We start from the raw sequence: 144179 nt of genomic DNA, 5'->3' as shown, positions 1-144179 counted from the left end.
TGCATTCCTGTCTTGCTAGTTGTTTGGCATAGGGTGTCCAGCACTGTAGGTTGCTGGTCATTGAGTGGAGCTGAGTCTTAGCATTGAGATGGAGGTCTCTGGGAGCGGTTTCACCATTTGATATTACATGGAGCTGGGAGGATTCTGGTGGACCAATGTCCTGAACTGGGCTCTCCCACCTCAGAGGCACAGGCCTGACACCCAGCCAGAGCACAAGACCCTGTCAGTCACATGGCTCAGAAGAAAGGGAGAAAAAAATGAAAGAAAGAAACAATAAAATAAAATAAAGTTATTAAAATAAAAAAATTAAAAAGTAATAAAAAAAGAAAGAAAGAAAAGAGCAACCAAACCAAAAAGCAAATCCACCAGTGATAACCAGTGCTAAAAAGTATACAAAAAAAAAGGACAGAACCGTAGGAAAAATGGTAAAAGCAAAGCTATACAGACAAAATCACACAAAGAAGCATACACATACACACTCACAGAAAGAGATAAAGGAAAAAAAATATATATCTGTATATAAAAAAGAGAAAAGAAGAGAGCAACCAAATCAATAAACACATCTACAAATGATAATAAACTCTAAATACTAAACTAAGATAAACATTAAACCAGAAATAAATTAGATGCAGAAAGCACACCCGAAGTCTACAGTTGCTCCCAAAGTCCACCACGTCAATTTTTGGGGTGATTCGCTGTCTATTCAGGTATTCCACAGATGCAGGGTACATCGAGTTGACTGTGGAGATTTCATCCACTGCTCCTGAGGCTGTTGGGAGAGATTTCCCTTTCTCTTCTTTGTTTGCACAGCTCCTGGGGTTCAGCTTTGGTTTTGGCCCCACCTCTGCGTGTAGGTCACCTGCGGATGTCTGTTCCCTGCCCAGACAGGACGGGGTTAAAGTAGCAGCTGATAAGGGGGCTCTGGCTCACTCAGCCCGGGAGCGGGAGGGGTATGGAATGCAGGGCCAGCCTTTGGTGGCAGAGGCCAGCATGACGTTGCACCAGCCTGAGGCGCACCGTGTTCTCCTGGGGAAGTTGTCCCTGGTCACAGGACCCTGCAGTGGTGGGCTGCACAGGCTCCCGGGAGGGGAGGTGTGGATAGTGACCTGTGCTCGCACACAGGATTCTTGATGGCTGCAGCAGCAGTCTTAGCGTTTCATGCCCGTCTCATGTCTGCACTGATAGCTGTGGTCTCTGGATCTCGTTTAGGCAGTGCTCTGAATCCCCTCTCCTTGTGCGCCCCAAAATAATGGTCTCTTGCCTCTTAGGCAGGTCCAGACTTTTTTCCGGACTCTCTCCCGGCTAGCTGTGGCACACTAGTCCCCCTTCAGGCTGTGTTCAGGCAGCCAACCCCAGTCCTCTCCCTGGCATCTGACCTCTGAAGCCCGAGCCTCAGCTCCCAGCCCCCACCCGCCCTGGCCGGCGGGGAGCAGACAAGCCTCTCAGGCTGGTCAGTGCTGGTCGGCACCGATCCTCTGTGTGGGAATCTCTCTGCTTTGCTCTCTGCACCCCTGTTGCTGCGCTCTCCTCCATGGCTCTGAAGCTTCCCCTCTGCCCACCCCCATCTCCGCCAGTGAAGGGACTTCCTCGTGTGTGGATACTTTTCCTCCTTCACAGCTCCCTCCCAGAGGTGCATGTCCTTTTTTTGTTCTTTTGTCTCTGTTTTTTCTTTTGCCCTACCCAGGTAGGTGGGGAGTTTTTTGCCTTTTGGGAGGTCTGAGGTCTTATGCCAGTGTTCAGTAGGTGTTCTGTAGGAGTTGTTCCACATGTAGATGTATTTCTGATGTATTTGTGGGGAGGAAGGTCATCTCCACGTCTTACCCTCTGCCATCTTGAAGGTCTCCCTACAAAGTCTTATTTTAAATTCTAATTGTTACTGTGAATCTTTAAGAAAATCTGGCCCTATTGATTCTGGGTAGATTGATTTTACTATATCCAGTGTACCAAGGATAGTTATTTCAGATGCCATCTGTTGTTATGAACTGTCGTGCCCTACCCTGCCCCATTGATTCCAATTTATTACTTCAACTGTAAAGAGAAAACATTTCAGTGAAAGGGGAAGCAGGAAATTCCAATGGATAAGCAGCAGTTGGAGTGCTAACCTGTCATTCGGATGGAAAAAATGCTGTTGTTGACACATTTTTTCCTTGTTTGTGACACAAATTAGGTAACTCCCTGATGTACTGTCTCTTCACAAAATTGGTGGGGGTGTGATAAATGTCTATGAGGTATATAAAGATATTCATAACACAGAGTTATGATATGAAACATGTCCTTTTCTCACAGTAGAAAGAATAACTCATGTTCTACATAATTTGTACCTATATATTTTGTTGTTATAAATCCTGGTTTGCTCAATAAGCTGAAGTTCATTTCTTCACCATGAATCTTGAACCCAACATTGATGAATCAAAAGGATCAAGTAGGAGCAAAGCTCCTATACTTTATATATAATAGTTACACAGGTCCACCTCAGTGAGTCTGTTTTAAAATGACCACTTTAGTTAAATGAATTATTTTTTCCTCTCAAAAATAATTTTGGAATTCTGATACTTTGTAGTGTAAGACTCAAAGGGACTTTTTATTCCTCTGTTTCCTGAATGATATCCCAGATAAATGGATAATATCCTTATTTTAATCATTTTAAAATGTATATTTGATATTCATTAAAATATATTTGATTTCTGATTTTGATAATTGTGTTATGCTCATGTAAGATGTTAACATTAGGGGAAGATAGATGGAGGGAATAAAAAGTTAAAAAGAAAAAAATGTATTGAACTCCCCCCATTTGCCCAGAACTGTGTGAGGCACTTGGTACACAGTGGTGATTAAGCAGGCAGAATCCATTATTCCCTCCTCTCCTCACTTAGTTATGAAGTTATCATTTAGTCATACCAACGTTTTTCCACTGCAATTGAAGCCTATGTGTGTCTTATTCTTTTCTAGAAAACCTTAATTTTCCCACTTACTGAGCACTTATGCTCAGTTAAGCACTTATTCCCAGGTGTTTTCCATATTTCATTGCTTTATTCTTATAGCACACCTGTAGAGTAAGTGTTATTACCCATGATTTGCATGTGAGGAGACTGAGGTGAGAATATAAGCTAAACAGCTTCCCCATAAGACAGAGTGGCTGAACTGGGACTTTCACTTGGGTTTGTATAAATCCATAGGGTGTTGTCATCTCATCTCACAGCCCTCCACTGATAAGAATCACCTCTGTGCCGGGTCCTTTCAGATCTCAATCCTTTTCCTCATAGCCCTATTCTTGTAACATTTGTTACTTACCAGCAAACTGCTCTTCTACCTCTTAACCATTAGCAGAACTACAAACTGGATGAAGTTTCTAAATCATGGTTTGGCTAATGTAGAAGGGTTTATGAGAATGGGTTCAGACCTAACATTAAGGATTAGACAATGTCAATGCTTTCTGATGGAAATCATATGTAGATAACAGAGGCTGTTTGTGCCAGTGAAGTATCTACTTTTTTGAAAGTACCTCTACTTTTTTGAAACTTCCACCATCCCTTGATCAACTTATTCTCAAGCCCGGCTATGTTTCCAGTTACTATTTAAAGTCAGAAAATAAACAAATCCTTGAATAGTATTCCTCATCAGTTATAAATTTAACTTCTTAACTTTAATATGCAAAGGTTGGACCTGGGGCTGCCTAGGTTATCTGGGCTGCAGAGTACGTTGGTTCTTTTCATCTCAACAAGATGGAAATTTTAGGATACCAAGGGGACAGAGAGAAGACAAGGCTCTTTTTTATTCCCAAAGAACACAAAGTTCTGACGTTACTCACAATCTCTCAATCTTTGCATGAAGGTGGGCATTCTCAAGACTCCTGGGCCCCAGAGTGGTTTTTGCTTCCCTAGGAATTGGGACAGATATCACCAGAAGAGGTGCCAATGGTGGTATAGTTCAGTCTCTGTTCCTAGTAGGAGCATGGGTAAATTTCTTTCTGGACTCAGTATCAGGCAAGGCTGTGGTTCTTCCGGTAGGTAGATTGCTACTCTCAAAGACACTGTGAATATTTTCTCCTTTTACTTGGCTGCTAAGAAGCTTCGTTCCAAGTTTAAGTCTCTACCATTTTGTCCTCAACTTGGTTCTGGCTTTGTCTTACTTTCCCATTCTTAGTTTTCATTAATCCTGATTTTTTAATTTAAAAAACGCTTTTATACTTTGTACATCTCTGAAAGTAACCTCAAATCTCTTTGGGAATGAGGCTGAATGTAAATAATCAATGCTATTAATAAGTAATATTTTAACAGCTTCATTCTTATCTATTGAATGAAGTAATCTATTGTCTTTACTTATCTCCAAATAATTATACTGTAAAAATTTAATGAAAGGTTTTGTTGTCCAGGCAGAACCAGGACCCACCATGATAAAATCTGACTTCAGTGATCCTTATAAAAATTTTGCAGGTTACTTTTATATCTGAGAAACAGAACATATAGCTATACTGGACATTTTTATTGTTCTTGATATCCAATGTCTCATTCTAAAGAAATTAATAAGTTATAACTGCCACCAACAATGAATGAGGTGGCCAGAATCACCGCATCTTTGCCAAAACTGGGATTTATAACTTTACTGTTCTCTGCATTAACAGTACATCCCAGTTATTTCTAAGGTTGGTTTCTCAAAGTAGGGACCACGAATTTCTGGGAGACTTCATAGATTCTGAAAAAGTTCTTGATTTCGGAACATGATTTTGCTGGAAAAAAGGAATCGATTCACTCTTCTGGAATCAGTCTTTAGTTATAGAATTTAAACATAGGGATCCTAATTAAGAAATAAGAACAACATTTAAAGAGATGAAAATGCATGCTAAGAAGAGAGCTAAGAAAAGCTAATCCTTTCCAGTTAAGAGAGAAAAAGGCTGAGGGATAACATATGATAAAGCTTTATGTAAGGCATTTCATACTGGTTTACTGGATGAATTAATCAATTTATTTTTAATTAATTAATTAATTAATTTATGGCTGCGTTGGGTCTTCGTTGCTGCGTGCGGGGTTTCTCTGGTTGCTGTGAGTGGGGGCTACTCTTCGTTGCAGTGCACGGGCTTCTCATCGCAGTGGCTTCTTTTGTTGCGGAGCACAGGCTCTAGGTGTGCAGGCTGCAGTAGTTGTGGCTCGCCAGCTCTAGAGCGCAGGCTCAGTAGTTGTGGCGCATGGGTTTAGTTGCTCTACTGCATGTGGGATCTTCCCGGACAAGGGGTTGAACCCGTGTCCCCTGCATTGGCAGGTGGGTTCTTAACCACTGTGCCACCAGGGAAGTCCCTAATGAATTTATTAATCAACTAATTTATGCTATTAAAGATCATATTTTCGAAAGTATTTATTTATTCATTTTAGGTAAAAATAGGTAAGACCAGGTAAATCTTGTTTTGTATAGAATACATTAACCTCTTATGTCTGGCTGCTTTGTTTTCAATGGGAAAGTCACAGTACAATAATATAGGACCATATCATTTTAAACCTTTATGTTTTCTATAGGAAAAATTAACCCATATGTTCTAAATTGATTTGCCCTTAAGTCATTGCAATGTGGCATTGTAAAGACTGCCTGATGTCAAAAGAAGCTTCTGGATTTTTTTAAATAATCATTTTTGTCAGTTTTTGCCAAGAATAAAATGAATTAGAGAACCAGAAGGCTTTACAGAGTGGAGCCAAGTTGTTTGAACAGGTTCTACGTTTGAAGTTGTAAACCCTTCCATTTTTTTACCAGGACACATCTCTGAAAATGAAAATGCAAATAGAGGATTTTCAAAACATGGACAGCACAAAGTTAGTGTAAGAGTCTGTTTCTGAAGCCAATATTTTCATTATGTCATCACTTATTAATAAAAACAGTACATCTCATTCTTCTCTACTTTCCCACAGAAAGAGTCCATTTGTGAAAAGATTGATTCAGCTGTGTACATCCTTATTGCCAAAGGGAAGTTGTACCTGGTAGGAGAGACAAACAAGGGTCAACACATTATGAATAGGTATATTATGTGCTTAAGCATTGTATTAGAGCTTCAGAGTGCTACGGGATATGGACAGGGAAAAGATTAACTTGGCAGCAAATTGAGGAAATTTTGATGGAAGAGGTGAAGGCATTAATTTTAACACCTTAGCTAAATAGCCAAGTACACGGTTTTACTGTTTGCTGGGGGAACCAGGAAGATGAAGTAGTATGGCCTGTGAACTTCGGGCTTCTGCCTGGAGGAGGCCATGGAATGAAGACATGTACCTCTGGTGGGTGATACGAGGGATTAGGGACAAGCACAGTGGGGACAAAGAGGAGATAAGAGAATGGTCAAGGCAGATTTCTTTGACCTTGTAGTTTTACTTCCTTAATAAAGAAGAATATCTCTGTGCTTTTGTTCCAGTTTTTCTGCCACCAGTAATGATTTCCTCCACTGCCCACCTGGAATCCTGTCCAACCCATTCGTTGAAGGCTGAGTTCAAAGATTGCCTATTCTGGGAAGGCTTCTCTTACCTTCCAGGCAGAATTTTCTACTCTCTCCTTGACGGTTTTAACAGCACTGCAGATTTTAAATAAAGAAGATCAAAAGCATCTAAATTTTGGAATTATGCCAAAAGGATTTTAAAAATTAACATATGATTTTTTTCCCCAAATATGGCATTACAATGACGGAATACTCATTATGCTAGAATTCCCAGCACACAATGGGTTAATCCTGTGGGCTGCCACAACCGCCTGGTGATGGAGAGGGTGCTGTGGAACCCGCAGCAAGGTCTTGGCAGTCTTCCAGGTGATGTATGCGATAGGAAGATTCTCGGTCATTCTCCATCACAGTGCTCCTTTGGAATTAAGATACCTAACCTCATTAAGCCAGAGCAGGTTAACTCCTGGATATGCTGTTAAAACCATCTTCTAGTATTTTGGTTCAACTTTTATTCTGCCATAGTACTTCTCACATTGTTTAAAGTGAGGTCCAGAATAGTTGCGTCTTATACGTGTTAAACTTACGCATTTTGAGGAGGTGATGGGAGGAAGGGGAGGGGAGAAAGCAGACCAGAAGACCAAGAAAGAGGGAAAGCAAGAAAAAGGTGACAACTCTATTAGAAAAGCATATATCTATTGAAATGGGGAGTGGGTTTAAGTTGGGATACGTGAATCTCACCCTGTGCTAGCTGATCTCGGTTTCTTGGACTTCTGTTGGTGGGTGTCTCCCTGTGCTGGAAAAGAATCTAGTGTTTAAATGTTTACTTTTTCTCACACTGTGAACCTGAATGCAGGACAACAAACTCCTTCACCAGGGACGCAATCAAAGAATAATCACTTCTCACACTGGAGGAAAACCCAGCTCTTTCTTAAAGGATTTTTTCAAATGAAATTTTGCATAGGATTTTTATTTCAGTTTTTGTTGTAAGAGCTGACTCCAGAAAACAACCCCAAATTAAATGCAGTTCCGTTGGCATCTATTAGATGGTGAGCGCTTCAAAGACAGAGACCAGGCCTTGTTACTGGCCATTTTTGTGTTTTGTGCTCCTAGCACTTAGAAGTCTTAATTAACACTGGCTGAAGAGATCATCTCTTCTACAGCTTCAGAACAGCTCTCCCTTCACCCACCTTCCTCTTAAGACTTATGAGAGTTATTGACCCAAATTACCTTCTATTTGTGCATTGTGCCCTTGTGCTCTCTGAGCAGGCAGTTTGCTCCCTTTAGGCTCATCCACAAGAAATAGTTAACCTTTTCCAACCAGTGTCTTAAACATTTGCAGCTGGATTTGCTGCTTACTTTGAGCAAACCTTCTGTTCCTCTCCTAACTGACTTAGTTAGAATGATGAGCTGCTCTAGACAGAAGCAGGGTCCACAGCCTTTCTTTCCAAATGGGCTGAGAGGGCAGGAGTAACAGGGCAGGAGGGTGAATTTGGAAGGACTCTGGAGCCTCTACTTCTTTTAGCCCTCCCTGGATCTTAGCTGAAATGAAGCTGCTGTCTGGGGCATGGAAAATGTTAACTGGCTTTCTCTTCACCCTCCCTCCCCCTCACTGTGACGTGATAGTTGCTCAGGGTGCAGGCTCAGCCTGAGAGAGCTTATGTGCTCCTGCTTAATTGTTTGGAAGCTAAAAACAGACATGGAACAGTGAGAAGCAAATTGTTTACTGGGTGCATATTCAGTGGAGCACTGCTTAAATCACTCCAAGCTTCCCCCAATCATTTCTGAAACAAGGTGGGGCTGAAGTAATTAAGTAAATAAATGAAATCACAGAAAATCGAGAGGAAAGAAAACTGTTTTTCCTCACAATACAAATGATTTTCAGATAGCTCATTTATTAAATGCCAGGTAACCAGTTCCTTTTCAGCCTCCTTCCTCCATTACCAGCTTAGCCCCTGGGCTGCGGGATGTGGGGCGCTGGGTACCAGGCTCTCCACAGGGGTGATTCCGGCTCAGGAATTTGCGGAGCCCAGCCTCCTCCATTTCCTCCCACTGAGAGCACTGCTCCAGCCTGGCAACCTGTCCATGGGCGCTGTCACAGGGACTCAGACAGCTGCTGACAAACATCCACCCTGGATTTGTCTAGAGCTGCAGCATCCATCAGAGGTCTTTTCAGAAACCATCTTAATAAAAAAGATTCCTGCTGTAATATTAACGGGCAACCTCTGTACATCCCATGTTTGAGAACTGTACTTGGTACCATAATGTACATTGATGGCAGCGGCTCAAGTTGTCAGATCCAGTAAAAGCCAGAAAAAGAACAGCATAATATTTACGGGCTGAATGGTTTTGAAACAAGAAATGCTTCTGGCATAAAAGGAGATGAAATTTATGCTAACAATCAAAATCATTGCAAATCTGGGTTATTAAAACCAATATTGTATTTTTTGAAAGCCACACGAACCCAGATAACAGACTTTAAGAAGACCAAGTGATTCTAAAGGACATTAGACAAAAAGAGAAGTTTAACTGTAGATTAGCATGATGGTACTGAACCTGGGTTGCTCATTTCCTCTCTGTACTTTTTATATGGTGGTTGGGGAATAAATGCTTTTCTACATGGGGGAAAAACAGCAGGCTCAGAGTATATGGAAAATTCAGGTGGTGGTCATAAATACATATACCACAATTTATTTTAATTTGAAAGCATAAGCTCCGTAGGAAATGAAGCAAAAGGTTTGGATTCTTTCAGCTGGTAGATTTTGAGAAAATTTTCCGTAATTCAATCTTTTATTTTTCTTACTGGTTTTCATGTATCTGTAAGAAACCACCACTAAACGAATTGTCTTGTACCAGCACCACTTTCATGCACATTTATTGTGTAAAGTGGAAACTCTGAAGTGTAAGAACTCTGTAGGACTGAGTAATAAGGATGACTCCAGACCCCACCACACTGACAAAGCAGAAAGGGACATTTTCATTTGGTTTTAAACATACATTCCATTTGTTCAAGTAGAGAAGAATTTTCTCACAACTTGGAAGATATTTCTATAATATATATATATTTTTTTGCCTCGGGAGAATTTTTAGCCCTAAAAATGAAGACAGGAAGTGGCCAAAAGGAAAGGATATGTATTTGCTTCTTCTGCCCCCAGGTATAAATATTTTCTCGTATGTGTTGTCTTTTTCTTAGACACCAGAAGTGAGGATGTACAAGTCTGACCAATGCTAGTTTACTTGATATTACCACTGTCAGATGAAGAAAACAGAGGAAAGACCCATTATGAAAAAAAAGATCACCTCCAACAATCAAATTTAAAATCCAGCAGCAAGACTACAGTGAAGTATTGCACTAAAATTTTTAGTGCTCAGAATGTCAAAGTATAATTTTCAAAAAGTTAAAACATGACGTTGATGCAAATGTAGAATGAACACATACCAAAGATATTATCCAACTCATTAATTAATGAGAAAAACAGTAAAATCATAAAGCTGGTTCAAAGAGCATTTGAGGAGCTGGTTGTTTATAGATGATGTAAAAAAGGAATATTAAGTTAAATTGCTGCATTAGAATTAAACTGTTAATCATCAACAGTAGAAGAAACTGTAACATTTGAGGTTATTTTTCTCTCAGACAGAAAATATTGCTTCTGTACCAGATGCAGGTTTACAAGATAACATGTAACTTCACAGAACCTGAGCCTTTAATTTATATTTCAAATATCAAAATCTAGCGATGGTAGATTATTTCAGAAAATTAAGTAATCCTTGACCAAATGGGTCTGTTCAATACTGTTTCAGTGTGACTTTGTAACAATTCGCACGCATCCTCTTGTCCATTACAAGTTATGGATGATTTTTCTTAACAAGTGACCTAAGGAATTCTGAATTTACCACGTAATCATCTGTTACATTTTTTTGACAGCATGTTGCTTGGTAAGAATGAAATTTTAATCAAGTATCTGTCAACCTTTTGTCACTTCCTTGATTCTTCCAATATTGGTATTTGGTGCTTGTGTACTTTGCAGCTTATGAATTAGTCTCACTGATGTTTGCAGCTCTTAGCATCCTGGCTTGCTGAGCTGAAAAGAACCGTCAGTGACAGTGAGAACTTATTCTGCAGTGACATGTGAGGGTGCTAGGATATTGTGATGTATACCTCCCTCTTCCCCCCATTACTTACACACACACACACACACACACACACACACACACACACTCACACACACATACAGCCTCACCCAATAGGAGTGGTGAATCTTAGACAATTTTATGAGGACAGGGAAAGCACAAATCCTCCAAGAAGAAGCTAATCCTCCTTTGAGTTTCCTGATTAGCTAAGCAATAGAACTACAGACTCCTTGCATTGGACAGGACCTTAGAGGTTAACTATTCCCACTTCCCTGTCAAAGTAGGAGTCCCCAGAACAGCCTTCGCCTGTGATCTTTGTAAAATGCAAATTCAATCATGTCACTCTCCTGTTAACATCAGCCAGTGGCTCCCCTTTGCCCTCAGGATATAGTCCAAATTCCTAACATGACTTACAAGGTCTGGCCCCTCTTCTCTCCCTCCATCCTCAAACCTCTTCACTCTTCTCCTCTTGCACCTTTTTCCTTCAAGTATATAAATTTGCTTTAGTTTTTAAAATGTGTCCTGTTCTCATTAACCTCTGTGCACAGGCTGTGTCTTTTCTCTAGGTAGTTCATAGACTTCAGGTCCAGTCTGAAGAAGATCTTGTGAATTTGACCCAAAGGTCATTGTTTGCTCCTTAGCATAATATTCAATACATTTTTTTCCTTGAGCTAGAACTATTGGTAAGACAGCAGAATTGAGTTGGTAGATCAGGAAGTTACACGAATGACAGAAATGTAGCACACTGAGATTTGGGCCTACATCTGATGAAGTCGTTCATGTCCATCTTTGAGAACAACATGGAAGGATCCAGGTTGGATCATAGTGCTGAGTGAGATCTGTAACTGGTAGAACACAGAACCTCGAGGGGGGCATGAGTTGTCAATAGCATGCTTGAGGGAGGTCTCTGTCATTGCCCTTTGCAGGCCATTATTTTCGTAATGTTTTGGAGGTGAACCTCAATGGCAGGTTGCTGAAATTTTCAAATGGACTCAAGTTGGAAGAAGTTAATATTTCAGATGAAGATTAGTTGACAAAATGTTCCTGACATATTGAAATAATGAGTTATGTCTAACCAGACAAATTTTAAGTGGATAATCACAATGAAACAGCACAGTGATAGGGTACGGTGGGAATGGGAAAGAGATTTGGAACAAATATTGGTGAGTCTAGTTGAGAGTAAATTCCACACGAGTTCGCAGGGTGACATGACTTCCAAAAAATAGTAGGGTTTCTTGGCTGAATGAATGAAAGCATAGTATTTATATCAATGTGAGTTTTAGTGTCATTTTTCTCGCTGACTTGCTCAGTTCAGAGATGGGAATCTATGTTTGGATTCAGGCATTATATTTCAGGATGCTGGAAAACTGGAGCGTGTGTAGAGGAATGCACATAGGATGGAGAGGTGACTAAAAGCTTTGTGATGGGAGGGTTGGGGGAAGACATCTGCTTTATTTAGGTTGGAAACAAGAATGGGAATATAATAACTCTTCTCAGATATTTGGAGGGGTAGTGCATGGATGAAGGATTTATTTTATTTGGTGTGGCTCCTGAGGCAGAGCTAAGACCAATGAAGCAAAGTAGTAGTTAGGAAAAGTGCCTTAATATAGATAGCTCCTTCCTGATGGAGAGAGCATCATAAAACCAAGCTGTCTCAGGAAGCTATGAGTTCCTTGTCACTGAAAATATTCAGAGGCCAGACAACCAATGATTTGTTGGAAATGTAGTAGGCTTTCCAGTATTAGGGAGAGGCTGTTGAACTATCATGCCTTAGTATCTTTCAACTTTTATATAATTACTGTCTCCTTATTAAGACCTGTATTTTACATAGCACATACGCTTAAATAAATAAATATATACAAGGAGGAGCTTTTACCCAGCTCCTTATATACCTAGTGTGGTATAATGGGAAGAGCCCATGTTCTGAGGACAAATTGTTATAACCCTGTCTAGCTATGTGATCTTAGGCAAATCATGTAATTTCTCTGAATTGCTATTTTGTAAACTGAAAAAAATAATAGGACTAATACTTCTAGTTGAGATAAGACAATGGAACAACATGAATATGGATTAAAAATATAAATAATGTTTTGAAATTAGCTAAGAGAAAATGAATGATCAGACAGTGAGGGTCACAGAGATTCAGATGAAGGCTGGATCACTGGGAGTTGGGTAATAATAACAGCAGTTAATTTAGTGCTTGCTGTGTGCCAGGTACTGTTCAAAGTGCTGCTACATGCATTAGCTAATTTTATCCTTGCCAGAAACCCATGAGGAAACCTAGCCACAGAGGAGGTATGTGATTTCCAAGGTCCCATGGCCATAGCCAAGTCAGGAAATGAACCCAGGCGGTCTGGCTCCAGAGTCTGTACACTTATTTTCTTTACTGCCTATGAAGAAGACATCACAGATGAGCAGTGTTTGACCCACCGTGCTGTTGCAATTGAGGCCAAAATCAATCCTACTGAAAGTTCTGGAGCTGAGATGGCCCTTCAGAATTGTCCCAAATTTTGAGAAGGGGGTTGGCCTTTGTAACCCTACATTAACCCAAGGTTACACCTGGGGACCACCAATAGCCAATGAATGGCTGACAGGCCTACTGGAGGGCAATTTCTAGTGAGGAAATCAGCTGGGAGAGTATAACAGCCAATCTTCCCAGCATCTGGGGGATTGGTGCATGGGTGAAGAGGGATCCAGGCAGAGCATCATAGAATCCCTATATCTGGCATAGACCAGGCATGATGACAGTGGTGATGGTGATGGTGATGATGATGATTACCAAAGCTTTCTGATGGGGCAGACTCTGTTCTACGTACTTTATTCACACTAACTCATTTAATCCTTATAATATTCCTGTGCAGAGGGTGCTTCTATTTATCTTTTGAGGTAAAGAAACTGAAGCACAAAAAGATTTAGTAGCTGGGGCAAGATCATTCAGCCATTGAATGGCACGAAGGGGATTTTTTTTTTTAAAAGCACTTATTTCTGGGCTTCCCTGGTGGCGCAGTGGTTGAGAGTCCACCTGCCGATGTAGGGGACACGGGTTCATGCCCCGGTCCGGGAAGATCCCACATGCCGTGGAGCGGCGGGGCCCGTGAGCCATGGCCGCTGAGCCTGCGCGTCCGGAGCCTGTGCTCCGCAAAGGGAGAGGCCGCAACAGTGAGAGGCCCGTGTACCGCAAAAAAAAAAAAAAAAAAAAAAAAAAGCAAAAAGCACTTATTTCTAAATTCACATCCAGTAAAATTCACTCTCTTTGGCATACATTTACATGAATTTTGACAAATGACAAGGGACATGTGGATACAGAATAGTTCCATCACCCGTCCCCTGCAAGTTCTTCAGGCCTTTTCTAGTCAACCCTTACACTTGTCTCCAGCTCTAGCAAACCGCTGGTCTGTTTTTGCTCCTATAAACTTTCCTTTTCCAAAATGTCATTTAAATGGAGTCATACAGTATATAATCTTTTGAGTTTGATTTCTTTCACTTATTGTAATTGATGCATCTGGGATTCACACATGTTGTTGTGTGTATCAGTGCAGCGTTGGAATTAGAACTCAAGCTCCATGACTCCAGAACCCAAGCTCTAACCACTGTGTCTACAAACTCCCCCGGGGCAAGTCCAGTGAGTAGACATGTGATATTGCCTCTTCTGGTGTGGACACAACTATAACTTAGTTTCTAACGCTCCTTTTAGTAACTCTGTTAGAAATTGCTGTGGATTGTTCATTTGTAACAAAAAGTTACAATAAGAAAAACCATGCAGTGGGCTTTGACTGAATTAATTAACTGTTGTAGTTTCTTATTATGAAGTTGAGTCGGTTGCCCATTACTAACTTTGTATATGAGTTTACCATGATTTTTCCAAAGTGTTGTAAAAGAAGATAATTTGGATTTCTGGTGTGTCTCTGATCCTGCCATGTGCTGCTAAGAAATTTGTTGGGGAGTATCTGTTCTTTAGTGCCAGTTAAAATACGTATGAGTGTTATAAGTTATATAGTCCACAGGCTTGGATGTGCAAAGCTGAAACTTTTCTTTATACCTGAACTTTACTCTCTGGTCTCTATCTCTGCTTTTAAAGGAAAACTTTATGTTGTCACTTCAACAACATTCACTTCTAGTTAAATCTTTGTCTCTTTTGGTTTAAAATTCAGTCTAATCAGAATTTCCCTCCCTTTCCTTCTACTTTCCCTTAATCTCTGGTAGATTAGTGTGGTGTAAGGAAAGGGCATCAGGTTTTCTGTCCTCCTCTGATCTCTCTGGTTCCCTCAGTGGGGTCTCCTTCCATTTGCTCTTTGGTCTCCCAAAGAACTGCTCTCTACAAACTCCCTGTGGCAAATGCAGTGACTAGACATGTGATGTTGTCTCTTCTGGTGTGGATACAACTACTATTTATTTTCTAACTCTTCTCTTAGTGACTCTATTAGAAATTGTTACAGATTATTCATTTGTAACAAGTGCAGGGTTTGATACAATCTGTATGCTCTGCCCCAGAACTATGAGTCATCCATCACCTCCCTTCTCAGTCACTTTTATAACTATTTTTTACTTTTTACTTTTTTTGGTAGGAAGTGGGGAGTGTGCCTCCTCTGAAACTCTTGGCTGTTTTCCATGTGCTACACTGTGGAAGCCATGACTTTGGGGACTGTCCTGGGGCTCTGCAGCCTATTTTCTTCCTTCAGCCCTTTGAAACCTACGGTTTGGCATCATGTTGGACACAGGGCTTTTCTGTGAGCTGTGAAGTGTCTGAAGCACATTGTGGGAAGCCAGGAAATCTTAGAGCCTCTTCGGCTCTGAGATCCCCACTCTCACCTGTGACTTCTGATGTGGACACAACTGTGGCCCCCCCAGTTTCAATCCAGAGGGGGACAGTGTGCCAGGCCACTCTTCAGGTCCTCACAGCACGTGAGCCCCTCAGACTTATCTCTAATCCAAGTGGTAGGAAAACTGCTCTTTGGCTGTCCCGTTCCCTCTTAAATGTTTCCCGTTCCATAAATGCTTGTTCTGAGTCTTCCAGGGTTTGGCTTTTGATATTCAAAGCCAAGGCTTCAGAATCTCCAGAAGTTTTGTTTGTCTGTTTGCCTTACGTGCCTGCCTGTGCTCATGTCATGAATGAACTTTGGAAAAAAGTACTCCATTTTCCCAGGGCATCCCCGCTTAGCTACTACAGACTCGGGGGGGAGGGGTGGCTGGGAAGGATTGCTGAGAAGAAATGTACAAAGATTGCCATTATCTTGGGTGGGAGAGGACCTGGTAAGGTTCGCACTGGAACTGGGGTGGAGGTGGGAGAGATGGGGGTGACTGTTGGGCTGTGGAGCCTGACAAACCTCCCCATGTGATTCTAACATAGACTTGCCTCTCCCTGAGGACCACAGTTTCTGTCAGTGCTTACCGTTGTCTTTTACTGTGTGATACATTCTTAAATATGCTGTCTCGTATCAAGAAGTTGATCAAAGGTCATTGTTACCTATACTTCAGGGCACTCATTTTTTCCTCCTATCCTTAATGAGTACAAGGACCATATCTGTCTCACTCAGCATAAGTCTTCCAAACTTAGCACAGTGAGTCACATGGCAGGTACTCTGGAAATACTTATTGTGGATGATGAGAATGACAGCTAGCTTTGGCTCTGGGAAAAAAATTATATCCAAGACAATTAAGGAAGTGACGCTATTATGATTTCGAAGGAAGGACAATTTGGGGTTAGCAAAAGGGAAGGGGAAAGGGAGTAATAGTTTCTACTTAGAGAGGCTCATATTTTGAAACCCAGGGTGGCCCAGAGTATTAAATTATGTTTCCTTGGGACTGGGCAGTTTCTCGGTTCTAATGACTAGAACTGCCGCTTCCTGCCCCTCTCAGTCCTACTGCGATAAGATACAAAGTCCTGGTGAACATATGGGCACTGAGCAGAAGCTTTCTGAGCTATCCAGCCCTAGTATCAGCAGTAATCATCTACCGTCAAACTGGAGATTAGATCAGCGTCTGTAGAATGGCCTTCCTCAAGCCACAGGCCAGCTTCCCCAAAGGAGTCTGTTTCACAGAGGCCACACACCCCAGCCTGAAGTCACCTAAAGTCATTCTACAGAGAGGCACAGAAGGAGGAAACAATTCCAAATGAGGAGATTGTTTTCCCAAAATAAAGAATTTTTTTCTCTCATTGATTTTCTCATTATTTTCTACTCTCTTAAAAGTAATAATAACCATAGAGCTGAAATGTCTGCTTGGTCAATTTCAAATCAGTTATATGAGATTTTAGGCCACTTTCTACAACAGTGGAATAAAAGAGAGATTCAGTGCAAATTATTTTGAATTCTGTAGTACTCCTCTTACGTTGTCTCTCTACTTCTTGGTTTTTGAAAGCAGTTTGGTAGTGACTTATTGGCTGTCTTAACAACCCCATGTCAGATTTTGTGTTTCCTTACAAAAAGACATCTTGTGTAATTAATTTTTCAGTCTGGAAATAATAGGGCATAAGCCACTGGTCAATGCCAAATTGGGCAAAAAATGGAAGTTTGGCCTAGTTTTTAAATGTTTTATCTACCTGAGATATTTAAATATGTTATTCTTGTTTATTTTTTGATTGTATAAGCAAAGATATTTTGCAATCTGCCATTTTTACTTATTTACAACAAAGTTGTCAAAACTAATCTTTTTCTTTCTTTTTATGGTTGTGTGGGAAAAATGTGTTACTCTTTAAGATCATTGGAGCTTAAAATATTAGCTTGTAACTTAACATGTTGATGAGTTACAGTAGTTTGGCAAAAACTTTTGTGAATATTAAAAATTCAAGAAATATGGTTAACAATATGTTTCCTCGTTACAATAAAATATAGATATGAAATTAATGATATTCTAATTTAGAGCTTAATTTGATAGAAAGCATACACTCAAACCTTCTCAAGTGTTTGTTAAACCCTAACTATGAGCAAGGTTAAACTCTAGGGAATAAAAAAATTAACCAGATCCATATCCTGTCCTCCGTGAATGTACAATTCAGAGGGAAGATAAGGCAGAAGAGCAACTCTAATGAGAAACAAGGTGGAAATGGCAAATACCCTAAGGAATTTGGAAAAGGCACGTACCACTTTTAGCAAGAGATAAAAGAAGAATCTGTGAGGAACTGGTGGCCTTCGAGTTATTTCTGGAAGGATGATATGTGAAGGGAATTCTTCTGGAGAACAGTGTGTGAAGTATATGTAATTTAGAGACCACTTGTGTTTTTTATGGAGTAAAAGACACTTTCAGGCTTGGCCTAGGAACCTAACCAAAGATAAATCCATTCTAGCCACAAAAATCCCCTGGGACATCTTGTCCCATTCTGACCTGAGGGTATTAATGCTTGCTGATCCCTCTGCCTGGAATGCTTTCCCCCAAATATCTGCATGGCTGGTTCCCTCACGTCCTTTATGTCTCAAACCTATGACACACTACTGAAAATTTTAGCTGTCACTCTGGTTCCCCTTCCCTGCTTTGTCTTCACCGTACTTGTTACCATATAATATACTATATCACTCTCATCTGTTTTATCTGTTGCCCCTCACTAGAGCGTATGCTCAGGAAGGCATGGCTTTTGTAATGTTTCCCACCACCAAATCCTGTAACAGTGCTTGGTGCCTCGTGTGTATTCAGTAGATATTTATAGCACAGTTGACTGAAAGAACAAATGTAGAGAAACACAATGGTTCCAAACAGTTCACTTTAAAACAATTATTTTAGATGGAAGTACAGCTCTAGGCTGAGTATTCATGTTCTTTCCCTGTGGCAGGCAGCTTTTGTGTGATGTGAGTCAGCATTGGATAGCTGTTGTGATCGCCCCCGGTGTAACCTTGGGCAAGTCACCTGATCCCTTTGTGTCTTAGTTTCTGCACCTGTAAAATAGGACAATAAAGTCCGTACCTCATAGGATTATTGAGTTAATATGTTTACATGTGTCTGGCATATAGCAATTGCTATATAAGTGTTTACTAGGATTATTTACTTTTCTTTTATGGACTTGAGTTTGGCTGTCCTATCCACTATGTCTTCAAGGACTATGAGGACAGACCAGTTACTCTGGGCTTTTCTTCAAACACAGTTTCACTATTTCCTTCTGTGTAGACTCTGCAGGCTTTGCCCAAGTACTGGTCTTTAAGCCTCCCCACCTTTAGCACCTCACTCTGGTCACCTTTTATAGGTGACCTTTTCTCACCTTAACTTCCCTCATCTTCCTTTGTACCCACACTTCTGGGCATGGAGGATGTGCTCAGGCAGCCTCTCTGTTCATCATTTTCTTCATCGGCTTTGATATTTCCCCTGGTGTTTCTATTCCAAGGTATAATCTATTCCTTCTGTTCTTCACTGCACCACACAGAACTGTTATCTGAATTTCATCATTCTGCAATACCCAGTCTTTGCCATATGCTTTTCTGTCCCTGACCGTGAAGTGTATTCTGTATCTATCATGCAGACAAACAAAAGGAGAAACAAAAGCTTTGCTTAAATGTTTTTAACTGACATTTTACCCACTTACACTGATGACGAGAAAATGCCACTCTCTTCTTATTCAATCAGTTGCTTTGTCTGGCCTCCCTAATTTCATTTTCCCAGTTTAGACCTAAGAACCTAATAGAACCCTGACTGTTTCTTTTAGATGTTGGAACAAACTGTTTTCGTAAAGTTGAGGTTCTTGAGTATCACTGTGTACAGTGGATCTTGAGCAGCAGCTCAAGCTTTGTCTCTTTCCCATCCCAGATCTTTGAGGTCTAACAGAACAGGTCCACAGAGGCTTACCTTCCAGATCGGGCCCTTCTGGTACAGGGAACTGGATGCATCCCTATGACATTTCTATCCCTGGAGCCACTGGGAGCTCAAGGCTGCTGCCCACAGTTTCTATACTTGGGATAGTGCAGAAAAGCTGCCTCTAGGTGAGAAGTGGACCCTGTTGAAGTAGCAGGGACTCATTTTGGATATTTAACAAAATGGAGAAAAATGTTAAACAAACCAATATTATTTTTACATAAAAGACCCTCTTTTTTGCTGTAATGCATCCTGGATTCAACAGCCAAAAGCAGAAAAGTGAAAAATGGACTTTTTCCTTATAGACTCTATGTTTACTCCATAGCTGACAGTAAGTTAAAAATACTTGGCTGGGGAGAAAGGTGAGAAATGGATGATTCAGTCCCTCCAGATTAAGAATCTGCTGCTGAAATGGAAGGCTGGTCAGATCCAGCGTTGCGAGGCATTGTTTTTAGGTTCTTTCCTACTAGGTAAATTTCAAAGTAGTAAGAAGCAGGGGCTTCCTGTATAGAGACATAAAAACCTTTACAAAAGTGACAAAAAATGTCAACATGAAAATTTTGTAGAAAAGCAGTTTAACTCCGCCTCTTAGTTAGAAACACTAGGGAGAACACATAACATAGGAGTTCTTGTTACAAACCTGGGCCCTGTTCGCTGAACACTTTCCTCTCTTCGGGCACCTTATCTCATTTAAGGTGCCACCACAGGACCTGTTTATGACCCTGGCCTGCTCGCTCTCGCACAGCTGCTTAGTTTTGGCTCCCAGTCACTCAAGGTGCTAATTGTGCTTGTGAATACCTCCCAGCTATTCTTAACACATTGTTTCAAACAGTTCTCCTTGGCATTTAGAGGTGAATTTTGACTTTCTTTTTCCCCAGTGCTGACACTCCAGGCTCCGCTGGGTTAAGAGCTCCTACTTTTGACTGTTAACTTCTATTTCTTCACCTCTAACACTATCTTTTTTTTTTCTTTTGCCACATCCAACTTCCTTTTTATTTTATTGAATCAGTTTTTATTTTAGAGTAGTTTTAGAAAAATATAGGAAAAACAAAACTATAGTCCAGGGAGTTCCCCAAAATCCATGGCCCAGTTTCCCCTATTGTTAGAATCCGACATTAGTATGGCATACTTGAACTGATATTGACGCATTACTTTTAACTAAAGTCCCTACTATGTCCTTAGATTTTTCTTAATGTCCTTTTCCCCTTCCAGAATCCCATCCAGGACACCACATTACATTCAGAAGTCACGTCTCTTTAGGCTTCTCTTGACTGTGACAGTTTTTTAAGAACTCTTCTGGTTTTTGAAGATCTTGACAGTTTTGGAAAGTCCTACTCAGGTATTTTATAGACTGTCCCTCAATAGGGATGTATTTGTTTTCCTCATGAGTAGACTGGGGTTATGAGTTTTGTGAAAAACAAAAACAAAAGCAAAACAAAACAACCAGAAAAACACACACAGCAAAAATACACCATACTCATCACATCTTATCAAGTATACATGCTATCAATGTGACTTACCACTAGTGTTTGCCTTGATAACCTGACTGAGGTGGTGTTTGCCAGATTTCTCCACTGTAAAGTTATTCTTTCCCCCTGCTTTCACCTTATACTCTTTGGAAGGAAGTTACTGTCCACAGCTCATATTTAAAGAGTGAGTGGGGAATTATGTTCAACTTCTTTGAGGGTGAAGTACCTACGTAAATTATTTGAAATTCTTCTGCAAGGGGGATTTGTCTATTCTCCTCCATTCATTCATTCATTATTTAATCTTTAAAAATTTAATATTGGTATGTACACATGGTTATGTGTTCTGTATTTTTGGTTGTAATCCAATGCTTCTTTATTTTGTTGCTCAAATTGGGAACCAACTTAAATTTTTAAAGAATAACTTGTTACTACCCTTCCCTTAACATTCTTGATTATTACAAGCAGAATAATATGGTTCAGAGTTTAAACCATATCAACTCAATTCTAGACAATTGTTTGCAAAGGTTTTCTTCCAGATCCTTCCCTTTTTTTCTTTTCCATAATCTTAAGACATTCACAAAAATAATTTATGCATAGAACCTTGCTGATGAAAATGCTTCCAGTTTTAGAAAGCTACTCAAACTCACTGAATAACTGCCCACCCTCGACTCCACTTTGCCAATTTAGTTAGTTTTCATCATGTCTTCTATGCAGCATCTTGAACACTGGCACTCAATATGTATGAAATGGTAATCAATACCAGGCATGAAATATTCTCAGTTGAGAAATTATTGAATAGAAACAAAAGTTAGCAAGGTATAATAAAATTAATTTCCTTTCGTAGCTGGTTCATCCAGTTTGAACTTTCTAGATACAAAAGATACAACATTATATTGTCCAAAATACAATGAAAATCTATTTCCAGAAGTCTTTTTGAGGGCAAATGGACATTTTGAGCTCATAAATCTGTTGCTCATTGTAGATTTTTCTTTGTTATATTTTTCAAGTTCATCTTAAGCCAGAAATGCCTGTGTGACCCCATGTGATTGAGATTCTGAATTTTCACTTTCCTGCCACATTCAAACAGTTGGTTCCTTTGCCTGAGGAAGGGATGGCTTGTTATTATTTGACTAAAATATTCTGTTATAATGGTCTTCACATATTCTTCTCTTTTGAGTTACCAGACACATGTGCCATTCCAGTTATTGGAAATGGAGGTCAGAAAATCTGTACTTACTCCACAGAAAAAAATGCCCTTTTAAATGTTGTTCCCTGGTTGACGTGAATCCAGCGTTCTTTAAGAACGATTACCACTTTGTTCTGTGGCAGTCACTGGAATGCTTTCTATAAGAGTGGAATGACTCTTGTTTCATCCTGGCTGCCTTATGGTGGGTCTCCTCAGTGTCTCTGATGCATGATGTTTGCAAAGCCAGATCACTCTTCTCAATGGGGGCTTCCTAGTTTATTACTGCTCTGGCCTAGCCCTTTCAATGCTAAAGGAGGGTGTATGACACATTTACCTGCTCTGTCGTGTTGAAGTTATCATTTTTAAAATTCCATGGCTCATTTAACAAAGGAATTGAAAGTAACAGGCTTCTAGTGGGTATTTTCTTTGGGGCCCCTTTATGTAAATGTTATGAGATTGCTCTCTGATTACCCACTTTTGAGCCTAGCAGTGTGTGTAGAGTACACAAACATACAGCTGATTGGGTGGTATCAGAGTTAGCACTACGAAAATGAGGATGGTGCTTGCAAAGGGGCCACAGGCATGGTGTAAGACCTCAGCACGGGTGGCTGACAGCACCTAACATAGTGGACAACTCTTATGTTAGAGGTATATGTGCCCGCTCTCTTATTCTCAGAGCACTGGAGAAAGACTTCGGGTTTGGGATCTGTTGTTTTGAGCTCCAGTTCTGGCTTTGCCTCCAATGGTTGTGAAATCAACCACAAGTCATGTAAACTCTCTAGATTGCTGCTGCCTTGTTTGCAACTAAGCAGATGAGACTAAGACACTTTTAACTCTAAGGTCCTGTGATCCTTATTTGCCAGGTTAACATAGGATTGAATTTCTTGCATATAAAAAAAATAAAGATAGGTTTAACCATCTCTCTCTTATTGAAAACACAGCAAGATGAAGAATAAAATGGATTTGAATACATCCCTTCCACACAGATTTGTTGAATGCATGGTACTAAGGATACAGTAGTGAATAAGACACAGTCCCTGCCCTCAAACGTGCTAAAGTTTAGACATGAAGCATGTCAGTTCTTCCCCCTCTTCCCTACACTCCTACCGTATCCTGAAGGAAACCTAGGGCTGTCATCAAATCTCCGGTTGGCTTTTTCCAAAAGCTCCAATATCCCAAGGTTGCAGATGGGTGGGGCTGAGACTCTTGAGGAGCTAAAGTGAATTCAAGAGACTGCCTAAAAGTGAAAGTTCCTCTGGTCTCAGCATTGTCAGGTTTTTGTACGGTAAATCATTATCCAACCTATTTATTATCTAGTTCCCAAGCTGTTAGCCTTTTTGCAGATAAGGATATGTATCCTCTCTAGACAAATTACGTAAGTGTGGCTCCTCTGTGGACCAATTAGGGAAAGGCCCCCTTCCTACAGGCTTCAGCCCATCATCAGGGTACGCGGTGCCTTGAGCACATGGCACGATCTCAGCCCCCTGTCCTGCCCCTCAGAGGATGCCCCACAGAACCTGCACCACTGCCTATGGACAACCTTGCCAGCAAATCCATAAGAGGCTTCCTCAGAACAATGCTTCTCTCCACACATTTACCAGGAAAGATGTGCTCTCTGGGAGCTGCTATCCTAACAGCACCAGGCTGTTGAGACAGCGTCTATTTCTTCATGTTTAAAATACGGCACCATATGTGTGAGTTGCCTCAGGCTTTGGGTGACAATGCATCCTATTTTTGTCAGATTGCTCTGGTTTTTACTACTTTTTTCCCCCACAGTGTCCTGAGAAGTCCTTCTGAGTAGCAACGTGTCCCCTTTGAAAAATCAAACCACCCCTGCAGGATCACAGCTCTTGAAATGAGACTCTGTAGTCGAATGTTTAGAAACCCAGCAGCCGATGGCTCTGCGAAAGCCTGATTCTCTACCACATGCATTCTAATTTAATTGGCCTAATGAATTTAGGCTGATGTGACTAAGTGATCAATCAGGTTTGAGTTATGAGATATTGAAAAATGGGATTAGAGAAGAAAAAGGGCATTTGGCAAATTGACTACAGGACAAGGGAGCTGCGAAGTCTTGATTTAACAATTGGATACTTGCTTTTTATTTTTTTCCCCATCCCTGGAATGCTAAGTCATAACAAAACCTACTTTGATGTGCTTGCTTGCTCATGTTTCATTGGAATTCATTTTGCAATTCCCCCTCTGTTTTGATTCAAAATGCTTTTCTTTCTATCAAACACAATAAGCCAGAAATTCTGCCTTGTACGAAACATTCAAGAACCAATGAATGCCTGCTATCTAGAAAAGTGAAATGTCCCTATTGAATTCTTGTTACCCTTAGACATTGTTCATATGTTCTATGAAAAAATAAAAATACAAAAGATAACATGAGTTTTAACGTTGACATGTAACTAGTTCCGTTTAAACATTAGCTACTCTGTTCCTGTTTGTCTGGTTAAATGGGTGATTGGCCAAGGAGGGAATTTCAGTGAGTGGATTCCACCCCCCCACCCCCGCCGCCTCTTTTTGAATGGTTGTTAAGTGGGAGGAAGTCCTTGGGTCATCTCAGGCCAGCAACTGAAACGGCTTGAGACAGACATTCTTCCAGCTCTGGGAAGGTTAGAAATTGGGTAAACTTATCAAGCTTGGCTGGTTTTCCAGTTGACTTGCTGTGTCTGAGGTAAATATGGGTACTCTGCAGCATGTTGAGTTCTGCTGTTCATTTACAAAGGTCTAGGGGCTTGCTTTTGTTTTTTAAAAGGTTGATTTTGTCTTACAATTTCAGGCAAACTTACAGAATGAGTATAAATTGACTCTTCCACTCTGGGAGCAGGAAGTGTTATATTTCTTCATGTTCAAACACATCTGGCTCTGTTTCCTCCTAACCCTGCAAGGTTGTTGAGAATTTAATCTCATCTGTTTTTGCCCTGCAAATTCTTTTGGTCATTCAAGGAAACTGAGGGTCTTATACATTCCAGCAAATTTGAGGGAGGGCCTCTGGTCTGGCTGCTGAAGTGGCTCACTGAACAGCGTTTGCATTTGGCGGCACAGTCTGCATGTCCAACTTGGCCACTGTACGTTTGATCCCTCCTGAGCCACGGGGCCCAGGGTTTACACCTAGACATCATGTTCCATCATTAGCAGTTCCACATTGCATGGGCATCACGTCCACTAGGATAGAGTCATGTCTTTCAGAAACTTCTGAGCTTTTTCCATCTTGAACGATCCAGCTATTTGCTTTGGGAGCTTAACCTTCTGAAACTCTCTTCCTTGGGGTGACATCCAGGTTATAAATCCTTGCTCTGCCCCTGAGATGAAGGTAAGGAAAAGTAGCTTTCATTCTTTCACAATAAACTCACAAAGTTAAATTCTTAGACAGTATTCCTTGCCATATTTGATTTCTTCTTAATTTTTTTTAAAATATTTTTTTATTCTTGAACTGTTGAGTAAGCTACCAGCATACATAGTGAAGGGTTAGGTCACCAGGAAATAATCTTTGATGTCTGTGATAATTTTTTTGTTGTCATTTTTTTTGCCTTTCCTTTTTTCAGAGGGGAAATTATGAAGTCATCTTTCTCAATGCTATCCTCTTTAAGTCCAAGAGCAGAGTACTTCAAAAGAGCAGTCTTGGGCTTCCCTGGTGGCGCAGTGGTTTAGAGTCTGCCTGCCGATGCAGGGGACACGGGTTCGTGCCCCAGTCCGGGAAGATCCCACATGCCGTGGAGCGGCTGCACCCGTGAGCCACGGCTGCTGAGCTGCGCGTCCGGAGCCTGTGCTCCACAACGGGAGAGGCCACAACAGTGAGAGGCCCGCTTACCGCAAAAAAAAAAAGGGCAGTCTTTGTGGTTCACATGGAATGTAAATAGCTCAAATGGCCCCACTTCTAAGAAGCCTTCTTATTTTGGTAACATCTTCTTTGGATAATTGCTTTACAATGGTCTGTTACTTTCTGCTTTATAACAAAGTGAATCAGCTATACATATATCCCCATATCTCCTCCCTCTTGCGTCTCCCTCCCACCCTCCCTATCCCACCCCTCTAGGTGGTCGCAAATCACCGAGCTGATCTCCCCGTGCTATGTGGCTGCTTCCCACTAGCTATCTATTTTACATTTGGTAGTGTATATATGTCCATGCCACTCTCTTACTTCGTCCCAGCTTACCCTTCCCCCTCCCTGTGTCCACAAGTCCACTCTCTACATCTGCGTCTTTTTTTTTTTTTTTTTTTTTTTTGTGCTGTACACGGGCCTCTCACTGTTGTGGCCTCTCCCGTTGCGGAGCACAGGCTCCAACGCGCAGGCTCAGCGGCCATGGCTCACGGGCCCAGCTGCTCTGCGGCATGTGGGATCCTCCCGGACCGGGGCACGAACCCGTGTCCCCTGCATCGGCAGGCGGACTCTCAACAACTGCGCCACCAGGGAAGTCCTACATCTGCGTCCCTATTCCTGTCCTGCCCTTAGGTTCTTCAGAAACATTTTGGTTTTTTTTTTTTTTTTTTTTTTGGATTCCATATACATGTGTTAGCATACGGTATTTGTCTTTCTCTTTCTGACTTACTTCACTCTGTATGACAGACTCTAGGTCCATCCACCTCACTACAGATAACTCAGTTTTGTTTCTTCTTATGGCTGAGCAATATTCCATTGTATATATGTGCCACAACTTCTTTATCCAGTCATCTGTCGATGGACGCTTAGGTTGCTTCAGTGTCCTGGCTATTGTAAATAAAGCTGCAGTGAACATTGTGGTACATGACTCTTTGAATTATGGTTTTCTCGGGGTATATGCCCAGTAGTGGGAGCACTGGGTCATATGGCAGTTCTATTTTTAGATTTTTAATGAACTTCCATACTGTTCTCTATAGTGGGGGTATCAATTTACATTCCCACTAACAGTGCAAGAGGGTTCCCTTTTCTCCCCATCGTCTCCAGCATTCATTGTTTGTAGATATTTCATGATGGTCATTCTGACCGATGTGAGGTGATACCTCATTGTAGTTTTGGTTTGCATTTCTCTAATGATTAGTGATGTTGAGCATCCTTTCATGTCTTTGTTGACAATCTGTATATCTTCTTTGGAGAAATCTCTATTTAGGTCTTCTGCCCATTTTTGGATTGGGTTGTTTGTTTTTTTTTGATATTGAGCTGCATGAGCTGCTTGTATATTTTGGAGATAAATCCTTTGTCAGTTGCTTCGTTTGCAGATATTTTCTCCCATTCTGAGGGTTGTTTTTCATCTTGTTTATGGTTTCCGTTGCTATGCAAAAGCTTTTAAGTTTCATTAGGTCCCATTTGTTTATTTTTGTTTTTATTTCCCTTTGTCTAGGAGGTGGGTCAAAAAGGATCTTGTTGTGATTTATGTCATAGAGTGTTCTGCCTATGTTTTCCTCTAAGAGTTTGTTAGTGTCTGGCCTTACATTTAGGTCTTTAATCCATTTTGAGTTTATTTTTGTGTATGGTGTTAGGGAGTGTTCTAATTTTATTCTTTTACATGTAGCTGTCCAGTTTTCCCAGCACCACTTATTGAAGAGGCTGTCTTTTCTTGCCTCCTTTATCAAAAATAAGGTGGCTATATGTGTGTGGGTTTATCTCTGGGCTTTCTATCCTGTTCCATTGATCTATATTTCTGTTTTTGTGACAGTACCAAACCATCTTGATTACTGTAGCTTTGTAAAATATTCAGAAGTCCGGGCGCCTGATTCCTCCAGCTCCATTTTTCTGTCTCAAGATTGCTTTGGCTATTTTGGGTCTTTTGTGTTTCCATACAAATTGTGAACTTTTTTGTTCTGGTTCTGTGAAAAATGCCATTGGTAGTTGGATAGGGATTGCATTGAATCTGTTGATTGCTTTGGGTAGTAGAGTCATTTTCACAATGTTGATTCTTCCAATCCAAGAACATGGTATATCTCTCCATCTATTTGTATCATCTTTAATTTCTTTCATCAGTGTCTTATAGTTTTCTGCATACATGTCTTTTGTCTCCTTACGTAGGTTTATTCCTAGGTGTTTTATTCTTTTTGTTGCAGTGGTAAATGGGAGTGTTCCTTTAATTTCTCTTTCAGATTTTTCATCATTAGTTTATAGGAATGCAAGAGTTTTCTGTGAATTAATTTTGTATCCTGCTACTTTACCAAATTCATTGATTAGCTCTAGTAGTTTTCTGGTAGTATCTTTAGGGTTAGCATCTTTAGGATTCTCTAAGTATAGTATCATGTCATCTGCAAACAGTGACAGCTTTACTTCTTCTTTTCTGATTTGTATTTGTTTTATTTCTTTTTCTTCTCTGATTGCTGTGGCTAAAACTTCCAAAACTATGTTGAATAATAGTGGTGAGAGTGGACAACCTTGTCTTGTTCCTGATCTTAGAGGACATGGTTTCAATTTTTCACCATTGAAAACGATGTTGGCTGTGGGTTTGTCGTATATGGCCTTTATTATGTTGAAGTAAATTCCTTCTATGCCTACTTTCTGGAGGTTTTTTATGATAAATCGGTGTTGAATTTTGTCAAAAGCTGTTTCTGCACCTATTGAGATGATCATATGGTTTTTCTCCTACAATTTTTTAATATGGTGTATCACATTGATTGATTTGTGTATATTGAAGAATCCTTGCATTCCTGGGATAAACCCCACTTGATCATGGTGTATGATCCTTTTAATGTGCTGTTGGATTCTGTTTGCTAGTATTTTTGTGAGGATTTTGCATCTATGTTCATCAGTGATATTGGCCTGTAGTTTTCTTTCTTTGTGACATCTTAGTCTGGTTTTGGTATCTTGGTGATGGTGGCCTCGTAGAATGAGTTTGGGAGTGTTCCTCCCTCTGCTATATTTTGGAAGAGTATGAGAAGGATAGGTGTTAGCTCTTCTCTAAATGTTTGATAGAATTTGAGTGTGAAGCCATCTGGTCCTGGGCTTTTGTTCGTTGGAAGATTTTTAATCACACTTTCAATTTCAGTGCTTGTGATTGGTTTGTGTATATTTTCTATTTCTTCCTGGTTCAGTCTCAGAAGGTTGTGCTTTTCTAAGAATTTGTCCATTTCTTCCAGGTTGTCCATTTTATTGGCATGTAGTTGCTTGTAGTACTCTCTCATGATCCTTTGTATTTCCGCAGTGTCAGTTGCTACTTCTTTTTCATTTCTAATTCTATTGTTTGATTCTCCTCCCTTTTTCTTCTTGATGAGTCAGACTAATGGTTTATCAATTTTATTTATCTTCTCAAAAACCAGGTTTTAGTTTTATTGATCTTTGCTATTGTTTCCTTCATTTCTTTTTCATTTATTTCTGATCTGATCTTTATGATTTTTTTCCTTCTGCTAACTTTGGGGTTGTTTTGTTCTTCTTTCTCTAATTGCTTTAGGTGTAAGGTTAAGTTGTTAATTTGTCATGTTTCTTGCTTCTTGAGGTAGGACTGTATTGCTATAAACTTCCCTCTTAGAACTGCTTTTGCTGCATCCCATTGGTTTTGGGTCGTCATGTTTTCATTGGCATTTGGTTCTAGGTATTTTTTAAATTTCCTCTTTGATTCCTTCAGTGATCTCTTGGTCATTTAATAGTGTATTGTTTAGCCTCCATGTGTTTGTATTTTTTACAGATTTTTTTCTTGTAATTGATATCTAGTCTCATAGCATTGTGGTCGGAAAAGATACTTGATACGATTTCAATTTTCTTAAATTTACAAAGGCTTAATTTGTGACCCAAGATATGTTCTATTCTGGAGAATGTTCCATGAGCATGTGAGATGAAAGTGTATTCTGTTGTTTTTGGATGGAATGTCCTATAAATATCAATTAAGTCCATCTTTTTTAATGTATCATTTAAGGCTTGTGTTTCCTTATTTACATTCATTTTGGATTTTTTGTCTGTTGGTGAAAGTGGGGTGTTAGAGTCCCCTACTACGATTATGTTCTGTCGATTTCCCCTTTTATGGCTGTTAGCATTTGCCTTATATATTTTGTTGCTCCTATGTTGGGTGCATAAATATTTACAATTGTTATATCTTCTTCTTGATTTGATCCCTTGATCATTATGTAGTGTCCTTCTTTGTCTCTTGTAATAGTCTTTATTTTAAAGTCTATTTTACCTGATATGAGAATTGCTACTCCAGCTTTCTTTTGATTTACATTTGCATGGAATATCTTTTTCCATTCCTTCACTTTCAGTCTGTATGTGTCCCTAGGTCTGAAGTGGGTCACTTGCAGACAGCACATATACAGGTCTTGTTTTTTTTATCCATTCAGCCAGTCTATGTTTTCTGTTTGGAGCATTTAATCCATTTACACTTAAGGTAGTTATCGATATGTATGTTCCTATTACCATTTTTTAAATTGTTTTGGGTTTGTTATTGTAGGTCTTTTCCTTCTCTTGTGTTTCCTGCCTAGAGAAGTTCCTTTAGCATTTGTTGTAAAGCTGGTTTGGTGGTGCTGAATTCTCTTAGCTTTTGCCTGTCTGTAAAGGTTTTAATTTCTCCATCAAATCTGAATGAGATCCTTGCTGGGTAGAGTAATCTTGGTTTTAGGTTTTTCCCTTTCATCACTTTAAATATGTCCTGCCACTCCCTTGTGGTTTGCAGAGTTTCTGCTGAAAGATCAACTATTCACCTTATGGGGATTCCCTTGTATGTTATTTGTTGTTTTTCCCTTGCTGCTTTCAATATTTTTACTTTGTATTTAATTTTTGATAGTTTGATTAATATGTGTCTTTGTGTGTTTCTCCTTAGATTTATCCTGTATGGGACTCTCTGCACTACCTGCACTTGATTGACTATTTCCTTTCCCATATTAGGGAAGTTTTCCATTATAATCACTTCAAATATTTTCTCAGTCTCTTTCTTTTTCTCTTCTTCTTCTGGGTCCCCCTATAATTTAAATGTTGTTGCGTTTAATGTTGCCCCAGAGGTCTCTGAGTCTGTCCTCGTTCTTTTCATTCTTTTTTCTTTATTCTGCTCTGTGGTAGTTATTTCCACTATTTTATCTTCCAGGTCACTTATCTGTTCTTCTGCCTCAGTAATTCTGCTATGGATTCCTTCTAGAGAATTTTAAATTTCATTTATCGTGTTGTTCTTCATTGTTTGCTTGCTCTTTAGTTCTTCTAGGTCCTTGTTAAACGTTCCTCGTATTTTCTCCATTCTATTTCCAAGATGTTGGATCATTTTTACTATCATTACTCTGAATTCTTTTTCAGGTGGACTGCCTATTTCCTCTTCATTTGTTTGGTCTCGTGGGTTTTTGCTTTGCTCCTTCATCTGCTGTGTGTTTCTCTGTCTTCTCATTTTGCTTAACTTACTGTGTTTGGGGTCTGCTTTTCGCAGGCCGCAGGTTCATAGTTCCTGTTGTTTTTGGTGTCTGCCTTTAGTGGCCAAGGTTTGTTCTTGGGTTGTGCAGGCTTCCTGTTGGAGGGTACTGGTGCTTGTGTTCTTTTGGATGAGGCTGGATCTTGTCTTTCTGGTGGGCAGGACTGCGTAGTGTTTTGGGGTGTCTCTGAACTTATTATGATTTTAAGCATCTTCTCTGCTAATGGGTGGGATTAGTTCTTGTCTTGCTAGTTGTTTGTCATAGGGTGTCCAGCAGTGTAGCTTGCTGGTCGTTGAGTGTAGCTGGGTCTTAGCATTGAGATGGAGATCTCTGGGAGAGCTTTTGCAGTTTGATAATACGTGGAGGGCTTCCCTGGTGGCGCAGTGGTTGAGAGTCCGCCCACTGATGCTAAGGGACACGGGTTCGTGCCCCGGTCTGGGAAGATCCCACATGCCGCGGAGCGGCTAGGCCCGTGAGCCATGGCCCTTGAGCCTGCACGTCCGGAGCCTGAGCTCCACAACGGGAGAGGCCACAACAGTGAAAGGCCCGCATACAGCAAAAAAAAAAAAAAAAAAAAAAAAGATAATACATGGAGCTGGGAGGTCTCTGGTGGACCAATTTCCATATCTTGGCTCTCCCACCTCAGAGGCCTGACGCCCAGCTGGAGCACCAATATACTGTCAACCACACAGCTCAGAAGAAAAGGGAGAAAAAAAGAAAGAAAGAAAAAATAAAGTTATTAAAATAAAAAAAATTAAAAATTAAAAAATTATAAAAAAAGAAGAAAGAAGAGAGCAACCAAACCAAAAAACAAATCCAGCAATGATAACAAGTGCTAAAAACGATACTAAAAAAAAAACAAAAAAAATGGACAGACCCTAGGACAAATGGTAAAAGCAAAGCTATGCCGACAAAATCACACAAAGAAGCATACACATACATAGTCACAGAAAGAGAAAAAGGAAAAAAAAATCTATATATTAATAAAAAAGGAAAATAGCAACCAAATCAATAAACAAATCTGCCAATGATAATAAACTCTAAATACTAAACTAAGATAAACATAAGACCAGAAACAAATTAGATGCTGAAAGCAAACCCCAAGTCTACAGTTGCTCCCAAAGTCCACTGCCTCATTTTGGGATGATTTGCTGTCTATTCAGGTATTCCAGAGATGCAGCGTACATTAAGTTGACTGTGGAGATTTAATCCGCCGCTCCTGAAGCTGCTGGGAGAGTTTTCCCTTTCTCTTCTTTGTTTGCACAGCTCTTGGGGTTCAGATTTGGAGTTGGCCCCGCCTCTGCGTGTAGGTCACTGGAGGGCATCTGTTCCCGCCCAGACAGGACTGGGTTAAAGGAGCAGCTGATTCGGGGGCTTTGGCTCACTCAGGCTTGGGGTAGGGAGGTGTATGGAATGCAGGTCAATCCTGCGGTGGCAGAGGCCGGGGTGACATTGCACCAGCCTGAGGCGCGCCGTGCCTTCTCCTGGGGAAGTTGTTCCTGGATCACGGGACCCTGGCAGTGGCAGGCTGCACAGGCTCCCTAGGAGGGGAGGTGTGGATGGTGACCTGTGCTTGCACACAGGCTTCTTGGTGGCGACAGCAGCCTTAGCGCCTCATGCCAGTCTCTCCACGCTGATAGCCGCGGCTTGCGCCCGTCACTGGAGCAGGTTTAGGCGGTGCTCTGAATCCCCTCTCCTCGAGCACCAGGAAACAATGGTCTCTTGACTCTCAGGCAGTTCCAGACGTTTTCCCAGACTCACTCCCGGCCAGCAGTGGCGCACTTCAGGCTCTGTTCACGCCGCCAGCCCCAGTCCTCTCCCTGAGCTCCGACCGAAGCCCGAGCCTCAGCTCCCAGCCCCCACCCGCCCTGGAGGCTGAGCAGACAAGCCTCTCGGGCTGGTGAGCGCTGGTCGGCCCGATCCTCTGTGTGGGAATCTCTCCGCTTTGCCGTCTGCACCCCTGTTGCTGTGCTCTCCTCTGTGGCTCTGAAGCTTCCCCCCTGGCACCCACTGTCTCTGCCAGTGAAGGGGCTTCCTACTGTGTGGAACCCTTTCTTCCTTCACAGCTCCCTCCCAGAGGTGCAGGTCCCGTCCCTATTCTTTTGTCTCTGTTTATTCTTTTTTCTTTTGCCCTACCCAGGTACGTGGGGAGTTCCTTGCCTTTTGGGAAGTCTGAGGTCTTCTGCCAGCATTCAGTAAGTGTTTTGTAGGAGTTGTTGCACATGTAGGTGTATTTCTGATGTATTTATGGGGAGGAAGGTGATCTCCACGTCTTACTCCTCCACCATCTTGAAGGTCTCCACTCTAATAAGCCTTCTTTAACCTTAAGGCTGAATGAAGTAAGTGCATTCTCCTTTTTTCTACTGTATTCCCAGCAATACTTTGAGCATACTTTTAAAATAAACTTATTGCTCACCCTTTCATCTCTAGGGAGAGCTATGATTTCTCTTCTCATTCATTCCAAGAAGAAAGGTCAATACCAAGGACTATACTGGACCAAGGTCCGTTTTAAGGGGGTGGTGGTATAAATTTCAATTCGATGAGAGAAGATAGAAGACTCTTTTTACTTTGTGTGACCTCTGGTCTATGTTTGGTGTCTTCTCTTTAGAGTCATTGCTTTAGGTCCTATCCTGGTTCATTAATTTACTTATTCATTTAACAAACTTTTCTTGAAGGCTTACTAAGGATCAGAGATTGTCTAGGCCTCAGGAATAGTGCAGAGATAATTCAAACAACACCCTATCCTTCTAGCTTTAAGTGGACTGTCTCTCCTGGAATTCACATGCTACAGTGAGATTGCCTTGGGCCTGCCTGACTCTTGGGAGGGGTTCCCTTGCCCTGAGAAGGCTAACTGGGAAGCTGGATTGTTTATCAAGAAAAGTAGGTGTTATCCACATTTATGCTCCTGTAGCCTACTCGAAGAGCTTATAGCTCAAAAGTTGTCTGTCCCAGCCCACTTTTGTTTTGAACAGCAAGTATAGAGCGTCTGCCATGTGCATGGGAGTCAGTCTTGAACTTGATAGAATCCCTGAGTCAAGAAGACCACGTGCACATCTAGCACATTTCTGTGATTGTATCTCTCCTGAGAACCCCAGGGTCCTGGATCTGCAGGAGGAGGCCAACTGATAATTCCTAATCTGGAATCCCAGTATCAGCCTCTTTCTAGATAATTTTAGAGGCAAAATACTAACAATGAAAAACTACATTGTTTCAAACATTTGCTCACTTTGTTGTCTCCCTAACTAGATTCTGGTGGCCAGACATCTTGTTGTCTTTACTCTGGTATCCCAGGGACATCTAGCAAGGTACCTCACTCTTACCCTTGTGGACTGAATGAATGCAAAAATCATGCAGGGGGAAACAGAATGGTGCTGAAACTATTCTCTTCTGCATTTTAAATGGCTATCAATTTGTTTTTAACTAAGTATCAATAATAACTTTGAACTTAGGAAAATATATGGATATGGTGTAAATAGATGAATAAATGTCTAAACATTTCCTTTATTCAAGGTGTTGGGCTAGGACTTGTGGATTACAAAGCAGTGAATTGACCTAGACTTGGTGTTTAATGTGTATGGCAGGGCAGATAAGTCACATACAAACAATGAAATTTAGTTGAGATTATTCGTATATTTATTTTTGAGATTTTTTTTTTTTTAAGCATCACAGTAGTGGCCGCTGCTTTACCTATGGGTGTGAGTGAAAATGAGATTCAAGATTTGGAGTTGTTTGAAAAGAGCACTTGTGTCCTTCATGAGTACTAAAAGTCAACTAGATGGTGGGAGTGTACAATGTTGGGTGAGAGTCAAAGGATGGAAGCCAAACCTGGGTCCTGTTTTCTTCTCTGCTCAGCACCTTGTAAGATCAGGCCTCACCTGGTATGCTCAGCTGGGGAGCTATTACAACTCAGAGGAACCCAAAGGGAACTTAAGCTCTTAACTTGTTTTCTGTTATCTTTCCCTCCACTACCTTGTTCTTAAAAGAATCTATTTTTGTTTCCCTGGCTTTAAAATATTTGTACTCTGTTGTTTTGTATACATTCTCATTCCGATTTGGGTTGCCTAATTCTGGTATTTGACCCGTATTCTGTATAATGGCCTCTATTATTTTCAAACTTGCTGCTATGATAGAAGTTCTCTGATTTGTACAATTTCCCATTTATTAAGATACTGTGTGTTAGATCATTGCCTTGAATTTCATCCTCTAGAAATTGTCCCTGGTTAAAGCTATACCAGGTCAGAAAAATCTGGCTACATGACATTTTAATAAAATATAAACGAACACTTGGGGGTCATTGTCTACTTGTGAGATTCCAGGGTTCAGAAGTTCTGAGAAGGCTGCAGCCTTAAGGAGAGTATAATGACTATCTTAAAAACAACGTCACTCTATGCCAATGTGGGAATCAAGGCCAGGACTGAGACCACTAACAGAGCATGCTGTCTTTTTACCACTGCCTTTTAATTTGGTCAAGATATGGCAGGCGAATTCTCTACACATTTACAGTTTTTTAACGAGAAAGCTATAGGGAAGGAGAGAGTTCAGGGCTGCCCTAGAAGCCATGGTAAACATTCAGAAACAACCCGTCTCTGAGGTTCATTTGGAAGAGATAGAAGAGCTGCAGAAAGGACTGTGACCCAAGTTCATTGAAAGATATGACTCTGAACGTTTTTCCTACACAATTTTGTGCATCAACTTCTCATTTTTTTCAGGGTCAGTGACATTTGGGATATATGCCTGATTTCTGCTCAGCTCTCAGCCGATCTGGAATCTTTTGTCTTTGGGATGGGTTCATATCTACGGGTTAATGACAATCACAGATCCATAGCAAATGCTGGCAAAAGTTTTGCAAACATGGGCCAAATTTTAGCTTTATTATAAAATGTAAAGTCAGAGCTGGCTTTGTGTTTTGTACTAACATATCATACAAAACTAATTTACAGTTCTTCCAGATGGGTTCAGTGTCTATGGCATACTGCCTGCTACTCTAAAATGTACTTGGTATAGAGAATGATGGTGAAGGAGGGAAAAGGTTTGTTCCTAAGTGGGGAAATATGAAGGCTTTGTGACTTATGGCAAGAAAGAGTTGGATTTTTAAAAATTACCACTGTAAAAAAAAAAAAAATTACCACCGTAACAGCAGCTTTATCAAAATAGTTTCAGGGGAAAATGGCAGAGAACCAATATTTTACTGAATGATTCACACTAGGTATTGTGCTCTGTGTTTGATGTGTATTATCTTATTGGTCATTACTATACTCTGTGAGGTGGCATCCATTTTCCTTTTAACTGGGAATTCATTTACCTCTGGATTCTGCAAATCATCTCTTTGTCTCTATTACATATCAGATGCGTGTGTATGTGTATCCATTAAACAAAAGTTTACTTTGTTGGCAAGGAGTCAAAAATATCTTGCAGTTAGAGGTTGACCCAACTTGATGATGTTTCCACTTCATGCTGGGAACTGTGGCATACAGTTGTGCACATTGCTTACTGTGTGAATCCCTGGTCAGGGAACAAGTGGGTATAATCCAAACCCCAGGCCACTCACCCAGCTGTGTGCTTTGGTCAAGATTGTGTCTGCTGGGAGGAAGGGGTACCTCTTTCTAGTTTACTCATCTATGTTTGCAGTGGCTCTGCTGATGCAGATCACTTACAACAAATCAGCAATCCTGGAAAGGAACTTGGAAACTCTAAGTAATATCCTGTTCATCGTGGCATCTTGGGGTGTTTGTTTCTTCATTTCCCCCTTCTCTATCATGCATCTTGGGACTGTCCCTTAGAACTCCATTTGTCCTGACTACTGATCTCACTCTGGGACTAGCCTGGGAAAAAGAGCCTGCCTCCCTCTCTCCCTCTTTCCACTTCCCACTGGGCCTGGAGAGCTGGCACTGATGCAATGCCTGTTTACCCTTGCTAGGCATTACTCTTTATAAACTGCTTAGTGAATATTCATGTTATTCTTTCCTTATATCCTTTCCCCTAAAACTGCATGGATGGTCAGGAAAGTATATATATATATGTGTGTGTGTGTGTGTATATATATATATATATATATATATATGTATATATATATGTATGTATGTATATATGTATATATATATATAATTTAAAATCCCAGAGTTTCAAACTTTGGAAAATAGTTTAAAGAAAAAAATTGATTAAAATGCTGTCAGTTCTTTAGCAAATATGTTTAGCTGCATAGATAAATGAGTTGTAAAATATACAAAGAGAAAAGGATTGTTGTAAGTTAATTAAAAAATGTTTATTAAACATCTGCTTGATTCTTAGCAGTGTGTTACATGCAGGAACAGAATACAAAAAAATTAAGATGTGAAAATGGACTTATAACTTAGTTTAAAGAGATGTGAAAACCATCAATGTTTTATATCTCGTATATAATCTAAGTGTTGGGAGACAGGGACCCCATAACACCAGATATGTTCTTCAAGCTTTGACTCTTATGTCCCCTGCCATCCTGCAAAGTCAGATGACCTCTGGCCTTCATTTCCCTTATCTGTAGGTGAGACGCCGTGCTCTGTAATTTCTTCCTCCCAGGCTATTGTGTACCTGGAATGAAATAATGGATGCATGATACTTTAAAACTTATAAAGCTCATTATATATTTAAGGTTTAATTGTCCTTACAAAGAAAGATGAAAAGACGGCTGATAGTTTCTTTCAAAAAATATAATTTTTCCTTTTTATGTGACATATATTTAGTGTGAACAATGTGGAGAGACTAAGGTATAAAGTAAAAGAAAAAAATGTCACAAAAAGTAACTGTAAGCTCCCAATGATAATCATGGTTAGTATTTTGATGTTTGATTCTTTTTTAATCTTTTACAAATTTACATTAATTTATCAAAGCTGAGATATTATTATATATAATTTTAAACCTACCCTATTTTTCAACTTTGTATCAGTTTAAAGAGTCACAGGAAGCACATGGGCAGCTATCTTTCTGGGCTATCAGCAAATATCAGCTTTAGATATAAATAGTTCAGTGATTTTGCCCAGGTTCACTTCCTAACATGATTTTTATTGAATTTATACACAAAATTGACACACCTCTATAGAGTCATTTGTATATAAGCTCAAAATATAGTATTTTTCCCCTTATCATTTTTAAGGTTTTTAACCTAAACATATATGTTCAGGCTTTCAAATTGTATCCTCTCCTGAGAATTGAGAAACTCAATCTCAAGACATTCAAATAAGAATATTCTAAATGGAATGATAATATATGGAAACACTAAAAACCCCGGCTGCTTTTCAGTATTGTTGCCCCCTCTTAAGTGGTGAATTTCCTCACACTGTGGTATAAATAAAACTTTTAAAACCCTGGAGGAGTTCCCAAGTATCCAGGCAGTGTAAAGATTTTAGAAAAAATAATTACCTGGATGCTTAATTGTTTTGAAAAATGGGACTTTTTGTGTGTGTATGTGGTGGGGGGGATAGGGATATGAATGCTTTTTTTAATGCAGGGCACACTGGGAGTTTCAAATCATATACGCTTAAAAAACACCTCAGTTTCCCACGGACACTGGTAAATATACATTTTCTCCTTTGGGCCGTTTGATTTGTATCATTTGCCTCATCTTACTTGGTTAATCACACCAAGATTATATAATGTTATATAAATTGTTTTCGGTGACATGATACTCTCTTTTTCAACCCAGATCAAATGTAAATTGGGAAAACATTCCTTTAGGGTGTATCATTTTTCTCTTTTTAAACCAGTTCTATCTTGAAATAAAACAAATGAAATAGAGGCAGTTGCAATTACAAGTACGATAAGGTTTTATCTATTGCACCTTCAAGGTTTCATGCCCCTTCTATCTAGGTCCTGTCCTCCCCTCCCCCCTGTCCATTCCTTTTTCTGTGTAGGTCAGGTTAACAAGGAAAAAACCCTCACAAGGATATTTAGAGGGTGAGAAAATGTTAGGATGGATCTGAATCTCTTTATTAATAGTGAGTTGCATAATAAATGCCATGGGGTTGGTAGGTTTTACTTCGTCTGTTAAATATTAACAGTACTTGTACTTTCTGGGATATTGTTGAAGCGCTTGGATACTGCTCAGCCAATCACAGAGAAACAGGTTTCCATGGAAGCAATAGCACAGATTCATTTCATTCTCAATGGAATCCACACAGCAAGACAGATCTTTAAAAATAACCCATGTAAAACTGAAGCAAAATATTTCTGGGTGTTTGTTTTATGCCTTTTGGTGTGCGTATCTGTTTTCCATTTAAAAAATAATCTAAAAATATCTGGGCACTCAGGAGAGCTTCCAAAAAAGCTAAAGCTCTTACCCCTGCCTGGTTGGTGGTGGTTCTTTCGGGCATGCATTCCTGTGTATTTGAAGGGCACAACCCCTCCCTTGTTTACGTTCTTGAACACAATATTTTAGACCAAATTTTAAGATGAAAAACAGAATATTCTGAATGTGTGGTGAGCAATAGACTATTTTAAAGAACGTTTATATATCAATAATAAACATAATGATTTTTGATTCTCCTATATGAAGAGCTTTGAAAACCCTGTAAATTAAATACTATAGTAACCCTTATTTTATAGGTGAAAACAGAATCTCAGAGAGGTCAAGTAACCTCTTTAAGGCTGCCAAATTTATAAGTGGCAGAACCTGGTTTTCAATTCTGGTTTACCTGGTCGTATAGATGCTACAATCCCAAATTACTATGCCATGTTTTTATTATCATGAAGAAGAGCGTCAATATTGTTTACTGTCTCTGAAGTCAAAACATCATCTATCTCCATTCATACATACATACATTCATGTATATATATATATACACACTAAACCCTGCTCCCTCCTTTTGCTCTCATAACAAGCAGTGTATTTTTAGCTCTAACATAGCACTTATTCTACTTCAGTGACTGTGTGTTTATCTGTTTCCTCAGGGCTGGGCTCTGAGCCATGGTGATCAAGGATGGGTTTAGGTTGATCTGGATATTTCCTGAGGCTAGGACTCTGCTTGGCACAATGGCTACTTTGTATAAACAGAGTTGATTTAAAATCTACCAGAGTTTGAATGATAAGCCAAAGATTCTTTTACATAAACCCTCAGCAAAAGCAAAATTGTTATGGGGCCAGGGGGATGTTGCTTGAATAAATGAAAATTTTTCACTGCTCTATCCACTGAACCAAGAAGTATGCCTAGTACACTTGAATAAATGACTGAGATAAATATCCTGAAGCTTTTTAGAAGCATTATTCTTCAACTTTTAATATATTAATATAAAAACATGCTTATCTAATTCATATTTATTAAAACAGGTCCTCTGAAATTAAAAATTGTCTAAGTAGTTTAAAGTAACAAAAGTGGATTAAAAAATAAAAGGGTAGCCTTTCAAGACAGTTTCTTCCACTATTATTTTCAATTTTTGAACTCGCTTGGCTGACACACTAACACTTCATGTGTTGATTAACATTGAGGAATCAAGTTCTTTCAATGTTCAATTTTTTAAAGATAGATTTTACATATCAAAGCTCTCTGAAAACCATTTTTAGTGGGTAATTATCTAGGGTGCTTTATTCACCTCCCTGTCTTAATAAACAGAGTCTATCAGATGTGACCTAAGCTTTCCTTTATGACTCAACACCATCACTCTGACTATTATTTGTAAACTGTGGGGTTGCAGAGTGACATCCTCAGGTGTCAGAGCTTATAAAGGACGGTTCCTGTCTGCTTGATTTCTCTTTTTATTTCCCCTCTGTCATCTCTGATCATTTGCACTGGTTTCCCTGGTCTTCTTCATAAATACAGTCCATTGTATGTCTAATTTCATGTCTTCTGTTTGCTAAGGCTGATCTGTGGGTTTCATGGGAGTACCAGGTAAGTCAGTAAGTTTAATCAGCTACTGTAAGGTGAACCCCTGAATATTTCAGTTAGCTCTGACCTATAGGCTTCAGGGTGAACTCATTTATCTTCCTCTGTAAAACCCATGAGCTTGGTTTAAGTACATTCCTTATCAGTGCTAGAGTCTTTTTTCTGTTATCATTGTTCAATCTTCAAGAAGGAAAGTGTATTTGGTTGAGTTTCTATAGAGCTGTCTGCTGAATATGTGAGACTCATAATTTGCAACAAAGACGATAACCTAATTTGTTGCTATTTTGAAGAGGAGACTTTTAAAAGGCAGCTTCCTTTGGGAATGTTTCTAGGAATAGTGACTTGACATATGTATGAATATATGTGTGTATATATAGAGATATATGTATATATATATTTCTGTGAATTCACTTATATTCTATATTGTTTCTGAAAAGATTTAAAGTAACAGTAGTGACAATAGGAAAGGAAAAATGGGTAAAGTTCAAGGGGCTACATAACAGTTGCTAACACCTTTTATTAACTGGGCAGCCTGGTACTCTGTAGTTCTTTTTGGACATAACTGCCTTCAAACTGTTCGTGAGACTGTGGCAGGATGTCCCTCAGTTATAAGTAAACTTGGAGGCTGGCGTGGCTTGGTCACAGTTACAATCTTGGGGAAGTTCAGTTTTGTTCTTTAAACTATCTAGGTGAATTTTTTTTTTTTTTTTTTTTGCGGTACACGGGCCTCTCACTGTTGTGGTCTCTCCCATTGTGGAGCACAGGCTCCGGATGCTCAGGCTCAGCAGCCATGGCTCACGGGCCCAGCCGCTCCGTGGCATGTGAGATCCTCCCAGACCGGGGCACGAACCCGTGTCCCCTGCATAGGCAGGCAGACTCTCAACCACTGCACCACCAGGGAAGCCCCTAGGTGAATTTTTTTTGAAGGAGTGTGTAAAGGACATCACAGGCCATTGTTGTGTGTTTTCAACTATTAATTTATAAGAAGCATTTGACATAACCAGAAATAAAGGGTCAGGGGGTCTAAAGGGAAATGACTCAGGCACTCTTTTGAAAACATATCAACTAATGCAACCGTTATCTTTCTTACTGGGCTGGTGCCGAGGTTTTGCCATGAGAGGTCTTGCAACGTTGATTCAACCAGGACAGTTGCCATTTTAAAAGAGTTTGATAGCTAGGTCTCCAGATCTGACAGAAAGAGTAGCTGCCTTTCCTCATGTGATTTAAAGGGCAGTAAAAGTTCAGTCTGCCCCATGATCTCCTCCCCAGTGGCCTTACTTCACTTGAAAATTTTCATGGTTAGAGATACTCCATTGGATAAAGGCCTTGCCTCTAGAAGGCACCAATAAACAAGACTATATTTTACCTGAATATACCATTAATGCCCTTTCTGAATACATGAACAGATTAACAAATGTAGGCAGCTTTCACCAGCCTAGAGCAGAGTATGAATGACTGAGATGCAAGATGAGAACATTTAGGTTTGGAACATCTGGAGCAAGAGGTCCTAGGAAGACATGGGAAGTAAGGGGTGGCTGGGTGGAGAAAATACAAAGCCATTAGACGCCTGGAGGTACACTTGCTGACTGCAGGAAGATGACAAAAGGGGAGATGAGGGGGTAAGGACTACCATACAGTTGTGCTCCAGGCTGATTCTACTTTTTGGAGAAACATAAATGAGCTAGGAGTAGAGAAATCATGTCTGACTGCTCTTGACCTTTTCCAATTAGGTTGTACAATAATTTAAAAGTAATAACTTCCTCAGCTTCCTGACTCAACATCCCACCTAATTAGCTAAATCCTTTTGACCTCTACTTGGTGACTCATCTTTGCTCCTGATTCTGAGACCACACTGGTTTATAACTAAAAACATTTAAAGAAACTTAGCATTGAATGTCTTTTCTTTGTTTTGCTCCAATCTTGTACCCCAGTTTAAGATTTTTTTCTTTGTTATTGAGGTCAAATGATCACCTTGCTTCCAAGATATAATAACTAAATCCCAGTTCAATTCATTTATTCATTCACCAAATATTTATCGGATGCTTGCTAGGTGTCAGATGCTGTGCTCAGAGCAAGAAACACAAAAACAAATGAAGCATGGCCATGTCCTTCAGAAGTTACCTTTAGTGCCAGAGAACTTGCTTTTATACTCAGGGGGGCTCCCAGGGCCCTTCACGACTGAAGTCCAGCCTTGTGTTAGGAAGCTTCTATCTCCTCCACTCTCTTCCCTTCCCCTGAGGATGGAGATCTGCTCCAGAACCTCACTTGTTGATTGAATCCAACTTTTATACCATAGGAGTTTGTGCTTAGAATGTTTTCAGTAGAAAAAAATTAATTTAAATGTATTTGGAGACTCTCCAGAAAGGCTTTGAATTGGTTCCCGTTTGTTCTAAGGTTGTACATTTTCCCTCATTGCCATCACAAAGAAAGGTGGGTGGATTCAATTCAATAGAAGAAACAGCCATTTTAAGAAGATGTCTGCATCCTTGATATTCCAGCCATTTAAGTCTTCCGCAGATTGCTCTGTGCTTTTATGTGGTTTCTGTGAAGAGAATTTTGACAAAGAAAGCTATTAGAGAAATGAACTTTGACACATGCAGTTTAGACTCCAAGGCTAATAATTTGGAAGAATTTTTCTAAATGTATGTTAGAGGCGTTGCCTTTTCATTAAGGTAGTTAGTGAGAGTTCCTCTACATTTTTATTTGTGATCCTCTACATCTTAAATTTATTTTCCAGTGGGCTTTGTATAGTTAAGAAAATGCAAGAAAAATGCTCAATCCTTGGTCTTTGGGAAGCAATCTTTCCCCATCTCTAACTTATAATGAAACTTTTCTTCACTTTGCTGTAGAGGGTTTCTTTCTTCGCCTTCCTTCCTCCCTCCTTCCCTCCCTCCCTCTGTCTCTGTCTCTCTCTTTCTCTCTTTCTCCCTTTCTCCCTTCCTTCCTTCCTTCCTTCCTTTCTTTCTTTCTTTTCTTTCTTTCTTTCTTTCTTTCTTTCTTTCTTTCTTTCTTTCTTTCTTTCTTTCTTTCTTTCTTTCTTTCTTTCAATTCAGTCATTACTTGAATGTCTTCATGGGAGAGATGGCTAGTTCTTTCTTTTTCAATCAACTATATTTGACATATAACATTGACGAAATTAAAGGTGTACAGTGTTTTAACCTGATACATTTATATATTATAATATGATTGCCATTGTGGCACTATTTAGCACCTCTATCACATTACATTATTATCCTTTCTTTTTAGTGGTTGGGATAATCAAGTTCTAGTCTTTTAGCAAGTTTGATGATTGTAGTATAATATTGTTGTCTATATTGATTACACTGTGAACTAGGTCTCTATGGCTTAACTTACTAGTTGTTGCAAGTTTGTACCCTTAAACAGAATTAATTTTGTCCTCCCACCTCCCATCCCCTGGTAACCACCATTTTACTCTCTGTTTTTATGAGTTGGACTTAGATTCTATGTATAAGTGAGATCATACAGTACTTGTCTTTCTCTGCCTGACTTATCTCACTTAGCATAATATGCTCAAGGTCTATCTATGTTACTGCAAATGACAGGGTATCCTCCTTTCTCATGCCTGAATAATATTCCATTATACACACACACACACACACACACACACACACACACATATATATACACACACATATATATACCACATCTTTTTTATCCATTCATCCACTAATGGGCATTTGGGTTGTTTCCATATCTTGGCTATTGTGAATAATGCTGAAATAAACATGAAGTACATATATCTCTTTGAGATCCTGTTTTCATATGCCCAGAAGTGGAATTCCTGGATCATATGGTAGATCTATTTTTATTTTTTTTTGAGGATCCTCCATATTGTTTTCTTATAGTGGTTGGACCAATTTACATTTCCACCAACAGTGTATCAAGAGTTCCCTTTTCACCACATCCTCACCAGTCTTCTTGATAAATAGCCATTCCAGCAAGAGTGAGGTGATATCTAATTGTGGTTTTGATTTGCATTTCCGTGATGATTAGTGATGTTGAGCATCTTTTCATTTACCTGTTGGACATTTTGATGTACTCCTTGGAAAAATATCTATTTAGTTCTTCTACCCATTTTTAAATCAGATTTTTTGTTGTTGTTTTTAAGTTGTATGAGTTCTTTATAAATTTTAGATATTAACCCCTTATACAATATACAGTTTGCAAAAATTTTCTCCCATTCTGTAGGTTGCCTTTTCATTTAAATTGTTTCTTTTGCTGTGCAGAAGCTTTTGAATTTGATGTAGTTCTATGTGTTGATTTTTGGTTTTGTTTTTTGTGCTTTTGGCATCATATCAAAAGAGTCATTGCCAAGACTAATGTCAAGAAGTTTCTTTTCTATGTTTTCTTCTAGGATTTTTATGATATCAGCTCTTATGTTTAAGTCTTTGATCTATTTCAAGTTAATTTTTGTGAGTGGTGTGAGATAGGGGTCCAATTTCATTGTTCAGCATATGTTTCTCCAGTTTTTCTAGCACCATTTGTTGAAGAGACTATCTTTTCCCTATTGGGTGTTCTTGGCACCCTTGTCAAATACTAGTTGACTGCATATGCTGCGATTTAATTCTGGGCTCTCTATTCTGTTCCATTTGCCTATGTGTATGTTTTGGTGCCAGTGCCATACTGTTTTAATTACTATGGCTTTGTAGTATAGTTTGAAATCTGGAAGCATAATATCTCTAATTTTGTTCTTTTTTTCTCAGAACTACTTTGCTATTCAGGGTCTTTTGTGGTTATACACAAATTTTAGGATTGTTTCTTCCATTTTTGTGAAGAATGCCTTTGGTATTTTGATGAGGATTGTGTTGAATCTGTAGATGGCTTTGGGTAGTTTGGTTATTTTAACAATATTAGTTCTTCTGATCCATGAACAGAGGATGTCTTTCCATTTGTTCATGTCTTCTTTAATTCTTTTCAGCAGTCTTGTAGTTTTCATTGTAGAGAGAGATGGGTAGTTTTTCACTATAAATGACTGACTCCTTTCAGTGGGGTAGAGCTGCTGCCAGGAGCTGGCTGCCCAGCTAGGGATCAAATATCTCAACCTTCATGTCTATGTGGCTTCTTCTCCCAGTGGAATGACAGTAGAAGAGATGTGATCACTTCTAGGCCCAGGTGGTTAAGAAGTAGGAGGCTTCTACATGCTTTCTGCTCCTGTTTATAAAGAATCCAGCACAGGAAGCAATGGTCATGGGTGATGGAGTCACAAGATGAGAGGAACCAGTTCCAGAAATGCCACCTAGAGGATAACCACCTCTCCTTGAGGAACACCCAATTATGGGATTGAGAAATAAACTTGTAAGGTGTCAAGCATCTAAGAGTTGGGAGTATCTGTTACTGAAGTTAGTATTTTGCACCTAATTATGTCTGCTTAGTACAAATCACAGACAGACCTGGCACTTTAAGGTGACACAAAGATGAGTGAGAAACATCCAGAAGTTTGAAGGAAAGAATGCAAACCTAGAAGTTTAAATGCAAACAATTATAAGACAAAACAGATTTTAATCACTTAGAATTTTAATAAGACCTCTTTGAATTGCAAGTGACAGGCATCCAATTTGAATTAGCTTTATCAAAGGGGGAATTTTATTAGCAGAATGCCCATATTATTGATAAAAAGATTGAAAAACAAAGCAAGGATGTAATTGTTTCCTGGAAGAAACTGGAACCAGGGAATTACATACTGCTAAGACTCATTCCTTACAATCAGTTATGGCCAGGGGAGCAGGGTTGTGGAAGCAATGGTAGCTCCTGTGGATACAACAGGACTAGTTGGGGGGCTGGGAGAACAATACTCAGAAGTAAAGAGAGGCTCTTTTATTCTCAGAAGAAAGGAAAAGGTATTTAGCAGACAAAATAATTGGTTTCCTCTACCAATGGAGTAATTATTTGCAAATTCACCTTTCTTTTTTTTTGGTTTTGTTTAGTATATTTTGCATTGTTAACATTTCCTGTTTTTATGAATAGCTCCTGAGCTTGAATTAGATCTTTCCTTTTTGTTCCCCTGCCTTCCTCCATCCCCAGCAGTGCCTTGTATATAATAGGAGCTTAACAAATATTTTTTTATTGGCTGAGAAAATGTAATTAGAGAAATATGATGAACTTGGATCCCTTTAGATTGTCTTAATGAAGACACTCTCTTTTCATCATCAAATCGTGCTCTTCTACATGAAGCTTCAACTCTAGCCAGCTGTGGTTTCTGAACATGCCCTGCAAGTATCTGCCTCTGTTATTTCCCCCATGTTTTCCCTACTCTTGCTTCCCTTGGGAACCTAGCCTCCTCCTCCCAACCAGTCCAAAGTCCACCATTCATGCCTGATCAAGCCCAGAGCAAATACCACCCCTGCTGTGAAGACTTAGCAGCCCATCACACGGTACAGAGGTATTGCCTCCTCTGAATTCATCACTGTGTATCATCTATTAAGTAAACATGTTACATTGTCCTTGTGTAGTTTTACAGTGTTACATTTTTTAAACAATCATATTTTAAACAGTTAAAAATATTATTTCAATTTTAATTTTCTTCTCCAACTAACTAGATTGTAAATTCTTTGAAGAACAGGAACAATCTATCATGCCCTCTGTAGTGGTTGATGAAATAGCTTAAATTGTAGTCTCCTGATAAGTCTTTGCAAACAGATTTAAATCTTTATTTTCAGTTTCAAGACAGTTACCCCATATATAGCATAGCTAAGAATCTCCAAATATTCATATGAATACAGTGCTTTCTTAAGTGAATATTTTTTCCTTTCATTTTTAAGTTAAAGGGATCTGCCAAATGTTTGAGTGGAATATATCAGAATTCTTTTTTTTTTTTTTTTTTTAAGGTACAACCTTAGGGATAATGAAACCTGTTGCACAGAGAGAAACCGGTCAGGCTGCTTATTGACTGTGCAGAGAAGCAGTTTCTGTAGAATTGTAAATGGTAATCATTAATTAGATTGATTTTCCTACACTGCCCTGTGTAGTGGTGGATGGTGCACGTGGTTATCTGAATGTGATATGTATGAAAAGCACAGGATGTGTGAAAGGAGGTGAGAAAAAGCTGGGCTGCGGAAGATGGAAAGCTACCACCGTTTCTGACAGGATGCAGTATGTGAAGATTAGAAAATACCTCGACTCTGAATGGGGGTAGAGCACGGTGGAGGCTTTCAATATTTGAAAACAGTTTCACCTCACTGTTTCCTAACCCTCAGCTGCACCACACGCCATCTGCTTCCAGGATTCTGCCCAATGTCTTGTGCTTTCTGGAATCTCCCTGCTGCCCTCATTGGCTTCTTTTCAATCATGATTGTCCCTTATTTGCAAATGACACAGAGATTAGAGACTGTTTCTTATTTTGTGGCTTTTTCACAAAATTATGAAAAGGCTCTGCCTGCAGTTGAAATAAACAACTCTTGGCTATAGAGACATAGCTCCTCTCAACTTCTTCTCAAAAACTATTTTCATTAATTGCTAAAAATTTAACATGGAGTTTGATATTTAAGGAATTAATAGACTAATACAAGGTTAAAAAAGACATGAATTTAGAGTCTATCTTGTTCATGTCCCCTATTTTAAAAATTAAAAAAACTCCAAATCCATGTAGAAAAAGGGCAAAAAAGAAAAAAATGAGAAAGCAGAGTTCAAAACTAATAACCACAATTTTACAATTAAAGCATATACCTTAAATTTGAAATTCAGTTTAAAATTAGTATGACAAATCCAACAGGTAAAAATAGTGCCCTGGATACATGCATGGTATTGTCCTATGTTTTAGTTTACTTTGTTAGTCAAAAAACAAGCAATTGAAATTGGCACAGTTTTAGGGACTGTGAGTTCAGACTCCATGTGGGGTGTGGTTTTCATATGTTAATGGACTGGCCCAGATCAGGGGAGGAATGGCCACACCATCCTCTCTCTGGTTTTCTGTCTCATTGAACACCAGCCTGTTTTAATTTATTTAAAAAATTGTATTTCTATATTTTCTATTTCAAAATATGAAAGCTATTTAATTTTAGGATTTATGCTTCTAGGAGTTTCCAGGAGGGGACTAGAAGACTGTTAATTGCACATAGGTGATGCTGATATGATGATGCATACCACCACATCTTGTTTTTCTTTTCCAGCAACAACAGTTAACAGTCATTGAATTCTTAGTCAAGAATGAGACAGGGGCTTCCCTGGTGGCGCAGTGGTTGAGAGTCCGCCTGCCGATGCAGGGGACACGGGTTCGTGCCCCGGTTCGGGAAGATCCCACATGCCGCAGAGCGGCTGGGCCCGTGAGCCATGGCCACTGAGCCTGCGCGTCCGGAGCCTGTGCTCCACAGCGGGAGAGGCCACAACAGTGAGAGGCCCCGCGTACCGCAAAAAAAAAAAAAAGGTCTTCCCTGGTGGCGCAGTGGTTGGGAGTCCGCCTGTCGATGCAGGGAACACGGGTTCGTGCCCCGGTCCGGGAGGATCCCGCGTGCCACGGAGCAGCTGGGCCCGTGGGCCATGGCCGCTGAGCCTGCGCGTCCGTCCGGAGCCTGTGCTCTGCAGCGGGAGAGGCCACAGCAGTGAGAGGCCCGCGTACCGAAAAAAAAAAAAAGAATGAGACAAGCTGTTTGCTTATGTCACCACAGTTATTCCAGTGAGTGAAGTGCTGGTTATTATTTCCATTTTACAGATGCAGAAACTGAGACTCAGAGAGGTTACCCAGTTTACAAGGTTCCAATCTGGACAGTCTGACTCCAAGGCCACCTACTATTATGCTATAGAGACTTTTCAGGCAAAGCTCTGTTGGTGTGAGGGGAATATCATCCTTGTTTCTAACTGAGGAGCACACTGAATAGAGCACAGGTGCTCAAGGAATGCTCTGTCCTTCTGGGTGACCTGGGATAAGAAGGAGAACAGGTATGTAGACTGTTGTCCCTTTTGAGTTGTGACTTCCTTTGACAATTCTACCCATGTCCACTGTTGCCCTGGGAGTCACCGTGGAAGCTCAGGGTCAGGCTCTAATTCCTCTTTGCTACTCAGATCTAGATAAGCACAAAAGGATCGCCCTTATAAATGATAAATATGGGTTTCCACTTTAAAAATATTTTCCTATTTCCTGCCAAATGAATGTGTATGGTAGAGTGCCTGAATTTTTCAGGTTAGCCTAATATTCTGTCCTGTTTTCCCTTATAGTCCCCAAAGGTCGATATTTTGGCATTCAAACTGTTATCTTAAAGATTGACTAAGGGCAGTCCCAGAAGCCATACAAAAATCTTCTGTGATATACAAGGTTTTGATTTTTGGTTTGGGAAATATATGCTTAGGGTAGAGAAACAGCCTTCATACATTCTTCTCTAGACTTGACTCTTTAGTCTGAATTATAGGAACATCTGTTTCATTGCAGTTTCAGTTTCAGATCCAGACATCTCTGGTGCCCTGGTCAGTTCTACTGCAGTCCTGGTGCCTGGCAAGCGGGTTGCAGACATATTTCCCTGGGGAGTGGGCACTTTATTTATGGGCAGTAGGGGTCCATGATGAAGAATGAAGTCTCAGTGGTTGCATTTTCTCCCTCATGTTGTTAATAATAAAGCCCATTCAAAACAGTGTTTCCAGAATTTCAACTCACGTATTCAGTAAGTGGACCAGGTTCTTCCTTAGCGCCAGTGCCTTCTATTATAGACTCCGTTCATTAGGTTATTTCAGGGTAATGAGGATGTCTGTGCCTTTCAGCAGAGGCAGCCAACAACTCTGCTTCCGCTCACTCCAGAGAAACAAACCCAGGGGCAGGTGGGGCAGGAGATCTGAAGGCAGTGCCAGCCCCACCTGGTCTGCAACTGCCAGGGCCCAAGGGTAGGATCATGAGTGCGGTAGCCAGGTTCTCTTTTGCTCTTCCCTCCACGTCCAAGAGCAGGTTAATGGGAAGTCAGGTGGGATAGATGTCTGATAATCATCCCTAACACTTATACTCGTTTGTGATGTTCTAGACACTTTTCCTCAGCCCTTCAAAATTTGCCTCATCCAATCTTTCTAGCTATCCGATGAGGGAGGGATGGTTACTGACGCAATTTGTAGAGGAGGCACTTGAAGCACAGGAGGTTCAGTGACTTGCCCCAGGTCACAGAGCTGGGAAAGTGGCAGCGCTGCGATTTGATCCCAGTTGGTGTGAGAGAGAGCCTCCTTTGTTCCCTGGGTCCTAGGGAACTATGCTGTGCCCGACCCACTGGGCTGTGGCCCTCATGCCATTTCAAAGGGAGATATGAGCTGGGCCAGGAAGACAAAGGACTGGGGGTGTCCCCTTCACGTGACTCTTGGCATGAATTCTCATGGTGCACTTCCCCTCCCCAAACACTCCAACAGCACAGGAGGTGCCCTCCTCCTGGCTGCTCTGAGCCAGGCCACAGCCTCCAGCAGAGAACTGAGACCAGGTTGTCTCTGAAAAGAGAGGACATGAGCAGAGAGGTGGCTGGTTCCTTTCCGTGCCAAGTGAGCACAGTGCCAACCCCTCCTGGAAGAACTCTCCCATCTTCCTTTCTCCTTGACCCAGCAGGACAAGGAAGCTGGGTCTTTAGGCAATTTTTCACTGCCTTTGAACACTGAGTCCTGTTCTAGAGAGATGAGAGCCTGCACATTTATGTTGGGGTGAACTCTGAAAGGTCAGCCTGCCCTTTTTTAGAATAAAAATCTTGCTTTTTACCACATGCGTGGTCCCACTGGCCTTGTGTGTGTGTGCATGTGAAGAGTGGCTGAAAGAAGAAGAAACGCCAGGAACCTCATTAGAGTTTTTAATAATATTTAGAGTTGGGTTTGCCTGTTGAAAGAATACTTGATATGGAATGGTCAAAAACAGAATGACACTCCTGTTCTGAATTTGAGGCCATTTTTTCTTAGTCAGTGGGCAGCTTCTTTTACCCATCATGTGGGACTGAAGAAAGCACAGGGCGTGAATTTCTCTGAGAGTAGCATCTATCTGTCTGTCCATGGGGGAGCTTCCCTTTTGCAAAGTTTGCTCCCTTCACTGGAGGACGAGGTTTCTGCAGGCCTAGCTGAATGACACAATTGTACAAAAGCTGCATCTTAACATTGGGAAAAGATAGCAACTTTTCTCCCTCAGGTCTGTAAAACTCTAATGCTCTAGTAAGCCACCCTGCTCCTTCAGAGCAAAGGCAACCCTCAGACCCAGGGTCACGGCAAAGCCATACCTCAGAATGTCCCTCTACCATGGCAGCCGTGACCCGGGGATCCTGTTAGATATAAATTTATGCATATATTTGTGTATATAAAAGTGTATGTATGCATGCACACAGTATATACGTATATACATACATATATAAAACATATATCTGGAAGAACTAGGTTCTAAGTTTATGCAAATAGTACCAGAATGGGTGACAGACATTTTCCTTCATGAATGGGCTGTGAGAAGAAAAACTACTTAATGAAAATCACAAAAGAAGAACTGAGAATGGTGTTTTCAATTTCCTTGGTGTAAAGTCATTTTCCCAAGATTAAATTGTCTGCCACAACCTTCCTGGCTGGCTTCCCTCAGATTCGATTTCTTGGAGTACTCTTGAATTCATTTCTGTGTTTTGGATGCTTTATTAACTGTATATGGCTGACACTTAATTTTATTGCTAGAATTTGGTAAACATTAACAGATTACATGCTTCCCTTCTCCCTTTCCCCTCATCCCACACGACTCCCCTCTGCTCTCCCCACCTTGGCTCCAGAGACAAGAACACTTATTACTTTGTTTTATGGTTGTCCAGAAAATAGGCCACCGGCTCCCGCATAGTGTGGTATACAGAATTTTAATGAGCATAAAGCCAGCGCTTCAGTTCTTCACTCTGATATGAGCAGGGTGACGTCAACCTATCCAGGAAATATTGAATTGATTTTAAAAATTACTTTCAGGGTGAGTAAATTGGTGGGACCGTGCATTACCCTGAGGCTGCCCTACACCCACTCACACCTCCCTGTTTATCTCAACACCAGTATTATTAGAAACCACCTGAATAGATGCCCTTTGAAGTATAGGTTGAGGGATCTGGGAATGTTGGTTTTGTCTTAAGCCTCAATTTTATAAGTTGCCATTATCCTAGGTTTAAAATTGTCAGACATATTTAGCTTCCAATTTGAGTATTTTCTTTTTAATTCTAGGATTTGGTTTATTTACTAAAACTGGGAATCATCTCTTCTGCCCCTCCCTCTTCCCATTTCCCTCCTCCATGGTTCTTAAAGTACATTTTGGTGCTTCAGCGTAAAGGCACTATATAATGTTTTCTTTGTATCCCCTTCTGCTATATGAAATGAAAAACCCTAGCATCCAGTGTGTGAAAAACTGGCATTGTGCGCTATTTGTAAGAACAGGCAATGTTCAGCAAGACACTGCCTAATATCAAAGCCAGATAAACTCTCTCCATACCAGAAAGTGAACAGACAATGAAAATCCCAACGCTGATGCATCACCAAATGCATAACAATCCCTCCTTCAACTCTCTAGAATATGGTTAGGTTTTTAAATTTATTTTATTTATTTTATTTTTGGCTGCGTTGGGTCTTCGTTGCTGTGCGCGGGCTTTCTCTAGTTGTGGTGAATCAGGGCTGCTCTTCATTGCGGTGCGCGGGCTTTTCACTGCTGTGGCTTCTCTTGTTGCGGAGCACGGGCTCTAGAGCGCAGGCTCAGTAGTTGTGGCTCGCGGGCTTAGTTGCTCTGCCGCATGTGGGATCTTCCCGGACCAGGGCTCGAACCCATGTCCCTTGCATTGGCAGGCGGATTCTTAACCACTGCACCACCAGGGAAGCCCTGGTTAGGTTTTTAGATTGCTACTGCTACAACCATTTGCTTTTCTTCTTGCAATCTTCTTTCCAGCTTGCTAGTTTAGCTAGTGATTAATGAGTTAATCAGTAAAGATTTCTAAAGTTCTTTGAAGAATAAAAATACTACTTACTGTGAACCTGCATCATGTAACATTAGGAGATCAGTTAATTCTCTAAGCTTCTTACAAAAACCAAAAAATAAAACCTTTAAAATTTAACTACAGTGACTGCAGAAATTTTGTTAACCTTTTAAATACCTAACTTCAGTAACTCAAGGTTTTGTTTTTTTGGTTTTTAGTTGATTCCATGGATACTTTCTGCTGGAGAAAATTCCCAGTAGATATTCTTTAACAATGATCGTTACTATAAGCATCCTTGAGACCACCCTCCTCCCATTCAAGGAATTCTGACTACTTAATAATTTGTTAAGCCCTATGAGGTATATGAGGAAATGTATGCTTTATTATTTGTCCTCAAAGAGCTTATAGTACACATATTTCAAAACAGTAATTCATAATATAAGACAGAATTTGATGTGCCAAATGAATGGTGTAGAAAAATCAGTGTCCTGGGAGTATGGAGAAAAATCTCATTGTGGGTTGCCATGTTTCCCAAAGGAGCCCAACAGAGGAGGCTGAACTTTAAGTTGGTCTTCGAAGGACTCAGCCTTTGTGGAAGTGGAGCACATTCCAGGTTGAAGGAGAGCTGCCAATAACAAAGGTACTCCTGACACAGGCTTAGGTGCATAGACGGACCTGACTTGAAGGCTGGTTCATTCAAGGTTAGAATAAGTTTGGAAAGAACGTCAGAGGAAAGAATACCTCAAAATACCAGGCTGAGAAAAATTGTGTTTAACTTATAAAGAATAGAATATTTCATAATGCCTAGAGTTTTCAAGCAAAGAAATTATTAAATCCTTTATTTCACCACTTTGAAAATGGTGGAAGAGTAATCTTATTTGTAAAATGATTAACCAACCCAGAGCACAGGAATTATACCAGGACAAAACAAAAGGGAAATTAGGACTCAAACTGTGCCTGGTGTGGGATCAGTATTTACTTGCTTCTGCTCCTTTTCCAATAGTTACAAGGTGGCGGAGTTGGGGGGCACCTAAATCTGTCAAAATGCCTTCCACGTAGCAGTGTTCAATATATGCTAGATGGATATATGAATAAATAACCATCTGGTTGATGAGCACAATAAAATGAACAAGAGCCATCATGTAAAACCTGGAAGGAAATTGCCTTTATATAACTTACTTTCTGTTTCATTAAAGATTAACTCTCATTTTTATCTACATATGACGTGAGGCTGGACAAGGAAACGGATCCTTTTTACTCTACATTTAAAAGACAAATGAAGAGCACAGAGCAAACAAATGAAAGCAAGCAGAAAACCAAACCAAACCAAACAAAAACCTGACACATCCTACATGTTAACAAACTGAAATAATGTATTGTTGATTGGTTGTCCCTTGAGAGAAGAAGTAGCTAAACAACCTCTTGAAGAAGGACATTTAAATGTTTTCCAGGTGGCTTTTATTCTGTCAGAACCCATTATGCTGAATGGGGATACATATTTACAGGCTGCTAATACCCAGCTGATAAGAAACCATATCTGAATTATTTCTGAGTGTCTTGGGAGCCCAGAGGCAGCTAAAAGCATCTCTGCTCATATGTCACTTTCAATCAATTGCATCTGTTACCTGAGTTGTCATTTACCCATTATCAGGGACTAGGACTTGAACCTGAATCAAGCTTCCATTTTCTTGCACTTGAAATTCAGCAAAACAGTCAAAAACTAAATATAGTCAGAAACTGTAATGTGATGGTTAGCCTTTTAAAGGTACTCGGTAATATAGCAATAAGTTTTAGAATAATTATTCAGGACCCAAAACGATTTCTAATCTTGAGTAGCAGTATTATTATTTGTCTGTTTTCTGCAAATATGAGTTTTCCTTCAAGGAAGATTTCATTTTTGGTACAATTACTAAAATCAGAGTTTGTGTATTGTTGCCATATGTAAGCTGTTTAGTAAACTCAGGGGGCATGGACTCAATCTTAGTTTATTTTCTTAATATTGAATATCACCCATTTTTATTATGTAGGTTTCTGCTGAAGAACAAAACCCTTGAGTTGCCATTAGGAACTGGGGGCAGTTAAGCCATGTAACCTCTCTGATTTTCAGTTTTTCCATCTAGTCTATAAAATGAAAGGTTGAACTAAGTGATATCTGAGGCCTATTCAATTATTAGTTCTATTATTACTTATGATCCTATGATTTCAGTTGGTTTCCATCCTAACTGGTGATGACCTCTAAATTTCAAACCTGAAAGGAGGTAGTGCATTTGCCTTGGTTCATCAGCCATACAACTGAGTGGGCTCCAACATGACAAAGCTTATTTACAGGCACGCCATATGATTCCTCTTTTCCAGTCATTGGTCCCATTTGTTTACAGTGGTTGTTCTCAAAATGTGGTCCCTGGCCCAGCACTATTAGCATCATCCAGGGACTTGCTAGGAATTCAGATTCTCAGGCCCTGTCCCAGACCTACTGAATCAGAAACTCTGGAGGTGAAACCCCGCTTTCTGAGTTTTAGCAAGCCCTCTAAGTGTTGCTGATGCATGTTAAAGTTTGAAGACATGAGGTTAAAGTTGCAGGTTCAAATTCTGAAGTGTTAATTCTGTACCCTGACCCTCACCCACATTATTACACATGTCCTCCATTGTTTATCAGAGATATTGGATAAAACGCCTTGCTGGCTCAGCTCCATTGCAACGTGAAGATCTTGAACTATTAATTTAGATTGAAAGTGTTTTTCAGTAGGCTTAAAAGGCATCTGTTGCTCTGATTCCCAGCTCTATACAAATGAAATCCTTTCTTTCCTGACTCCTTGGTGATCCCCTGTCTTTGGTTAGACCTGTTTCCTTAATGTACACTTCACTCATCCTTGTTCCTTTCCATCTCCATTTCCTGGCTCATACTGTGTGTTCCACTGCCTGGAATAAATTCTGGTTTTTCTCTCTACCAATCCAAATTGGTCTAAACTTTCAGATAACTACTATCTCCAAGAAGCTTTTCCTTAATCTCATCCCATGGGCATGAGAAAAAAAAAATTCTGTCTCTTGAATACCCTTAAATGTATCGCCTAGAACAGCATTCCTCAAATGGGGTTATACAACCCCATCACCTGAAAGAGGTTTTTAAAAGTATAGATTCCTATGTGCCCCTCCCATTGACCTACTGAATCAGAATCTCTTGGGTGAAGGATATGCCTTTAGCCAGGTTCTTAGGAGATCCACATGCAGCTAGACAAGGTGTTTAGAAATCACTGAACTAGAACAGGGGTTGGGACATTTGTTCTGTAAAGGGTCACATGGTGAATATTTGGGGCTGATGAGCCATGCAATCTCTCTTACAACTGTTGAATCAAACTTTGATCTCATTGCAGCTGTTACAGTACAAAAGCAATCATAGACGATATTTACACAAATGGGTATGGCTGTGCTCCAGTACAACTTTATTTACAAAAATATGGCCCGGGGACTATAGTTTTCTGATCCCTGAGCTAGATTATTATTTAATTTAATAAAAATGAACTACAAATCTAAAAGGTTACTCTGTACTCAGTAGTTGCTTTTGGAATGAACTAATAAATAAAGGAACCCAAAGTAATGTAATTGGTAGAACATTTTAAATTTGAACTAGACATTTATCACAAAGTAATGCTACTAGATGATCTTGACTAAAATTATGCTGACATATGGAAACTCTTGGTGGTCTGGGGAGAGGGATAATGGGAAGCATGGAGTATACATCTGAATTCTAATTCAGCCTGCTCATTTCTTGGTTTTCTATCTACAAATTATATTCTACCTAATTGACTCCTGACAAAAGGTTGGTTGAGGAGTAATTTGTTTAATGTTTTAAAAACGCTACATAGATCCCGAGTGTTATTGCAGAATAAGGTTTCTAAGGAAGAACCAAGAATAAGCAACACTAAACCCGTTTTTTATTTTTTTTTAAAATTCCTAAGCAAAAGCTTTAGTTAAATGTCTCCTGGAAAGTGGCACTTTGCCCCCAACTCAAATGTCACTCTTCTCTCCCATTTTACTCAGGAAAACCTCAAGTATATCGTGTGGTGATATTGAAAGACGTCAGGATCAAAGTGTATTTAAAGTTGCTAAGGGGAAGCAGATGTTCCTTTTAGCTGGGCAAAAGATTCTCAGAGTTTCCAGTGAAATATAAACTTCTTGAAGGCCCCATGGGATCATGCCTTAAAATGTCATGGTTTTGTTTACTCCTCCCATATGCAAAACAGTGGTGAGATGGGTTGTTCTGGGAGAGATAGTGGAAAGTTAATGAGCTAGAAGCAATAAGGAACTCTACTTGCAAAAAAATTGGAATGGATGTTATCCTTAAAAAAACAAACAAACAAAAAACAACAACAAAAAACTAGGACAAGATTAGAATAGTCATTTTCCTCAATTCTGCTTTGTATATATCTTTAAACATCTATCTCTGAATTATCCTGGTTGGCTGGATTACCAATTACTTTTCTTCAATACTTTTTGCTCTCACGTTTTTCCAAATAGAAGTAAGTTAAGAAGTTTTTACTTATCCCTTATAGATTGTACCTTTTTCACTACAGTTGGTAACCAAGAAGTAGTTGCAAAGAAAAGAATAGTTGGTAGCTTTTAAACTTCAGCTGAAATCAAAGTGTGAAGCTAATGCTTTGAAGAATGATCTGAATGCAGACAATTATAATTTTCAGCCAGAAAAAATGCCCAGAGACTTGTATTTCATCCTGATCACAGTGGCATCAAGTAGCTGACCCTGTGGTGAAATGCTAAACAAATGTAGTATTTTGTGTATCGTATTTTCTTGAACACTTGAGAAGAAGGTAAGCCAAGGAAGATGAGGGATCCTACAAGGTTTGAGGCCAACTTAAAGTTGAAAAGGGAAGAGGGGAAACAACTGGAATGTTCTTGGTTACTGAATTGCTGTAGAATGATTTCTATGTTAAGGCCACGGTTCAAGAGTGGTGAACTTTTTTTTTGTTTACTCTTTCTGGGTAAATCAATGAGAGATTAATTGGTCAGAATTGAAATATGACTATAATGTCTATGGATGTTTAAGCATACAATCAATGAATTTGGTTTTCCATACATTTTGTTGAAGTTTATTAATTTAGGACTAGATCCTGGTACCATTATTGGGAACTAAGGCAGTTATGAATAGGTCTAGAGAAGGAGACTATTTTTTTTTTCTGTGTCACTCATGGTTTTATGTATTTTGATTAAGTAATAAATCCATAAAGTTAATTATATAATTTTAAAGAGTGGGATATATTTTGAGGAATTGTTCCTCCTTGAAATGATGACATAGGCATCACTTGATCACACAAATATTTTTCTTACAAAGCTATTGAGCTTGAGGTCAAAGTTAAATGACATTTTCCTGGAATAGTCTCCACTATTTGCTAACAGAATCACTTTCCATATTCACTTCCAAATGTCTACATCTCAACCTTTATAATCACAATCATAATTATCATCACAGCTAGCCTCCTCCTCTTCAACATTACAGACACTGTTGCTCCTGTATCAATTTTGATGTCCTATACTATACAGCCCTTTTTTGTGCATGTGCTTTTGATGCCAGGAAAGATATCTGAGAAGGAGACTATTTGCTTTCTCTGGGGCGTTTATCTGAGGGATTGTAAGGAAGGCTGGCCAGTCTTCATTTTGCAAGGCAGAGGGAGGAAAGAATATCTATTACATCTGAGTAATACAAAGACATCTTAGACTATAAGCAGCTCATTCTAGGAACCATTTCTTAATCACATTTTCATGTCCAGACCTTGCATAGAGATAAAAAACACAGCGAAGATTCTTTGCATGGATGAATGCCACATATTAGGGCATAGAGTAGAATTAAAGACCCATCTTTGAAATAGTAATGGTGGTTACTGGCTCGTCTTTCCACCTCATCTTAAGGAATTGGATGAATTATTCCACCTTGTTAAGTAAAGTGTCATTGAGTCAAGATTTGTGAGAGCTGGAAGGCACCCTCACTATTCCATTTTTGTAGATGAAGAAATCGATATTCGAAGAAAAACATTTTTTCCTTAACACCATTTTCGTTGTTGTTTTTACAAACATCTATATAGAACTTTTCAGTTTACAAAGTTGATTCTATTGTCATCGATTTCGTTTGATCTCTCTAAGAACCCTACCCTGTACAGTAGTCCCACGGCACCCATGGATTCCACGACTGATGGAATCTGCAGATGTGGAAGCCGCAGATACCAAGGGACAACTGTACTCCGCCATTTTATTAAGGGACTTGAGCATTCACTGATTTTGGTATCTAACTGGGTTCTGGAACTGTTTCCCCCAGACACAGAGGGACGTGTGCACTGTTATGATAATAAATCACCTTAAGAGATGAGAAAACCGGGGTTTAGGGAGATGAAGCGAAACATCATCTTGCCTTCTCCCTCTTTTCATCCGTTATGTCCATTCAATCATTTAATCCAGTGGAGATTAACTCTTAAATATCGCTTGAATCTTTTCATGTTTGTGTATTTCCACCACCCCTGATATTGAGCAAACTGCCTTACATTTTCCTCTTGATCACAGGACAGCTCATTATTGACACTTGATACCAGGTTTGACCCTGACTCCCACTCTATTTCCAGATATTCTAAAACAAAAATAAGATCACATTACTGCTCAGTTTAAAACTTTTAGTAAATCCCAGGGTACGTATCATCCATGCATGGCAGAAAACTCCTTTAGATCCTCTGCCTATGGATTTCCCCTCAGCACTTACACATCCTGTTCTTGTTCTCTTCCTCTATGTCTATATGCTGTTTTCTGTTTTACAGTTCTCAATGGGTCAGATGATAATGGGAGAGCAACTCTTAGCAGGACAGGGAACATCTCTTTCAACTTGAAGATGCATTCCTCGAATTCACTTCAATCTCTGTTAGCTAGCATTGTGCCAGATGTTTGGTAGACACTCAGCAAAGTTTTGCTGAATAAATGCATGATTGAAAGATGGGTTCCTTTAGTTCAAAGCTAAAGTCGCAGTATCTTGATTTACTGATGGCAAGGGGCATGATTTACTTTCCCCAGAATTCTTGACATATATAATGTGATCAAAATAGAGGTTTTGTTTAGGGATTTTTTTTCCTCTAAATCTTTTCTAATATTCTTTAATCAGTTTATAATTTATAGGTATTGGTTGGCCATCTTTTGTAGAATATATATGTGTATATATACATATATATCTCTCTCAAATAACTTGACTTTTTAGGGTATTTAATGAATATACTATTAATACTATTAATTTATTAAATCCAGTGTAAGTTGTGAACTTGCATGAATAAACAGTAGAAAGCCTTTTTTTCTGAGTTTCACAGGTGTTACTTTTCTTTTGAAGTGTGAAACATTTTAATATATGTCTGTTGTTATATTGCTGATGACAATTCCATTTCATCCACTATTTGAGGTGTGAAAAGAAGGACACCTTTTTCATTAGCCTTCCATCTGGTCACGTTAACATGGACATTTACCTTTAGCAATGATTACCAAGTTCTCTTTTCTGGTGAGTATATTAATGGTGTGTTAATATATTTCTCCTTTAATCTTTTCAGGAGATAAGCTTATCAATTTGTTAATTGACCTCCAACATGCTTGAAAATTAGGAATAATAAACACATGAAAATTAATGCCTGTTTATATTGAACAGAAAATTCTTTGCATTGAACAGATTTTTGGCTCATATACCATTCATATAATTTGTTCCACTTTTTTTACATTAGCTTTTTTTTATTAAAAACTTGAAAAATTTGCATCTGCAAATCATAACTGAGAAGTATTTTTTTCCTTACAGATCTTACACCTTTGATTTTATTTTATCTACCAGTTGGTTGGCATTGATATGCCTTTCATTAGCACTTTTGTTTTCACTTCCAAAGTGTTGGTCAGCTATGCTAGGCTCCAGTATTCCTCTTTTGATGGTACTCTTAAAACTAATAGAGGTGAGAGTGGCAGGGAAGAAGGAGGAGGAAGGTACCCTTGGAGGGTTAACTTGGAGGACATGACCCAACCAGCTGAGTTGAATGCTGGGCACTGTTACAATCGTGCACATCAGCCTGGGCCCTCTTGATTCCTGAGTAGGCGTCTCTTGGACTGGGATGGGGATGTGAAGGATAGATGGTGGCAAGTCTGGGTGTGGAGCCTATACCTGATGCAGATAGTGTATTGTATGATGTAGCCTGTATTATTATAACAGAGTCCAAGGATCAAGAAGTGTGGCTCAATTGTCTTGATGAGTAATTTCACAAATGGCGACTACTAGTCTTATTTGCGCCCTGCTAGTTCCTGAGCTAATTCTGACAGAGCAAAAGATATTTTGTTGTAGCCACCTCCCCCATGGCTACCTCCAGCCCAGATTGTGGGCTCAGATGAAGTGATTTCCATAATCGAGGTCTGCTGAACTAGCTGTGACTGAGCTGTGACACTGGTCATTTTTGTTGCCTGCTGCACAACCTCTAAACTGTTCACCACCTGCACCAGGCTCTGAAGTACAGCCCGTGAAGTGCAGCGCATGAGTCACATCACTTCTTACCATACCCTCATCCACATTACGTTCGTCTGGCTGACCCTGTTGTCTGTCTGCCCAAGTTTGCATTGCTGAATCCTAATTTACTGGTTTACTTCAAACCAAGCCAGAACCGTCTTGTATTCTACAGCATGCCATTAGCCCCAGATATTTATTGGGGTCCTAACATATATACACCTGCCAGGATGATGGCTGCTGCCTGGGTCTCTCCCCATTGTGCCCTTCAAACAACCCAATAGTCAACTACTAAGTCTTGTCCCTTTGGATCTTCTTATCTACCCCCAGAGCTTGTTGCTGCAGTTGGGTCAGTTACCCTAATCCCTGCTCTAAGTAATTAGATGTCTCTGCCAGTTCCTCCTAGCTTCCCTCCTCCCATATTCCTAAACATCCGTCATGAATCCTGCCCAAGTTAGCTTAAATTCCAAAGGTTCTAAAGCCCCATTAGTGTGCTTGGTTTGTCCATTGATTTGTAGGTGACAAATATGTGTCAAATGGATTTGTCCCCAGAAGGCAGAAAATAATATGTTCTAGAAGCAAAGAAAGGCTTTGGGAGCCTTAGGCAGGAATGAAGCTTTCAGAACCCCATGAGCTTTCTAATCTTATTTTTAATGTACAAGATTTTCTTACCTGTCATAGGACTGCTGCCATCAAAAGCTTTGTTGTTATTATGTGTCAGAGCCTTAAAAACTCAAGGTTAGCAGCAGGAGTAGAGTCATAGTCCAAACAGATAAATTAAGCACAGGCCCCTTGGATGTGAGAAAGAGGTAGAGCATAAAGTGTCATAGGCTGTCTAAAAAGCCCCTGTCTGAATGGGTATAGAGGTGGTCTGAGACACAATGACTTGTGCCTGTGTATAATGGGCCCTGCAAATGACACAGGGAAGGAGGAGGATCCTTCAACTGGATTGTGGCACCGTTCTGAGTGGAATACTGTCTGAGGTAGGCTCAGGAGGCACGGTGATTTAGATTGTTGGGAAAGATGCAAGCAGGATATAAGCGATTTGGAAGCTTCAGGTGGACACTAAGGATCAGAGAATATGCATTTAACTATTGGGAGGTGTTTTAGGCTGTATTTTTTTTTAATTTTGCACTTAACTTTGCCATCAAATTATTGTACAATGCCCCAACAGATGGAGTTAAGAAAGTGAAGTTATTTTTTCTAGTTTAGATTTTCTGAAAGTGAATTCCAAGAATTACCTGCATCAGTATCCCTGGGTGCTTGTAGAAATGCAGATTTTTGTGCTCCACCTGAGACCTACTGAATGAGAATATGAAGGGTGGCATCTGTGAATCTGTCCTGATCCTATGTACTCTGATATTTGAGAATAGTTTTTGAGGACCATTTAATTTTTTTCCATCAGGGCAAGCTTCTGGGAACCTTGTATATATAACATGTAGAATGGGTTCTGTTTAGAAAAAGAAGCCAATGACAAAGTTTTAAAACATTTTGGGGGTATGGGGAAACGCTTTTACTCTATGAATATACTTTTGGCCTTCAGAGATTAGAATAAGTCTACGTCTACCATGGAGAGGGCATAAACAGACAGGTAGGCAGGGTGGATGATAGAAGATCTGGGAGCATCCTGGGTAGCCAAAGAGGCTCAGGAGGTCTTTAGGAATCAGAAAGACACCCCAAAACTAGTGTTTATCCTCTGGGTTTCTCTTTGTTAGGTCTTGCAAGTGATGAACCCTAAAACAACTTGCCTAGGGTTAAATTTATAACTAGCCACCTCAGGATTGTTTGAGGGTTGTGTGGAGCTACTACCACCAGAAATTATTGTCTGTGAATTTCCTCATTGAGGAATTCAAATTCATTAGAATTGGGGACTTGGAAAGAGAATAGAACCACATAGCTGGGATCCGGTGCCCTGAAACAGGGTTATGGATCCCCTGGACGACAGAAAGTAGTTTTGTGTGGCTGAGGAATGATTATCTAGATAGGCGTGGTGCAATATGGTAGTTACTATCTAGTAGTAGCAGTTTAAACTTATTAAAATTAAGTAATAATAAAATTTCAGTTCATTAAGTCACAGCACATTTCAAGTGCTCAGTAGCCATGTGTGGCTACCACATTGGATAGTGCAGATACAGAACATTTCCATCATTGCAGAAAATTCTGTTGGACAGCACTAATTTAAAAGAGCTAGCTTTGGGACTTCCCTCATGGTGCAGTGGTTAAGAATCCGCCTGCCAATGCAGGGCACACGGGTTCGAGCCCTGGTCTGGGAAGATCCCACATGCTGCGGAGCAACTAAGCCCATATGCCACAACTACTGAGCCTGCATGCTACAACTACTGAAGCCCGCGTGCCTAGAGCCTGTACTCCACAACAAGAGAAACCACTGCAATGAGAAACCGGCACACCACAATGAAGAGTAGCCCCCACTCGCCGCAACTAGAGAAAGCCCGCGTGCAGCAAGGAAGACCCAACGCAGCCAAAAGTAAATAAATGAATGAATGAATGAATTAAATTAAATAAAAGAACTAACTTTGGTGGGGATGGCAAGCAGGAATGTTTTTATCTGCTGAAAGACACTGGCTAGTATAGGGTGGGGAAGGTGGACCAGGAAAACAAAGGTAGCCTCAGTGTTGAAAGGATAAAGTCTAATTCTGGGTGAACCAGATTTGGCTACTTTCAGCCTGGAAAACCTAAGCATCTGTGTAGTGTCATTCCAGTTTGTATCTGGGCCAGTTCCCAAGGTGAATTCCTGATGCTGTTCTGATTCCGTTGAGTATCTGCTTCCTTATTTGAAAGGGGTGATGCAGGGGGGTAAATTGACATGGTGGCCCACTGGGAAATGTGCCTGTGAATGTAACAGGCAGCTTGCCCTGTTAAGTTACTAACCAGGAACCAACTGGACTTTCATATTTTGATTAGAACATCTAAGTCCCTCTGGAGGTCCATGTAAGTACTAATCTATCCAAAGAATGCAGACTTGGGAGGAACAGGAAAGAAGGCAGGTGCTTGCTTCATCCAAGCATCCCAGAGAATCTAGGTTCTGAGACAAGCTGGGACTAGTCAGCCAAACCAACCAAAACCTGAAGGAAGAAAGAATCCCAGGGCAGCTGGACCAGCCAGAATCCTCCCCAGTGATGATGAGTGTGGGGAGAGAAGAGTGGAAGAAATACAAGAGGGTGAGCCAGATGTTTTTAGAAAAAAATACCTCTCTTTGTTTTTGTTCAGAGTCTCCTTTCTTGCCAGGACTCTGATATGAGTACATCTGAAAGGGGCTGCAGCTGGGGAGGGATGTAGCACCGGAGAATCAAAGTCAGCCTTTCCCCAGATAACTAAGACCTTCTCTTCTCAGGCCAAGCTTGTCTGACAGTCTCATTCTGTGTGAGCTCCTTCCCAGGAGACTCTTCAGTTCCTGAAGCAAACAGTCTCCTGGTAGACCCACCCTTTCAGGCAGCCAGACATGGCTAAATATTAGTAGCAAACAGTGCAGCTGGAACTCCTGCTATAAGATTCATTGGCAGCCTGTCATGTGCCAGGAACTTTCAGGGATATTATTTAGTTGATTCCTCATAATGAACCTATGAGAGAGGAATTGTAATCTCCATTCCACAAAGAACCAAACTGAGGTTCTCAGAAGTCAAATAACTTTCTTAAGGTTCCTGAACTGTACTGGTAGATAGAGGATTTGAACCCAGGTATATTTGGTATCAAAACCCACCTGCATTTCTGCTACTAAACTACATTGTCACTCGGACCTAATAGTTAGTCCTTAAAGTTTGAGGCCTAGCTCTTCCCATTGTAGGATTTTGTCCTTGCCGAAAGGAGGATTGGGGGCTTCCCTGGTGGCGCAGTGGTTGAGAGTCCACCTGCCAATGCAGGGGACACGGGTTCGTGCCCCGGTCCGGGAAGATCCCACATGCCATGGAGCGGCTGGGCCTGTGAGCCATGGCCGCTGAGCCTGCGCGTCTGGAGCCTGTGCTCCGCAACGGGAGAGGCCACAACAGTGAGAGGCCCGCGTACCGCAAAAAAAAAAAAAAAAGGAGGATTGTGAGTGGCAAGATATGATATTTAATTTTATATGTCGATTTGATTGAATCATGGGGTGCCCAGATATTTGGTCAGACACTATTCTAGGTGTTTCTGCCAGAGTATTTTTGGATGAGATAAACATTTTAATTAGTAAAGCAGATTGTTCTCCTTAATCTCCTAATTTACTAACTTAATTAGTAAAGCAGATTGTTCTCCTTAATGGGCTTTGTCTAATCAGTTGAAGATGTGAATAGAACAAAATGAATGGCCTTCCTGAGCAAGAAGGAATTCTCTGGCAGACTGCCTTCACACCTCATCTGAAGCATCAGTTCTCTGGGTCTCCAGCCTGCTGGCTCACACTTCAGATTTGGACTTGCCAGTTTCTATAATCATATGAACCAGTACTTTATCATAATCTCTTTATATATAAATATGCACAGCCTATTGATTCTCTTTCTCTGGAGAACTCTGACTAATGCACAAGGGAGAGTGAGTCTCCTCCATATGGAACAGGATTCATGAGGCTGGGTCTTGACAGGCACCCCTACCTTAGTTTTAGTTATTACAAATACTCCTCGAAGCACTTAAAATTAAATTTTTATACATTTAGGAATTAAAATTTAGAAATTAAAAGGAATGAGTAGAAATAATTTCAAATGGAAACCAGGTATGAATCTCTTTTGCCTAGGCATCTGTCTTTTCCCATATGGAAGATTCAGAATTTCATGAGGCTAACCTAGATTTATACAGATAAAATTCACAATGATCCTACAAGCCAAAGAACAGTCTTACTTTGTGTGTGAGGTATAAAAGTTCAGTAAAAATTCAGTGCATGAGAGAGCAACTGGAGCAAATTTGGAAACATCATCCAATTTGCACATTGGTCAGCACAATGCCAAGTCTGAACTAGGCCTCCGGTGAGAGCTGTAAGCAAAGTTTTCGTAGCCACTCCTTTCCTAGTACAGTTGACCCTTGAACAACATGGGCTTGAACTATGTGGGTCCACTTATATGTGGATTTTTTTCAAAAGTAAATGGTACGGTACTCTACGCCCTTAGTTGTTTGAATTCCCGGATGCAGAACTGCGAACACAGAGGAACCGCATACACCACGAGCTGACTATTAGTCATATGGGGATTTTCGACTGTGAGGAGGGTCCACTCCCATAACCCTTGCCATTGTTCAGGGGTCAACTGTAGCTTGCCTCTGCTTGTGCTGTTGTCTGGGGTCATCGTAGTGGGTCATTTACATCTTTCCGTCTCTGTGAATGTCCCACTCAAAGCAGTGATCTAGTTAAATGACTTTCTTTAATCATTTTCTAGGTTAACCAGTGAGGATTTAAGTCAGCTTTATAAAACAACAACAATAACACAGATGGAAACTATTAAAAGTTTTGAAGAGGGATAAAAAAAGGAAGAAATGCTCACTTTAAATGTATTATGAAAGGAAGAGAGACTTGTAGCTTTACGTGTTTGGCACAATACATTTTTTCCATAGAAATTTAATTATAAATGGTATTGAGGATCTAAATCTGAGCAACTTAAATAAATTTTTGTTAAACTGAAGTGCACTTTCACATGGAATAGACTAGGGCATACTTTTAGAATGTAATCCTTACATTAAATCGAGAAGAGTTTATATAAAGATATGGACTGTGTGTGTGTGTGTGTGTGTGTGTGTGTGTGTGTGTATACATATGGGAATCTTTGATGGAAACCTCCTCATCAAGCCCCACATCCAATCTATCAGCAAGCCCTGTTGCTTCTGTCCTTAAGTCCACTGACCTGTCTCTATTTCCACTGTAACTACTTAGTCCAGTTACCATTATCTTTCTAATTATGCAATAGTCTCCTAACACGTGGCTTCTCTATCACATGCCATGTTTATTTCCTTGGTAGCACTCAGCACACTTTGTATTTATTAAATGAAATTGTTTATTCACTTGTTTGTCTGTGTATGTATACTCTTAGTTCCTTGATACAAGACCCTGCTGCTGCCTTGTTTTGTTTTTTTTTTTGCGGTATGCGGGCCTCTCACTGTTGTGGCCTCTCCCGTTGCGGAGCACAGGCTCCGGACGCGCAGCCTCAGCGGCCATGGCTCACGGGCCTAGCCGCTCCGTGGCATGTGGGAATCTTCCCGGACCGGGGCACGAACACCGTGTCCCCTGCATCAGCAGGTGGACTCTCAACCACTGCGCCACCAGGGAAGCCCTAGAGTTCTTTACTCTCTGTGGCTTCAGGCCTCCACTGAGGGTTTTGGAATGTATCCCCTGTGGATAAGGGGGGACTACTGTACTATATACTTGGTGCCTGGGGCACAGTTGGTGGCCAGTAATTATTTGTTGAATGGAAAATTTACAGCACAGATAAATGAGGAAGCAGTTAGTTGTTTTTAATAAAGAACTCACCAGAAGGTTTTTTGTTTGTTTGTTTGTTTTTAATGATAGCCACATTTTGGGTCATTTAACATACTTTATACACACAAATATAATTCATATGAAAATTTTAAAGAGTCTGTGACATAATGTGAAGTGCATCGGAAATTATTTTGCAGTAAGTTGAATTCTGACTTCTATTCATTTGAAATGTATACTTACACTTTTCCTGATTTAAAAAGGAAAAAAATATACAACCATTTGTATCTTTTTCCTCCCTTCTTTCCTGCCTTCCTATCTTCTTTCCTTTCATCTATCTATTTATCTCCCCATAACTTATTTACACATAGGAATACCTTCTTTTGTGTTATACAGGTGTTTAAGAAAGTTTCTTGAGCACTGAAGTTTTCTAAATCAAATTATATTATGATTTATTTTGTTTTATAGATACTTTATCTTACTTTCTGACTGATTTTCTACTGTATGTAATTTCTAATTACTATCCTCTGTCCCACTAAAATCTGTAAAAATTATATATTTATACTTATATGCACTAGAGGAAATACTATGTAAAACAACTCAGAGTTATTTTGTAAATAAAAAATTATTAGGCAATGAGAACAATTTTCACCTCCTGCATCTATTGATGTTTTGGTTATATTTAAATTTTCTTGCACCATCTTGTTTTCTGAAGGCAGATCATACCTAGCTCCTCTTTCCTTGTAGGGTTTTGCAACACAGATGAAAAATGTAGGTTGAGATGGAACAACGAATAAAGGGTTGAGGGTTGTGTTCTTTATTACATAGACTTAAAAAAAAAAAAAAGGTTCTGTATATGTTTAAATCCTCAACTTGGGGATTTGTTTGAAGTCTAATTCCCAGGCCAGTCTCAGGATGCTCTGGCTTCTGTTGTGGTTGTTGAACTGGCACGGATTCTGTATGCATTACTTATGCCTTCTTGGAGTCTGAACTGAAAGCCTCATGGATTTAGAGATGGATTAACGCTGGCATTTGGGGCGTTACAGATGGAACACCATGGAACTTTATTTCAAATAAACACAATGCATATATTTCATTTGTCTTCTTTTCAGTGGTTCATGAAGGTGAAAAGGAAAAAATATTTTTCTGCTTCTGTTGAAATTAAATTACAGAAATTATATGACCATGATTTTAAAGATTTAGGTTCACACATTTACGTAACAGGTTTCTCATAATCAACTAAGTTAATTTTAATTCTCTGAGCTAAAATGTTTTAATGTGTTTTTTGCTAAGATCTATTATTCACTGAAAAGCAAACAGGGTATCAGCTAATTGTGTTTTTTCACAGGTTTGGCTGAGCTATTTAAATGAGCTGTAGGCCGACTTATTTTATTAGTCCAAGTATTCAAACCTGATTAATATTTGGACAGTATTTAGTTAGCAGTATGAAAAAGAATTTTGAAACTTAGCCCTGTCATATTTTAGGAAACAGTTAAAAAATGTGAAGTAGGATAACCTCTAAACTGTTTTTCATAGAACAACTAAAGAATTAGCTCAATTTAAAATACATCATAAGTCAATTATGAAAGAACAGTTGAAACACACGCATGTGATATGGTTTTGTGGAAAAAACATAACCACTGAAACCAAGAGATACGGATTCAGATCCTGGCTTCACTACAGTGCTAGCGGTTCAACCCTTGTGCGAGTTATAGAATTTCTCTGAGTTTCCGTTTTCTCAGCTGTAAAATGAGGTAATCATACCAATCTCATAGACTCACTATGATGTAATGAGATACATATGTCGAAGTGCCTAGCAAGAAAAGAATTGCAAGATATAAAGGAAGGCATGAAATAGGAAGTGAAAGGATGAAGGACGGAGAAGTGAAGGGAGTCTCTTCTTCCCAACTCCAAGCTTCCCTACAACCCTTTTTCCCAGGCCCTTTCCCTTTCAGTGGCTCACCTTCTCCTGTCAGTAGCTGTCTGCCTTTTCTAATATAAAGTCAGTGGGGCTTGCTCTTACTCAGATCTGTATAACAAAGGCCATGAGAAGTAGGACTCCTCAGTGGCTTCCTGGTAGGGGGACAGGGCAGTCCTCTGCATGGACACAACTTGCTTCTTCATTTTCCTGTCTTCCTCTTTTTCTCTTTTTAAATCAGACCAGAACATGATGACCTTCTTAACTCTTCACAAGCTGATGGCTTTTTAGTAAGAGGGTGACTGAAAGGGTTTAGGCCAGAACTGTCCAATAGAAACAGAATGCGAGCCACGGATGTGAACCACATGTGTGATTTTAAATTTCCTACTAACCACATGAAAATAAAAAGTAAAAAGAGACAGGTGAGATTAGTTTTAATAATATATTTAACCCAACATATCCAAAATATTTATATTTCATTATATAATCGATATTATAAAATTATTAATGACATATTTGCATCCTTTTTTTTACATTTCAATTTGGACTAGCCACACTTCAAGTACTCAATAGCTACATGTATCTAGTGGCTACTGTATTGCATAGGGCAGGTTTAAGACTAATCCTCCCCCCCTTTCTGCCCCACCCCTACCTGTCTTAAAGCTGTCTGTGAATTTTAGGAATAAGCTAAATCACCAATTCCAAATTCTTCATATCAGGAAAGTGAGACCCAAACAGATAGCAAATTGTCCAACATTATTGTCCAACTGGTGAGTGCCACAGCCAGAACTCAAACTTCTTTTTCTGACTCAATCCATTGTTCTTTCCAATTAAACAACTAATTTATGAATTGCAATTTATAAACAAAGCTATTGGAGCTCAGATAAATGAAGTCACAGTACAACTCACTGGGAGGAATTGATAAATTCCTGAAGGAATAAAATGACACATTTCTGACAGGATTATGTGCTAGGGTGGGTCATGCACCGACACCTTAATACCATAAGAAACTAGTCTTCTGAATTTTTTGGAAAAAGAAACCTGGAGGCCTGGTTTGCCATGGGAAAAGAAAGTCTGTAAAAATCCGTTAATATTTCATCTTCACATTGGTGTTAATGACTCTTGCAGTACCTAGTACTATACCTGGCCCATAGAATCTCTCACAAACATTTGCTAAATCGCTTTAAGCACTTAGTAAATAGAATAGAAGATTAAAACTAGAAGAAGTATTGGGAACCATTTAGTGTAAACTTTACAGAAGACAGTGGTGGCAAAGTGCCCAATAACTCAACAAATTTTAGTACTTTCCTCCTCCTTTTAATGTTTCAGATGAGAGAAGTGACTTGCTCAAGGTCACACAGCTGCTAATTTGCAGAATCCAGGTCTCTGTATACTGCCTAGTGACTTTTTTAAAGACATAATTTTGATTCCTCTAATTAGACAGACTTGAATCCATAGCTAAGCCATGTCTTGTGAATAGAGGGAGTTTGGAATCTCAAGATATGACATCTAAATTGGAAATTTGGACAAGCATTTACTGAGCCTGAGAGAATTGTCTATTTCTTGAGAGTGTTGTTAAAAAGCTACAGGAATGCAATTATTTTGGATTTGTTTTAGCGCTCTGGTATTTTTAGAATTTCCCCATAAACACCTCCCATGAGGAATATACCGCACTTGGCTTGCCACGGTACTTCAGGATGCCTTTGGCAAATGCAGTTGACAACTTGACAAGACATCTGGATTCGTGTGTTTCTGAGAAAGCCCAGGTGCTTATTCAAGATATTCTTGCTTTCTGACTCTTCAGTTTGAGTAATTCTTCCCCTCTTTCTTTAGTTCAAACAATTTCCTAGCACAGAACCTGGCCAACTGTCAAGATAGAGCTATTTCTGCCCAAACACACTGCTAGGCTCCAGACTGCTAGCTGTTCAACACAGACTCTGTGTTTCAGATAATTGAGGGCATGTTTGTAAAGCAAGGGCCGTGGCAGCAAGGCGCTGTGGAGTGGCATCCACGCTGAGAAATTTGATGAAATCAGGGCACCATATAACTTGGTCTAGCACAGTGATGTTGCTCTGAGAAGTGAGGTGGAAGAAAATATCCCCAGGATAAAAAGAACAGGATGAAAAATCCTGGTTAAAAAACAAGATATGGATTTTTTCCTTCCCAGACAGATTGTGAAATAGGCTTTACTTGTTCATTGGGGTCTGGTAATGAAAGTTGACAGGATATTAAGGTTATTTCAGGTTCTGCTGTCTCCCAGGGTCACATAGCCTTCTGTTATGCATGTTAATCCATCTCAGCATTCCTGCCAGGAGCTGCCTAAGTAGGGCAATCGGTTTAGTATGTACCCTTCCCCTTTACAGTTTCGTTGAGAGGCAAAACCTACCAATTAGCAGAATATGCATTGAAAATCAAGTGATGTTTTTCTATTCTGAAGACATAGCAACACAATTTGTGATTAATAAATGATAAATCCAATTACTATTTCCTCAGAAAAGCAAAGCAAAAAGAAGAAAGCCATATCTCCCTCTTCTCCCCATTTATTTTTTTGGTATGTGCCTGTGCACATATGTACATATGTGTACGCATATAAAACTAGATGGTGAATTTAGCACCATAGACTGGAAATACTGGTTGGCTCCTGCCAAGCCCAGCTTATATTCTGTCTTTCCTCCTCTTTAGGCATACTGCTTCATCTGCAAACTCCACCAGCTATCCCATTAGCTGTGGAAAGGGAACAACATCACAAAGAAAATACTGGAGATGTAACTAAATCTCGGTGAAAGGAAGATTGCAGAAGTGTGATTCTAGAACTAATCCATTAGTAACTGTGTGTCCCCACCAACAGACATTATTCTGGACAATTTCGTGAAAGAGATTGTAAACTTCTTGCGGTTATAAAATAACCAGAACAACCCATTCTTGTGGTGGTTGTTATTTCAACCTTAAGCTGATTGTTTTCTGCACAACTGATGACAGTGATGGCAAAGGCAAAGACTTTGGAATTCACCTGATTGGGTTAGAATCCAGCTTTACCACTTAATGAATGTGTGACCACAGGAAGTTACTTAACCTCTCTAATCCCCAATTTTCTCATATGTAAAATGAGGACAGTTGTTCTTATATCTTAGGATTCTTATAAAGGTAAATGAGATATACTGTTTGGGTCTGTAATTGGTGATCTATTAATGGTCACTACAGTGATGATGAAGATAAATTAGTTAGTTTAGTCCTAGTGAATTGTTGCCACCTTTTGCCTGCTTCTTAAGGCTTATGACATTATACCGGCACAAGGATGCTATGTGCCCAAACCCAAGTGGTCAGTGTAGAAGAAAAATATATCTCTTTTTGCCCACATTCATCTTTGAGTAAAGTCATAAAAATGAGTTCCATTCCCTTCTCTTTTGGTAAAAGCAAAATGTATTCACTCTTAAGTGGCTGTTAGAGGGCTGATCTCTGTACAGCCCATTCTTTATAATAGGTACTCAAAACTCATTCACTCTATAATGGCTTAATATTTTCTGTACATTGACTATGGTGGTATAGGCTCCTAATAAAACATTACATCAATTCTCGAACCTCTGAATCTTTGAAGCAGATGTTTTCCTAACATCCTGTAAATACTCCAATCATCTCAAACTGCTGGGATTTCACCTTTGTACCATTTTTAGAAATGTGCCCATTGAGTAATGGGCCTGTCTGATCTGTTTGACGTTTATTGGTGCTCAATGTGTAGCAAGGTTGGGAGATGTAGCAGAGCACGTTCTAAATAAATCAATGGAAGAAAGCAAACTAAATCACAGGGGGAAATTACAGTGTCCAAGTCATTTATACACTGGTGATTACAATTTCACCTGGGTCCAACTGATGTCACACAAGGGTCTCCAAAGCCCTAGGAATCATTTGTCAACCTGACTAAGCCTGCTCATCCATGCTTCCACACTGCATCGACCGTGGCGGTAGAGACTTACAATAGTCCAGTGCAGGCAGGTTAATTAGCAAGGAGAGGAACATGTGGAGAAGAAAACAGACTAGAGTTGGAGGGGTTCTGCACCATTTCTGCTATTAGCTAGCTGTGTGTTCTTAGGGGAGTCACTGTATACCTCTGGACCTCAGTTTCCTTAACAAGAAAATGTATATATATCTTTGTGTATATGCATGTGTTTTTGGAAGTGTGTGTGTGGGAGATTGACTGGTTGTAATTTTCATAGTTTCTAAAGGATCAGAACCTCTGTTTCAATTGTTATCTAATTCAGAACTCAATATAGAAAACTGATAAAAGCAGAATTTATGTTTGGGGAGAGGGACCCAGAGCAGACTGGACATCTACCCATATCCTATGGCAACTCCAAACAGACTTTCATAGATACCTAGAGTTCTCCAATCTATGTGTGATTACATGATCTGTAAGGTCTCACCAACTCTATAATTTTATTTGCGTCTGCGGCAAATTCACCTGCACAGATAAAATGTTGGACTTAAGCAAATAATTTATTAATTTTTAATTTATTAATTATTTTGCAAATTATGCAAATAATTTGTCAAATAATTTATTAAAGTAGTTGGTTTCAAGTCTCAAGAGTCTGTGGTTTAAGGTCCTGTAGTTTTTACTAATTTAAAATAAATGAATAAAAATATCCTTTGTGTAAAAAAAAAAAAAAAAAAATCCTTTGTGTTTTGTTCCTACCACCTGTATTACTCATGTAACAAATGGCCAAATTGTGTTCATTTAAAACTGTAAGCTCCTTAGAGAGTCTCCTTTCAGTTAGGATGCAGAAAGTCCCAATAGACATTGCTCTCATCCGGATAATGAGAATAAGTTGGATCATCTACAAAACCATAGATTTGTTTTTGACCCATTAAAGACTTGAGGAATATGAATCAAATTCCAGGAAACACAAGTTCTTCCTAGGAGAGTAGAGAGGACCAGAGATGCCTTGATACTGGTGGAGGAGTGTGAGGTGGAGTGAACCTGACACAGACTGGGGTAAGGAAAAACTAGGCAGACTTTTAATGAACTTTTAACAGTTGCTTTTGGGGTGGCATAATGGATTAGGATCCTGAGGACTCCAGGCATAGAGCAAGTCTGTATCTAGCCATCAGCCCTCTCCCATGAGCTTTCACCAACTACATGGGGTACAAGTAGATTGGAGACAGAGAAGGAGACGAGAGAGGGATCTCTCTGAGCATAGGAGTCCCGCACAAAGTGGAAAGTAGAAGGCTGCTTAAGGTTGGGGCTAGGGCAGCAGGGCAGAGGGAGATCTCCCAGGCACAGGAAACTGGAGGTGGGACTGAAGAGCAAATCAAATTCCCCAGCACCTTAAAATTAGAGAATGGGCTGTAAAATAGAGATTTCCAGAGTCTCACAAGTCCTCAGATTTCAAGACCAGCTGAAAGGAAAGTCTCCATCCTGCCCTCAAAACATATGAAGCCAATGGTGAAATGAATATAACTGTAAAAGAGGCAAGACCCAATTCAGAGATAGAACGAGCACAGAATACTAACAGCTTGACAGAAGACGAGAGACATCCTTTCTGGGGAGGGGTGGGATTCAAATAATTTTTACTTCAGAGGGGGTACAAATATTATTTACTTTAGTCTCCACTATTATTTTACATATAATGTCCAGAATTTAATTTAAAAATTGCGAAACATTTGAAGAAACTGGAAAATGTTAACCATAATCAAGAGAAAAAAGGCAGTAGAAACAAATCAACACATGTCCCAGATGCTACAATTCTTAAAAAAAAAGGACTTTAACCATGTAGAATCAAAGATAGTTTTTTTCAACAGATGGTACTGGAATAACTGGACATCCATGTGCAAAACAAACAAAAAAAGAAGTATACAGTCACAGACCTTATACCCTTCACAAAAATTAACTAAAAATGAATCAGGGACCTTAATGTAAAATGGAAAACTATGAAACTTATCCTCAAAGATAAGATAGGAGAAAACCTAGATTACCTTGTATATGGTGATGCCTTTTTAGATACGATACCAAAGACACAAGCCATGAAAGAAAAAAATTGATAAGCTGAACTTCATTAAAATTAAAACCTCTTCCCTGTGAAAGACAATGCCAAGAGAATGAGAAGATGAATCATAGACTGTGAGAAAATATTTGCAAAAAGCACATCAGATAAAGGACTGATAACCAAAATATACAACAAACTCTTAAAACTTAACAAGAAAACAACCCAATTAAAAAATGGGCCAAAGACCTAAACAGGCACCTCACCAAAGAAGATAAACAGATGGGGAATAAGCATATGAAAAGATGCTCCACATCATCTGTCATCAGGGAAATGCAAATTAAAACAATGAGATACCACTTCACACCTATTAGAATGTCCTAAATCTTGAACACTGACAACACCAATGCTGGCAAGGAAGTGGAATAACAGGAGCTCTCATTCATTGCTTTGGAAATGCAAATGGTACAGCCACTTTGGAAGACACTTTGGTGGTTTCTCACAAAACTAATGTACTCTTACCATACGATCCAGCAATTGCACTTCTTGGTATTTACCCAAAGGAACTGAAAACTTATGTCCACACAAAAACCTGCACATAAATATTTATAGCAGGTTTATTCATAATTGCCAAAACTTGGAAGCAACCAAGGCATCCTTCAGTAGGTGAATGGATAAATAAACTGTGGTACATACGGACAATGGAATATTATTTAGTGTTAAAAAGAAATGAGTTATTAAGCCATAAAAAGACATGAAGGAATCTTAGATACATGTTGCTGAGTGAAAGAAGCCAATTTGAAAAGGTTACATATGGTATGATTCTAACTATATGACATTCTGGAAAAGGCAAAACTATGGAGACAGTGAAAAGATAAGTGATTGCCAGGGGTTGGGATAAATGGGCAGAGCACAGAGGATTTTTAGGGCAGTGAAAAGACTCTGTATGATACTTAATGATGGAAACATGCTATTATACATTAGTCTAAATCAATAGAATATACAACACCAAGAGTGAACTGTAATGTACACTGTGGACTTAGGGTGATTATGATGTGTCAGTGTAGGTTCACCAATTATAACAAATGTACCACTCTGGTGAGGATGTTGGTAATGAGGGAGGCTATACATGGTTGGGGGCAGAGCGCTATATTGGAAATCTCTGTACTTTCCCCTCAGTTTTGCTGTGAACCTAAAACTGCCCAAAACATAGTCTGTAAAAAAAATAGCCATGCCTCACATGTATGTGGAATCTAGCAAAATGGTACGGATGAACCTATTTGCAGGGCAGGAATAGAGATGCAGATGTAGAGAACGGACGTGTAGATGGGGTGAGGGGAAGGAGGGGTAGGATGAACTGGGAGATTGCGATTGACATATATACCCTACCATGTGTGAAACAGATAGCTAGTGGGAACCTGCTGTGTAGCACAGGGAGCTCATCTCGGTGCTCTGTGACGACCTAGATGGGTGGGTGAGGGGGTGGGAGGGAGGTACAAGAAGGAGGGATTATATGTATACGTATAGCTGATTCACTTCACTGTACAGCAGAAACTAACACAACATTGTAAAGCAACTATACCCCAATTAAGAAAAATAGCCATGTAAATATATTAAAGTATTAATGGAAAAGGTGGACAAGAAACTGAATACATACAGGGAATCTTAGCAGAGAAATGGTAACAGCAACAAAAACAAATAGAAATGTTATAAAATGGAAAAAATGAATAAAGAATTTATTTGATAGGTGATGGTGATTTGTGTTATTTTTTTAAAGTAGTTTCTCTAGAAGTTACAATATATGTTCATACGTTATCACAGTCTACCTTCAGATCATATTAAACTACTTCACAAGCAATGTAAAAACCGTATAACCATATAATTCTGTTTATACCCCTCTTATTCTTTTTGCTCACATTATCATACATTTTACTTTTAAATATGTTAAAACCTTCAGATCACTGTTATTAATTTGTTTTAAATGGTCAACAGCTTGATTCAGGCCTTTTTTTTTTTTTTTTTTTTTTTTGCGATACGCGGGCCTCTCACTGTTGTGGCCGCTCACTTTGCGGAGCACAGGCTCCGGACGCGCAGGCTCAGCGGCCATGGCTCACGGGCCCAGCCGCTCCGCGGCATGTGGGCTCTTCCTGGACCGGGGCACGAACCCGTGTCCCTTGCATCGGCAAGCAGACTCTCAACCACTGCGCCACCAGGGAAGCCCCCAGGCCTTTTTTTTTTTTTTTAATATCTTTCATCTTTCATTCAACATGTTCGATCTTTCCTCAAGCATCCACACGTGGAATATAGTCATCATAACTGTTTTAATCCTTGTCCTTGTCTATTAATTTTATCATGCATCATTTCTGGGTCAGTTTTAATTGTTTAATTTTTCCCTCTAGTTATGGATTGTATTTTCCATCTTTGTGTGCCAGGTAACTTCTGATTGGATGCCAGACATTGTGAATTTAACCTTGTTGAGTGCTGGCGTCTTTTGTATTTTCGTACATATTATTGAGCTTTCTTCTGGAACATAGTTAAGTTACTTGGAAACAATTTGATCTTTTTGGATCTTGCTTTTAACAAGTGGAATCAGAGCTACATTTGGTCTAGAGTGAATTTTTCCCACAGCTGAGGCAAGGCCCTTCTTAGTACTTTAACCTAGGAGTCAGTAGGCAAATGTTTCTGTGAAGGGCCAGATGGTAAATATTTTAGGCTTTGTGGGCCATCTAGTTTCAGTCCCAACTACTCAGCTCTGTCACTGTAGCATGAAAGCAAACAAAATATTATAGGAAAGAAATGGGTGTGGCTGTGTTCCAATAAAACTTTATTTACAAAAATAGGTGGCAGGCTAGATTTGGCTTGGGAGTCATGGTTTGCCTACCCCTGCTTTAATCAATCTACCATATTTTATGAGCTTTTCTCCTCTGGCTGTGGGGAACAGGCACTATTCCTGGCCCCGTGTGAATTCCGGGCACTGTTCCTTTGAATCCTTTTGGGTAGTTTCCTCACTCTCATTTGCTCACCAGTGCTTGGCAAAATATTTGAGGGGAACACACTCTCTGCAAATCTTGGAATTTTTCTCTCTGTGCAGTGCTCTCTTTCCCCAGTACTCTGCTCTGTGAACTGTTCGCACTCTGGCTTCTCTGAACTGTCTCCTCTATTTCCTCAACTCCGACAGTCTGCCCTGCTCTGCCTGGGTTCTCCCTCCCTGCACTGTGGTCTGTAATCTTTTTCCAGAGGGTAAATTGGGGCACTCATAGTTCTTGCCTTCCTTGCTTCCCAGGTCTCAGTTATTGCTATCCTTCTTTGCTTGATGTCCAACATCTTAGGAGCTGGTCTTTCCAGCATTTTATGTGGAAGGGTAAATCTGGTCCCTGTTATTTTTCTTCTTCTTTCTTTCTTTTTTTTTTTTTTTGCGGTAAACGGGCCTCTAACTGTTGTGGCCTCTCCCGTTGCAGAGCACAGGCTTCAGACGCGCAGGCTCAGTGGCCATGGCTCACAGGCCTAACCGCTCCGCGGCATGTGGGATCTTCCCAGACCGGGGCACGAACCCGTGTCCCCTGCATCGGCAGGCGGACTCTCAACAACTGCGCCACCAGGGAAGCCCTGGTCCCTGTTATTTTATCTTTGCCAGAATATATAGTAATAATGTATACTGTTCATGATACATGAAGCTACATCTTACGTGTTATTTTCCCTAGAACTTGCAAATAGAACTCCCTTCTGTAAGCAAAAATAATCAGCATCAAGCCCATAAATGATGAACTTAGCCATCTGTAAAAATAACCCTATCTTAGAGAATGGTTGGGAAGTAAGTTATTGGAGAAGGCTTGGGGAGTATGCAGGTCCAATCAAGATCACCATAGTATATCCTCAGAAATGAATGGTAACTGAAAAAGCTACAAAATGATCAATTAAGGTATAGCCTGTCTCTCTGAAGAATTTATTAATCATATTTATTTACTATTATTTGAAATCTCAGCCTTTGGCCCTAGATTTGTAACCTCCTTGATGGCAAATGCATGATTCTTTTTCCTCTCTCTTTCAATCTAGCATCTAGCATGGGCATAAGAATATTTTAAAAACTCCTCATGTAATTCTAATGTGCAGCTAGGTGATTTTAATATACCTGCATATTAAGTAACAAGTAACATCTCATATAAGAAACACTCCACTTTAACTGTGGCAATCACAAAAAAAGTTTTTTCATTCAGTAAGTGTTTACTAAAGGCTTTCTATGTACTCAGCACTGAACAGGCGCCCAATGGGTACGACATAAATATAAGGTGCGGTCACTGTTCTCAAAATGCTCACCATCTAGTTGGGGAAACAAAACAAATACATGTGGAACAATTGAGCAAAAACACAAGCTGTGGATAATTGACTCCTGAATGGAATGGACTGACTCTTAGCTATAAAAATGCAGTAAAGCAATAAATCAGTGCAGTCTGAAGTAGTCAAGGCAGGCTTTCTCAAAAAAATTGGTATTTTTCTTCAAATAAAATATTCTGAAAGTACTAAAGAAATGGAAATTCTTACTTGTTAGGGACAGATCTTTTCTTCCTCATTTTAAGATGGATCAATGGAAAATGTGAGAACTAGTTTACACAGTACAGTTGATGTTAATGATTTCCTAAAAAGCGTTTCAGTAGTCAATTTACTTGTCTCTTCAATGTCTGGAAATTCTATTGTTGGCAATTAAAAAATGTTTTTTCTCCTAAAATAAGTGCATATGATACCATTATTGGTATGATATATTTTATTTGAGGTGAAAAGGGAGGGATATCTAACACCTAAAACTAATTTTTTTTTTTGTGGTAAGCGGCCCTCTCACTGTTGTGGCCTCTCCCGTTGCGGAGCACAGGGCCTCTCACTGTTGTGGCCTCTCCCTTTGCGGACCACAGGCTCCGGACGCACAGGCCCAGCGGCCATGGCTCACGGGCCCAGCCGCTCCGCGGCATGTGGGATCTTCCCGGACCGGCGCACGAACCCGTGTCCCCTGCATCGGCAGGCGGACTCTCAACCACTGAGCCACCAGGGAAGCCCAACATGTGCCTTTATTAAAAGGAAATATTTAGTCCATATTTTTCTGATTTATTTGACCTAAATAGTGTTTTGTGGAAACTATTCAATTTTTTAAACATGTTTATCTTTCAGAGAGCTTTTAGGTTTATTTATCTATCTATCTACCTACCTACCTATCATCTATCGGAAGACCAAGAAATCTTTTTTTCAGGAGTAGAAGCAGTTAGAGATCCAAAAGATCAGATCAGAAATGTAAGCAGAGCCCTCCTCTTACCCCCATTTCCACTTCCCTCCCAAATGCCATTTGTAAGGCTTGCACTCTTGTTTGGTGGCCTTTGCCTTCTCTGACAATGGTAAGTGGAGTCCTTTTTAAAATAGAAGCAGTGGTGCAGCACATCTTGTTCAAGGAACAGCAGTGTCTAAGGAACATAGTGCCTAATGCCCAAAGCAGCTGTCTGAGTTGCTCACCCTCAAATTGCCTTTGGATAGAAGTAAACAAACTTGGACATCCAATGGAGTATATTTGAAACTAACCTCTGAGGCCATCTATTTTAAGCAGATCGTAATTTTGCAAAAGGCATGGCCCCATTCCAAATGTTTATTTAGTGTTGAATGGTTTCCAATTGGCTGGTTGGTCTGCTTTTTTGATGGTGTTGAAAACATAAGAAAGATACCAATAATAGATGCTGGATTTTCACTCATCTTGGTGTACAGCTATTCGTTTTGTTGGGTGCCAGAACAAAAATTCACTGTAGGGAGAGACAGGCAAGTAAGTCTTGCTATATGGCAGCTGCTTTTGTGGCAACCAGTATTACTTCCACCCCTCACACCCCAACGTGAACCTTGTTCAGTGAAGAACCTTCTAAGTCCCTGCCAGCACAATTCTTTTTCATGGAATGCATGCTGTGTGCAAAGCACTAGGCTGAGCTTTCTGTACATGATTTCTTTTTGTCCTCACAATGACCATAAGAAGCAGGTATTATTACTGTCATTTTAGAGATGAGGAAACTGCGCTTTGGAGACCTCCAACTCTAAGTTTGAAGTGAAGGTTAGACCCAAGGTTTGTCTGAGTCCAGATGTTACTCTTATTTTATTTCAAGAAAGAGCCATATTAACCAGATCCCTGTCCCCCCGGTGCTGGTGCTTATGCTATAGCAATTCTTTTTCCTTCTGCCTATCCCCGATATGAATTTTGGTTCCAGGCTGTGACAAAGTGGATGCCTAGGGATGAATCTTCTTTTATAAGTGGTAGCATTTATAGTCCAAGTGCCAAAGAAAGAGCCCTTCAGGGGATTGTACACGTGACCATATTTTCCTACACATATTTAGAAAGAAAACTAAGAAGCAAAAGCAAAAAACAAACCCACAACTGTTCTTGCATATCATTCACCTCACTTGCCTTTGTGCACCAAATGTCAATTTACTCCTAGAAGAGACTACATGAAAGAGAAACTTGGGTTGAAACTATGGGTTAAATTAATGGCGCCTTGGCTACTGAAATTGGTCCTTGTGTGCAGAAGGGAGATTTACTCAGCCTTGTTCTCTTACCCAATTTTGGGTCTCTTTTACTAAGGCAGATGAATCGTCAATTTTGAGACAGCTCTGAGGACCTTCTGTCCCTAACATCTAGAGTCACCTCCAAATGGCAAGCCATGGTAAATGAAAATACAAGTCACATCCTTCTCTGTGTAATCATCTTGGAATTACTTTCACAGACACAAAGTTCTGCCTCAGTGCAAGTCTTTTCCTCTAAGCAGCACTTTTAAGAACTTGAGGAATTGCTGAAGGTAGGGAGAAATTTTAGGAGATCTAGATTCTAATTAACTTTTCCTCTAATTAACTGTCACCATCCCTTGTAAATGCAACTGAGACTCTCAAAGATAAAGGGAAGTGCTGAGGATGGCAGCAACCCAAGTCCAAAAAGCTCACAGAATTCTTCCCCTTCTCAAGATGTTGAAGCAAAAATCATCCCAGGAAAATGGATGGCATGAGAGGGAAGGGGAGAAGTGGTGATTTTTTAAAACACAGACTGGATGGATGTTATCTTTCTCCACAGAACCAAATAACTTTTTCATATATTAGTGAATACATTTTCTCAGTATCCATCCCCATGACATCTGTACCTTCCTTTCCATGACATTTAATAGTTTACCGCTGGATAGATGATAGTTAAATTTCCCAATGTGCCAATCAGCTCTTCCTATTTCTTTCCTCTCTTCTCCATTCCTTTTTGTCCAGTAGGCTTATCTTCCCCATGCTCCTGGAATAGACTTTTCAGGTTCTAGTCTGCTCTTCATGGTGTCTGCATTATCCAGCAATGCTCAGTTCTTTCCTCTTTACCTGCTGAAATCCTTCCTCTCCTTTGAGGCATATTTCAAATATCACCTCCTCTCATAAGGAGCTTTATACAAAACAGTCCTCCAGTGAATAGTCACTGATAAATTTTCTTGGTTATTCTTGCCGTAGTTAATGGTTTTCACTTTTCCAAAATAGATGGACTTTCCATTTAATTTCAGTCTCTTCTAACTCTCATTCCAACTCTTTCTTCCTGTTTATGGATTATACCACCTGAGTGTGATCTTTCCAGTCAATGAATCTCTCTCTACTTTCCATAATTTTTCTCTTTGACTACTTGACTATTCACTCCAAGACTGTGTTTTGAGATTTCAAGGCCTTTGCTTTGAAATCTCCTTTCTAGCACATTCTCTCATTTTCCTCTTACTCTCTATTTCCATGGTTTCAATCCTAGCACATAGCACAGTTACTTTTACTTCTACTGTAAAGTCCTCTTTTCAACATTTCTCCCCTCCCATTCCTTCTGCATAGTTCACCTTCAAGTGTTGTCCCTCTTCCTTAAATCACTTTTTTTTCTCTCCCTACTGTCAATCATGTGTCCAACTTACCCTAGTTAAGTGTGCTTCTGAGACAGTGCCTTTCTCCCTCTCCCACCTTCAAACTGCGAGGCAGTTAGTCTTCCTAGACCCGTCCTGGCCTTCTAAAAGCTTCTGCTGCTTCTGGTGAGTACACAGGCTGCATGCTCCCAATGGCCTGTCCCCTCCCGCAGGCCTCATTCTAATGGAGTTAGGATTGACGCCCACCCTCAGAGGAGCCGCACAAGAGCTCAGAGCCTGGGCCAAACATGAGTTCAGCTGTGTCTGAGTTCCACTGTCATGCAGCTGCTCCCCTTCATCTGCTGTGAGTCCCTGGGTACAACCTGCCAAAGCCACTGCCCACCCAGGTTCTTAACCACTTAATGAGATCATTTTTGATTCTGAACTGTCCTTTTGTTTCCTGATGCCTCTTTGAGTTGCTCATTGCCATCTTGTTTGCCCTTCTTTCTGCCTGCACTGGGGCCTTGAGCTCTTCCTGTTTCCTCTCTCCTCTGGACTGCTGCCTCTCATTCTCAGACTGCTTGCCTGGGCTACAGATTCCCTCTGCCTGGTTCATCTTCCCCTTTCTAAGAATATGGTTTGCTCTTGCCTTTACTGTCCACCTAGTCCTTCAGGTCCTGCCTGACTCCCTGGGCTTCTGACTCCCACTGCCAGTACAGGTATTCATCTCAGATCAATTTAATGACTGCATATTGAGCACTTCTTGTATACCATGCATTGTATAGCTTGCATCAGAGATATAAAAATGAGTAATACAAATACTTGTATTACTCTCAAGGAGTTTACAATCTAAAGTAAGGCCAATTTATTTGTACAAGGCAGACTGTGATAAATTCCCTAAGTGATATTCAGGAAAGTGAAAGATGAAGTTCTGTGTGTGTGTGTGTGTGTGTGTGTGTGTGTTGGGTGCAGGGTGGTGGTGATCAGGAGAGTTTGCTTGGAAGAGATGGCATGTGGTATTGATTTGAACATGGATAGGGTCATAACCAAGGAGATACACGTTTGGACAAAGATTGAAGTTAAGTTTGGCTAGACTTGTAGTAGTATTTCTTAACAGGAAAACATTACTATTTCACAGAAGTCACTACTTCTGTGACTGTCTGGTGACTGGGATGCTAAATGTCCTACTCAGTAAATGACATTGTGACTTCCAGTCACTGAGGCTAACAAACACAACTCTGACACAATTTCCAAATGCCTTGGGGATTGTACTATCCTCCTGTGCAAACCACCGAACCATGGATATCATACGGGAAAACCCAGAAAGATCTGCTGAACTGAGGAGTTTATGCCTAAGTAGGATTGAGTGAGAAGCTACTAAAAGTCTTTCAGCATGGATGACAGGCTCTAAGATACTCTTTGGAAAGAATTAATACTGCCAGAGTAATACTGGCAGTGAAATAGAGGACAACAAAGAGGAGAGCCTGGATTGGAGGGTGGGAAGAGGGGAGAGTCAGAAGCTGTTGAATAATCCAAATGAGGGAAGATAACAAATTATGTTGGATACATAGAGGTCTCCTTCATTAGGGGAGGCAACCATTTGGATGTGGGGGATAAGGGAGAGTGGAGTCAACAGTGAGTCCCAGGTTTTGAACCTGATGGCTAGGAGCACAGAGGTGCCATATACAGAAATAGGGAGGAGGGCAGAAAGAGGACTGGGTTTCAGGGCAAGATGATGAGTTCAGTTTGGAGCCTGTTGTGTTTGTGCAGCCCAGGGGGACATTGAGTGACTGGAGTTGTACCACCAAAGACTAGCAGCTACTTAATGAATAAGAATGGTGCTACTTGAAAGGCTATTTTTTAAAGCTCTTTAAAACAAATTGTTTCTCAACTAAGCCCATCACACACAGCCACCCCCTAGTCACTTTGCCTCAGCCAGCCTCCTCATCTTTTCTCTTTTTTCTCCCTTCCTTCCTCCCTCCCTTCCTTCCCTCCTTCCTTCCTTTCTTTCTTCCTTCCTTTCTTTTTCTTTCTCTTTCTTTCTTTCTTTCTTTCTTTCTTTCACATACTTTCTTTCCCTCTTCTTACTTTCTTTCTTAACATTGAACATAAGTAACCTTCATCCCCGTTCAGGTCAGAATGCTCCCCAAATCTAAATCAGCATTTTGAATTAGTGAAAGACTGAGGTTTTTAATAAAATATTAGGTAATGGAGGTACCAGGAATGAACTAAAAAAGAAGTAAGCTTTTCTTAATGATTTCAGCTCTATTCCCTGGTGTCTCTCACTGAGGGAAGGTCATGAGCAGCAAGGCACCAGCCCCAGCATCCAGAGTTGCTAAAGCAGGTTTTCTCTGCCAGCAGAGTCCCCGAGGACACTGAATCCGGCTGAGCTGTTCAAGGTTTCATATTCTTCCCCTAAGTAAATTAAATCAGGAGCACATCTCATCACAGAGACCCACACAAAAGCCTGCTATACCTTTTTGGCAAGCAGTGCTTGAAATGGAGCTTTCAGAAATACTAAAAGCCTGCCCCCTCCCGCCATCTGTGTTTGGCTGGGCCAGCTGCATCCGTGGCAGGGGTGGGGGACAGGGCCATGGTGGCCAATTTCATTCACATCTGAGCCAAATAGAGCCCAAATTTTCTCTCAAATAGAGAAACAGAGCTCAACATTTTCTCTCTTTTGCTCTGTAACTTGGTGTAATTCTTCCCTGAAGCAGCCAGTGACCCAGTTGGATATGTGCATGAAGAGAGTGGCTATCTAACCTTCCCCACCACCCCCACAACTTTGAAAGTGCTTTAAATGTGAGGGTAAATGAATACAAATAGGAATGTGTTGGGAAGATACAGTAGGGAAGCCTTCTGTGGCTCTGAGAGAAGATACAAATGCCGGCTCAATTAGAAAATCAATCTTGCTGTCCGGCTGATTGATTGCAGTCCTCTGCTGGAGGTGGGAAAGAGAGTCGAGTCATGACGAGATAATTTTTTCCTATTACTAAAAGGAGGCCTAATGTACCTCTGTAAGCAATTCATCATGAAGAACTTGTTAAAAACATGCCACCTTTTCCCTCTTGTTAATTGAATCTTTGGGAGAGAGGAAGAGGAATAACATAGTTTGCATTTGTGAAAACTCTTACTGTTTTTTTTTTTTCCTAAGGATCCCTGAGTTCTGAGAGGTGATTTAATAACTTTCTTCAAGAAAAATGGAAACATTTTTATAGGGAGGAGGATGGACATCTGCTCACCACATCCATAGAACACTGGCTTAAGAGACAGGGTTTATATTACTGGAGGAAAGAGTTTACATGTTTGACAATCAGTTCACACTTTTTGGTGTGCAGTGTACTCATCAAAACACACTGTGAGGATAAAGGTCAAATGTTATTCTATTTGCTCAGATGAGGAAATAGGCTGTGAAAGTTTAACCCGAGCGAGACCACATGGATAGCAAACAGAGGAGCCTGGAAGAAAGGCAGCCTGTCCTCCAATCCCTTGCATTTCCCACATACTGCTTGGCTTCTAAAGAAAGTCACCGATGGTAGCTGACCAGTTTATGTTTTCTCTCTCTTGCCTCCTATTGGTTCTGTGGTCAGATCTGCTTTTCATGCCCCAGCCTGCATACATCCTTAATCCAGAACGTAAGTCTTGATTGAACAGAGTTCTCACAGTTCTGATGTGTGTTTGTCACACTTCATTCTTGGAAATGCACAGCATTCTTGCCTCAGTTGTGGAGTGACATTGACTGTCTCTCTATTGCTTTAATTCTTCTCTTTCATTTGCCGTTTCACAAATCCCTATAATGATGCAGCTGTAGCTTTCTTCCACTAAGGATGATCGCTACTGATTTTTTCCAGCAAAAAAAGCCTCTTAGAAAATGCCTGCTGCAACTAAGGTTGGAAAGATTTTAGAAAACTTCCTACCTTGAATGATACCAAGAAAAAAGAATCCAGGTCTAGGGGATCCCAGAAGAATCTCTCCCATTACTTAGAAACCCTTTCATGAGGTTCTTTCCTGCCCCCCAGTATCTCAATTACTCCCTATGCTTTCACCCCAGGCCTTCCCCCAGCCCATATTGGCCCTTAATCTTGAGCTAAAAAGTTTTCTCTCTCATTTCAGTGAAGTTTTGCAATTCAACCATTTCATGCACTCTTATATGTGGATTACTTTTGTACTATTTAATCATTTCCAAAAAGCCTACAGCCAAGACCGACCAAGCTTATTAGTGAAATGGAACCTCCATTATCTGGGAAGTGTTCATCCCAAACTTCATTTTTTGAGAAACATAGTGCGGCTTGCTTATTAAAATCAAGAGATATTATTTGTTTCAATGGTCAAAGATGGCCAGAATAATGAAATCATGCACATAATTTCAAGATCTCACTTTCTCATTGTGGGTATTCACTTCAGCATAATGAACTTACTTATTATATAATGCTACAATCATTAAAATAAATCCTTAAAAATTAGACTCAGAGAAGGACGTCAGCCATCATTCCATCAAACTCACGTAACTAAAAGAAAAAGAGGGGTTGTGATTTCCCTAACATCATGTGTATGGAAATCTCTGACCTACAAAGGGAACATATATTTTATAAGGAGCATTTATTTGAGGTACCCGTGTTTTCTCCACTCTGTGATCCTCTAGGTGTGGTGCTACAAGGCAGTGAAATGGCTTGAGTATTGGAAGCAGAAAAGAATGACTGACTCCAGAGCCTTTGAGAATGGTGTGTGTGCATGCCTGTGTGTGTGTGTATGTATGTGTGAGAATTTAAGGAGAACAATAAAATTTCTGTGTATTCTTTGCATTGTAGACTTTTACCACAGCTGTGTGGAACTCAGCTTGCGTATTTTTGGGTAGAGCTTAATTATTATGATTTTACTTCCTTAGCCAAAGGTCATGCAATTCAACCCAATTTACAAATGTGGAAACTGAGGCTAGAGATGGTAGATCATTTCCCCAAGGTCACACAGATAATTCATGGCAAATCCAGGAGATCATTCCTGTCTAACTTTAAAGCTTGTGCTCTTAACCTGCTACGTACAGTATACTCGGTGTACTTATGAATATAGAAATACTTGAATTTGACAGTGTCTTACAAAATATGTTGCCTGTGGTTTCATGTTTTTACATAATTGTTAAGCTATCTATAAAGAATAAGCTGAAAACTGATGATCGTTTGGGTTTCATTTGTTCTGAGACTTGGTAAAGCTCATGAAATATAGCTAATTCTTAGAAAAGTCTCTCCTTTAATATTGAGGTATAAAAATGTTTAAAATGTATTAACATTCTGAGATAAATCAGCCATGGATTAATGACACGATAATATTTTCAAATGCTCCATAATTTTATGGAGGACTTCACATTTCAGTGATATTTCTTTAAATACAAAGAATTCCATGGAAAGACTTGAGATATGATTCCTACCTCAAGCTTTTGCCTCCTCCTTTCTGCTCTGGTTTTGAGAGACAATTGGAGTTCGCTCACTTTCTGTTATCAGTGACCTTGTAAACATACTTAAGGTAAAAATGATGACAGAATTGACTTGGAGTATTTGAATCTAAGGAGGTGGGGTTTGGCAAAAGTGTAGCCTTTTGAAGAGCAAAACTAGATGACTTTAGGAATCCCTCGTTAATCCCTTGCATTGTCTGCTGGCTTAAAGAGGGAGTCTGAGGCCAATCTTGCTTAGGAAATATTTGTTAACGTTTTTGGAAATGAGAGAGCTCCTTTTGGTTAGACTGGCATTTTCTCCATTTGTGGTTTTCTGTTTATTTCTGAGTAATTCCAGATAGCAATGGTAAGTTAAAAAATCAGGCAACAAACCCTCTGAGTATACTAGTTTTATGCAAATATAGATGGTATTATGAGAAAAGAATGTAGATCACTCCTGAAAAGTAAAATGAAGGTTAAACATTTCCACAAGATCTTTAATCTCAAATGCAACCCAGTCCCCCTTCCTCTCCCGAATCCCATTTGCAATGTTTGTTGTTGACCTGGGAAATCACTAGGAAGAACTGTGGAGGTGTCATGTACCAAATAACTGCTGCAGATGGCCAGACGCTTATGTTTATTTTCTCAGTGACTCTTTCCCATCACCAGTGAGTGAGGTAGGAGAGACATCACTGCTCCCATTTCACAGAAGAGTTCACAGAGATGTTAATAACATATTCAATATATGTGAATAGGAAGTGTCACCAGGATTTGACTCTAAGATTGCTTGATTCCAAAGTCCAGCCTCTTTTCACTTTTTACCACAGCACTCTACATTTCATGAACATTTTTAGTGACTATTCTATACTTGCCTCCTTCTTTTAGAAGAGTGAGTGTGAGACTGTAAGGTTTTGGATAAGAGGGTAACATTGAGTAGGCAAGGTAAGATTGAGCCATTTATAGGCTCAACTAGAGATTTCATAAATAGCCACAATTGACAGCTTTCAGCTGTGGACAGATGGCGGTTTTGGCTATAGGATCAGCTCGATTCCTCGAAGGTAATTCTGTGCTACCAGGGTTGGTCTCGTCTGCACTCCTTTGGGCTCGCTCAGCATGGAGTGGGATGGGGAGGATTCATCTGGCTGGCCTGAATCTTAATATTTCACAAGATCAGAACTGAAATGAAAGGAAAAGTAATATACTTTGTATGTTATTTCCTCTTCTTATAAATATTGCCACAAAGGGACTCGGAATGTAGGTTGAAGAGAGAAATATATTTGAAATTCCTATCTTCTCTCAGGGATTATTGATACTTGTGGCCAGCACGGACTCAACTTATTTTGTGATCAGATGTACAGTTGGTAAACGAATTATACTTTAGGCTTGAATTAAACTCATCTTTCCTTCCAACCTGTCCCAAACGAAATTGATCAGGCACCTTTCCACTTTATATTCTTGTTTATTTATATGTTTCACATTCACTTAGACTTATCTCATCGAAGTGCTGTTTGGCAAGTGGCACCTGATGTCTCCTAGAAGACTTTTGAGGTGCTTTTGATAAGATTTAGCTCTTATAATCAGGAAATTGTATAATGCCTGGAGAGAAACAAAGTTCCCAAAGGGCTCTGGGTCAGTTCAAAGCTCCATTCAAAATGGGTTATGGAAGGCTGAGTTTAGAAGTGTTCTTTTGTACGATTCACTGCTCTCTGAAAGAGCCAGCAGAGATTGCTGGATGGGGGGTTACTAGACTCCTCAAACAGCTTGGTTTAATGTCTGTTGTCCAGCCACAAATGAACAGATTGATAGACAAACTATTTTATTTACCAAAATGTGTAACAACATGTTTTAGACATTATGTGCTCTGCATACATAGTGGAACATTAAGGATTTAACTACATATAAATTAAAAGCAAATGACTAACTGGTAAATAATACTGGCAACCAAGGGCTATTATAGTTAACAAATGAAAAAGTATATTTGAAAATAGTAATCTAAATATCCCACTTGAAAAATGAATACAAAATGTAAGACCGAAGGAAACACATGTAAACACACACACACACACACACGCACACACACACACAAATGGGAAATTAACATATGCAAAAAAATTGGTTTTATTAATAGTCAAATGCATGCAAATTAAAACAATGAGATATAATTTTTAAACTAGTAAATTTGCAAAATGATGTTAAAACATTAAATGCTACCAAGAGTTTTTTAAAAAATAATCCGCTGGTTGATTTGCAAACTGGTGTAATCTTCCTAGAAATGCATTTAACAATATGAATAACATTCTTAAAAGAGTTCATGTCCTTTCATGCAATAATTTTACTTCTAGGAATCTATCCAAGGTTGTGGGCAAAGATTTATATGCAAAATTGTTATTTTTAATATTGAAAATAAAAAAGCTAACATTTCTAATAATAGAATTAAATTATGGTTAAATAAGTTAGGGTACATTACATAGGCTATTATTCATTCACTAATGTCACACTATAGCATTTAATGTCATGAGGAAATGCTATTGTATAAATGAGAAAAAACAGAAAATGAAACTTTATGATTTCAACTTTGCAAAAATAAAACCAGACACACAAATGCATGAAAAGATACATTTAAGAGAAACCGGTTGTTATCAATGGGTGATGAGAGTGTATGTGATCTTATGTTTATTCTTTATAATTTTTTGCCTTTTAAAATATTGAGCATGTGTTAATTTTATAATCATAAAACACAATAAATATTCCTTATAGTGATAGAATTCTTTGAATTTCCAATAAGTTAAAGTGGTAGAAGTAATACATTCATCAAAAACTGAAATGGTGTTTTTTTGGGCCTTGTGATGACCATTAAATAACTTGTTTTTTCTTTCTTATACTTTCATGGCAGTAGCATAGCCATCTTTGAAAATGTCTATGAATGAAGTTAAGTATTTTGTCTTCATATAAAAATGATAATCTAGAATAAAAAGCATTCACCCTACTTTGTCAGAAAAGTAAAAACTCCCACATTTCATGTCAGAAGAGTTTTCTGACTTCTGAATATAATTTAGTTGGGAATTTCTTTAGGTACCTTGCTCTTTAACTTAAAGGGAAAATAGTTTTTTGAATAAGCCAGTTATCTTAATGAAAACATCTTTTCAGAGGCATTTTTCCTATGAGTTTAGACTTCATTGGCTTGATTTATCTATCTCATTAGGTAGAAGGGAGTTTGGATGCACAGCATAAGAAGATATGGTTGAGGAATTGGAAACCTATTACAAACATAATCTCGTCTGGAGAGGCAGCATGACGTGTGGGTGTGGGGTGACTTAAAACCTAGGGTTGCAGACTTCCCTGGTGGTGCAGTGGTTAAGAATCTGTCTGTCAATGCAGGGGACACGGGTTAGAGCTCTGGTCCAGGAAGATCCCACATGCCATGAAGCAACTAAGCCTGTGCGCCACAACTACTGAGCCTGTGCTCTAGAGCCAGCGAGCCACAACTACTGAGCCCGCAGGCCTAGAGCCCGTGCTCCGCAACAAGAGAAGCCACTGCAACAAGAAGCCCACGCACTGCAATGAAGAGTAGCCCCCGCTCACTGCAACTGAAGAAAGCCTGTGCGCAGCAGTGAAGACCCAATGCAGACAAAAATAAATTAATTAATTAATTTTAAAAAGTTAATCTTTAAAAAAGGAGAAGAAACCTAGGGTTGCATTTTAGTTCTGCCACCTTGAAGATGTGTGAGTTTGTTTCATCATGTTGTAGCTCTTGTCTACCTCAAAGGGTTCATGTGAGGAATACATGTAATAATATGTGTGAATTGTTACTGTTATCATACGATCTATGGATGATGGCACTAGAAATTAGGCTCTTATCTTACCTTAATATTGTTGAGTTGGACCTGAAGTTTCTTGGTAGAATTTATTGAATAGTCACTGAAACTTTCAACCCAGGCTTTACAAAGGTCCCTAGAAGTTTTAATTTAAGCCATACCTTTGTTTGCTGGTAGCCATACTGTTTAATTGCTCTGAAAGTCCTGAAGATCAAATATTCTTGAAAATATACTTATTTTTTATATATTACAGTACACTATAAAAGAAATGAAACAGGTCACACATCTGTTTATTTTATAGCCACATCATGTCTGTGTGCACCTTAATTTAAAAATAAATCAGCCAACTGAAATGTAATATTTGTGAAGAAAGTTGTATATGTCCTCTTATAATTTTGAAAAGTTAGAAAGGAAAACTATTCTGGATCCAGGTGTGCAGTGGAGAAACTGTGTTCTTAGACTGAGGAGCTAGTAGATGGGCTTGCAGAGAGAGACCCTCAGAGGAAGGTGGACTCTGCCTTTGGAGAAAGCAGTTGGCAACTGTGTGTCACCACAACCCCACAACAGGATTTTAAACTTCAGGCAATAGATGTTAGACAACCGCAGCCAAGGGAAACTAAGAGTTACCGGTTTAAATTCATGAAGTGACAAAAACATTTCTGGAAAAAAAATTAAACCTTTTTTCCTTAATAGCAGACTAGAAAAAACGAAGGTCAGGAGTACTCGTGGACCCTGAAGCAGGCCAGATGTAGAGGGAAAACCAGCACCTTTTGGTTGATACTTTATGCTTCCTGTACGTTGAATTTAGCTTTTTTAGCAAGAACTTACGTTCTGTTTAATTTTTGTTCTTACTCAGGTATTATTTTTTTATGATAAGTATAAACTTTATTATTTTCTTAATAAAGACCAATTTTTATGTATAAAACCTCAAGTGGGCCAATATTTATTTTATTCTGTTTAAAAAATGTGAATTGAGAGTAACCACTCAGCAAAGAGCATTGTGCTAGTCCAGAGATTCATCATAGCGTGAGTGAGCTTCTGAACAGTTCAGTCTAACAGCTGTTAGGCGGGGGTGAGCAGGACTGAAGAGGAAGGCGAGGTGGCGGAGTTGGAGTGGGGCAGGCTGGCAGGGGAAGTCGGAGTCTGAGTAGGGTGGGGCATCCGTGTGAGGGTGGGGGAACTGTGGTAGCATCAGGAGATTGTGTACCTATGGGGAGAATGACCCAGTAAGTACATAAATTAATAATGGTTTTATACTATTTAAGAAGAAAGTTAGAAATGTAGAAAAGGAGAAAAATGGAATGAACCATATGATATTAGAATGGAATTGGAGGTATTGATGTGAACTCATTGTTTCACACACACACATATGCACGCACACACACGCACACACGCATCTTCTAGCTTCCTAGCCCTGGCCACCGAGAGAGCCCCAGAGCACTGACATCCCAGTCACAGCAAGCACACCAAGTGGCCAGATCTTAATTTCTAAGTACCATTCTCTACTAAAAGGAACCATGATGGTTTGGAGAAATGACTGATACCAGGACTGGGCCAGGGAAAGTATAAGAGAAGCCTGGAATATCTTATTGTCCTAGGATGTAGGAAGTGCTCAAAGGATGGTGGGAACATGACGACATAGAAGCCTCTTTGAAGGGATGAACATGAACGTGGGACAATTTGAACTTCAAAATAGATGATGTTAGTAAAGTACTATAACCCATTGAATAAAATAGGATCCTTGAGTCCATACTAATATATCAGTGGATAAATAAATTGAGAGAAGTGGATGCTGACTAGTGAAAGTAGAAAGAATATTTACATTAGAAAATCACCATTTGGCAACGATTATAGTAGTAACTAAGCCAAGAAACATCTATGCATATTGAAACTAAGTGGGTGAAAGTTTGATGAGGACAAAATATAGTCTCAAAGAAGTACCTACTACAAAGTATTTACGTACTAAGAAAAAAGGGTAACTTGAAGAAACCTGGGAGATAACATCTTAATCCAATTATCAAAGTTAACCTTACCAGAAAAGAGACAAAAGAAATTGTGACCACTTTATAGGAAGGCATGGAAGAACCAAATATCACTTCTCAGACATTACTGCCAAAGATATATAACCTGAGTTATGTAGCAGGCAGACTCAGTCAAATTGAGGGACGTTCTACAAATAACTGGGGTGCAGTTTTTAAAAGTGTCAAGGGCTTGGATGTTGCAGAAAGCCTGGGGAACTATTCCATGTTGAAGGGGACTAGAGACACAGAGAACTAAATGTTTCAGTCTGCACTGGATCCTTTTACTATGAAGAACATTATTGGAACAACTGGTGAAAATTGAATAGGGTCTGATATTAGATGATAATGAGGTATCAATGTCTATTTCCTCATTTTGATGATTTTATTGTAGTTATGTAGAAGATCATCTATGTCTGGAGGAAGTGTATGCAAAATTGTTGAGGGGTTATATGGTAGCATGTTGGTAACTTTAAAATGGTTTAGGAAAAAACAATTTCTGTACTGTGTTTGCAACGTTTTTGTAACTCTGAAATAATTTCAAAATAAAAATTACCTTTAGAATGAAAAAAATGAATAAGAAGAGCCCTCTGCCTTCAGGGAGGCTACTGTATAGTTGGAGGGCCAGGACAACAAAGATGAAGTTAGCAGAGTGCAGAGGGAGGCAGTCTGGTGACATGGTTACCCCATGGGCTTTGGAGCCAAGCGGCCCGTCTTCAATAGTAGCCCTGCCATTACCAGCCAGGAGGCCTTAGGGGGATGGCATAAAGTTTGGGGGACTCAGGTTTCTCCTCTATGAGAGGGGAATGATAACAGTATAACCTTATAGGTAATATGACGTTTATAGAGCACAGGGCAAGTGCATAATAAATGGTAGCAGTTATATTATTATGATTAGTTATTGGTGATTAAGCTCATGGTTATTTTTAGTTAGAGAGCTGCATCTAAATTCTGGCTCTGCCACTTTCTATGTGACCTTGAGCAAGTTCTAAGGCTCAGGTTCTCCACTGAAAACAGAAATAATTAGCATGTTAATAAAAGCCAGTAACAGAGTAGGTATGAGAATTACATAAGATAATACAAAATGCTTAGCACATTATAATCAGTTTATAAATGTGAGTTATTGCCACATAAATACAAGATGAAATATAATAAATTCTATCAGATAAATAAAAAGCATGTGGCAGTTCTGAGGAGAAGGAAAAACCATCTGGTTGGAAGGAGGAGAAGAACACCAGGTTGTAGAATTCTCTGGAACAACTGAGAAGTTTTTACTCTAGTTAAGAGGTGCTAAGGCTAGAAGTAGGAAAGGGTAAAAAGGAGTATGGTGGTCAAGGGAAAAACAGGAGTCAACAGTGATCTCTCAGCATTGATAGACAACATGTAGCCAAGAAAGAGAGCCAGTGTGGGGAAAAGACATTGGATTAAAGTGTTGAGGGGATGCTGGCAGGCAATGAAAATGGCTCTAGAGAGAAATTTCTTCTCTAGAGCAAAGGAGACTGGAGTGAGCGAGCGTAGAGGCTGAGCTGATGAAGGAAGTCTATGAATGAATGAGGCTTCCAAGGAAGCGTGCTCCATAGAGAGAAGGAAGGAGGAGCCAGGGACAGAAACAAGGAAAGTGCCTTCACTTAGGGAGGGAGAGGCGAAGGTGGGAGGGTTGGGGAGGTGTGAGGGTGGGGAAGAGAGAGAGACGGTGAATGAGTCAGGAAGATGCTAGGTAAGAGACAAGGGAGTAGCTTGCTTCAGAGAAAGAAGGCAGAGGGTTGAAAAGAATAAAGGCTGGGAAAAAGATATTGTATTAGTGGACTTCCCTGGTGGCACAGTGGTTAAGAATCCGCCTGCCAATTCAAACGACATGGGTTCGAGCCTTGGTCCGGGAAGATCCCACATGCCGTGGAGCAACTAAGCCTGTGTGCCACAACTACTGAGCCTGCGCTCTAGAGCCCGCGAGCCACAACTACTGAAGCCCGTGTGCCTAGAGGCCATGCTCTGCAACAAGAGTAAGCCACCACAGTGAGAAGCCCGCGCACCGCAACGAAGAGTAGCCCCCCGCTCGCCGCAACTAGAGAAAGCCCGTGAGCAGCAACGAAGACCCAAGGCAGCCAAAAATAAGTAAATAAATTTATTTAAAAAACCCAAGATACTGTATTAGTTTTAGGTCATTGCTGAGTTACAAGAATGCAGAGTAGAAGCCAGCCTCCAAGGGGTTAAGTGGCAAGGAGGGCATATCCGGGTAAAGGGGCAGGACTTTGAGGAAACTTCTTGAGGAAATTCTAATGCCAAGGCAGACATATCAAGAAGCAGATTAGCTGTCAGTTTCAAGACCCTCACTTGCCCAGACCTTTCCCAGGCCCTAGGATGTACTAGCAGTGCCTTCCTATGGTTATGTAATCTGTAAAACTTAACACATGTAAGATGTTCGACTTAGTCTGTTCAGGCTGCTTTAACAAAGTTCCACAGACTGGGTGGCTTAAATAACAGAAATGTATTTATCACAGTTCTGAAGGCTGGGAAGTCTGATGTCAGAGTGCCAACGTGGTCAGGTAGAGCCCTCTTCCTGGTTTGCAGGCAGTGTCTTCTCTCCCTATGTCCTCACAAGGTGGGGGGAGTGGGGAGTTGGAGGAGAAAGGGAGAAAGATCCTCTTATATAAAAGCATTAGTTTCATCAGGAGGTCCCCACCCTCATGACCTAATCTAGCCCTAATTACTCCCAAAGGACCAGTCTCCAAATACCATCATATTGGGCATTAGGCTTTCAACATATGAATTTTGGAGGAAGACAAACATTCAGTCCATAGCAATATTTAAGTGCAGTCAGTTAAGACTACTGTATCTTTCTATTCAGGCCCTCCTTTACTCACAGTTCCCCTGTGGTTGTGAATGGCATTTGAGTATCTGCTTAGGGAACTAGAGTTAGGGTTTAAGGGGGATACACTGTGTGGTTCACATAGAGTTAATATATAGTTAAGCTACTACTAATAGTCTTGGGAGTTCTCCCTCCGCCACTGGGGCTGACTCATCCAGCAATGACACCAAGTGTGAATGTGTCTTTTGACACCTGGCATTAGGAAAAATGTGGAGGAGAAAAGGTTTGAAATGTACAGAGCCAGAAGCTAGTGTGTGAAACGTCCTTTTAATTATGAGATATGTAAAATTGCAAGAAGAGGATCTGGTTCTTGTCAAGGCCCAGTCAAAATGCAAATTCTTTCCTATCAGATAAGATAACCTAAAATTCATAATATACCACTGTGATGAGACATCAAAGGCAAACTGGTTAATGGGTGTTGTCAGTTCAAAGAAGATTTAAGATTAGTCATAGCACACACACACACACACACACACAATTTTAAATGTTCTAAATTTTTTAGCTCACAAACGAAGGAAATTTGATGAGATTTTTATAAATTTGAGGAAAAAAATTCTACAGATTTTCATATTACCAATAATGGTGTGGGAAGCTAAAACTTTTCTAAACTATAAAAATGAACACATTTTAAAAAAATTAACGATGCTGAAAAACATTGAATCCTTGCCAAATAAAGAAGCAATCAAAGAGAATGCAGGTAAAAAACGAGGGAGGAAATGTTGTAGAGGCCAGACAGTTAATAAATTAAAATATTACATTATTTTTTAATTGTAGTATTTTTTAAAAAAATTATAATTTGTTGCATTTTTTCTCATTCTAAATAAATATTCACTTGCGTACTTAACTTTTTATTTATAAGTTTGAATTCTTTATTTTAAAGAGCCCTCCTGCCCCCAAATTGTATAACCTGCAGGCCCCGCAAAACCTGGATCCCCCCTCGTATAACAGCAGGGTTTTTTCCTGAAGGTTTACTCATGTTTGAACAGAAATAGCTAGGATGTCAGCTTTTGGCTAAAATAGGTATTAAATATTTCATTAATAGTAATTTTTAGACTAGGGATGACTTGAGCATTTTGTGCAGAAGAGAAGGAGCTATCTGTAAGGGAAAGATGGAAATACCACGATAACAGGGACACTTGTTGGAGCAGATCTCATTTTGTGGAAAGGAATAGATTAGACAGAATAGAGAGAACAGCTTTCAAAGGAAGGTACACACAGCAGTGAAGAAGGAAAGAGAGGGAGTGGACTCTGAATTAGTGTGGAGGGGCGCTGGGGGAGTTCTAGTCCCGTGACCCGAATCTTCTAGCTCATGAAGGAGGCCAGGTTATCACCTCAAGTACCAAGGGAGGGTGGTTTGAGGGGTTTCCAAAGCCTGAGCGTCACTAAGAACTGTTTTGCAAAATGAAACTGTGAAACAGCAGTGATGGACCTGCTCTCATCCAAACTCTGCCTATTAGTCCCAAGACACTGTACCCAGAGACCATCCCACGGTCTTGACAGTATCTGTCTAAGGCGAAGACAGAGTTTGGGGATAGCCCTATACTTTTACCTATTCTAGTGTCAGACTGATCAGAGGGTAAATCTGAGGTAATAACGCAAGGTTGGTAAGGAGACAGTCAGATGGGGAACTTGAGTTGTTGCCTAGAGGAAAGACACAGGGTTTATTTATATATGGCCTTATTCCACACAGGATATAACGCAGCTTACAAGAATGCATGCAGTAAAATAGCAAGATGTGGTCCATAAATAAAAAATCAAGGCTGGCAAAAGCATAAAATATGGAAGAGAAGACTTCAGATGTGGCTTGTCAGGGGTCTTCAGGTGACTGAAATGTTGCCATGTGGATGCACGTTTAGGGTTATTTGGTTCAAGATCGGGGAGAAGAGATACAGTGAGGCACGTATCAGCACAACATAAGGCAGAACTTTCTAAGAAGTGCAGCTGCTTCACAATGGAATGGAGGTCACAAGCTCTTCCTCCATCACAAGACGCATTTAAACAGAGCTAGGTAGCTCCTTTTTGGCCTGCTATGAGATCCAGCTTATGCAGTGGGTAGACTGGCCCCTGACATGCACTTAAGGTCAGCATGTAATGATTGTATGAAAGGAACGGTTCTAAACAATGCACTATAAGGAATGAACTATTCTAAAATACTCCACACAGTAATAAAAACTTGTCAACAGTCATACTGAGTATTTGTATGACCTGCAGTATTGTTGCCCACCTTTGAGTGCCCTTGTAAATTGTAATCCCAAAATTTCCGAAGCAGAAATGAGTAAGCTCCAAATGGGAGGAGGGGTGGAGTGAGAAGTTCGTGGGTTATATCAGCTTCATCGTTCTCCTACTCTCCGAGTCGCCATTGGCAGTTTGCAGAGCTAGTGGTATCCCTCCACACAACATGCAACAACAATGGCTCTTGTTTCCTATCATCTGTCAAGCCCAGTGCTAGACCCTGGGGAGAAATAGTATGCCAAAAAGACATAGTCCCAGCTTCTACGGTGATTGTTGCTTAGTGGGGAAATGACATTAGTAAAAATAATCACCTCTATATACTTATAAAGTCTGATAGGCATTATGAAGAAAGAGAAAAGTACTCTAGGAGAGTGGATAGCTGTAATACCTGCTATAGCATGAAAGAAGGACATGTTTTTGTATATCATCAGATGTAGGAAAGTGTGGGGCAGGGATGGGAGTCCAGAGCAAAGGTGTTTCAGGCTGAGGGGATGATGTGAGCAAAGGCTAAGAAACATGAGGGAGCATTTGAGGAATTGCATGGCCAGAGTGGCATGAGTCCAGGAGGGAGGATCCAGGCTGTGCTCAGAGGACGTTTATAGTCATCCTAATGGTGAGGGAAGCCCTTTGGTTTTACTGGGGGAGAAATCGATCATATTGGTGTTTTGCTGTTTTGTGTGTGTGTGTATGAAATCATTTTAGCTTTAGTGCAGGGTTTAGATTGGGGAGTGGGGCAAGAATAGACATGGGGAGACCATTCTGTAGGCTGCATGAGGACTCAGGGTAAGAGATGGCAGTGATTTGGGGAAGGATTGTGGTGGCAAAGATGGAGAGAAGTGAAGGTTTCCTAAAAGTGAGTGTGAGATAAGAATGGGCAGGGTTTGGTGATGGATTAGATGGGAGGTAAAGGTGAAAGAGAGGAAGTGTTATCAAAGACGACTCCCGCAACTCGGCAGGTGAGTGTTCCATTCACTGAAAGCGTGCATCGATAGGGCTGGTCTGAGACACTGGCTGAAAGGAAACAGAGATCTTCTCACCTTACTTGGTTCAGGGTTAGAAAAGGCAGCCAGTTCAACTGGTTCAAATTCAGTTCAACTCAGTGCCATTCCATCCTATCCAGTTCAGTTAGACTAATCTTACGGAGCAGCTACGAAATAAGGCTCCGTGAGTGATCCAGACAAGTGTGAGTGGCTTTCAAGGTGGTTGCACGGTCATCTCTTGTACTGGCCACGTAACCAGTGGCTGTCCACATAACCAAAGCTCCCCGCACAAAGTGCGAAGTGCCTACAGAGAAGAGATGAAATGTCGCCAGACTACAGCAGTTAGTGCCCCCTACAGAAGTCTTGACTGACTTCCAAGAGGATTGGACTTTTTCTAAAAATGGAGATAAGACTCTATAGGGTGCCTTTGAGGTTATTGGGCAAGGGGTGAGATGAACATGGAAGAACCTCCAATTTCCCTTTGTTGCTCTACACTGACCAAGCCCTGGGGATTGGAGTATGTATACTTGTTCTTAGTGCTGATTCCCTCTCAGGCTGCTAGGTGCTTCCTGAGGGATCCTGTGCTTGTGTCCTCACTTCCATGGATAGTAACTAATCTCTAATGATCCCATCTGTATTTTACAACAGCTAATTGAAAAGTGTCTGATAGCTGGGAATTTTCTGACAAAGGTGGTGGGCAAATCTAGTCTATGTATTGAGCATCTGGGGATGCTGGTTCTAGCTGCATCACTGCCCAAGGTTACAAGTGGAAAGCAGGAGCCCCAGCTTCCTCTCTCCACCTCCAGCCATGTCAGGCAGCCTTATGCCCCTTCCTCATGACCCCTAATGTTCCATCTCCCAAAATGCCACTAACACCCCCCCTCCAGACTCCACTCAGAATCTCAGGGTAAATACCATTGTCTAAATACAAATACTTTTGGGGGAACTCATGTACTTTATCTAATTCTGGGTCTTAATAATACTGACTAACCCTTGCACACTCAACTCCATTTTCAAAATGTGATTCTCTAAGTGTTTCATTTAATGCCCATACAACTTTGTGGGGTATTATCATTATAATCACCCCCAGGAGGGCTAAGCTACTTACCCAAAGTCAGACCACTATGTAGCGGTTGAGCTGGGACTCTGCATTTCATGCTCTCACCCCTCTACCAGTTGTTCCCTCTGAATAAAGCAAACAGATCTGTATTGGGAGGGGGAGCTTGAAAATGTGAGGAGAGGATTTTCCCATTATCCCTTGAAGTCACACGACATAAGCAGCTGTCAAGTTCTCCCCACTTAATGGTAGTCCAGCTGTCAGCACAATGGCTAAGAGTACAGGATGTGAAGGGAGATAGTCCTGTATTCGAATACTGACCTTTAACCTCCTGTATGTGACCTTGAGCAAATTATTACAAACTGGGACAGTACAAAAAGGGACAGCCATCATAGGGCTTTGTAAGGAATAAGTGAATTAACATATATGTATACATATACATATAGATATACACACAAATACATATATGCCATAGTTTCTGAAACATAGTAAATCCTTTAAAAGTATTATTGTGGTGGCAGTGTTTTTGTAGTTTTATTCCAGAGCCCAACTTTCAAGTTGACCTCAATTTGAACAGGGGAGGCAAATAACTTTGAAGTGCTTTTTTGCCAGGTTGATTGGAAATGGCTGACTAGAATATTGTGTTGAGAAGGATTCTGAGGTTTACTCTGAGATCAGCTGAAATTAATTAGTGTTCCTATATGTGAGCTGTGTGATTTCGCCCTTTCTTGAGACTCATTTGCAGCATCTGTCAGTCTGTGCCTTTGCTTCTCAACCTGATTGTCTGCCTTAAGCATTTGCTCATTTTTTTTGTCAGGACCAGTCCAGCTATGTTCAAACTAAGTGCAGTTTCCAGCTCACAGGGGCACTGCCTGCTTGGGTGAGAGCAAAGAGTTTAATGAACAGGAGCTATGTATGGATGGGTTCTGACAAGAGGGGTTAGCAGGCTGGGGATTCAAAAATAACTACACTGCAGCAACTCTGGGTGAGCAACACATGCTATATATTTCCATCCAAATAAAAGGCATTTATTTTGAAGACTCTGGAACAGCTGTAACTTGAGATTCCCACAAATGCTTGGAAAACTGTCAGTCCTTTCTGAGTGGCAGTAGATATAGAAGCAAGAATGCCAGTAAGAATGTAAAACTGATTCTGAGAAACAGGGCCTGGATTAGCCTTCCAAGAAGCCAGCATTCTTTAGCACTGATCTGGCTTTCAAGTGCTTAGGGGACAGTATTTTTATGAAGCTTACTGATTAAACATTTGCTGATCTCTGTCCTGGAAGAATTAGAGATATACAATAATTATTATGAATGATCTCTTAGAGTAGGGCTTATCAAATATTCCATTCTGTGATCTGCAGAGAATTCTAACAGTGTGCTATGTTTTTCTTTTGCTTCTACCAAATTCATCAATGTCTCAGGTCATTATTTGTCTGATCACAACAACATGCATTCATGAATATGTATCAACTAAAATCCTGCAATTTTATGTGTTAATTTGCTCATGTCTTTAGGTGTTTATAGCAATTAAATGAGACCTTGATAAATTTAGAGGAAATAAAAAAAGCTTTGATATTATGAGTGCTTATGTGATTGAACTGCAGGCTCTGAGATAAATTATATTTTGTGCAACTATTAACTCATTTATTGGTTTATTAAATATTTTCCCATTTGGTTACATTTCTTCTTAGGAAATAAGCAGTCTCTTCTTTTATTTTTTTTATTTTTATTTTTTTTGCGGTACGCGGGCCTCTCACTGTTGTGGCCTCTCCCGCTGCGGAGCACAGGCTCCGGACGCGCAGGCTCAGCGGCCACAGCTCACGGGCCCAGCCACTCCGCGGCACGTGGGATCTTCCCGGACCGGGGTACGAACCCGTGTCCCCTGCATCGGCAGGCGGACTCTCAACCACTGCGCCACCAGGAAAGCCCAAGCAGTCTTTTCTTGACTGCATTGTTTGACCCTCTTCTTCTGTTTATTTTAGCTTGTGAATGCAACTAATCCTTAACATGGCTAATGTGAATTAGGTGTACTGTCCTATTGGGTATCTATCAGGGAGTCTGGAAATTTATTTGCAGTGGGTCAGGGCAGCCACAGGGCAGGCTGCTCAGGGGTCAGAGTTCTGTCACAGTCCCACCAAGTAGGAGGGGACCCAGGTGGAGAAGGGATCCAGTGATAGCAGAGGTCACCAGTGGAGAAGGGGCCAGTGACAAAGATTTCTGACTACCTGAGAAAGAAGAGTTGGGAGTTGCGACAGCCCTGCCAAGCACAGTGGTGGGTAATTACAATGGTGGTGTTCCAAAGGTAGGGCTTGGTAGCACAGGGATTTGAAATGGGGTCCAGAGAAAAAGCACCATCCTGGGAACTGGGACATGCCAGGGTGGAAATGGCACGAAGGTCCAAAGGAATGAGAGTGGCAGTAACTTGGTACCAGTCTACAACTCCAGGAAGGGATGGGGTGGGGTTGCCAGATTTAACAAATAAAGATACAGGACGTCGAGTTAAATCCAAATTTCAGATAAACGAAGAGTACTTTTAGAACCAGTATGTCCCATGCACTATCTGGGCATACTCATACTAAAAATTTATTTATTGTTTATCTGAAATTCAGATTTACCTAGGCATCCTGTATTTTATCTGGCAGCCCTAGGTGTGTATAGGGGACACTGGTCAGCACTTGTGTGCTTGAGGAAGCCTCACTTATCTGGGAATGACGGTGGGGCTGGCTGGAGGGAGGCTGGCGGTGGGGAGAGTGAGATGGAGCAGGGCTAACATGTGTCTATGTGTGTGACAGAGAGAGAAAGAAAGAGGGACTAAGAGACTAATCCTGAATAATTATATGTTGGCTTTAAGACCCACTTATTTCCATAATTTCTCATTACTTTTTTGGGGGGAGGGGTTTGTTTTGCTTTGCAAGCACAAAGTTGCACTTGGCCTTTGTCAGAGACAGGATATTTGTTGGTTTGTAACATGAAACTGGCAAAGCTGTGTGTACCCAAAGCAGTGCCATCTCATTGAGAATGAAAATTTCAATCCTCCGAAACGGTTGTCTAGATTACAGTGAACACATGAATATTTGGAAACATCTGGATGATTGCTATCCTTTGCATAAAAAGCCACATGACTGACTATATTTTTCCATTTTTACCCAGATATTTTGGAATAATGTAGACAGCCAAAGGGGCTCATCTCCAAGAGAGAATACATAATCATCATGAGGTAGGAAATTTTCAAAACTACTTCTTGACTTTTTTCAGTCTTTTTGATTTGCCTTTATGCCTTCTAATTATTTTATTGATCTTTGGTTCCTATCCTACCCCCTGCCCAGTGCCAAGCACAGTGCTTGGCACAGAGTAGATGCTGAATAAACTTTTTAAATGAATACATGGTTTAATGTATATATTATTCTTAAATAATTTAACCTCCGGTACAGAGATTATACTAAGGATTGAAAAACTATTTATTTAAAAAGGAAGCGAACACATATGATTGACTGCACACTATGAAACAGGAACTTGGCCAGACAATATATATTATGTGTCTATGTACATATACACACATGTATGTAGATATATATATATATATATATACTATTGCAGTCACCTTGTGAGTAACATTAGTAGGGCCATTATACATTTGCATAGACACAGAGGTCGAGTGGATTGTGAAGATCCTCTTCTAATAAGAAGTAGGGCAGGGATATGAACCCTCATCTGTCTGAACTGAAATTGATTCCCCTGATTCCATGCAGACTTCCTGGACTAATCTGAAGTCATTGTTCATGTTTTGGGAGGTCTCATATCACTTTGAGAATTTGATGAAAGCAAGATTCCTCTCCCAGAAACATGAACATAGAAAGGAATATTCCCGATTTACAAGCACTGTGGGTTCATCAAGCATCCCGGATTAAGGACCTCATAATTAGGATTCAGATTTCTTCCCACAGAGTCAGGGCTGAAGATTGGAATCAGCCTGAAACTGGTGTGGTCACAGCCCAGTTCTCTGACAGCCTGTCCACGAACCTTCCCTCATGGAGGAGAAAGGATCATTTATCTTCTTTTCATACAAGATCTGCTCAACCCTCAGAGAGCTAACGTGCTTCTTTCATTCCTGTTGGGATTACATAGTTCTACCAGTAAATGTGTATACTATACTTTATATTCAATATATTCATATTCAAAAAATATAGATTTTCTAATTCCTACTTTTCCTCATTTAGTAATTAGAACATTAATAGATAATAGTCACCCAAATAAAATTGTGTCAGGTGCCAGAAGCACAGCAGTGAACAAAACAAATGTAGTCCCTGCCCAGAGGCAGAGTCAGCATGAAGCTAAAGAAGATTAAGCTTTGTGTCCCCACCAGCTCAGCCCCTTTTGAGGTCCCGGGAGAGGCCTGAGGAAAGTGTTCACACAATTGATTATAAGTTTTTTGTAAAATGTGCACAGTAATGTACTTTTGTATTGTTTTTCTTAAAGAGCCAGTCCCCTCCCCCAAGGGTACAAGCTCAGGGGCCTGCATCTGCCCCATTGCTATCCTCATGGAGCTTAGAGAGGAAGGGTTGACAGTTGATGGATGAGTAGTTGCAAGACTGATGGATCTCAGGGTTGGGGGAGGGCTGGGTAGCTACTGCAAGGGGATTTAGTCTTTTGGCGGGTGACCATTTAAGCTGAGACCTGAAGGATGAATGTTTGGTTTTGTTTGTGTGTCAAGGAAGGAGCTTCATTAACAGGTGGGGAGGACTGTGGGTGACAAGGCCCTGGGCCAGGAGGGGGCAGGGCTGGTTTGAGGCCTGCACTGGGTACCCCATGGCTGGTGGGCATGGAGAGTGAGGGGAGAGCGATGGGTGAGGAAGCTGAATAGAAGAGTGAGCAGTTTCCCTGGGACCCTGCAGGACCTGTTAAGCATTTTGAACTTTATTCTAAGGACGGTGAGAAGCTGCTGAAAGGGAGTTACATGATCAGATTTGCATGCTGAGAAAACACTCTGGTTGTAGGGTGGAGAATAGATTTTTTTATTTTGTTTTGTTTTGTTTTGAACTTCTAGAAACACTGCCTGGATCACAGCTGTGACTTGATAAACAAGTGAAATATTCCTTGGTGAGGTGAGGGGAAATAATTCTCTCAAAGGCCATACACCTCAATATGTGAGAGGACAGAACACCCCAGCCAGCATCTGACATACTGAATCAGAAGGACAGGTGAATCAGGGCAACAGGGAACAAGCTGGGATATCTGTGCTGTTGGTGGGTGTGTGTAGTGTGTGGCTTTTCTGGCACCCTTCATTCCTTCTCCATCACAGTTGACATCAGGTTGGAAGCAGTGAGGATTGAGGGAGACTATAGAAAACCAAACATCTCGAATCAACAGCTTGTGATGAGGATAAAGGTGGTGTCAATGCTAGTGTCAAAAATCATGACTCTCTTTAAGAAGCCTTTAGCGCAAAAGTGAGCTTGCATGTGGAAGGGCCAATAAAAACTGGTTAATCTAGCAGACTGCATTCAGCCGAGTTCCAAACTTCACCAGGCCTGTTGCTCTCACCTCTTCCCAATAGCTTCCTCGATTCCTTACGTGGTTAGGCTGTTTTTGCTCCAGACTTTGCTCTCCTACTCTTCCTCTGGAATTGTTCATAGTTTGTTACTATCAGAGAGAAACCCTGATATTCGCTTTGTCCAGCGGTGACTCTGTGAGATGCTATTGCATGGGATGTGACAGAAAGATGCCTCACAGATTAGAGTTGCACAAGGGTCTGAAGACATTGTTTGAGGACCTGCATCCTAGCCCTCCTCGACAGCACAAAATCAGTTCAGCAAAATTCAGCCACTGAAGTCCAGCTCAGTGGGCCTGGCTGAACAAGGAGCATGGTAATAATTCTTAACAGGGTGTATTTATTAAGTGAAGGAATTATAGAATACATTTCAGATGAAAAAGAAGTGTTCACGCTTCAAGGGTAATGATCACTTGTCCATAAAACTAATAGATATACATTTCGTTTGTGATGATGCTAGATAAATAAGGAGTTAAGACATTTTCAGAATTACAATGGCGTTTCTTATCTGCCTGCATTAAATCAAGCTCAAGAAACTAATGCAAACTCCACATTGCCTATAGTCTAATACACACTATCAGCATCTAGGGTTAAAAAACTTCTGGGAAATCAGGAGTAAGGCTTTCAGTGTTCCCACCATCTATCAGTCTGGAAAGCTTTTCCTAGTTTTTCTATTTGGGGGAGGCATTTTAGATTTGTGTACCTGTCAACTTGAGCGAGGGGTTGAAGAAGAAATTCAAAGGAAGGAAAAGGAGCCGATGATCACTGTCCTTGGGGGTGAGGCGGCGATGGGGAGAGCAAAGGCTGGGGAACTGGAAGGGCATGATGGGGAAGGGCGGTGTGGCTGCTGTCAGCTCTAACCTGTTTCCTTCACTCCCGGGGAACCGCCCCTTTCCCTGATCTCGGAAACAATGACGCTGCCTTGGAGCTCCTTTGCAGCCAACCCACACTGAATGATAGCTGTCCCTGCCGTTTTCTTAAATGTCACTGGAGGAAGACATTTTCTCTTCCCTGGAGTACACATGCTCTGCTCATGGATAAGTGGACGCTTGATCCCATTTTCACACTTTCCAAAAATGGGTCACCGATGAGTCACAATTTTGTCAACTTCTCTGATATGAGAAGCCATACATGGAAGTATACAGAAATGATTTCTTTAATGTGATGTCCTTTCTATGTGGCAGTAAAATGACTTTCCTACCATCAGGAGAAACGTGTGCTCTGAATTATTTTTATAGCCATAAAGGCAGATCTGTAAAATGCTGTCTGTACCTGATAGCTCTGCTTTTATTGATTCTATTCAGAATTATATCATTCCTTGAAATGCTGGGGAACGGGAAAAGAGAACAAGTATATGTTGGTGGTCTGTGTGTGCTTTACAGAATTAGTTGGTGTGAATTATAATTCCTGAACCCTGTTGTCCAAGCAATATAACTTTTCACATATTCTAAAATAGCTTAATTCCTATTTGGGGCCCCTGTCTAGTGCCAAGAACTTAGTCTCAGTTAATTCAGAGCTTCTGACCCTGTTTTCCTTGGAGTGATATCTAAGCTCTTGAGGAACAATTGCTGATATATTTCCAGCATGGGGCTCTTGGATGTTGGAGAGGGGTTTGGTGTTCGGTCCTCAGCACCATATAAGTCCTACCAGACTGAAAAGCGAAGTGACCCACATACCCAACCAGCTGCTGGGTTGTCCCTTATTTCCATTCACAAGGTCTTTTTTTGTTGCTCCTGGTCATTTTGCTCCTTTTGAGTCACTCTGGGGCGTGGGGACCCTGTGAGGCTGTAGGAGTCCAGAACTACTTATCTTATCTTGACTGTAACCCTGGGTATTTGAAATATTGTTTTCCATTATGAAGCAGGGGAAATGAGATTCAGAGTAACTAAGACCTTGCCCAGATTAGCAGAGCACAATCTGCTTTCCAGACCCATGTGGCTCCCTTCATTATAGTGACTACCTGTCCAGCTTTATCCTCCCACTTCTAAGAAGCCTCTTCTTATCACCTGAGAATAATGTCTACCTCCCTAGGAATTTCACAGCCTTTGCTGTGGTCAAACCTTTGGGATGACATTTAACCATCACATACCGCTTTATATGCTAGTTATCTGTGCACATGTCAAGATAGCCCTAATTAGACTGTGGCTTTGAGAAGGCAAAGACCATTTCTTATGTTTTTCTCCATCTCTTTCACTAGTACCACACTATGTACATGCCAAATGCTCAATATATGATTGATTAGAATAGAAATGATATGTTAATAAATAAATTAGTAAATGGATGAATGTTTACTCCCTATAACCATTTGTTCTGTTTCTGTGTTTAGACTGTGATTATACCCTAGTTAACAATATAGTATAGCCCATAGACATCTACTCTTGCCCTGACCTTTTAACTCAACTGTCCCTAATCTATACAATACCCTGGAGAGCATATAGATCCAGCAATGGTGCGGCTTTATCGCAGGCTTTTCCTGCTCTGCCTACAGAATCTACTGGTCCCCCCACCTCCCTGACTGTTGATTTCCTAATTTTCTGACTCCATGCCCAGGATCTAGATATAGGCCTCAGCTTCCTCCTTTGTTAAGACATGTCATTTAGACCCTTACTTTTCTCATTGACTTTGGGAGGACCTGCTGCCCTGTCACAGGATTGACTCTCAACTCTACATGTTCCCTTGATTGTCTTGAGAGACTCTAGGCACAGTCGGTGCCTACGCTGTCATCAGCCTGTGGTTGTCTTCACCAGTGTCCTCATCTTCCCAGAGGACGGAAGGATTATTATACTGGGGACATCGGAATAAATCCCAGTAACTATCCATTCATTCAAGAACAGAAGTCCAATTCGATTTTAATTATTTTAATTAGAAAACAGTTTAGATTAATATCTATAGTGAAAAGGAGGAAACGGTATGCTTTCCTATATATTCTATGGCAAAGTTTAATGCTCAGGGTTAATCCCCACCAAGCCATCAGGTCTATTGGTTGTAATGGATAGAAATTCAATTCAAATTAATTTCAGCCAAAGAAAAGAACTAATTGTCTATGTAATTGCAAAGTCTGGGGCTTCAGGCACAGTGGGATCCAGGTGATATCTGACTCTTTTATAAAAATCTATTGACTCTGTTTTCCTTTGTTTTGGCCCCCAACAATGTCTGGTTTGGGTGCTCCTTTCATCTTGCAATGTCAGAGGCAGAGAGGTCCTTTTTATCTCAGCAAAAAAGTACTCTGATTGCCACTGTTTGGGTTGTATCTACTGTTAGACTCTGATCAGCTTGGATCATGTGTCTCCCTCTATAGTTGTCAGTGCAGGACCCTATGATTGTGAACCTCTCTAGAGTCACATGAAGTGAGGAAAAGGCAGATTCCAAAATGAAGCAATGGAGCAAAGAGCAAAAAACCCAACCAATGCCCACTGTTTGGCAAGTGGGAATTTATGAGTTAGGTCCTTTGTAGCACTTTCTTTGCCATGTAAAGTGAATCCATGCCCTAGAAAGGGCTATAGGGCTAACATCTCTTATTAAATTCAGGCCCTGTGCTGAGTACATTAAATGCATCATATTCTTAGCTCTTACTGGATTCAGCCCTCTTAGGAGTCATACATCGCCCAACAGGCTGAACTAGGCCTCATGTGAAAGGAGATCCCTTACTTCCTAAGCATTCACAGCTCCCATTTCACACACTGCTCTTGATCTCTTTCTTCTGACCTCCCCCAGTGTCTATTCCACCACTTACCAGTCCATTGTGGTTATACCAATTGGCCATCTCCCAAAGCTTCCAGCCTACTCTCCCCTTCTGGCTGATGGCTCCAAGCACAGGAGACCCCACCCATGTTGACTTACTCTGTGGACCATTCACACTGAGCTTTCAAGGTGCCCTATCATGGTATATTTGTTAGTTCCACACAGCTGGCATTCTCTGAGGTAGACAGAGTCATCCCAATTTCTCGTCTGAAGACACAGAGATTCCAAGAAGTAAAGGACCTTTTCCAAAGACATATATCTAGACGTAATTAACTGAATATGGAGTTAAACCCAAAGCCTGATTATGAATTCACCAGACACTAACTATGTTAGGTTAATATGCATGAAACACTTGTAAGTCCTTGCAAATTTGGCAAGTCAAGATAGAAGTTTTGGTCTAGTCAATAAAGATATTGCAGCTTGGTGATATTTCTAGGTGATGCTCTTGCCTGAATTTTGAGTTGAGAAAAGAAAAACAAAATTTAAGAATACAAGGAAACAGATTCACTGTGAAGGTTTGTGCTGTTTTTGAGAATGGAGCCTCCCAGAATTGTGCAGTACACAACATAAACAACATTGCATAGTAGCCCTGCAAGGAAAGGAATAATTAGAAACTTAATTTAAAATAAATCACCATTTAAATTATATGATTTGCTTAAAGAAAGTTAAGCTTAAGGCTTACTTGTGTTATATATGTATGTCTGTATATTAAAATTCAAAGTAACAGCATTATATCTGTTATCTGCTTGAGCCCTGCAATTTCTCATATCTGATGCCTTTGCCCATAGGGTGTCAGATTGTTGATTCTCTGCAAAGGCGTGGCTTTCTGATTCTAAGGATAAAAACTATATAAGCATCAGAATCCAAAGGCTTCTTTTATTTCAAACAGCTCAACATTTTGACAAGTTAAGCACAAATGAATCATAAATGTACAGATTAAATTTCTCTTGGAATACAAATGGGTTTAAAACAGAGGAAGAAAAAGTGGTTGGGCCAATGCATCCATATTTTGCTGAGTCAAGAACTTTCAAAAAAGAGCCTAGTGTTTGAAAAATCTAAATATGCCCTAATAAAACCACAAATGTGAATATTTCCATATTTTAGTATTCTGTTTCCATTTCAAAGTCAAAATAGTTTAATGAGCACGTTTAGAAAGAAATTCTCTCCCTTTCCCTAATTAGTGGTTTTTCTTGTCTGGCATCCTTTATAGTTTTACTTGAATTTCTTTACTTTATCATCTGTAGTCAAATGAAAACATAAGCTGACTCTGCCTGATGAACTGCTTCTGTGTGACTGCTTCTGTGTGGGCTCCATGGTTTACCTAGACAAGAACCTTCTCTGCTTGTTTCAACCACCACATAACAGGAACACTTATTATTTGGGTCACTGAGCAAAAACCATCAACAAGACACATTTACAAGAATGGCCATCATCAAAAAATCTACAAACAATAAATGCTGGAGAGGGTGTGGAGAAAAGGGAGCCCTCTTGCACTGTTGGTGGGAATGTAAATGGATACAGCCACTATGGAGAACAGTATGGAGGTTCCTTAAAAAACGAAAAATAGAACTACCATATGACCCAGCAATCCCACTCCTGGGCATATACCCTGAGAAAACCATAATTCAAAAAGAGTCATGTACCACAATGTTCATTGCGGCAATATTTACAATAGCCAGGACATGGAAGCAATCTAAGTGTCCATTGACAGATGAATGGATAAAGAAGATGTGGCTCATATATACAATGGAATATTACTCAGCCATAAAAAGAAACGAAACTGAGTTATTTGCAGTGAGATGGATGGACCTAGAGACTGTCATACAGAGTGAAATAAGTCAGAAAGAGAAAAAGAAATACTGTATGCTAACACATATATATGGAATCTTAAAAAAAAAAGGTTCTGAAGAACCTAGGGGCAGGACAGGAATAAAGATGCAGACACATAGAGAATGGACTTGAGGACACGGGGAGGGGGAAGGGTAAGCTGGGATGAAGTGAGAGAGTAACATGGACATATATACACTACCAAATATAAAATAGCTAGTCAGAAGCAGCTGTATAGCACAAGGAGATCAGCTCGGTGCTTTGTGTCCACCTAGAGGGATGGGATAGGGAGAGTGGGAGGCAGACGCAAGAGGGAGGAAATATGGGGATGTCTGTATATGTATAGCTGATTCACTTTGTTATACAGCAGAAAGTAACACACCACTGTAAAGCAATTATACTCCAATAAAGATGTTAAAAAAAAAAAGACACATTTACAAGGGGTGAGAAAAATAAATTGCTGCTTATCTGCTCCATATCCCAGGTTCTTTAATAACATGATCTGACTTGGGCTGGATGTATTGAAAAAGCAATTAAAAGGATAAAAGTAAAGTAAAGTAAGTAATCCTAAGGAAACTAAGTTACCCATCTAAGTAAAAGAGGATAACTCTTGCAGAGACAGTGAGTGCTGAATCCCAGAAGCAGAAATTGTGTGTTTACTGAACCCTCTTACAGGATGAGAACGCCAGAGATTCATCTTCCTAGGAGACGAGCAGAACTAAACTGGCGTGTGGGCAAAGAAAGGGGGACCCAAGATAGCAAGAAAGAAATAGATGAGGATTTGGCATGGTCACATAGTCAGGCACTTAGCCCAGGAAGAGGCAGCTTGAGGAGAGCCGAGCTATTGAATAGGGCAGAGAAGGGAGGTGCCTATGAATAAAAAGATGATTAAACAAGAGGCCCCTTTCTTGGTAGCTACAATCATTTTTCATTGATTGAGCACAATCAGTTGTGAGTATTGCAGAGCCCTTGCTGTTAAGAATCATGCTGTTAAGAGCCATGAGGTGTGATTTTGTCTCAGAGCAGGAAGCTTAAAGAAATATTGAGATGAAGTGCCTATCTGACAAAGAATACTGGGGCAGAATCCATATTCATTGACATTAACTTTACTACTAACTTTTTTTTTTTTTCTTTTTTTGCGGTACGCGGGCCCCTCACTGTTGTGGCCTCTCGCGCTGCAGAGCACAGGCTCCGGACGCGCAGGCTCAGCAGCCATGGCCCACGGGCCCACGGGCCCAGCCACTCCGCGGCACGTGGGATCCCCCCGACGCGGGGCACGAACCCGCGTCCCCTGCGTCGGCAGGCGGACCCTCAATCACTGCACCACCAGGGAAGCCCCTACTACTCACTTTTGATTTTCAATATTACCTTGGAGACCACCTATGTTATTTTCAACATCTGGGCTGATTTCTCTTTACATTTCCCAAGCAGGCTTCTGCACCTAACCTTGAGTTTTGGTTGTGTCAGTTTGAGGGCTTTTCAGGGGCTGGAGGGGAGAGTGTCACTCTTTCTTTTTGCCCTCTATGTAAATTGGAGCTGAGGAATGTCCAGACTGCATTGGCAGAGCTGATTTCAGAGTCATCTTGAACCTTAAGGAAAAACCTGTTTCTGGGTTTTGGATGGCCCGAAAGCCCTCCAGCCATCAACCTGCCTACCAGCAGGGAATCTCTTTGCTAACTCAGCATCCTGCCCTCAGTCAACCTTGTTCCTTGTACTCCTAGAATTTGCAGGTAGAGTCTTCAACAGCAAGGTCATCAGACAGCTTCGAAAGGAGTAAATGTTGCTATCTGATATAAAGGAACCGTTGTACAAAGCACATTCACTTATAATTATCACACAGCCAAACAGAAGAAAATGAGCCCCTTTCCTAGAGATTTTTGAGCTAACTACTTTGAAGATTCACCTGAGGGTAAGTGTCTACTATGACCATGTAGCCATGTGGAGGCTCATGAGTGCTTTTCTATTTATATATTTGAATAAAACTCAAGGGAAACAGTTGGGTACAATAAACAGAACATTGGCCCTAAATGGAGCCTGATAGACATGAGTTTAAATCCTAGCTTTGTCACTCAGTAACTCTGAGACATTGAGCAAGTTACTTTTAAACTTATTGGATCTCAGTTTTTTCATCTGTAAAATGGAGACAATAGCTATCTTTGAAGACAAGTACCAAAAGAGATGATGTAAGTGGGTCACCTGGCACCCATTGGTCTTGCAACAAAGGTTGGTTTCCTGTCCTTCTTTCTTTCTTCCAAGTGTCCTCACTTGAAAATAATTTTTTTACCGGTGTTTTTCAAAAGGCTCAAAAATTCACCCAAACTTCATGAGCGTAAAAGGACTCCACCAAACAACCCTTTAAGAAGCAGTCCCATAAAAGTATCTAGAACAGGTGTATTATTTCTTTTAAAGAGCATAAGAGTTTAACAACAGAAAAGTTACAGAGAACAATGTTTTTCAAGCAATGGTTTTAGAGTGGCTAGGAGGTCAAGTCACAAATAATCTAAGGTCCCTTCCAGGTCTAAAATTCTATGGTTCCATGAAATTACGACAGTAGCTGCAAACCAAGGCTGCCCTCTATGACTCAGAAAGAATTGCAGGCACTGGGCTGGCTACTTGGCATACTGAAGATTTGATTAAAAACCCACTACCCTCAAATATTACCTTTGGGATTAGCAGATCAAATAAATGCACGCTACTGCCTTGTCAGATGTAGCAAATTTGTTTTCGTCTGCCAGTACATTCTAATGGAGAGAGTACCCAGTAGCTAAACAAACTAGCAAACAGTCCATGAAGATGAGAACAGGGAAGGGGGGTGGCATTCCGAGCCCAATCTACTAATCTCTTGATTACTGATTGGCATTATCTATATGAGGGAATTTAGTTATATGTAAAATAAGAGATATAGGGAAAAATCTCTAAAAGTGTCCAGTTCCGAAACTAAGAACTCTCAAAAAAATCCAAACAAGGAAGCTGGGGTAAAAATGATTTTAACTTCTTTTAAAAATAGAATTAATTTCCATTTAGATGAATTTTTAAAAAATGAGTTCTAGAAAACTTGGTTTTGCAACACTAAGCTTTGTTTGAAACAATTTATTTTCAGTGGCTATTTCAACATGAGAAATGGAATGTAAACACTCAGGATATGACAATATCTCTCGCAAGGAGCAAGTATGTGTATGTGCGTGTGTGTTGGAAGGATGTCTTCCCTTTTTTTTTGAGAAGATAAATTTTTTTCCTCTTGCTTTGGGAGTTTATTCTGTTGCTAGAAAATACTGCAAACATGGATTCAAAAGTCACCTTTATTTTTCACACTGGGAGTTAGGGAGAATCTGAGTAATTAAGTAGCAAGAACACAGATTCCTAAAGACACTTCAAAATCAAGATATTCTTGCCTAGGGAAGTAACAGTCTGTAGCAACAGATAGTTGCCAAGACAAACATGTTTTAAGCACCTACTATATGCCAGGTTCTGCTTTGACACTTGTAAAGGGGCTGGAATCTTGGAGCTCTGTCAATGCCCCCAGATGGTGTTCTAATTTACAGAAAAATAAAATACTTTTAGGGTGAAATGGATTCTTCTACTCAAACCTGAGCAGATGAGAGATCTAATTCAGGTTAAGCAACACTATGCAGTCTTCAAAATTAGTGAAAAAGGAATTTGCTTAATTATATTAGGTTTTTTAAACTTCGGAATATTCACCTTCAGTATATTTCTGTTGAGTGTCTACTATGTTAAAAGAACTGGGAGGGTATAAAAAAATGATTAAAAGTGTTTCTGCCTTTTATTAGAGTCTAGAAGGGCAGAATATATATTGTTGCTTTAATTGAATGCTACATCTAATTATTAATGGTATAATTTTTTTTTATATATATAAATTTATTTATTTAATTTTGGCTACACTGGGTCTTCGTAGCTGTGCAGTCTTTCTCTAGCTGCTGCGAGCGGGGGCTACTCTTTGCTGCAGTGTGCGGTCTTCTCATTGCGGTGGCTTCTCTTGTTGCAGAGCATGTGCTCTAGGCACGTGGGCTTCAATAGTTGTGGCATGCAGGCTCAGTAGTTGTGGCTCACGGGCTCTAGAGCACAGGTTCAGTAGTTGTGGCGCACAGGCTTAGTTGCTCTGCGGCATGTGGGATCTTCCTGGACTAGGGCTCGAACCCGTGTCCCCTGCATTGGCAGGCAGATTCCCAATCACTGCACCACGAGGGAAGCCCAATGGTATAATTTGTACAGCTAAATTTTCATAGGTATGTATGTAAGAAAACTACTTGATGATTTTAACCTTACAAAAATAAACAGAGCCACCAAAACTTTAAAAAACTCAATAAATAAATAAAACTGAAAATACAAAAAAACTGGGAGGCAGTACACTAAAATGTTCACAGTGATGTTTTTATGGTGGTGGAAACATGAGTGATTTTGGTTTTCACTCTTATTTATTTTTTAGCATAAGCCTACTTTTCCTGTATAGTTTAACATATAAAAATTCCTTGGAAGAAGGAGATGAAGGAAGAAATAAAGTTAGTGAAGATGGGAAGGAGGAAGGAAGGAAGGGAGGGGTGAGGGAGGAAGGAAGGAAATAAATCATGCTTGAGGAAGGATATTTTTCTTTCTGCCACTCACACTTCTGAGAACCCTGGCTGTTTAGGCCATAAACCCACAACTGCTCATTTTTGCATATGCAGGTTGTCAAGTTTTTTTCCCAGATGTGGCAGAGCTTAAGATATCTAACCTGAGTATTATAGGAAAAGTTAGAATGATGGAACGGTTAAAGCAAACGGGAGTCTGAGTTTGCAACTGTTGTCCCAAATAAATTTAAAGCAAGTGAAAGTCCAAGTGAAAGGGATTGGAGCCAGGAAGTGACAAGTAGATGAGGATGGGGTCTAGTACAGAGGCCTGGGTATGAGCATTGCTCAGGGAAGGCTGGCTGGATGCCATGGGATTGAAGGAAGTGGGTGGAGTAAGTTGAAGTAAGGCTTGGGGTCTGAATCATCTGCTGGAATGACACCTAGTGTTTCTTGTGGTGCCATCAGAGACTCCTTGCCAAGTTAGAGCATCTAAGGGAAGCCTCAAGGGACCTTCATTAGGTGAACCACCTGAGAGCACCCTGCCTGTTGGTAAAGGTTCAGATCCAGCCATATGAGTCCTGTTTCTCCTGGGTGGAGGCCACCTATGTCTCATTTGCGTCATTTCTGCTGGCAGTACCTGATCCTTCAGCTGCATTAACTGAATGTAGACTACCTTTCCAGAATTGCTGCACAAGCTGTAGTTCAGTTTTTCCCCTGAACCTAGGTTTCTGTAGAAGACCGTCAGACTGAAGTTCTTTTAGCTTCCATGCTATATGTGAGCAAGGTGGTATGGTATAGAAACTGATGGATTGGAGATATATTTTAAAAATCAGAGTATTCCACAGAAAAAAAATCCAGCTTTCTGATACTGTTTGACAAACTGGAAAATCTGTTAACATTAGGCCCGATTCCCGCAAAGTAACCATAGGATAGAGCTAAACAATGGTGTTCATTCATTTCCTTCTTCCCGCTTGACTGGACTATTCTCCAAAGGGATTGTTTGCTTACTGATACACAGAGACACTTAGGAGCAAACACCTCTTCTTCCACCTCTGGACGTGAGGTTTGCATGACTTCTGAAACTCTAACATCACCTGGGTCCATGAAGGCAGTGAACCGAGCACAAGATTCTATGCTGAGGATGGTTGAGTGGAAAGGTGAAAAGAACTTGGGTCCCTGATGACATCATTGAGCCACCGAATTAACCTGCTCTAGAGCCATCATATCTTCAGAGTTCTCGTTAAGTAAGATAATGTATTTTGTTGATTCTACGTTACACTTTCTTTTCATTGTTCAACATCTCTGAAACCAGAATGTATTTTGCCATGATAATATCTTACAATCACTGCTGGCCAGGGGTGGTCCTGACATAGTTGTCATTGCCTGTGCATATGTCAATTTGATCATTATTCCCAGTGACATACTGACAGCTGCAGCCCCTTGACAGTTCAGTCAACAAACCATTGAAGGATGTTCAAGTCAGGGATCTTGTTCTCTGTTTGAATGCCTTCCACTGACATCTTCTGGAAATATAAAAGCAAGCATCATCACTGAAACTTCCATAATGATTATCAGTGCTTGGAAGAAATTTCAAGAGGCAATAGTGGAATAGTCTTTTAAAAAGTGCTACATCAACAACACTTTTGATGTAATAGAGGATAATATTGGGTAGAAAAAATATGGATATTAATGGCTCTGACTTTAAAAAGCAATCCAGGGCTTCCCTGGTGGCGCAGTGGTTGACAGTCCGCCTGCCGATGCTAGGGGACACGGGTTCGTGCCCCGGTCTGGGAAGATCCCACGTGCCGCGGAGCGGCTGGGCCCGTGAGCCATGGCCACTGAGCCTGCGCGTCTGAAGCCTGTGCTCCGCGACGGGAGAGGCCACAACAGTGAGAGGCCCGCGTACAGCAAAAAAAAAAAAAAAAGCAATTCAGAAGATTCAAACTGTGAATGTGAAAATGTTTTGTGAACTATATGATTTATGGTTGTATATATACATATATTTCTAATCTATAACATATATTGTCTATGTGATATATGATAAAATATGTTATATAAGTTTTACAATTCTCTTTCAATAGGTAAAAATAAAAATTTTAAGTCATTAGAAAGCATTGTGTCAATGCTAACTGGCAGTGTTTTTATTTTTCCTTCTCGCTTTCTTTCTTAGTGGCTCATAAAATGATGGTGTGTGTTACAATCGGTGTCTTACATTTGACAAAATCAGTAAATTCTTTGTTGTTTAAGTTGCGGCTTTCTCTTTCTTGCAGTCAAAAGCTTCCACAATGATATAGCATACATTTTATGAATATTTTACAGGCAGTAGCTTTCTTTTTAGCTCCCTAAAGGAAAAGGAGTAGAATAAGTTAATATCCATGAAGTGTGGGAATCTGAGTTCTCCATCTGGTCTCTTCATAGATAGACAATAGATATAAGTAGTGACAGGGCTACTTTCTTGTTAGTATAAGAATATGATGGGTAGGGAGAGCAAGGAGAGATTTGTCTCTCTGTGAGCTAAGAAGACATCCCTACATCCTCCCTTCTGCAAAGACTTGTCACTATTCAACAACCAGAAGTTGTGCTCATGTGTTAATGAGCAGTATCTTCTGGAAATGAAAATGTGCCAGCATCGTTGCTAACAGATTTCTTAATTAACCTGCCGATACTCTTAGCAACTGAGTTACCTATTGTGTTGGAAATGAATTATTTGGGTTCTTTTGTTCCACGGTACCCCCTTTATGCTCTCTGACTATTATAGGACCATGGTGCTTTTTGATTAGCCCATCATAATTTCCTGAAGTAAGCAAGAATTTGAGAAAACACCCATGGCACATTACTTCATTGCTTAAACTTGCTGCTGACTCTATTATCCCTTAATAACTAGGTCCTTCTTTAACAATAGTGTTCATTGTATCGCTCATTTATTCTACGCTATGCCTTTTCTTTTGACGTGTTTCATCCTCATAGACAAGATTAGTTGCCTCCCTTTGAAGAAGCTTCACCATGGGGCATTACTTGTTGGAAGAAGAAATATTTCCTGCTTTTCAACCTGTACATGCCCCAGTCATTCATGCGTAGGAAATATTCACTGCAACGTGGGTCTTACTTCTTCAAGAGTAACTAAGCCCCGGGACTGGGAGCTCCATCCCTGTGATAAAGTGCACATTTCCCGTTAAATGCAAATTCTTCATTTGAAAAGGTTGAATAGAATGCTATTTTTAAAAAGGATTCCAGTTGGTTAAATTTAGTGTCCTAAAAAAATTCAGTCCAAGAATAGTTTCTGGCTTTGAGCCCGCGTCGTTTCTTTTGTTGTGAATTGGATGTATTTTCATTCACTGTAAGCATTTCCTGCAGTGTTTGTCGTTCTGAGAACACATATTGATGGCTTTGTTGGCTTTGATAGTATTTGTCTTTCCTTCTAAAACGACTTATCTAAATTTTATTATTGCCAAACAAGTAGGACCTTGTTTTTATTTTAATTTTGAAGTTTCTGTCAGTTGTTTAGCCTCTTCTGTCATAAATTCAGGCTGCCGTATTCCCTGCTGCCACCCTCATCTCTGTCTACAAGCCACATTTGCTCCTCTCCTCAGTACCTCAAAAGAGACAGCCTTAAAAGACAAATCTCTGTATTTTTTGCTAACAGTTGATTTGATTTTAAGGACTGGACAGTCCACCAGTGTCCTGTCAGTCCCTCTGACCTGCCCTATGGTCTCCTTTTGCTTCTCCTATTGATTTCTTTCTTGGTCCCTTGATGATTGCAAGAGGGCAACTTCTGTTTCTTGAATGCATATTTGGTGCTCCTGGGCCCTGCCCTAAATGCCTTATAGATGTAAAGGTAAGGAAACCAAAGACCAAAGTAATTCGACAACTAGCCTGAGGTTACCCAGCCAATTAGTGGTAAAGCTAAAGCTTACAGCCTCATTTGCCTGACTATGAAAAACTCTCTCTTGTTATGAAAGTAATATTCAGAGCCTCCTAAAGAATGTGTTAATTTTGGGGGAGGGGGCATTTCTAGTCCACTTCACTTTCCTTATATTCCAGACACAGTAACACAAGAATGACCATATCCTTGAGCTTAATTCTCCACATATTTGATCTGTGATATTTTGGCATATTTTACTTCAAATTTTACCACATCTGAGACATTAACACCATTTTTTTTTTTTTTTCGGTACGCGGGCTTCTCACTGTTGTGGCCTCTCCCGTTGCGGAGCACAGGTTCCGGACGCGCAGGCTCAGCGGCCATGGCTCACGGGCCCAGCCGCTCCGCGGCATGTGGGATCTTCCTGGACCGGGGCACGAACCCGTGTTCCCTGCATCGGCAGGTGGACTCTCAACCACTGTGCCACCAGGGAAGCCCTATAGGCACCATTTTTTTGTGTGTTAATTTCTAAATTAACTTTTCTCCTAAATTTGTGATCAGTATATTTCTTGTTGGAATTCTGCCATAGTATCAGGACTTCATTATAGACTGTCTTATAATCCTGATGAAAACTTGGCCCTCTATCAGATTTTCCTGGTACAAGATGAAACATGACAATAGTCATCTAAGAGTGCTGTGTGGGGTAGTATGCCATCTTTCAGGCTTCTTGGACCTGAAACTATATACCAAAAATAAACCTAACTTAATACAGTATGTGATGTGGAAATGCTACCATCAATGTTTGTACAGGAATCAATAGATCTGATCAATCGATGGAGTCGCTGAGAAATGCCTTGAAAACAACAAGAGCCATGTAAATAGGCCAAATTTGTCAAATTCTGCAGCAGTGTCTTCATCCGACAGGCAGTACAGCTGCTGATTCCTCCTGTGATCCCTCAAACTCAGGTGAGTGTTCAGAGGTCTTTGGGATTCTATTCCAAGATAGCAAAATTATGGGATAATTTAATTCTTGGATCAGTCAGCTTCGGAATAGGAAGATCTGCTCTTGAATATTCTGAATTCCCTCCATAAGGAGGAAGGTACACTAAAGAAGAACTCTGTAACTCAGTCACCCTAGGAAACACATCAACTAAGAAGTCTGGAAGAGAAAGGAGGACAATTTTTATGTGGCTTTTAACAAATTTGCTCATTATCCCTTTAATATTTTCTGGGCTGTTAAGAATGATTAGTATATCAAATTAATTCTTGGATGGGTTGCTTGACTGACTGAGTTTGGATCTCTAGGAGCAGTAAGCAAAGGCTCATCTAATCCAATTGGATCAGTTCCTTCTCTCCCAGCCTCTGTGTATCCCCTGCCTGTTCCCCCCAACTCCAGTAATTAAACACTCTTGTTTCTTGGCACTGTGTGGGCCAAAGGGTATCTTACTGTGAGGTCTGCCTATGGGATTTTAAGGAAGTCTGAAAGTGTATGGAAAATTTAAGTGTTCATGAACAGCTAAGCATCTTTCTGGAGAGAGAGAGAGAGAGATCATACCTTTCGCTAGATTATCAAAGATCCCATGACACTAATGGTAACAAACATTCGTTTAAAAAGTACTCATTTAATGAATATTTCTCTTTTCCTCATGTTGTGTGGAAGGCTCTCCACTGATAATATTAATGAGCTCAGGCTCTATTCTAAGTGCTTAGGATACATCAGTGAACAAACTAGATTGCTGTCCCTCTAACCCCCAACTCACCAGAAGCTTAAATTCAAGCAGGGGAGTAAGATAATTAGAAGCCATCAAAGTGGGCCAAAAACTTGCTAATAATGTTGGAGAATGAACATTGCCACTAGATTGGTGCTTACTGTCAGCTCTTTGGGGTTTTTTAAACTTATATTTATTGATTTTGGTAAAAACTTTTAATAGGCATTTCTTCCCCTTGGGGACAGTTGGGGAATCCCGTGGCATTTCTTTGTCATTCTACTCTGAGTTTGTGCGGATGTCCAAGTAGTCCCCAGCTTACACGTCAGTCTGTCAAGCACCTGGCTGCTGCATGCAACACGAGAGCTCACACTATCCACCGACAAAAGAGGAAATGAGAGGCATGGACCTTGACAAGTTCTGCCGCATCCAAAAATGAAATTGATTCAGGCCACTAAAAAACTCCAAGCTCTTTCATTAATAAGCCTTGGGAAACCACAATAAATCAGCCTATTAGTGTGCAACAGGGGTGGAAATTGGTGTCTCGGTTAATGTAGATAAAGATTTCAGTGCACACTGCATATATCAAAAATTTAACACATGCTGCTTGCAGAGTTTTAATGAATACAAAAAGATCAATTGCTGAATACCAACAGAACCCAGGCATTACTTCATTTAGCTGTCAATAAAATTGTCTCTTATTTTCTTATGGTTTATCAATACTGGTAATTTGCCACTGGTTATAGAAAGGAGGATGGGGGAAGGGAAGGAAAGGAGTCCTGCTAACTAGAAAAGAGCTTGGTGGGCCATTTTACTACATAAGTTAATGACCAGATGATGTGAGGAAATGAAGTCTCCATTTCTTCTTAGACTACAAATATCAATTTTACTTGGAAGAAATACGTTAGATCAGCAGTGCGCTTTGCTCTGGAAATCTGTTATTGCCTTTTGATACAGGATGTTAAGGCATTGTAATCCAGACTCTCTTAAAGAAGTTCCGATTAAAGGAACAATGGCTTTGCTTTATTTTTTTTTTCCCCAGTGTAATACAGCTGCAGTATGAAGTTTGCCAGCAGAAGGCAAATGCAAGGTCTCACCTGCCATAACCACTTTCTATAAAATACAGAATAAACCTAAAGCCGTTTTCTGAAGCAGGGCAGGAAACTCCATCATTGTGCCTGAAATGAACAAGTCTTGCCTATTTTCCCAGTGTAGTAAGGGAATCGCTTCTAATCATTGTTCTTACCTATATAATTACGTAGGTGTAAAGAGAAGGGACACTGTTTATATTTCCCTGGCTGATATTTATGTAGTTTTTAAAAAAACATTCATGATAATGAAGTAACTGTGAGAACTCATTCACTGATTGATTCATTCAATAAACGTTTGTGGCAGGCTAATATATTAATAAGTTAATGTAGAAATTAACCTGTGCCTTACTTTATTATTATTATTATTTTCTTGCTTGAGCAGACTCATTAGAAAGAGGATGAAGAAGTAATTGTATCCTTCACCCATAGAAGAAAGGCAACCAGATTCCTGTGTTCTCGAGTTTCCACTTCTTTGCCCAGGAAAGTCTTTTCTTCTCCTGTCCTTTCCCCTCCCCTTGCCTCCCCTCCTCCTTCTTTCTTTTCTTATTTCCTTTTTCCTCTGAGGCTGGTGGGGATACACACATTTGATGACTTCTTTACTTAATCCTTTTGGGTATATTTCTAGGCACTTGAAGGAAATGAGCCTGAAATATTCTGCCTTTGGCGTAGGCCTGTTCCCTGCTCACATTTGCACCTTCCAGAGGTGATAACATCTCAGAAGGAGGATGGCCACCTAGGTGATTTAGGTGGTGAGCCCCAAATGCTGCAACCTTGAAAGCAAGGGGAAAGGGATCCCTGAGGGCGAGCCAAAGGCGAGTAGACAGGATGACAGCTCCCTCACCCTCCTAGAGGAGCAGAAGAAGCAGTGTCCAGGGTAAGCAATGCTGATGAATGGCCGAGAGTGAGCCCCCCATTTTCATGGACAGTCTGAGCCCAAGGAAGGAGGGAAATGCCCTAATAAATGACTCTGCTGTTTTTTATCATCAATTGACAATTGAGAAATCACAGCAGAACAAGGTTTGCTTTAGAAAGGTTAAGAATTTTCACATTTCTTGGAATCTGTGTTGTGTAGCAATTTCTATTTGTGACACACTTATTGAGCATCTTTTTTGAGCTAGGCCTTATGTTAGGGGGACGGAGAGATCCACTGCCTTCCCTCAAGGGAATCTGAGTCTAGTGGGAAGGCAGACAAATGAGCAGAGGACTAAAGCACCACAGGAAGGATCCTCTTCTTGTGGTGGGAGCCAAAGGCAAGGAAAACACGCAGGAGGGGTGGTTGAGTCTGCTTGCACCTTGAGGAAGGGTGATAGGGGAGAGGAGAGGAAGGGCAATTCAAAGTGAGGGATCAGCATTGGCAAAGCCACAGACTTGTGGAAGGTTGCCCTGTGCCAGGGACCCGTGAGAAGTTCCGTGTGTGTGAGGGTGGAGCTATAGGCTACCTGGTGTGAAGTGATAAGAGCAGAGGCCCTCCCACAGCCTTGGGTAATGAGAGACATCAATTTAAAGAGCATTTCAGAGTAGTCTCTGCCCAAGGAAACATGAATGCTTGAAATCATACAGCTCACATATGAAAGACACTTGATAGCGGATTTCTCTGAATTTGACAAAAGTCCTAAAAATGAAATGATATTGCTAATAATAAGTTGTGAAGGTGAAAGAAATTTTCCAAGTCACAATAATAATAAATAAATTTATTATCAATCAATAAATTTTGATTAACTATGTTATAGAGAAAACTGAATTATCTTTCTAGTCTCTCTATATAAAAGGCTGTTACAGAATTTTGTCATAAGAAGAGACAGTCAAGGATCGTGAAGCCAAACATGTAGAATATAAGCATGTATAGAGGTTTGTCAAACAGATAATGAAAACAAATCTTACATTGTTTTTTCCTGTTTTGTTGTTTTGTGTGTGGGGGATTTCTGGTATGTGTTGGTTTTGAAAATTGGTATTTTTGTGATTTTTTTCTCATTTTAAATATTCAAGTTGCCCTATTTCTGTATTATAATTTTGTATTATTATTCTTAAAGAAGGCCCCCCAGATTGTATAAGCTTCAGGTCCCCCCAAACCTGGGTCAGCCTCTAGGTAAGAGCAGAGACGGGAGGGGTAGACTGGGACCAGTTTGGAATCTGAGCTTCAAGAAATGCTGAAAAACCTTCCTATTCACCTGAGGCTTCACATCCTCTTCTTATCGAAGAGGAAACTTGGCCCAGAGAAGTCAAGTGACTTCCAAGGTTCTCAGAGTCTACTGGTGGCAGAGCCAAGAGCAGGACCGCAACTCTTGCTTCTCTGTCATGTCTTCTCCTCCCCTCCCCCCTCCCCGCCCTCCTCCCTTATCATTGTATCATCAGGTAAAGGCAGGGGTCACAAACAAGCTGATTTATTTGTTTTGGCCAGCACAGTGTTTCAAAAAATAACTCAATATCAAGACTTTTAGGTGGGGCGTGCCTTCTGCTGTTCAGATGGTCCCTTCCACCCCCATCTCCTTACACTTGGGCGACAGAGGTACTTGTTCTGCATGGCTTGAAAAGACATCTGGGTTAGGGCGACAGTGCTTGGAGAGCAGAGAGGCTTTGAGGCTGCAAGCTCAAGACAGCGTCTTCCTGCATAGCAGTGCTAGGAGATATGTGCTCCCATGTGAACGTGTCATAGCAACATCCATCAGTGGCTCTGGTCTTTGTGTTACTGGGTAGGGAAAGAACAAAAGTCACATTTTACCTGCCAATCATCCTCAGGTAGCGGTGGAATTCAGCCATGCTGAGTGGTATGTGAACGTGCAGTCCTGGGTAGGGGAAACTAGAGGAATGCATACTCTTTGAGGGACAATGCTGCCTGTGAAGACAGCAGGCCCAGTTAGAGAATATCTTGGCAAGGGACTACTTGTATTTAGTTTCAGCCCTTGGCCACACCATATCTGACCATTTAATTTCCAAAGAAAATGCAGTATTGCAGGTGTTCTCAAGATCACAATGGCCCAAGAGCTGGTATGTTTTCAGTTATGAAAGCAGCTAAAAATTCAATAACTAAGGACATTAATCCAAACCATTACGTTGCTGTAAAATTCTGGCTGATGTACATAGAAAACAGTCTTATTAGCTATTAGCCAATCCACACTTGGAGATAACCTTAAAAAAATGGCATGCATTTGGCCCCTTTCCGTCCTCTTGTGATATCAGGTCCTCTGCAAGGCACCTCAGACTATTTTACTAAGGGACATACCTAAGGATCTACATAAGGTATTATTACCTCTTTATTGTTCTTAAGAAAGTCTATATTTATCTAAGACCTAGCTACGTGCCGTGCAGAATTTTATTACCTCAAATTCACATAACAATCTTACACTCTTTTTATTCTATAAGTGAAGAACCCGAGGCCCAGGGAAGTTATTACAATCCAAGGCCACACACTAATAACAGCAGAGCTAGGACTAGAGCTCAGTTCTGTCTGGTTCCAAAGCCATCATATACTTCTGCCTGAGCACAGCTGCCATAAAGGAAAGTCAAAGCCAACGAGTACTAGCAAGCAGGACTCCTCTAAAGGCCTATGTTGCACCTGGGTAGAGTCCATGGGGCCAGGTCATCACTCTAGAGGCTGGTTCATTACATTTAGTTCTACGTTCTGTTGTGGGCTTGCATAGCTGGGCTGGGGGCTGCCATAATGTTCAGTGACTGCGGGCTCTTGAACATAGTTACTTCCTTCCTCCTAGGGAGATCTGGAGCATCAGGGAACAGGGTCACTGAGCCACCTTGTGACCATCCCTGGGGACTGTATGTTCCCCCCACATTTCAATATCTAAAGATTTGGGGGACCTCATCCTCCTTTGCCATCACCATTCTTGTATCCCCACCCAGAAGAGGCTTTGCCCACATACCTTCACTTTTCTTTGTCATCCTCTCAGAACAGGAGTTGCCTGTGGTGGACACACTAGCTGCTGTCTTAGGATTTGATGTATTTTATGCGAATGACTTCCAAGTATCTAAGACAGATGGTAGTCACAGATTCTAAATTCTAGGAGAAAATCAAGGCCCTGTCCCTCACAAGCCCCCACTACAGTCTTGTAAGAAGAGGAGCTCAGATATGAATCCAAGACAAAATTGAGTCAAGGACACATAATGTTGCCCCCAGAATTGGGGGTGAAATTTTAAGCAAAAGATGTAAAGCTATCACAAGTAGAGCAGAGGCAATATTCTCTAAGTCACTTTGCGTTCTAGCTTGCATCTTTTTTTTTTAGCTAGTGCAGAAGCATAGGACAAAGACCGTGTAGTGATAAAGAGAGTGTGCTCCAAACTGGAAGTATCAGTGTGAGCTCATGATCTCCAAACTATTTATATGTGTGTATGCATGCATATGTGCCCACATCCATGTGTATATGTATCTATGTGTATGTATGTAAATGAGTATACACATGTATTTGTATATATACATGTATATATTTCCTAGCTCTGTCTGCTGAAAGGAACTAGATGCAGAAAAACCCCAATAGCGATGAATACACCCAGTGCTCAGATCTTGGCTTCTCATACCATTTTCCACTAAAAGACCAAGGACTCCTCAGAGTAATGGAAGAATCTATGGCTGAGGCAGGTAATGTTCTACAGGATCCTGGAACATCTTGTTATGTTCCAGAAAATAAGGAAATGTTTTAAAAAATGATGAGGATATATCATAAGGATAAGAGAAAGTTTGAAATAGCTCCCACTGGCCAAAGCTGGAACAATCTGAAAATAAATAAGGAGGGTATGAATATAAGCCACTGAACAAAATAGAAATCCATGAAACTGTATTGATAATAAATAGATAGATAAGTAATTAATGGAGGAAAAAGGAGAGCTATTACTGCAGAATGCCAAGAGCTGATGAGTAAATGAAGGGACCGTAAGACTTAGAAAATCATCATTTTATAATCATCTTCTTCAAGAATGGTTCAGGCAAAAATCATCAATGGATACTAAATTCAGAGGGGAGTTCTCAGAAGGAGAAGCAGGAGAGTTTCATGTGCTTAAACTGACTCCCACTGACTGCTTATTAGTTTCAAAGGGAATAGTGGTAACTATATATTGTAGAAGTCAGACAGTAATAGGTAAATAAAGTGCAATCCCCAATGAAGAGCAAATAAACATTGTGAGCTTCCAGAATGTGATACCAGGAGATCACAATATCACTTATGGATATTCTGTCCAGAAATGCATCACCTAAATGTACGTATGAGAAAACATCTGACAACTCTCAAATCAGCTATATTCTACTAGAAAAAAAAGGAGGAAGGAACTGTACTTTTCAAAATGTCAGTGACATAAAAGAAAAAGAAAGGCTGTGGAAATGTTCCTGATTAAAGGAAGCTAAAGAAACATGACAACTAAATGCACCCAATCCTAGACTAACTCCTGCTCTAGAGAAACAAATTGGCTATGAAAGACATTTTTGGGTCAGCTGAAAAAATTGCATTATAGATATAGATTAGATTAAAATTTTATATTAATGTTAAATTTACTGATTAGATAACTGTGATATTGTTATATAAGAGAATATTTCTCTAAGGAAAGATGCATTGAATTATTTAAAGGCAAAGGGGCATGATGTACTCAACTTTCTCCCAGATGGTTCAAGAAAAATATCATATATCATATCTGTTGTGCATAACATATAACATAAAATATTTATATGTAGATAGAGATGAAAAAGAGAAGGTATGCAGAAAAAAGTAAATAGGGTAACTGTTAACAGTAGGTGAATCTGAGTAAAGAATGTGCAAGTGTTTTTGTATTATTCCTATACTTGATAATTTTTATAAGTTTAAAATTATTTACATATCAAAAATTGGAAGAGAAATTGAAAGAGGGGGAAGGAGAGAGAGAGAGAGAGAGATATCCAGCATTGATTATTGCAGCTCCAAATCTGGCTGTTTACTAGCCATGTGATCTTAAGCAAGTTATGTAATCTCTCTGTGCCTCAGTTTCCTCAACTGGAAAGTTAAAGTAATAGCACTTCCCCTTGGTTTTTTGTGAGAAATAAAAAGGATAATGAAAGTATTTATTATTATTAATTTGGATGTCTTTTCATTAAAGAGTTGTCTTAACCTTGGGAGATATATTAGAAAGTATGTGAGGCTTGAGGTGAGAGGCACAAAGCAAGATATTGAGGGAGGTCCCTAGCCTGGGACTTAAGCTGAAGATGCTTGAGATACCCCTGGGAAAAGGCTCATTCCAAACATCTACATCCCAAATTCAAAGATTCACAGCTACAGCCAGAGGTACAAACAAAGAGTGAGTGTATGTAAATGCTCACTTTGAACCCAGCAGAAGTGGTAATCAGTTAGTCAGAAATTCTGAGATTCAGGAGGCTTATGATTTTTCTAGATTTAGTCCAAAAGGACCAGAGTCTTTAGAGGGTGAATATTTCCCCATAACAAGAGCCGCAGTGAAAATAAATTTGGTGCTTGGAAAAAGGACAATTATAAATAAACCTGATACAAGTTCTCCCAAGACAGAGGTTGCTTTGTAAAAAAATCTGTCAGTTAACGGGATGCTTAAATGACAGTATCAGGCAAGAGGAGAAAAATGTTGGCAGTGTGCTTGAGAGGTTGAAGGCCGATTCTGTTGTGCCCACGTTGGTTTCCTAATTTGGGTAGTTTCTCTCACAAGCTCCTTATTTGAAGACAGCTTTGGCAGTGTTATGATTAGAAACATAATGCATTCCACATGTGCCTGGAAGCCTGAGAGGCCAAATTTCAGGGTTTTTAGTGATGACTGCCAAGGTGGCCCCCTGGAAAGCCACCTTGCTGTGACCCTGGATCAAGTCACAGCTTCCCCGGCCAGTCGTGAATAATGACCGTTAGGAGGGGCCAGGGCAGGGGCTTGACAACCCTTGTTTACTCCTCTTCTCTGTGCTCACCCTCCTTCGGGCTGGTGGAAGAGGGCAGGAGTTCGAGGAAGGCATTGGTTTGTGACTGAGGGTGTGGGGATGAGGGAGTAGAGAGTGCTCCATGGGGCCTTTCTCCTCCTTTCGGCCCCCTCACTTCACCCCTGAGCTTTTCAGCTGGTGCATTACGTTATACAGTAGAACAACCCTCCCTCCCCTGGGTAGAGCAGTGTGGTGAGCAAGAGGCCCAGCCTTGAACTGAAAGTGCCCAGCTCAGCTGCTTACTGGCTTGGGACCTGGGGAGAGTTGGCTAGCCTCTCAGCACCTCAGTTTTCTCAGCTGCAAATGGGGTAATTCCTCCAGGGTTGTTGTGAGGATGACAGGAGGTGAGGGGCATTAATTGTCAAGAACCAAGCCTAGGTGCCCAGTGAACGGTTATGAGCATCATTCTTCTACCACCTGAGAAGAGACACAGCCTGCCCTGTATGACTCAGTGCCTTGTGGTCACCTCCCAGGTCCTAGCATAGTCTGCGACTATAGATTCATCCTCAGAGGTCCATCAGCTGGATGACTTGTACTAACTCCTTTTCTTTATGGCTTTAATGGTCCTAACCCTCTGAAATAGCCAACACAGCTGAACCTGCTCATTCCCGACATAATTAATATTTGGCTTTTCTTCAGTATGTCTCTGCTTAAAGTGTCATCTAGGTAAATCATACTCATACCTGATTTACATTTCTTTCTAGCCTTCGAAATAGACTCACTTTTTTTTCTAGGAGTCAGACTGACCACTCCTCAGTAGATAAGAAACTCAGAGATGTTTTCAGGGTCCATTAAGTCTCATGTTATCATTCATATATATACACATAAATATATACACACACACACACATATATGTGTATATATACTTAAATATATATATTAAGATATATATAATGTTAAATATATCTATGTTATTTTCAATAGAACCGGACCTTGTGGTAATTGTTTTCATGTTTCCGGTTGAGCCTAAAGTCTTAATGGTATATATGGATTATTTCCCATCTTCTTCTTATCCTGTACAACAATATGAAGCACCGTGAGTTCGTGTCTGATTTGAAATGTAGATAAAATTCCCTCATCGGCTGCCAGTCAGAAATATTACAACATAAGAACTTGTTTTAGAGTTAGAAGATCTTGATTTGTGTCTTGGCTTCACCACTTACTAGTTCCACAATCTCAGGCAAGTAAATTCACTTCCCTGAGCCTCAATTTCATCTAGAAAATGGAGCTAAAAAATATCCTTGACCAGGGTAGTGTTGAGGATTAGAAGTGGTACTGTAGGGCTTCCTTGGTGGCGCAGTGGTTGAGAGTCCGCCTGCCGATGATGCAGGGGACACGGGTTCGTGCCCCTGTCCGGGAAGATCCCACATGCCGCGGAGCGGCTGGGCCCGTGAGCCATGGCCGCTGAGCCTGCGCGTCCAGAGCCTGTGCTCCGCAACGGGAGAGGCCACAACAGTGAGAGGCCCGCATACCGCAAAAAAAAAGAAAAAAGAAAAAAAGAAGTGGTACTATAGAGGGAACACTGGTAAACTGTAAAGTGCACGCCAATGTTAGTTTAATTTATTGTATTTATTGATTTTTCCACTGTGCAACTGAGGATTTTCGAGAGAGAGAAAATATGATTTGTCTTCAACATATGGCAATTTTTAAGTTAGACCCTATACATTTTCTTATTTAGTCCTACCTTCTTAGCTGCTGACTGTGGCTTAAACCTTTATGCTTCTCTACTAATTTATTAACATAACAGCATCTGCCTCTTTTGAAAGACAAAAGAGCCAATAATTAGGAGAACACTCTGCACTCCAGGGGGAAAATGTGTTCAGGACATCTAAGGTAGCACTCTTATTATTATTCACCTGGATCATTTTTTATGCTGATACAGTAACATCATCACCACCCAAAGTGGAAAAAAATAAATTATTGATGGCTTTGCATACTCATGCTGGGTCCAGAAAAGGTTTGTGAATAGTGAAGACTTGAGCTGAACTCTCCAAAGGAACAATGAAGGGGGTTGGAGCACAATGGAAAGGAGACCTGTGGGGATCAGATTCCAACTACATTATGGCAAAATGAATAATTCAAGAATATTGTTTTGGATCAGGTATCCTTTTCAGCATCTTTAAAAACCTCTTTCTATCATGGTGGGATCACATAGCTATTCAATATGACGTCAAGGATTCTTTCTTGACTGTAGTGCTGCATGATAGCAGAGTGAAGTAGGTGAATGTTTCAAATAGATTACAATATATTCATTACATCAAAATATTAATTACAGTTATGATCTCTAAACACTTGAAAGGTGTGTTTTGGATCCAGAAATGTCTCGTATTTTATTTAATTGATTTCTCATCTTGGTTGTAAGCATTAGGAGAAGAGCAGGAAAAGAAGATCCATATGTGACACAGCCACACACCGGATCAACTGTAAACGTTTTAGTCAGTTACAGATTTTCTAATTTCAAGCATTTTATTTTTGTAGCCAGTGATGTCCTTTATAACATTGTTTAGAAAGCTTCACTAAACTTATTTGTAGTTTGCCTTTTCCAAAAAGGATTTAGGGTGGTTTAAAAAGACACACATAACAGGTTAATAAAATATATGTGTATAAGAGAATGAAGAAATCTTACCTGCCAGCCTTTATCTTGGGGGAGAACTGTTTGGAAGACATTGATGGCCTGCCTAAATTAGAAAGAAAAATCCCAAAAAGCATAAATAAATAACCAAGATGACCCCTAAACTGCCACGCACAGGCCAAGGAAGAAAATTTGTGTTGCTCCTGAAGAGACAGGAGGAATGTGAGAGGGGACACAGGGCAAGAGTTCATGACACAGGTGAGTGAAAGTCTTCAGTGATGTGTGTTGTCTGACCTGGGCTTTCCCTCTGACTCCATCATCTTCTAGCCATCTGCAGTAGTAAATTTTTCCAAATGCTTAACACTGTGGGTTGGGGTTGATGGTGGCAACCAGTGATGGAAGAGGGCCTGGGTGACAGAGGGTGAAAAGGAGGGTGCTGAGCCAGAGATGCTTGGAGGCATCAGCTGATATCTGGGTTACAGAGATATCAAAACAGAAAATGAAGTCCAAGAAAAGGCAGGAAATAAATTCCCCAATAATTTACAATTGTTTAGAGATGTCTGTGATTTACTTCCAGCTCTGGCTTAGAGTTCTTAACAGCCATGGTAGAAAGGGAAGCATTATCAGTTCCATAGCTCTTGTTTTCAGAAAAAATGATCATACTATCCTCAATAATTTTTTCCCCCAAATTTAGTACTGGAAGGAGTGTCTTAGGCAAATCTTCCCACAAAAGACCTCAAGTGACATAAGAAAAAAATGCCTTCAAAAATAGTTTTACTACAGTCAATGTAGAAACAGAATTTATGTGGCTGTTCCTAGAACCGCCCTTGATTAAAGTGGGCATGAAAGCTAATGCACAAACCTGAGAAGAACCCTTTGAGGGACTAAACTAATCTAGTCTGAGTTTGAATCTGTCTGTAGTGGAAGTTTGTGGCTGGTTTGCTAGTATCATTCCATTCCAGTTGATTAGTGTAAGCCAATCAAGGTAATTCCTTTCTGCTTGCCAATGACTCCTCCTCACTCAGGCTGTGACCTAATTGTGGGCACTGAGAAGCAAGAGGAGAAAATCTAGAGAACCTCTGGGAAAGGCTTTCTCCATCTCAAGTAGGAAATGCTGAAAGACAGCCTGCCTCTCCTTTCGTGGGACATGGTTGATTGTGATGTGAGAGCACAAGGATGAAGTCAATGTTAGATGAAGAAAACTCTTCTTAAGCTACTGAATGAGTCAGCCTTGGAAATCTTCTAGTGCTATGGAAGCTAATATATGTCCTTACTGTTTAAGTCAGTTTGGGTTGGGGATTGTTTTGCTGATACATCTTTTAATAATTATCATTACCCTATGATAAAACAATGGAAGCCATTATAGAGGAACAAAGAAAAGCAAGCGGGTGAGGTCATGACCCATCCTTTGGCTTGCCTCTTCAATTAGCCTCACCTTTTACCATTCTCCACCTCCTACTATACTTTTGTGCTTCAGCAATATTAAACTTGCTTTCTCTTGCCATCATTCTTCTGCACAGACTCTCCTTTTCCCAGAACAGCTCTCCACCCCCTTGAGTGAGTGTGCATACACACACACATCCCTCCATCCAGGCCTCTTCTGCTCAGCCTTTATTCTTCCAAGTTCATTCAGATGCCACTTCCTCAAGATGGGGGAGTGAGGAGCTCCTTTGACAAACACCCACAAGCCCTGCTTATTTAGGGTACCGGAGGTAGGAAGTCTCTAAGTTAGCCCCAGGGAATCCCCACTTCCTGGTATTCATGCCCTTGTGCAATCTTTTTCCTTTAATGTGAGCTGGACCTGTGACTCACTTGTAATGAATGAGGTACAGCAAAAGATGTGCATTCCTTACTTACGATATTACTTCCAAGATAAGGTTACAGAAAAGAAGGTGACTCTTGTCTCCAGCACCCTTTCTCACTCTCTGACTCTTTCTTGGACCATCAATTGCCAGGAGTCCCTCAAAGATCCATAGAGAGGCCTACATGGTAAGGAACTGAGGCCTGCCAGCAACCATGTCAGTGACCTTGGAAACAAATCTTTTGAGGCCTGTAAAATATCATATAAATGAGCTTGGAAACAGATGACACCTTATCCCCAGTTGAGCCTTCAGATGAGACTATAGCCTTTGCGTGGCTACAATCTTATGAGAGATCTTGAGTCAGAGGTACCCAGTTAAGCCATGCCTGGATTCTTGATACAAATAATTTGTGAGATAGCAAATCTTTGCTGTTTTGAGCTGCTAAGTTTTGGGATAATTTGTTATACAGCATAGGTAATGAATTTGTTCTGCAGCATAGGTAATAAATATCCTTCTCTGTGTTCCCATAGCAATCTATTGTTCCTCCATCATAGCACTTATCATTCAGTGTTGTAATTATCTGGTTATTTCTTTGACCACTTTGCTAGGTTGTATATTCTGTGAAGACAGAGACATTTTCTGTCTTGGGTGCTACTATATCTTTAGCAAGTAACCCAGCACTTGGTACATAAAATATGCTAACACTCACTGAATAATGATAGAAGGTTGGGCTTTATAAAATATGTGGCACAGACATTGATGTAGAAGTGGGAAATGGGGTCAAGGAGATGAGTACCACGGAGAAAGGCAAAGAAATTTATACCAAATTATAAAAGAATTATTAATCCAACAAATTCGTAAACGGACTGTGCACCAACTAAGATGGTGCCAACAGGTAAAATGGCATTTTGAATGTTTTACCCTGACAATTAGCACTGAGATGCCTATTGTGGTAAAATTGTCAGTGAGGAGAGAAGCCACAAACAGATGTAAAAACACTGAACAGTTAGGTGTCAGCCCTGCCTTCCCACTGACCACCACCTGACCTCTCTAGGCCTCAGTTACTCACTGGTAAGGTGAAAGGCAATTTCATCTTCTTAAAGATGCCTTTCAGCTCTAATATTCAACTTTATATAGAATAGTATTCAATAAACACTTATCTCAAATTATTTCAGATCACTGGTTCTCAATCTTTTGGTTTTTCTATCCATTGGATCTGAGGGATATAACACACATTCCTCTGAAACAGTGATTTTGCAGCCTGTAGGGAGGAAAGGGACACATCACATTATGGGCCTATCAGAATTTCTGGGCAAACATGTAGTGTGAAGAGATTTCCTAGATGATTCTGACCTGCTTGATACCCACTTTTGAAAACTTTTGAGGTGATGCATATTGACAGATCAACAAATTATGGTCCACACACTGGATATTCTGCTCTTTGATAAAATGAATACAGTAGAACTTAACTAAATGTTCAGTAGAAGCTTCAAAGAAACAGCTGAAAAATAAGCTAAGCAGAAAAATGTAACAAGTAACCCATTCTGGTAGAGTTGCTGTCAGAATATGGATCTTAGAAACATCATCACAAAGTTTCTTATTTTCCCAGGGGCTGAGGTACTTTACACATATGAGCTGGTAATCTATCATATGTTGACAATAATTTAGAAGGTGGTACTTCAAGGCATTTACTACACGACAACCTGGAGGCTTCTATATCTACAAGAGATTATTGTCAATATCCTTGACTGGAAAAGCACATACTGCTCTAATTAGTTTACAGCATATTCTTTTGAGATGTAATAATAATAATATCCAGCATTTGTTTAATTCTTTCATTTTTCAAAAGGCTTTCCATCTGTCATTGTACCTATTAAGTAAGCAGTGCACATGCCATAAAAGTAATGTTTTCCCTGCAAGTTCACTCATTTCCTCATTCAATGTACACATTAATCCAGAGCCCCCTATGTGTCATGGTCTCACTGGGGATATGATTCTGAATGAGACATGGTTGATGTTTTGGGGGCTCAGAATCTAGACGAGGAAAACATGTAAGCAGATAATTACAGTGCTGTCAGGTACTTGCTTTCTTTCACCATAGTGACCTGTGGGTCTACTCCACACCTGGCACATAATCTAGAACCACACAGAAGTGGTAGACCAGACAGAATTGTTCCAAGAGTGGAGCAAATATCTCTTTATTCACACACCATTCCATGAGGGAAAATAATTGCTTTTCTGTACTTTTGCTCTTTAGTTCTTTTCCAAAGAACTACAAATTTCCAAAACTTAAGAGATGTGGCTCACTGTTTAGCAATGCCACTTCTCATAGGTAATGACATTCCTTTCACCAGTTAGAGGGTCCACCTCTTAGAAGTAGCTCTTCAGTTTAGAAACTCAATAAGCAAGATGGGGGAAGTTTTAGTCATCAGATGAGGTCAGTCATATGCCAGAACCCATGTATACTGGCTCCTGAGGGCCAAATACACACATCTGTTCCCAATTCAGTGTTCAGAGATATCAGACTGGTAGCTGGAAGTTGTCCATGGTGGGAGTATTTTCACCACGGAAATTGGCAAACCCTACACATCATAACTGTTTTTCTCCCAGAGAGCCAGTTGTTAAACATTTACCAGCACACCACTGACTGTAGATCATTGTCCTTCACCTGGGCTTGATTAAGTTGATGCATTTACTAAATTATTCTGCATATGATATGCATAATAGCCTGTTAATTTGGGTTTGAATATAATTATACAGACTGTATTAATTTCATTCCCTCTCCTCCCACATACGTGGGTTAAAATTCCCTTAATTTGGGATGTAAATTTATGCAAAATAGCAAATAATTCGGGTTTTATGGTAAGAACCTTGGAACACTAATAACACTGCAATCTTGATTTAGCAGCCACCAAACCAATGCTCATTTAAAACCACTTTCCTACATTGCCACCTACAGAAAATCTATGGGGCTAAAATGAGCTTTACTCCTATGATTGACAAATATGTATCTTTTTTCTTGTTGGAAAAAATAAACCAAAAATCAAATAAGAACAGAAAAATGCAGATGTGTTCATTTCAAAGATTTTGTAAATCACCAATTTAGATGTCCAGTTCTTTTTCTTCAGTACATATCCCCAACCAAATCAGCTCTCAAGAAGGATTTCCCTATTCCTGACAATGGTCTGTTTCCCTAGTAACCACACTGGAAACTTCAGTGTCATCCAAGTGCTGACTACAGTGCTAGGCCCACAAAAGAGGTTCAGTAAATAGATGTTGAACAGATTAATTTTTAAAAATTCCTTCTTCTTTATAATCCCATGTGACAAATCAGCAAGTCTGCAGATTTTTCTGTCAAATGTTCACTTGTCCTTCACTGCCAATACTAATTGAGCTTTTCTAGCTACTTTTCTCATGCTTGTCTCTCTCCACTTTCAAGCTTTTATTCAACAGGCTTTAACTGAGTGTGTGTTTTGTGGCAAGTACTGGGCTTGGGATGAAAATGAACCAGACATTTTACCTTCAAGGTGGGAGAGACAAAAATAGATGAAAAACACTGTCTCTGCAATGTGACAAGGGCTATACCGAGGGTAAACATAGAACACTATAAAAACAGAGGCGAGAGGGATTGGGATTATTTCAAGTGGTGGGGAGACTTGAGCTGAGTTTTATAGTATGCCTTGAATTTCGCTGTGAGAACAAGACAGGAAAAGAAAATAGCCTGAGAAGAGGGGAAATATTATGGCATATTTGGTCTTGAGTAAAAGCTGACTCAGGAGGGAGATTCAGATTCTCTGAGTTAAATTCTGCTTTGCCATTCTTTGAGTGATCTCAAGCAAATTACCTAAACTCATTGCACCTTAGTTGCCTCATGTGCAAAAGGGGACCATCTACCTTACAAAATGGTGAGGATTAATGGTGCTAATGAATACAAATTTCTTACGATAGAGCCTACCGCACTTTATTTTTTTTAAAGATAAAAGAATAAAGAGCTTTAATTTTTACTTATCTAAGATTAAATTTTATACTTGTATGGAAACAAAGTGCAGCAGCCTCACTGCATTTCCTTATTATGAGGGGAGATCCCCCAACAGGTCAGAAAAGGATATAGTGTACATAAAGTAAGAGTTAAAAGTAATTAATAAAAGTGTTTTAGAAATAACTATGAAGAAATAGAAACTATTTTTTCATTCTTCTTTGGCTCCACAATACTATTTCCAGGAATGAATCCTTTTTTTAAACATCTTTGTTGGAGTATAATTGCTTTACAATGGTGTGTTAGTTTCTGCTGTATAGCAAAGTGAATCAACTATATGTATACATATATCACCATATCCCCTCCCTCTTGCGTCTCCCTCCCACCCTCCCTATCCCACCCCTCTAGGTGGTCACAAAGCACCAAGCTGATCTCAGTGTGCTATGTGGTTGCTTCCGACTAGCTATCTATTTTATATTTGGTAGTGTATATATGTCACTGCTGCTCTCTCATGTTGTCCCAGCTTACCCTTCCCCCTTACCCATGTCCTGAATTCCATTCTCTATGTCTACGTCTTTATTCCTGTCCTGCCCCTATGTTCATCAGAACCTTTTTTTTACATTCCATAGATATGTGTTAACGGTATTTGTTTTTCTCTCTCTGACTTCTTCGCTCTCTGTGAAAGATTCTACGTCCATCCACCTCACTATAAATAACTCAATTTCGTTCCTTTTTATGGCTGAGTAATATTCCATTGTATAGATGTGCCACATCTTCTTATCCATTCATCTGTCGATGGACACTTAGGTAGCTTCCATGTCCTGGCTATTGTAAATAGAGCTTCAATGAACTTTGTGGTACATGACCCGTTTTGAATTATGGTTTTCTCAGGGTATATGCCCAGTAGTGGGATTCCTGGGTCATATGATATTCTATTTTTAGTCTTCTAAGGATCTCCATACTGTTCTCCATAGTAGCTGTATCAATTTACATTCTCACCAACAGTGCAAGAGGGTTCCCTTTTCTCCACACCCTCTCTAGCATTTATTATTTGTAGATTTGTTGATAATGGCCATTCTGACTAGTGTGAGGTGATACCTCATTGTAGTTTTGATTTGCATTTCCCTAATGATTAGTGATGTTGAGCATCCTTTCACATGTTTGCTGGCAATCTGTATATCTTCTTTGGAGAAATGTCTATTTAGATCTTCTGCCCATTTTTGGAATGGGTTGTTTGTTTTTTTGATACTGAGCTGCATGAGCTGCTTGTATATTTTGGAGATTAATCCTTTGTCAGTTGCTCTGTTTGCAAATATTTTCTCCCACTCTGAGGGTTGTCTTTTTGTCTAGTTTATGGTTTCCTTTGCTGTGCAAAAGCTTTTAAGTTTCATTAGGTCCCATTTGTTTATTTTTGTTTTTATTTCCATTACTCTAGGAGGTGGGTCAAAAAAGATCTTGCTGTGATTTATGTCAAAGAGTGTTCTGCCTATGTTTTTCTCTAAGAGATTTATTGTGTCTGGCCTTACATTTAGGTCTTTAATCCATTTTGAGTTGATTTTTGTGTATGGTGTTAGGAAGTGTTCTAATGGCATTTTTTACATGTAGCTGTCCAGTTTTCCCAGCACCACTTATTGAAGAGGCAGTCTTTTCTCCATTGAATATTCTTGCATCCTTTATCAAAGATAAGGTGACCATATGTACGTGGGTTTATCTCTGGGCTTTCTATCCTGTTCCATTGATCTATATTTCTGTTTCTGTGCCAGTACCATACTGTCTTGATTACTGTAGTTTTGTAGTATAGTCTGATGTCTGGTAGCCTGAGTCCTCCAGCTTGGTTTTTCTTTCTCAAGATTGCTTTGGCTATTCGGGGTCTTTTGTGTCTCCATACAAATTGTGAAAGTTTTTGTTCTAGTTCTGTGAAAAATGCCATTGGTAGTTTGATAGGTATTGCATTGAATTTGAAGATTACTTTGGGTAGTATAGTCATTTTCAAAGTGTTTATTCTTCCAATCCAAGAACATGGTATATCTCTCCATCTGTTTGCATCATCTTTAACTTCAGTGTCTTATAGTTTTCTGCATACAGGTCTTTTGTCTCCTTAGGTAGGTTTATTCCTAGGTATTTTATTCTTTTTGTGGCAATGGTAAATGGGAGTGTTTCCTTAATTTCTCTTTCAGATTTTTCATCATTAATATATAGGAATGCAAGAGATTTCTGTGCATTAATATTGTATCCTGCGACTTTACCAATTTCGTTGATTAGCTCTAGTAGTTTTCTGGTAGCATCTTTAGGATTCTCTATGTATAGTATCATGTCATCTGAAAACAGTGACAATTTTACTTCTTCTTTTCTGATTTGGATTCCTTTTATTTATTTTTCTTCTCTGATTGCTGTGGCTGAGACTTCCAAAACTATGTTGAATAATAGTGTTGAGAATGGGCATCTTGTTCCTGATCTTAGAGGAAATGGTTTCTGTTTTTCACCATTGAGAACGATGTTGGATGCAGGTTTGTTATATATGGCCTTTATTATGTTGAGGTAAGTTCCCTCTGTACCTCTTTTTGGAGAGTTTTTATCATAAATGGTGTTAAATTTTGTCGAAAGTTTTTCTGCATCTATTGAGATGATCATATGGTTTTTCTCCTTCAATTTGTTAATATGGTATATCACATTGATTGATTTGCATATATTGAAAAATCCTTGCATTCCTGGGATAAACCCCACTTGATCATGGTGTATGATCCTTTTAATGTGCTGTTAGATTCTGTTTGCTAGTATTTTGTTGACGATTTTTGCATCTGTGTTCATCAGTGATATTGGTCTGTAGTTTTCTTTTTTTGTGACATCTTTGCCTGGTTTTGGTATCAGGGTGATGGTGGCCTTATAGAATGAGTTTGGGAGTGTTCCTCCCTCTGTAGTATTTTCGGAGAGTTTGAGAAGGTTAGGTGTTTGCTCTTCTCTAAATGTTTGATAGAATTTGACTGTGAAGCCATCTAGTCCTGGGCCCTTGTTTGTTGGAAGATTTTTCATCACAGTCTCAATTTCAGTGCTTGTGATAGGTGAGTTTATATATTCTATTTCTTCCTGGTTTAGTCTTGAAGGTTGTGCTTTTATAAGAATTTGTCCATTTCTTCCAGGTTGTCCATTTTATTGGCATATAGTTGCTTGTAGTAATCTCTCATGATCCTTTGTATTTCTGCATTGTCAGTTGTTATGTCCTTTTCATTTCTAGTTCTGTTGATTTGAGTCTTCTCCCTTTTTTTCTTGATGAGTCTGGCTAGTCGTTTATCAATTGTGTTTATCTTATCAAAGAACCAGCTTTTGGTTTTATTGATCTTTGCTATTGTTTCCTTCATTTCTTTTTCATTTATTTCTGATCTGATTATCATGATTACTTTCCTTTTCCTAACTTTGGGGGTTGTTTGTTCTTCTTTTTCTAATTGCTTTAGGTGTCAGGTTAGGTTGTCTATTTGAGATGTTTCTTGTTTCATGAGGTAGGACTGTATTGCTATAAACTTCCCTCTTAGAACTGCTTTTGCTGCTTCCCATAGGTTTGGGATCATCGTATTTTCATTGTCATT

This window comes from Globicephala melas, chromosome 4 (assembly GCF_963455315.2).
Source record: "Globicephala melas chromosome 4, mGloMel1.2, whole genome shotgun sequence".
Lineage (NCBI taxonomy): Eukaryota > Metazoa > Chordata > Mammalia > Artiodactyla > Delphinidae > Globicephala > Globicephala melas.
This window is presented reverse-complemented; position numbering follows the sequence as displayed.